The sequence below is a fragment of the Callithrix jacchus genome, chromosome 14 (genome assembly GCF_049354715.1).
Source record: "Callithrix jacchus isolate 240 chromosome 14, calJac240_pri, whole genome shotgun sequence".
Classification (NCBI taxonomy): domain Eukaryota; kingdom Metazoa; phylum Chordata; class Mammalia; order Primates; family Cebidae; genus Callithrix; species Callithrix jacchus.
Genome location: NC_133515.1, coordinates 88066493 through 88199594, shown reverse-complemented (window position 1 = coordinate 88199594; position 133102 = coordinate 88066493). Strand labels below are relative to the sequence as shown.

Below are 133102 nucleotides of genomic sequence, written 5' to 3'. Positions count from 1 at the left end.
CATCAAATCCAGGTGGCCCCAAATCATTCTTGTTTCTCCCCAAAAATACTCATCCTCTCCCAAGCCCCAATCAGCACCCTTCAAACACCACTGGGACTCAGCATACCTTTAGCTGTTTCACTTTACTGATCCCTTTTTTTTTTTTTTTTTTGAGATGGAGTGTTGCTCTGTCACTCAGGTTGGAGTGCAGTGACTCAATCTTGGCTCACTGCAATCTCTGCCTCCCGGGTTCAAGCAATTTTTCTCCCTCAGCTTCCCGATAGCTGGGAATACAGGCATGCACCACCATGCCTGGCTAATTTTACTATCCTTTTTTTAGTAGAGACTGGGTTTCACCATATTGGCCAGGCTGGTCTCAAACTCCTGACCTCGTGATCCACCTGCCTCAGCCTCCCAAAGTGCTGGGATTACTGGCCTCATCACTTTTTAAAAAGTCATTGCTCATCCATTCCTAAGAGCCCTTATTTGGGCTCTTCATTTGGGTTTTGAAATCCTCAGCTGAGCTGGAACCCTTGGTGTCTCCGGTCCTGGGTTTTGGCATAGGCTGTGGGGAAAGTCTGCTTGAGTTGTGCACATTCACAGGAACTCTACATGACCGTGGTCCTGGGAGGCAAGGCTATTTCCCTCCATTCTCAAGGCAGTGGAATTTTCTGGAGAGAAGTGAGGGAGGGAGGACACCTGAATCTCATCCAGCAGTGGGCAGTCTAAGAGGCAGTGGTAGGCTCCAAGTGGGGAAAGGAAAGGGCTATGGCAATTTCCAGGATGACACTAGGTCTAAGGCACCGGGTCTGAAATGAAAGTGCTTCATGGACCTTTTGTTTTGTTTTGTTCTGTTCTGTTTTGAGATGGAGTCTCTGCCTGTCACCCAGGCTGGAGTGCAGTGGCACAATCTTGGCTCACTGCAGCCTCCATCTCCCAGGTTCAAGTGATTCTCCTCCCTCAGCCTCCCGAGTAGCTGGGATTACAGGCATCCACCACTACACCCAGCTAATTTTTGTATTTGTAGTAGACACGGGGTTTCACCATGTTGGCCAAGCTGGTCTTGAACCCCTGAGCTCAGGCAATCCGCTCACCTCGGCCTGCCAAAGTGCTGGGATTACAGGTGTGAGCCCCCACACCTGGCCCATGGACCATTATTTAGAGCTAACAGGACCCTTCCTGTGGTCCCTCAGCTCTCCCTGTTGCCATACTTGGTGTTCAGCTTGAACTCATCATAGAATTTCAGGGTCAAAACATATCATTTTGTTGTGGTTTGGTTTGGTTTGGTTTGAAACAGAGTCTGCTCTACCTACAGGCTGGAGTGCAGTGGCATGATTCCAGCTCACTGTAACTTCCATTTTCCAGCATCAAGCAATTCTCCTGCCTCAGCCTCCTGAGTAGCTGAGACTACAGGCACACACCACCAAGCCCGGCTAATTTTTTTGTGTGTTTTTAGTAGAGAGGAGCTTTCACCACGTTGGCCAGTATGGTCTTGATCTCTTGACCTCGTGATCCACCTGCCTCAGCCTCCCAAAGTGCTGGGATTACAGGCATGAGCCACCACACCCAGCCCAAAACATATCTTAAAAGTCATTTTACTTGAATTTTTTCTGTAACATTCAACCTTTATTGGAATACCTTCGGCGATGAAAAACTCACTATCGCCGGGCGCGGTGGCTCACACCTGTAATCCCAGCACTTTGGGAGGCCGAGGCAGGTGGATCACGAGGTCAAGAGATGGAGACCGTCCTGGTCAACATGGTGAAACCCCGTCTCTACCAAAAATACAAAAATTGGCTGGGTATGGCAGTGCGCGCCTGTAATCCCAGCTAGTCGGGAGGCTGAGGCAGGAGAATTGCTTGAACCCAGGAGGCGGAGGTTGCAGCGAGCCGAGATCGTGCCATTGCACTCCGGCGTAACAAGAGCGAAACTCCATCTCAAAAAAAAAAAAAAGAAAAGAAAAACTCACTATCACTCAATTATGTTTCAGAAAGCCTTAAGTGTTTATTTTATATATATTCAGAGATATGTACATATATATTATATATAGGGAGATATGTATATTAGATACATATATTTAAGACATGCACACACATACACACATATATATCTCCACTTTGCCTTCCTTTGTCTTCAGCTCATTAACTATGCCTCTGGTACCCCAGAGAATAATTTATTTTGTTTATTTATTTTTGAGACAGGATCTCACTCTGTCACCGTGGCTGGAGTGCAGTGGCACAATCTCGGCTCACTGCAACCTTGACCTCCCAGCTCAAACAATCCTCCTGCATCAGCCCCCTGAGTAGCTGGGACCACAGGTGCACACCACTACACCCGGCTAATTTTCCTATTTTTTTGTAGAGACAGGGTTTCACCATGTTGTCCAGGCTGGTCTTAAACTCCTGGGCTCAAAAGATCTGCCTGCCATGGCCTCCCAAAGTGCTTGGATTATAGGCGTGAGCCACTGCACCCAACCACCAGATAATTTAATTTATCTACCATGTGACTGAAGAGAGTCATCACATCCCCACTGTCTTCCCTGTGTCAACCTAAATAAACAGAGAGAAGCTCTTTCTAAAAGAAAATATTTATTCAGCAATAGAGCATTTCAATGGGAATGCACATGCCACAGTAAACTACATATTCAGGAAGGAAGAAAGACAAAGGTTTTCAAAGGAAGAATGAGGAGGATTACATTTCATTTTGAGATAATTATTCTTGGCTACAAGGATCAATAACAAGGGTGGCAGCAGTCTGAGGTTGAACAGGCAGTTGCTAAGCAGATTCCTTGAAGAGTTTGTGTGTGTGTGTGTGTGTGTGTGTGTGTGTAAGGTTACAATGGCACACATAAGGTTGTGATTTTTGTAGTCTTTTATGGTAGTTTTTGCTATCAGGCATTTATGCATAAGAACCTTCCCTTCATGGCTTTCTGGCTTTGTTTGTTTAGTTGGTTGGTTGGTTTTTGTTTTGTTTTTTTGAGATAGAATCTCACTCTGTTGCAGGCTGGAATGCAGTGGTGAGATCTCAGCTCACTGTAACCTCTGCCTCCCAGGTTCAAGCGATTCTCCTGCCTCAGATTCCCTAGTAGCTGAGACTACAGGCACATGCCACCATGCCTGGCTAATTTTTGTATTTTTAGTAGAGATGGGGTTTCACCATGTTGGCCAGGCTGGTCTCAAACTCCTGACCTCAGGTGATCCACCTGCCTTGGCCTCCCAAAGTGCTGGGATTATAGGCATGAACCACCACACCTGACCTGTTTGTTTGTTTTTTAATGCAGTGACTCCATTTTGATTCTGGCAACTTTCACACCTTCCACAGGTGAATCATTCCCACTTCCATATATATATATATATGTATTTGAGTTGGTGTCTCACTCTGTTGCCCAGGCTGGAATGCAATGGTGTAATCATGGCTCACTGCAGCCTGGAACTCCTGGGCTCAAGGAATTTGATCATCTGGCCTCAGCCTCCAGAGTAGCTAGTACTACAGGCACATGCCACCTAATTTCTTTATTTGGGTTTTGCTACGTTGCCCAGACTGGTCTCAAACTCCTGGCCTCAGGCAATCCTCCAGCCTCAGACTTCTGAGTCACTGGGATTAGAGGCCCCACTTTCTTCAATTGTTTTCATTATTATATGATTCAGGGTCTCTCATCCCACAATATAGTTTGACTCATCACTGCTGTTTGTAAAGTAGGCAGTGTGGGAAAAATACATTGAAATGAACCTAGGATTTATAGTCAAAGTCTTATTCCTAAGTCTGGGTATTCATCTTTGTATTAGTCCATTCTCACACTGCTAATAAAGACATAATCAAGACTGGGTAATTTATAAAGGAAAGAGATTTAACTGACTCACAGCTCATTGTGGCTGGGGAGGCCTCAGAAAACTTACAATCATGGCAGAAGCGGAAGCAAACACATCCTTCTTCACATGGCAGCAGCAAGGAAGTGCTGAGCGAAAGGAGGAAAAGCCCCTTATAAAACCATCAGATCTCATGAGAACAGCATGGGGGTAACCATCCCATGATTCAATTACCTCCCACCAGGTCCCTCACATGACACATAGGGATTATGGGAACTAGAATTCAAGATGAGATTTGGGTGGGGACACAGCCAAACCATATCAATCTTCAAAATAAGGAATACTGCCCTACTTTGCAGAGTCGATTTGGGAGTTAAAGTAATATACATCCAAGTGTTTGTAAACTAAAAAGAGATGCATGCATACTTTTACCAGAAGCAAGAGAAAGTGGGGCTTCAACCTGAAATGGTGTTGGCACCTAATGATTATTCTCTCACACCCAATTTTGATTTCTGCTACTAAAGTAGGAAGTTTCACTTTCAGAATTGGATGACAGTCACTCACAGTGTTTGGTAGTTTGATTCCCTGGCATATGTTGTTGGGAAAAGAGATCTCTACGTTCCACCTGAACCACCTGGCTGCTCCCAGGGACAGGCACATCAGGGACCAGTAGGTAGTCAAAAGCATCACCCTAGGGTGGTTTCCTAGGGTTCACTGTAAGAAGGATCCAGGCTGAGAGCTCCCAAAGAGAAGGTAGAAGGTGCTACCTTCTCTGGCTACCTTCATAACCAGAGGCTATGGGACAGGCAGTGGAGATCAACCACAGGGGCTTGGAGGGCCACACCCAGGTCCCCACAGCCTTTCCTTTCCTCCTGGCACCAAGGTTGCTCTCTCTGTGTCTCCATTTGAGACTTGCCCCACCTCCCAAATCACCCTCCTGGAGGCTTGAACTAAATAGTATCTTCACCTCTCTCTGTCAAGCACCACATGCTTGGTGAATGCCAAGCTTGGCACTGGGAAGGAACAGGACAGATCAATTGCCTCAAAACACATGGTCCTTGATGGGACAGGATAGAAGTCAGCCAGCAAAAGGGATTGTTATCATCATGGCAGCACCACCAATACCTGTGTGTCCATAGATGAAGAACTTTGCAAAATGCAAACCATCATTGGGTAAGAGGTGTGATCATAAGGAAACTTCTTTCTTCTTTACAATTCATTGAACATTTACATACATATTCACCTGTTACATAAAAACATTATGATTTATTTAATATTTTCTTTTTTAATTTAAAATATATAGAGACAGGTTGTCCCTATTTTGCTCAGGCTGGTGTCTCTGTTTTGCTCAGGCTGACTTCATGATCCACCCGCCTCGGCCTCCCAAAGTGCTGGGATTACAGGCGTGAGCTCAGGTGATCCTTCTGCCTTGGCCTCCCAAAGTGCTGGAATTGTAGGTGTGAGTCACTGTACCCAGCCTATTTTCTTTAAAATAAAAAAAAAAAAAATTTTTTATACTGAAGAAGCAGTTAAGAAGAAACTTTAAAAAAAATTTTTTTTTATACTGAAGAAGCAGTTAAGAAGAAACCTAAAAAAAAAATTTTTTTAAGAGACACTTTGGGAGGCCGAGGCAGGTGGATCATGAAGTCAAGAGCTTGAGACCATCTTGGTCAACATGGTGAGACCCCGTCTCTACTAAAAATACAAAAAATTAGCTGGACATGGTGGCACGTGCCTATAATCCCAGCTACTCGGGAGGCTGAGGCAGGAGAATTGCCTGAACCCAGGAGGCAGAGGTTGCGGTGAGCCGAGATTGCGCCATTGCACTCCAGCCTGGGTCACAAGAGCGAAACTCCGTCTCAAAAAAAAAAAAGAGAGACAGGATCTCGCTCTGTTACCCAGGCTGGAGTGCAGTGGCATAATCTTAGCTCACTGTAGCCTCAAACTCCTGAGTTCAAGTGCTTTTCCTGCCTCAGCCTCCTGAATAGCTGGGACTGCAGGTGTGCACACCTGTCTAATTACAAAAAAAAAAAAAACCCAGAAAATGTGGGCCAGGCACAGTGGCTCATGCCTATAATCCCAACACTTTGGGAGGCTGAGGTGAGTGGATCACTTGAGTTCAGGGGTTCTAGACCAATCTGGACAACATGGTGAGACTCTGTCTCTACAAAAAAATTAGCTGGATGTGGTAGTGCATTCCTGTAGTCCCAGATACTTGGGGGCTGAGGTGGGAGGATTACTTGAGCCCAGGAGGTAGAGCCTGCAGTGGGCTGAGATCATGCCACTATACTCCAGCCTGGGTGACCAAGCGAGACCCTGTTTCAAAAAAACCAAAACCAAACAAAATTTTGGAGACAGGGTCTCACTATGTTGCCCAGGCTGGCATTTGATATTTTCATAATAAAACTTGAAAAGATCACAAGTATGTGACTGTGTTCATCCGTAAAAATGTAAGTGCACTATTAATACTAAATGAAGAGGGGAAAAAAGGGCAGAACAGGAAGCTGTGCAGCCAATCTGACAGAGCATGCTTTTGATAAACATCAAAGAGCCATGAAAGCAGCAGGAATCTTCGAAGATTTTTAGACTGCTTTCTACATAAAGTAGAATAGATACACCATAGTGATTCGAAGTTGAAAATCAAGGGTCTGGCAAATCCTTCTGAGATAACAACCCCTTGCCTTCTATGCTGCCTTCTAGGAGGCAAGCGCATGGGAATTGCTGAGCCAGTCCAAAAATATCCTCCCCTTCAGTTTCCATGGCAATGAGGCCAGCCAGGGGCAGCAGCAGAAGACGCCAGGAGAGAACAGAGAATATTCTGGGTCAAAGTCTTTGTTGAAGCTATGGCGGTGCATTTGGAGACCCCATTTCTCCTCTATCCTGCAGGAGGTAGGGGAAAGCACCCCCTTCACATTCCTGGCTGCACAGGAAATGTACCAGGGGTAGGGCTCTTCAGTGTACCAGACATTGGCTAGAAAAGCAGGGAGCCTGGGCTAGGCATGGTGGCTCACACTTGTAATCCCAGCACTTTGGGAGGCCAAGGCAGACGGATCACTAGGTTAGGAGTTCAAAATCATCCTGGCCAACATGGTGAAACTCTGTCTCTACTAAAAATACAAAAATTAGCTGGGCGTGGGGCATGTGTCTGTAATCCCAGCTATTCGGGAGGCTGAGGCAGGAGAATTGCTTGAAACCAGGAGGCGGACGTTGCAGTGAGCCAAGATCACACCACTGCACTCCAGCCTGGGAGACAAAGCAAGACTCTGTCTCAAAATTTAAAAAACAGAAAAATAGAAAAGCAAGTAGCCTGGTTCTAAGTCTGATGTCAGTCTTATTGCCAAACCTACTTGCACTTTTATTTCCAGGGTTAGACTCAAAGGGCAGGGCTTACTTAGATAGCACTACTGTTCCAGGGAGGCCGGAACTCTCTGGTGGACACAAATCTCTTAGAGGAAGGGATTCATGCCTCCCAGCTGCATCTTTCTGTTTTGGATTGGAAAGCGTTCATTCAATGTTTATGGAAGGAGGTGACAGATTCTCATAGGCCCTTTAGCGTTTCTTTTTTAATTTTTTTATTATTTATTTATTTGTTTATTTATTTTTTGAGACAGAGTCTCACTCTGTCACTCAGGCTGGATGACAGTGGCACCATGCCTGGAGGGCTGAGGCAGGAGAATTGCTTGAACCCAGGAGGCCGAGTGGTTCAAGCAATTCTCCTGCCTCAGCCTTCCAAGTAAGCAGGATTACAGGTGTGAGCCACCATGCCCAGCTAATTTTTTATTTTATTTTTAAGTGTTTTTTTAGTAGACATGGGGTTTCACCATGTTGGCCAGGCCAGTCTCAAACTCCTGACCTCAAGTGATCCTCCCACCTCAGCCTCCCTTACAGGTGTGAATCACCATGCTTGGCTTGATTTTTTTTAATTAACTAATTAATTATTACTATTATTATTATTATTATTAATTTGAGACAGAGTCTAGCTCTGTCGCCAGGCTGGAGTGCAGTGGCGTGATCTCGGCTCACTGCAACCTCCACCTCCCAGGTTCAAGCAATTCTCCTGACTCAGCCTCCTGAGTAGCTGGGATTACAGGCACCACGCCCAGCTAATTTTTGAATCTTTGGTAGAGACAGGGTTTCACCAGGTTGACCAGGATGGTCTCGATCTCCTAATCTCATGATGAACCTGCCTCAGCTTCCCAAAGTGCTGGAATTACAGGCTTGAGCCACCACGCCTGGCCGATTAATTATTATTATTATTATTAACATGATTCATTACTTTGGGAGAGGAGAGACAGGAGAGAAATTGACAGACCAATAAATATTGCACGGGCTGCTGCTGATGGGGAGATCCAGACCGAGGTAGTTTCTGTAGAAAGGCTGAAGGACCTGGGCAAGGAAGGCACCTGAGATTGCTGGGGACCCAGGTTGGGGGCGAGTCTTGGCGGTAAGGGTGGTTTCTGGTTCACCTACCTAGCACAAGGTCCTCTAACCCTTTCAGCCTAGACACCCTGATCAGCAGCAGACCAGCTGGCCTGCCATGTAAGCAGCAGCAATTGATAGCAAGATCAGGTTACCTTTAGAAATTCTTATTGGTTGCTTCCCTGCAGCGACAACTGGCTGCCCAAGGTTGATGGAACCCAGCAGCTGTCACTGGCCGTTATTTTTTGTAAGAGACAGCATCTCACTGTGTTTCCCAGGCTGGTCTCCAGCTCCCAGGCTGAAGTGATCCTCCTGCCTTGGCCTCCCAAAGTGCTGGGATTAGAAGTGTGAACTATCATGCCAGCCTCTTAAACCTTTTTAAGACTCAAAATTTATGTTGTTCTAAGCCCCTCTTCTTTATTTTTAGTTGGAATCTCACTCTGTCTCTCAGGCTGGAGTGCTGTGGCACAATCATGGCTCACTGCAGCCTTGAGCAATCCTTTTACCTCAAGGGAACCTCCCACGTCAGCCTCCTCAGTAGCTGGGACTACAGGCACACACAACCATGCCCAGGTATTTTTTTTTTCAATTTTTTTAATTAGTAGAGATGGAGTTTTGCCATATTGCCCAGGCTGGTCTCAAAATCCTGGTCTCAAGCGATCCTCTTACCTTTGCTTCCCAAAGCTGCAATTACAGGCATGAGCCATCACACCCGGCCTTGTTCCCCTATTCTTCAGGGCAACAGGACTGTTGGTGCAGTGGGGAGGTAGTGAGGGCAGAGGCACTGAGCGATGGTGAAGAGGAGGGGAGGCCCAGCACCACTGGGAAATCCAGAATGTGTTGCCCCGGGATATGTCTCTTTGACATAACTATTTTTGACCCAAAAACAATTAAGAAGCAGCAAATGGGCCAGACACGGTAGCTCACACCTGTAATCCCAGCACATTGGGAGGTGGAGGCGGGTAGAACATTTGAGATCAGGAGTTCAAGACTAGCCTGGTCAACAGGGTGAAACCCCATATCTACTAAAAATACAAAAATTAGCCGGGCGTGGTGGCACATGCCTGTAATCCCAGCTACTTGGAAGGTTGAGGTAGGAGAATTGCTTGAGCCCGGGAGGGAGGTTGCAGTGAGCCACAACTGCGCCACTACATTGCAGCCTGGGCAACAGAGCAAGACTCCTTCTCAAAAATAAATAAATAAACAAACAAACAAAAAAGCAGCAAATGGAGAAAGAGCTCTTTCTGTCCTCCCCACTTTTCTACTTGAAGACAGGATATAAATTCGTCTTGACTGGATACAGCTCTTACCAGTTCAGAGAGGGCACCAGAGGAAGCTAGCAACAAATCTCGCTCCATTAGTGTGTGTTCATATATTTCCCTTCCCACAGTTTCCTGCCCTTGGAAGCCTAGAACTGCTTTCCTTTGACTTGTCACTTCTCCAAAATGTATTGTTCTTTCTGAAGATGGTTTATAAGGCAGAGTTCTAAGCCGCTGCTTTGAGTTGTGTTTCATCAAGTTTTCTCCCACGTTAATACATTTGCTTGTTCTTCATTTGTTAATCTGTCTTCTGTTACAGGGCTGTGTCCCAACCATGAACTTGTGAGCATTGAGGAGAAATGCTGTTGTCTCCCTGACAGCTGAATACGTGCCTGCCCTCTGACTAGAGGCAAAAGCAAGGGAACATGGCTAATCCTATTCTCTTAGGTTCCTGATACTTGCTGTGGTGTGATAAGGGTGTTCCAGAGCAGAAGACACAAGGGGGAGTTGCAGAGCTCAGCATGGAAAGGAAAGACAAAACCACATCACCGTGTTGCTGATACACAGGCCAAGACCAGAAAGGAGGCACTGAATGGTCAGTCTCCAAGTCCAGGGATCTCCAGATGAAGGTGGGAGAGGAGACACTGGGCTGCAGAAATCACCCAAGTCAACCAGACAGAGCTGGAGGGGCAAGCACATTCCGGGGCCCAGAGCCTGGGTGCACCAAAGGGCTTGACTGAGAATCTTGCTCCTTAGAATTTTTCCTAAGGAAGGGATGGATATTTATATATAAAGATTTTCATATATATATGTGAAAAGAAGCCTAGATGGCTCGTGTATGTGTGTGTGTGTGTGTGTGTGTGTGTGTGTGTAAATATATATGTATGTGTGGGAGGGTACCTTCATATATATATATATATACGTGTGTGTGTGTGTGTGTGTGTGTGTACCCTGGGAGGTAGACCGGTGGGACTGACCCATTTTACAGATGGGTAAATGAGATCCCAGGGAGCCTGAGAGCCTTTGCCAAGTGAGGACTTGGCTATATATTGGATATATATATATATATATATATATATATATATATATATACACACACACACACATGAGCCATCTAGGTTTCTTTTCATATGTATATATGAAAAGAATATTATATATGTGTGTATATATAAGGGCCTTCTAGGTTTCTTTTCTTATCTGTTTATTTTGAGGCAGAGTCTCACTCTCGTCCAGGCTGGAGTGCAGTGGTGCAATCTCAGCTCACTGCAGCCTCCACCTCCTGGGCTCAGGTGATCCTCCCACCTCAGCCTCCTGAGGAGCTGGGACCACAGGTGCGTGCCACCACACCCACCTTCGATGTTTCAATACTCACCTATTGCTCATGACACTCCTGTGAGGTGAGTAGGATCCTCAACTTCCATAGGCAGCATTAACAGTGGAAAGAATGCAGGCCTGTCATGGGACAGCCCCGTGTGTGAAGCCCAACTCTGACATAGTAGCTCAGTGCCCAGGCAAGGCAATCGTTCCCGCTAAGCCTCAGTTACCTGGTCTGGAAGATGGAGATGAGAGACCCCCTCACTGGGGTATTGTGAGCATTGATCTCAGCAATGTGGGGAAAGTGCCAGCACCTGGTAAGTGGTAGCAACCAGGATTATTCCTGTTCCCTGGAGAGGTGGAGTAGCCACGAGGCAGAGCTGGGACTTGAGCACAGCCAGCAGACCTAAGTCATGGGAAAAACTGCCAGGAATGGGTACCCTGGTACCAAGTGAGGAACACAACATCATAAGCAGGGGGCTGGCCCCTGAATCACCTTCACAGGGAGCCCGGGGCCTATTTCAGCATCCTCTGTGTGGATGGCTAGGAGGGAAGCAGAAACAATACTCGGGCCGGTGTAGGGACCAGGACGTCGTGGGGCTCAGGGGTTTTAAGCAATTCCAAAAGGTTGTCACCAGCTATTGCATAAAATTGGTCATCCTTGGTTCCAAAGCAGAAGGGCTAATGTGCTGTGACATCTTGAATGGATTCGGTGTCTTTCTGCAAAGGAGATCAAAGCACTTCAAAATCATTTCCTGCAGACGCTCCTGAGAAGCAGCCAGGGAGGAAAACCTGTTTTATCTATGAGATACGCTTGGTGTCAGTCACCATCTCTGAGATTATAGAATTCTTTCTGGTTTCCAAAAGGCTTTGGCATGCCGCCTCAGCAGCACCCTGGGAGGTTGACCGGTAGGACTGACCCATTTTACTGATGGGTAAATGGGAGCCCAGGGAGCCTGAGAGCCTTTCCCAGGCGAGGACTTGCCCCTCACAGATAGCCACAGCACACTGGCATCTCCATGGCCCACTATGAAACCCACACAGACCCCAACAGGATCAGGCCCTGGAAGGCCAGGATGAGGCTGGCCTTCGAATCAAGCAGCTCACAACAGTGCCACAAATGTCCCGCTCTCTGAACTTGGAGCCAGTGCCTGAGTACAATGGAAGCAGCCTTGCTGGCCTCTGAAGCCTAGGTGACAGGCAGATCCCCCAGCTGCTCAACGACTCACACTGGGAGGCATCCTCCCTGTATTGCTGGGTCTGCCATTCTCTCCTTCCCGTGGCATCCCCATATTCCTCCTGTGCCCTCAATCCCTCCCCTTCCCTCACCCAGGGCTCTTCTTCATTCCCCCACCCACCTCTGCACTGGGCTTCTTGCCTCCTTTAATGACTTTACTTGTCTTCAAAGGTGGCCATGTCCTCCCACCTGGGGAAAACCTTCCCCAGACGCTGTCAGCAACCTACTTAGCCACTGCCCCCTGCCACTCCCACCCCCACCTCTCCTGACACGCTTCCCCTGGATTGATCTAAGTGATCACTTCTAGTTTTTCACCGCACGTTACTGAGCCTTCTAAGAAGACTTTCACCCTAACCCTTTACTGCCATTGCTTACCAATCACCATGCCCATTCTAAATAGTAACTGCTGCATATTGAGACGTCTATAGCCATCCACCTTAAAATGACCTTGTGAGATGGATACTGTTAGTTACAGACAAGGCAACGGAGGCTCACAGTAAGCATCTGGGCTCAAGCTCCCAAAATCCAAATCTAAAGCCAGCCTTCTCCTGATGGCTTCAGCCTTCACTGCATGCCTGGCACAGGTAGACCTCAGCCCTCCCCTTCCTCAGCACCCGCCTTCTGCCTCCACCCAGGCATGTCCTGAGCTTCTTCCTTCATCCCTCTCACTTCACTCCTCCACTCTCCCCTGGCTTCAGCCAAAACCTCTCTGCAGATGGTCCCCAAACCCACCCCTCTGGCTTCAGTCCCCGTACCAGATTGGAGGTTTATGTTTCTAAATCCATGAGGTCCCAGCCCCTTGGCTGCTAAACTTCCTGGGCTCTTCCAATACAATGTTTTATTTTATTTTATTTGAGTGGGATTCTCGCTCTGTCACTCAGGCTGGAGTGCAGTGGCGAAATCTTGGCTCACTGCAACCTCTGCCTCCCGGGTTCAAGTGATTCTCGTGCCTCAGCCTCCCGAGTAGCTGGGACTACAGACATGTGTCAACATGACTGGCTATTTTTTGTATTTTTAGTAGAGATGGGATTTCACCACGTTGGCTAGGCTGGTCTTGAACTCCCAACCTCAGGTGATTCGTCTGCCTCGGCCTCCCAAAGTGCTGGGATTACAGGTGTGAGCCACCGCACCCAGGCCCAGTACAATGTTTCTAAACCCATATCCTTCATCTTCTTCTCAAACCAGTCTCCATCTTGCAGCTTTTCCTTGACTTCTGCCAAGGATACTGGAATTCTCAGGCATCTTGGGTTTTTCTACAAGCCTAGGCCTCCCACAAAAGCATCATTCTTCCTATTTTTCTCAAAACAGTGGCTTCCTCACCTGCTCTCCTCACAGCTGAACTATTGTCGCAGAGCTTGCAAGGCCGTGGGGTAACCTCCAGCTCTGAATCTTCACATCTCCTGTGCAAACCCTGGGACTAACCTTCCTGGAGGTGGACCAAAGGAACCCACTCCTCAGTGCTGGCCTCCCAACCTAACCCCAGCTCCCCAACCTGGACGCCACACCCACCAAACCCCTCTACAGAAACAGCCATCTGCCCTGGACTGACCTCGGCTCGTGTCTGAATTCGCTTCTCCTGAGACCATTGGCTTCAGCATCCATGGCCAGCCAGGGCTTCTTAAGTCTGACAGCTTCAGCTCAAAGGGAGAGCTGGAACTCACTCACTCACTTGCCTCCTCCGCAAACATCTACTGGGTTAACCAGAGGGTTAAGCGTGGGATTCTGTAGGCACCTTTAGAAACAGCATCCCACCCAGCTTTAGGGGGTCAGAGGAAGTGAGGCCCAAGTTTCTACATTCCTAGTTGGAAGGAGAAGGAATCGGACAGGCAGAGTGTGAGGCAGGAGGACTGCCAAGCAGTAGTGAGGAAGCAGCTGGACTGAGTAGAGAATTGCAGGGGGAGAGGGGGGAGTTTTTTGTTTGTTCTTTCTTTATGTGTGTGTGCATGTTTCAGAAGTGAAGACAGGGATCAGAATGGATATTTAAAGACAGATTTGAATTCGGGGTTTAGAAGAAAACAGCGGTGTTACAAATGAAAACAAAATGGGTCGTGTCTGGAAAGCCCCAGGAGGAGGGAACACCTATATTGTTAAAGGAAGCATGGACACTAGTGAGTCTTCTATTTCTATTCTATTCTCTTTTTTTCCCTGAGATGGAGTCTCATTCTGTTGCCCAGGCTGGAGCGCAGGGGCACAGTCTTGGCTCACTGCAACCTCCGCCTCCTGGGTTCAAGCGATTCTCCTGCCTCAGCCTCCCGAATAGCTGAGATTACAGGTGCGCGTCACCACCCCTGGCTAATTTTTGTATTTTTAGTAGAGATGGGGTTTCACTACATTGGCCAGGCTGCTCTCCTCACCTCAGGTGATTTGGCCGCCTTGGCCTCCCAAACTGCTCTATTTTATTCTCTCTCTCTCATGCTTTCTCTCTCTCTTTTTTAGAGACAGGGTCTCACTGTCACCCAGGCTGAAGTGCAACAATGCTATCATAGCTCACTGCAGCCTTGAACTTCTGGGCTCAAGTGATCCTCCCACCTCAGCCTCCCAAATAGCTGGGAGTACAGCCACCACTCCTGGCCTTAGTCTTCTATTGTCTGTGCTTTTCCTTTTGGTCTGGTGGGTTCCTCAACTTTTTCCTTTATCTAGATTAGTGGCTCATTCAAACTCAAGAGTAAATAACTGTACTTTTTAAACTGCTATAATATTTTGAGGGGTAGTAAAGAGGAGTCAAAGTCTTCGCCCTAAAGAGCTTGTCTTACTTCAAGCATCAGTCAGTACATAGGGGAGGGAACAGAGAATCTTCTCAGGTTTTCTGAAATCACTCTAATACAGAGGGGCTAACCAGAAAGGGGAAGCGTTAGTGTCTCAGGAGTTCCTGAGCCTCTGATAAGGGGAGAGCATGTGACAACAGTGAAAATCTATTTAATGCCAAGAGGGTGGAGGTATTCAGAATTACTTGCCTGAGAGGCAACGTCATTTCAGGTGGCAGCCAGGACCAGCACAAGCAGCCAAGCTTTCATCCTGGAAGCAGAGAAGAGCCACTTCCTCCCTAGAGAAGCAGGGCGGGTGCAGGCTGAGTGACCTCTGCCCTGTGCACAGGCTGAGCCCTGCAGCCCCTCCCATGGGAGGAGCTGGCTATTTCCCTCCACCCTAGTGCTTTCAGGGACTCAGCCAGGCCCAGGCTCTCTCCCCTACTCACCTTCCAGCTCTGCCATAGGTCTGAGTTCCTGCCACAGTGGCCTCACTTCCCTTCTCATGCCCAACAGGTGCCCCAGGGCTCTGACCCACGGGTCACTTTATAGAGAATTTCAAATTGGTTTTTTTTTTTTTGGTCTATGCCCAGGAGATTCAGGAGTCATCTCAAATCTGAATTGAACAGGAGTTTCTTATTCATTATTGATAACTATGGCTAATCAATAAAGTTCCCCTTGACATGAAGACAAGACAGGACTTGACCCTGGCCAGAGCCTTACGGCAGTTTTCTTCATGATTTGTTTCCTTTTGTCCATTTCATGCTTCAGTTTTATTATTTTAGTGGATTTGAGTTGAGAGTAGCTCAAAACCACATAATGAAGAATATTCTTCTTCAATTACAGTTACCCATTGTTCTGTGGGGCCTGGGGTGCATGGCATAAGGGTATTACGTGGCTTCATAATGATGGCAAGGGGGAAGGGAGGTAGATTTCAACTGGTCTGGGTTCACATGTGGACACACACACACATGCACACAAATACATAAGCCTGATTAAGATGCACTCTGGAGTAATATGAAGGCATAGAGAGAACAGGCCTATTTACAGGCTGTAAGTGGGAATGTAATCTAACATTTTACATACCAAACCCCTTAAAAATATGAGTACCCAACAAGTCTGTCATGAGGCTTCTTTTAAGAAACTAATTATCTGAATGCCAAAAGAAAAAAAAAGAAACTAATTAGACAAGGATACCAAGATGGATATTCAAAAATGTTTGTTCCAGATTGTTTATAATACCAAAAAAATGCAAACAACTTGGAAGCTTGAAAATAATCTGAGTTCTTAATTGCAAGCAACAGAAATCATTGCTGACTGAGGGAGACAGGAAAGGGATTTATTAAAAGGACAAGATATGGCTTTAGGTAGTGCAGCCAGGAATGGCGGATGCCTGAATGCTGGGCAGGACTAGGGCAGTGGACTCACTTCTATAGTGTGCACCTCCAACCCTACAGGTGCCAAACACTGCTCATCGCCATCAGCTCCATGGCCACCAGCTGCCCAGGGATGCACCATCTTGCTGAAGCCTCTGCCTCTGCCAGACTGGGTTCCTCCAGGGTCTCTCCTTTTGCACCCCCAGCTCCTAGTTCCAAGCCTGGAATGGGTGCATGTGTCGGGCAGGGACTGGATCCCATGCCTGTAAGCTACTGACAAGAGAGTCAGGAAAACTGACCTGGGGCTTTCAGCTCCTACAGGGGGAGGCTCCCACCAGAAGGGAACTGGGATGCTGAAAAGCTGAAAACACTGACAAATGTGCACTAGATTCAGAAATGAGAAAAGTAAGTTATGATACCTGAATACGAGTGAGATATTATTGTAAGGGAGCATAATCTAAATCTACAAACTTGGTTTTTCGAACCATACTTGATTTTTATTCCAAGTGCTCATTCAGCTGGAGTGGGAGTAGTTATGGCAAATTAATCTCAGGGAGTTTGTGATTCTTCTCCTATGGGGTGTATGTAAATTCTGGGGCTTACATAGTGAAACAGCAAGAATCCTCTGCTGTAGACTGGCTCATTGTGTTGAGACAGTCTATTGTCCCACCCCCACAGTTGGACTTGGGCTGGGGAAAGGCACAGGGCACCTTCGCTTTGGTATCCCCAGGAGCTGTGCTGAACCCCCCTCACTTCTGCTCTCGCTTTCCTTCACCCACACCTGGAAGCCTTTATCTTGTACCAAGCATGAGGACTTGCTCAGACTCATATTCTGCCAAATCTATTGATTACGTCTGAGTTCTTTCTGCTCTCCCTAGGGGCACGGCTAGACCCCTATATTCATCCCTTTTATGGGGCAGTGAATGGAGAATGCCCTGGTTGACTGATCTGGGAAAGAACTGATAAACTGGAGCAGACATTTCAAAGTAATATCCTTTCGCCAGGCACAGTGGCTCACATCTGTAATCCCAGCACTTTGGGAGGCTGAGTGGGGCAGATGACTTGAGGTCAGGAGTTGGTGACCAGCCTGGACAACATGGTGAAACCCCATCTCTATTAAAAATACAAAAATTAGCTGGACATGGTGGCACACACCTATAATCCTAGCTACTTGGGAGGCTGAGCAGGAGAATCACTTAAACCAAGGAGGCAGAGGCTACAGTGAGCCGAGATTGCACCACTGCACTCCAGCCTGTGTGACAGAGCGAGACTCTGTACACCCTCAACAAAAGAAAAAGAAAAAGAAACCCATCTGTTTAAGCACATGCACACACATGCATGAACACATGCACATGCTGATGTTATAAGATGAGGTAATAAACAGAATACTATGAAAACTGGTGGGAAAATGTATATATATTACACATATATATTATAAATGTGTGACAAGCAGTTAATAAAAATACACATGAGAACCTGGTGGGACTCCTGAAAGTAAAATCCATGAAAGTGTGGGCCCCTGGCCAATATTGGGCCCCAAGGAGTTTTTAATTCTCAAGTTAGTCTCAGCTCAGCCTCCAGCAGTTAGTCCATTCCTGGCTCAGTGCCTACCAGTTCCTGGCTCCAGTGGCTTCTCCTTCAGGTAGGCAGCTCTCAGCTGTGATTCTCTGAAGACAGAGAATTCTCTGTCTTCTCTCAGAATTCTCTCAGCTGAGAGCTGCCTACCTGTCTCCATATTTCAGGGTGATGGTTTGCTCTGTGACCTCAATTCTCTGATGATCTTTGTTTATTTTTTTTGAGGCCAAATTTCATTCTTGTTGCCCAGGCTGGAGTGCAATGGTGCAATCTCCTCCATCTCCCAGGCACAAGCGATTCTTCTCTCTCAGTCTCCCAAGTATCTGGGACTACAGGTACTCGCCACCACATCTGGCTAATTTTTGTATTTTTAGTAGAGACGGGGTTTCAACCATGTTGGTCAGGTTGGTCTCAAATTCCTGACCTCAGGTGATCCACCTGCCTCAGTCTCCCAAAGTGCTAATATTACAAGCACAAGCCACTGCACCCAGCCCTTACAATCTTTTAAAAAGCTAATTTTCACTGTGCTCAGCTTTTCTCCTGTGAGGATGGGAGTAATGACTTCCAATCTCTTAACAAGTCAGAGCTGAAACTGAAGACCTATATTGCTTTTTAATGAGAGAAAGAGTAAAAAATTAAATACAACAGGAGCATTCTTACTATGAAAACCACTGCAGAGAAGACAACCTTTATCTATCTATCTATCTATCTATCTATCTATCATCTATTTATTAATTTACTTTTGATACGGAATTTCGCTCTATCACCCAGGCTGGAGTGCAATGGTGTGATCTCTGCTCACTGCAACCTCCGCCTTCTGGGTTCAAGTGATTCTCCTGCCTCAGCCTCCCGAGAAGCTGGGACTACAGACACGTGCCACCACACCCAGCTAATTTTTGTGTTTTTAGTAGAGATGGGGTTTTGCCATGTTGGCCAGGCTGATCTCCAACTCCTAACCTCAAGTGATCTGCCTCCCTCAGCCTCCCAAAGGCTGGGATTACAGGCATGAGCCACTGTGCCCAGCCTGGAAGACTCTTTAGACTGGGTCTTGGTAGCTGGTTGGAGAAGGGTAGGAAGGGAATTCCAGCATGATACAGGCCTGCGGTACCGTGAATATGGACCACAGAGGTGCCAAGCATCTGGTCCATATTCAGGGTACCACAGGCCGCCTATTTGTCTAGAAGCAGGATTAGTGGAGTGTCTGGGGTGCAGGGAGATAAACACTGGAAAATGTGGGTGCTGAGGACACTCACTTGTTCTCTGGTAGCCTCCCTCTGAAGGTGGCCGCAGTGGGTGGAGGTGCCTTTCCTCAGCATAATCACGGATATCACAGTGGACATTTACTGAGTGCTTACTGGCTGGCAGGCATTGTGCTAAATGCCACATCTGCTTTTTTATTTTTATTTTTCTTAAACTGTTAAAGATGTTCCATTTACTTTTCTAGTTGCTGTAAAAAGAAGACTGCTCAATAGTTGTTACTCACACCGCTCTGTCTGATCTTTGCTTGAGTTGTCGCCTCAGCCAGACCATTCTGGCATGTCACCCACACCCCCAAAACTTACTCTGAGCTTGTTGGGTGAGCTTTAGGAGACACTGTGAGCTGCTGCAGTGATGGGCCTGAAATGTCGCTGGCTGACAGCGCAGCCCCTCCAGAGGCCTCCGGATTCTGCACAGGACAGCATCCCCCAACTCCCCATCATATGAATGAAAATTTTGGTTTGGAGCTGGACCTCTTTACTTTTTTTTGAGACAGAGTCTCACTCTGTCAGCCAAGCTGGAGTGCAGTGGCGTGATTTTGGCTCACTGCAACCTCAGCCTCCCTGTTCATTCAAATGATTCTCCTGCCACAGCCTCCTGAGTAGCTTGGACTACAGGGACGTGCCACCACACCCTGCTAATTTTTTTATTTATACCTGTATTATATCGCATACCCTCATTCATCTCTTTTAATAGTCGTCTGTATCCTCCACAAGATTTTAAGTTCTCTGAGGTCAGGAAAACCTGAACAACTTCTGTATTTCCTATGGTTCTTGATATAACACCTAGAATTTACTAGGGCCTCAATAAGTGTTCATTTGACTGAGCTGAATAGAGAAGAATCTTCCTCATATCAAATCTATACCTGCAAAAGAAAAAAAATCACAGAATGATTAAGAAAAAAAATATGCATTATGAGAAACTTATTTTTTAAAGTTTACACCAGATAAAGATGATAGGAATGGGCTGAAGACCTTAACAAAACAAGACCAAGGACAAAGGAGGTCTAAATTTACCTGAAGACTGCATGGCTGGTACCTCCTGGTCATCACATTGCTCAGTAGGCTAAATCTTTGGCTAGGCTGGTCCAGGAACTAGGCTGAGAGACCTTCTCAGCTTGTGGATTGTTCTCCCAGGGTGTGTCTACAGAGCCTAATGTGAGGACATTTCCTCAAGAGAGCAAGCCACAGGTGGCACTTTATAGTGTGAATGCCACCTGTCAATGCTGGCTGGTGGGCAAGGGGTCCTACCCTTCTTCAGGAATTTACCTAAAGAGTTAAATAAGATCACAAAATTTGTTAAGTGAATAAAGAACTCCACACATAAGATTAGTACTCATCCTTAAGGCTTTTTCTTGTGAAAGTTGTCAGAATCAAAATGGAGTCACTAATGTTTAAAACAACAACAACAAAACTGGGCTGGGCATGGTGGCTCACACCTGTAATCCTAGCACTTTGGAAGGCCAAGGCAGGTGGATCACCTGAGGTTTTAAAAAGTTTACAACCGATAAAGATGATAGGAATAGGCGGAATACTTTAACAAAACAAGGTCGGGAGTTCGAGACCAGCCTGGCCAATATGGTGAAACCCTGTCTCTACCAAAAATACAAAAATTAGCCAGGTGTGGTGGCACATGCCTAGAATCCCAGCTAATCAGGAGGCTGAGGCAGGAAATTAGCTTGAACCTAGGAGGCCGAGGTTGCAGTGAGTGGAGATCACACCACTGCACTCCAGCCTGGGCCACAGAGACCCTGGCTCAAAAACAAAAACAAAAACAAAAAATCCTGACACATAGAGCTGGGTTTGAAGAGAGGCCATGAAGAGAGGGTTCTCATGCTTGTGTGCCTGATAAAAACTGTCACAAAGACTGCAAAACTACAACTTTTCACAAAGGCTATGGCTACCTTACACACACACACAAAATACTTCCACAGGACATCTGCTCAGAAACTGACTGTCTAACTTCATATTATTATTGATCTTTGTAGCCAAAGAAAATTATTTCAAAATAATCAGGTGATCCTCATTTTTCCCTTTAAAAATCTCCATCTCCCTTTACCTCCCAGAATATGCACATAGTTTATTATGGCACATGTATTCCCATTTCAATGCTCTATTCTCATATAAATATCCTTATTTTAGAGAACTTCTCTTTGTTATTTGGCATTCTCTTCATATATGGTCAATTCTACTTTAATTTTCATCGTTTACTGTAAGAACTGTACCTATTATATGTTTCAGCACTAGAGGTTTGGATAGTTCTTTGTTCTGCCTCATGAGGGCTTTTGAGAAGACAAAGTCAGAAACTCTAGCACTTCCATCTCCATAAGGAGGAAGGCAAAACGCTGGCTCTCTGAACCACAGATAGAAAGTTGCATACATAATTTTACAACTGGAGTCTACCATCAAACCTTCCTGGTCATTCTCAGGACTTTGAATCAGTACAACATCTTCCCTCTACCCAGGTCATTGAATCACAGAGTTCTACTTTTATTGGCCATTTCTTCCCTCCATACTCAAGAGGAAGGATTCTCAAACAAGCAATGAAACTCCTTCTTCATCTTAAATAATCAGTTTGCAATTTAAAACTGTATTTTCAGAAGAAGTTCTGCCAGTGTTTGTCTGGAAGAGTTTTCAATAAACTACTTAATAATAATTCTTCTTCTTCTTCTTCTTCTTCTTCTTCTGAGACAGAGTCTTGCTCTGTCACCCAGACTGGAGTGCAATGGTACAATCTCTGCCAACTGCAACCTCCACCTCCTGGGCTCAAGCAATTCTCCTGCCTCAGCCTCTAGAGTAGCTGAGATTACAGGCACCCACCACCAAGCCAGGCTAATTTTTTGTATTTTTAGTAGAGGTAGGGTTTCACCATGTTGGCCAGGCTGGCTTTGAACTCCAGACCCCAAATGATCCACCTGCCTCAGCCTTGGCCTGGGATTACAGGCATGAGCCACTGTGCCTGGCCTAAACTTCTTAATTCTTTAACTCATCTTTTCCATACCTGGAATTCAGAGGAATGGCAGATTTTACAAGCCACACTGATCATGTTTTCATCAATCCAGGTGATATGCAATTTCAAGGCTAAGGGCTACCCATACACACATAAAAAAGAGCAAAGCCTGATGACTCTTTAAGCTTCAGATCAAATAACAATAACAATGATAATTCACATTGATATAATGCTTTATATGCAATTCAACAAAAAGCTAAGCAATTTCTCTCTCTTTCCTTTCTTTCTTCCTTTCTTCCTTTTTCTTCTTACAGGGTCTCGCTCTGTCACCCAGACTAGAGTGCAGTGGTGCAGTCATGGCTTACTGCAGCTCGACCTCCTGGGCTCAAGTGATCCTCCCACCTCAGCCCCCCAAGTAGCTGCGACTACAGGTGCACACCACTATGCCCAGCTAATTTTAAAATTTTTTTGTAGAGACGGGGGCTCACTATGCTGCCCAGGCTGGACAATTTCTTAAATGTTATCTCATTTGATCGGATGTCCTAAGGCATTGTCTGATACTCAGGCACTTCGTCTGGACTCAGGTGACTTCAATTCTCAGCAAACATTTACTAACACATCTCAAAGAACACCTAAATTGTAGACAGCCTGAGCAAAGGCTCTCCTCCCTAAGAGAAAAAGGCTCAGGTGAGCTGGGAGAAATAATGTATTTACTGACCTTCTGGTTCCGACACACCAGGTGCATGCAGTAAAACACCCATTGTTGAGCTGATAGCCATCGTTTTCATCCTAATGGAAGACTCCCTGGCTGTGGGTGGCCTGGTCCTCTTCAGGGAGTGGGCCACTGAATTACAGGCACGCAGCCCTGGTGTGCGGTGTCCATGCCAGAAAGGGATGGGAGAGGGAGACAGGTGGGGCTCTAGTTTTGGATCCTGGACACACAGAACAAAATATCTAAAGCTCATCTGAGGGACCAAATACAACTCCTAGTATCCTGGTACTTGGTAACAAGATCAGGTAACCAGATCTTGTTAGGAATCTGGGTAAACACCTGGCAAGTTTGATGGGTCAAGATTCCCAGGAGAGGGATGGCAAGGATCTCAAGGACAAGTTCCATTTAGTGTATGATAAAGCCAAGTAGAGTTGTTTTATTTCTACCAGGACTATGATCTGTCTAGTTTAATTTCACACTTCACGGACATTTGTTTCACGAATGGATAATAATGACTGTAATTGCTAACAGTTTTAATTGCAGTACTTGTGATTTTTTTAAATCCTCATTACACCTCCAAAGGTAGATACCTTGTTCTAACAGTATACTTCAATTGCACGGCACTTTACATTGTCAAATTTTAAGCCTATTCATTATAAACCATTGACCAAACACTGAGCACGTGCCTCATACACAGGCACGTGTACATTTCCTCATGCACTCTCCACAGCCACCCCGTGGATAGGAACTGAACTACCCTACTTGCACAGAGGAAGAAACCGAGACATAGAGAGGCTGCATCACTTGACCAGGTTTCACAGCTGACAGAGTGATTCAGGCAGGTGTCAAAAGATGGCCCATCATCTCCACACTCTGAGACTTTCTCCAGCCTCTTATGATCCTCAAAATAACAGAACTGGTGGCCACTGTACTACAGTGGGGAAGAGAACAGCCCCTGATGGAGGCGACTTCTCCCAGGTCACACAAGCACTCGCCCCACTTGACCACACTGGCCAAGCCCTCGGAGACACTGGAGGTTTGAACACCAAGATGTCTGGTCCCCTGGGTGCCTTACAGGGCTTTTTACCTAAAAGTGGGGAAGCAAATGAATCTAATTCTACAAATCACCAAATTTTACCCCAAATGCCCATGCCACCCTGAAAATTATAGTTCAAAATAACCTCCAATCCATACCACCAACTAAAAAAAAAGGAACTCAAAGTAACCATAATAGATTTGAGAAAAGGTAGACTATAAATGGAATAATGTTCAATAGCAGGTAGTGTGGTCTAATGAAATAAACATGGAGCCTGGAGTCAGACTGGGACCTTGATCTTAGCTCTGACCCTTTGAGCTGTTTGACCTTGGAGAAGTTACTTCAAGGTCCTGTTTCCCTCTTCCATAAAATGAATGTCATGATTTTGTTTTTGTTTTTGTTTTTGTTTTGAGATGGGGATTCACTCTTGTTGCCCACCCAGGCTAGATTGCAATGGCACTATCTCGGCTCATTGCAACCACTGCCTCCTGGGTTCAAGCAATTCTCCTGCCTCAGCCTCCAGGGTAGCTTGGATTACAGGCAACCACCACCAGGCTAGGCTAATTTTGTATTTTTAGTAGACACAGTGTTTCTCCATGTTGGTCAGGCTGGTCTCCAACTCCCAACCTCAGGTGACCCACCTGCCTTGGCCTCCCAAAGTGAGCCACTATACACTTCCCATGATATCTTTCTCCACAGGTGTGCTATAGGATTAAATGAATAATGCATATAAAGTATACAGGAAATGCTCAATAAATATTAGCTTTAATTCTTTTTTTTTTTTTTTTTTTTGAGACAGAGTCTTGCTCTGTCACCCAGGCTGGAGTACAGTGGTGCAATCTCAGCTCTCTGCAACCCCCACCTCCCAAATTCAAGTGATTCTCCTGCTTCAGTCTCCTGAGTAGCCGGGATTACAGGTGCCCACCACCATGCCCAGCTAATTTTTGTACTTTTAGTAGAGATGGGGTTTCATTATGTTAACCAGGCTGGTCTTGAACTCCTGACCTCAAGTGATCCACCCACCTCAGCCTCCCAAAGTGTTGGGATTACAGGCGTGAGCCACCGCACCTAGCCTAGCTTTAATTCTTATTGAGACAAGTTCTTATTAATGCAACTAAAAAAGAAAAATTAGGGCCAGGCACAGTGGCTCAAACCTGTAATTTCAGCACTTGAGGAGGCTGAGGCAAAAGGATTACTTTAAGCCAATAGTTCGAGACTAGCCTGGGTAAACTAGTGAGACCTCATCTCCCCAAAAAGATTTTTTAAATGAGCTGGGCTGCAGTGAGCTATGATTGTGCCACTGCACTCCAGCCTGGGTGACAGAGTGAGACCCCATCTCTAAAAACAAAAACAAAAGAAAGCTCAATGGAGGGGCTGGCTTTATAAAAAGAATATCAGGGAAAGGTTGTAAGGGTATTTCTTACTGTCCTTTTTTTTTTTTTTTTTTTTGGAGTACCGTGGTGCAATCTCAGCTCACTGCAACCTCCACCTCCCAGATTCAAGCAAATCTCCTGCCTCATCCTCACAAGTAGCTGGGACTACAGGCATGCACGACTATACCCGGCTAATTTTTGTATTTTCAGGAGAGACAGGGTTTCGACACATTAGCCAGGCTGGTCTCAAACTCCTGACCTCAGGTGATCCACCCACTTCGGCCTCCCAAGGGCTTGGATTACAGGCATGAACCACCACGCCCAGCCCTACTGTCTTATTTCTTTGGATTCACTTTATAAATAAAAATTCAATTTGGGGGCATGGGTGAGAGGATGCTTTCCAATGTTCCCAGCTCCTCCACCAGAAGGGGCTCAGTAAAGCCCTGTGTTGTGGAATATGACAGTTAGGGAACCAAAAGGTGATTAAAGATCTGGCTTTTAGAGTAATTCTTTTGTTCCCTGGAGGTGATTGTTTATATTTGACTTGTGTTTCTTGTCCTCGTCATTATTCTTGCTAATACTCAAATTGTATTTGTTAAGGGGGAAAAAGCCTTAAAACAAAGCCTCATTATCCTGATCTGGATAATGTTGGCATTGTGAGACTATGCAATTTCTAGCTTCCTTTGTCTTAAAGAACCTTTATATATGCGTGAAATAAATGCCAATCTAACATTGTAGATTTCTGCTATGGGGCCGAGGCAGCTGGAATCATCCAGCAATTCCTCCTTTATGTTGATTTGTGGCCATTCTCGTTCCAAGAGAAGAGAGAAGACAAACTTGCATTTCAAAATTAAACTTTGCAATTTAAAAATACAAGCAGGGGGAAAAAAAAAACTTCCCTAGGCCAGAAGGAATGATTTAAATTTTTGGAGAGCTCATCTGCGTTTCAAGGGTAATGATAAACCACTGGAAATTACTTTGATGTTTCAGCTCTAGCACAGCACCCCCTCAGCCTCCCCAGGCCTCCTCCTCCATCCCCTGTGTCTGACTGGGTAGTCACTGCTCTGGGGACCTGGAGCACCCCCTCTCATTCCCCTGTTTGTGTATCTGAGTATCTCTATGACTTTAGATCTTCTTCATTCTTTCTCTGTCTATTTGTCTGTTTGTTGCCACCCCACCCCACGCTTTTTTTTTTTTAAATTTGGCTCCTGTTTTGTGGCACTGTCTCAAATAAACAGGTTTGACTGCTGGGTCTCAATTTTATTATTTATTATTTATTTATGTACCTATGTATGTATGTATGTATTTATTTATTTTGAGATGGAGTCTTGCTCTGTCATCCAGGCTGGAGTACAGTGGCAAGCTCTCAGTTCACTGCAGCCTCTGCCTCCTGGGCACAAGCGATTCTAAGGCATCAGCCTCCCAAGTCGCTGGGATTACAGTCGTGTGCCACCACACCCAGCTAATTTTTGTATTTTTAATAGAGACGGGGCTTCACCATGTTGGCCAGGCTGGTCTCGAACTCCTGACCTCTGGTGATCCACTTGCCTCAGCCTCCCAAAGTGCTGGGATTACAGGCATAAGCCAAAGTGCCTGGCCTAATTTTTTCTTTTTGAAACGGGGTCTCCCACTGTTGCCCAGGCTGGAGTGCAGTGGAGCAATCTGGGCTCACTGCAACCTCCCTCTCCTGGATTTGAGTGACTCTTTCATCCGAGCTTCCTGAGTAGCTGAGACTACAGGTGCTTGCCACCATACTCAGCTAATTAAAAAAATTTTTTTGCAGAGACAAGGACTCATTTTATTGCCCAGGGTGAACTCAAACTCCTGGGCTTATGTGATCCTCCCACCTTGACCTCTCAAACTGTTGGAATTACAGGCGTGAACCACTGTGCATGGCCTCCCAATTTTTTTTTAATGGCTAAGTAGACTTCACAATGTGTTCCCCACACTAGGGTTGTCACTGAGGAGCAAAAAAAGTGGAAAGAGAAGGATGAGGAGGAAACTTAATATTATACAAAGCTCCTGGGAATACTGGAAAGCCCCTTTGCCAGGGGGCACTGTGAGGAGGGACAGGGTACAGCTGCAGAGGAAGGAACATCTGGGTCCCATAGCTTGGCAACAGGCTCTCCTTGAGAGTCACTCACCGTCACAGGCTTTCTCTGCACTGGAGATCTGGCCTTCTGGAGGCTGGCAGGGAGGGTGTGCTGGAGCAGAAAGGGCTTAGCTTTGCACCAGGCAGATGTCCTTTGGAATTCTGGTTCTGCTGCTTATAGCAGTGTGACTTCCCAGGCAAATCGTTTAACCTTTTTAAGTCCAGATAGCCTCATCCATAAGAAATCAGTGATGCTACCTTGCTGTGTGGAGTAGCAAGGATTAAATGATATGTTGTAAAACACCAAATAGACCCAGGCTCATAATAGGAGTCCAGAAAGTATGATTTTCCTCCCTCCTCCTTTCATGGTAGTCTTTAACTTGCCTTTATTCTGAAGTTTGTTAAGACTGTTGGGAACTCAGAACACATTTACTCATAAAAACCAGTAGCCCTGGGCTTTGTGAGGTCTGATCCCTAAGCCCTGCCTAATTCACTGTCCCCATTCTCTTCCCATGACCCTCGTTCATGGACTTGACTTTCAAGACATAGTGGGTTCCTCTGCTGTCTTCCAAATATCCCCTTGGGTTCCCCACCCACAAGCTTTTGCTCCTTCACCCTGGAATCTCAGACTACTGCTTAGAACTGTCTATCAAATCAATATCCAGGTGAAATCCAAATTCTAGCTCCTCCTTTTCCCAATGATCTATGCAGAACTGATTTCTTTCTCGTCTGAATTCTTATTCCACTTATCTGACCTAGTAGTAACATGAGCTTTATAATAAAAATCACAACATAGTGCCTTTTGTGGCTGTTATTGTGGGGAGTGTAATGTATTCTTATATCCCTCACACTGTTCAGTAACTGCTTTCTGTGGGCTAGATATTAATAGCTGCATTTGTTGCGTGCATACTATACGCCAGGCAATGTGCTATACCTTTATATACATTTATTCATGTAATTTCCACGACAAGGTTAAAAGAATGTATATGATCCCAATATTCTGGGGGGGGGGGCTAAGGGTCAGATGGAGTAAGTCACATTCTCAAGGTCAAGTAAACAGAAACTGGAAGGAGCAAGGATCCCAACCCAGAAATATGGGACTCCAAGCTCTGTGCTCTTTCTACTTCCCAGGAAATGGAGCCTAAGTTAACAACAGAAACAATAAACCGAAGTCAAGCACTGAGGACATATGCAACCCCGGCTTGGGTGCAATCTTTATCAATGTCCTAAACCGACAGATGACGTAGAGACAGCCGTTTCTCTGACTTGGGGAGGTAGCCCAAGAACGCTAAGAAGCTGGAGTCCACATTTGAGGTCTACGAGACGCTGCAGAAAACATTTACAGTCACTAGAGGGCTCCCTCTCCCTTAGGCAAAAAGCGCAGCACCGCCCGCGCGCGATGACCCCGGGACCCCTCCGCCTGGAGGCCGCTGGAAGCTCCACGCCACCTCCCTGAAGCCCGGTCCATTTTGCCTACATCCCTGTCCCAGCAAAGCCCTGGAGAATCCACAGGGCAGTACCCCAAGCTGGAGCAGTTTTCACAGCCACACCCCGGGCTGCGCAGGGTCGGGGGATGCTTTGAGGTTCCTCTGGGGGCTCCCTGCTCTCTGCTCAGCACGCAGAGGGGAGATGGGGAGGACAGAAGGAGTGCAGACTCAGTGGAGTAATCCAGAACTGCATCCCCCAAAAGCCAGCTTAGGTCCAGGTCCTAAGCTCTCCGGGGAAGTATGGCAGGGTTCTGCGGGTCCTGCTCCCGGGTAGACTTTGCTGAGATGGGGAGAGGGAACCCCCCTCCACTCCCCCGGAGTAGTGGACACAATTTTGTTTGAAAGCAAAAAGAACCACCTCAGGAAGCCTTGGCTGCCAGGGGACTCCTCATCCCCACCGGATAGCGGGGGAGCCCGGGGAGGGAGGGATTCTGCAGCTGCAGGTTGGGGGAGTCCTCGATGCTGCATATTAACGCTCATCGCAACGCCTTTGGAGTGACATTAAGTGCAAAGAGGCAAATGACTAATCCCAACTATTATTACAACTGCAGAAAATAATACAGATCTACGGCAAAGGCTTGAACCGGGTAGCTAGGGAGGTTGGACAAAGAGGGATGATCCTTCCTCTCCTTTTTTAGATTTGTTGATTTCGGTAAAGTGTGTATGTATTTAAACATGAAGAAACAGGCGAAGCGAATATAAATTGGGTTATGAATCATTTCCAGAGGCTTCTCTGTCTCTTGACAGAGGCCAGAAATAAGACAGGTACTGGGCCTGAGTGCTCTGGACAGGGAAACCCCCGCGTGGCACTGGGCAAAAATCTTCTCGGTGGAGAGAATGCATTCCGGGTTCGAGACCTCACAGGGTGCAGATGCGAACTGCGGTGGCCTCAAGTGGCCGTCCACTTTGTTTGTGAGAACAGTTTTCCTATGACGCCCACCCCGCCCTGTGCATCCTGCAATCCGGCGAGAGCCGGAGAGGGTTTTGGCGCGAAGCAGGCGGCCTCGGTGGGGTCCCGAGGCCGAGGGCAGCGCGTCCGCTGCATTGTTCAGTCGCTCTGGTGGGATCCAGCTGGGGGAGGGGAGACGGGCTGCCCTCCGGAGCCGCCCCCTGACCCTCCCAGGGGACCAGTGCCTCGGCGCATCCGGGCTTCGTGAAATGTCCTGAGTCGCCATGGAAACCCGAGGGAACGCGGAGCCTGGCGCGAGGGGGGTCAGCGAGTTCTCCGGCCGCGCCCTCCGACAGCTCTCGGACCCCGGCCCTGCCGCAGAGTCCGCCGGGAGTTGTAGTCCCCAGGAGGCGGCCGCGCACGGCGCCGAGGATGCGGGCGCCTCCTGTGCCCGCCTCTTCTTAACCTGCTAGCTACGGTGGGGAGCGGCGGGAGGAGCCGCCCGCGCGGTGATTGGTGGAGGCCGCTCCCAGCCCCCACCCGCGCCCCTCCCCCGCTCACCACTCCGGACTCCCGCGCTGGGCGCGCTGAGGCGGCTCCCGAGCGAGCGAGCGTGGAGCCGCCGCCGCCCCGAGCACCCGCAGCTTCGGCGCCGCGGCGAGACGGAGACGGACAGAGCAGAGCCACGGGCCCCCGCGGCCGCAGCATCCCGGAGGAGTGGGTGATGGCAGGGGGGTCGGTGGGCTTACCCCCCCGGGCTAGGACATCCTCCTCTCCCCCTTCTGTTTTTCCGTGAGGCTCACAAAAGGGCGGGGAGCTGGCTGCACCTGGGGCCCGGCCTCAGGGGACGCTGCGGGAGGTGTGGTTTGGGGTTGGGAGGTGGCCTTCGGGGCTGCGCCGGAGGGTTCTTGGGGTCCTCTTTGTACGCCCACAGAGCGCCGCGCCGGGCCTTGCTCACAGTAGGCGTTTAATGTGTGTGCTCGCGGGGTTGGGGAGTACTCGGGTGAGGAGGCGGCTCGGCCGAGGGATTTCGCGCCTAGCACGCAGTGGGCCGCCCCCCTCGCTGGGCGCGGTGCAGTGGACTGCTGGAGGGCTGGGCGGGGGCGGCTCTGGCCGGGGGCCAGTCCTGCCAGTCCCAGGATCCGCGCCGTCCCCGGTTCCACACACCACCCAGATACACACCCTCGGTCCTTCTCGCCTACGGGTTGCGATCTGCCCAGCTTGGACCTGACCCGACGGTCTGTTCCACCTGCCCGGCTGACGGAGCAGACGCCTCCAGAGGACTCGTCCGCCTCCTCCGAGCCACCCTCCCGAGCCACAAAGGCCTCCTGAGGCTTCCCAGCCCGGAGCAGGTGCCGAGCTGGGTCCCTCGGCCGGAGCCCAGCTTGGGAGCCCGCCTTGCAGCATCGATCTCGGCGGGCACGGACATCGCCGCCCCGAGCCTGGGGACGGGGCTGGAGTAGGAGCTGGAGAGAAGCCGAGAGAGGGCGAGGGGAGGCCTGGGTTGAGGAAAGATGGGGATGGGGAAGGCTGGGGAGCTCGGTGGGGACTGGTAGTGGGTCTGGGGGAGCAGGGAGTGGGAACTAGGGTTTGAAGAGGAAAGAGAAGGGGCAGGGGCGGGTCCGAAGAGCAAGGGATGGAGCTCTCAGTGCAGGTGGCCCCCGGGAAGGCTGAGTCTGCTGAAGAACGGGGAGGGGAGGAGGGATGCCGGCGGGTGGAGACCGCCTGGGTTTGAGGAGGGAGAACGAGAGGGAGGAGGAGACCCGCGATGTGCGGGGGAGGGAGCCTTCTGGGAAGGGGGGCCTCCGGAGGAGGGAGCAGCAGGCGGTTGAGAGGTGGTCTCGGGCCGAAGACCCTCAGCTCCAGGCGCTGGGCCCGGCGACCCAGGTGGCCGGCTGGGCGTGGCCTGCGGACCCTGGCTAGGGACCCAGGATAGTGGATCCAGGACCGAGCTGGCCCGGTGAGGAGCTTTGTCTCCAAGCTTTAAACCAGCTGGTAGCGACTCGCTTAGGGTTTTGAGATCTTATGCGGCGCCCCCGGCACGCCCTTTTCTCGAGGAGCTCAAAGGCTTTGCCCAGCGGCAGGTGCTGCCAGGGAGGCAGCAAACGGGACATCTCCCTTCGGGGAGACCCGGAGAACAATAGCCGACCCTGGTGTTCTCCCCATAACGAACCAGGGTCCATCCCCCAGGACGCAAGGGTGCGTTTTCTGGTACCGGCAATATTCCTTGCAGAACCTCCAGGCACGTGCTGTCTTTGGGGTTGTGTGGGGGCCCGACCCCGCCAGGAATCCCGGGTGGGAGGCGCTCCCCTCGCCTGGGGGCCTGTAGACAGCCCCTCCCGGCTGGGTACCTTCTGATGCAGCGCCGTCTGCCCAACGCTGTCTACCTGCAGCCAAGAGGCGGTGTGGTTAGCGGCGCGGAGCTGCTGGGCGGCGACGCAGAGACCAGAGGCTGTAGGTCGCCTCGGTGCAGCGCGGGTTCCCAGAGCAGCGGCTTTGTCTGCCGAGGCGGTCTGAGTCCGAGTATGCTCTCCTAGGGGGAGCCGTAAGGGTTGGTGCGGATTGTGGTGAAATTGCAGAGAAGCGGGTAGAAATGACCCGCCAAGGGTGCGGCTCTTGGTTTCTGAGCCGCTGCTAGGGGACCAGTGCTTTCCTTTGCCAGTGACCACACCCAAACCAGTGCGTCTTTTGCAGACTTCGCCCATATTGTCTGCTGACCTAAGACTGGGGTGGCTCTGTGCGGTGGCTGCTTGCCCATGGGAAAGCAGATGAACCGAATGGAAGCCTGAAACAGGCTTTCCGCAGCCTCCATGCACTCAGTCTCTTGCCAGCTGTCTAAACACCTTGCAAGTCAGCGCTGCAGCGCCTTGACATGTGAGGTGACAGCCAAAGACAGAATTCTGTGTTGCACTGTTGCTTTGATAATTGGTTAGCAGACAAGTTAAAGGTAAATCTTTAGCATAAAGTTATTTTAAATTGCCATTCATTAAAAAAAAAAAAGAGGCAGGAGCGTTTTTTGCTCCCAGACTGGGCAATACTTGGCATTGTGGAACTAGATGCTGCTTACATTTGCAACTAAGTTAACTGAGAGCCTGTTGGCCCTCTTAACCCAGCCTTGAAACCTCAGGATTTTCTTTCTTAACCAAGTTGGTGCATAAGGTGAAGCTGTGCTGTGGCTGTTGGCTCTTACCCAGGACAGATGATACTGGTGAAGGCCTCTTGTCTGGGTGTCCTTTCTGGCCATAGGGAGTCAGCAGTAGGCTATGTCTTGCTGCTTTTAAAGGATGGTGTTTTGAGGAGGTGCCTTGCAGAATTTACAAAACTGGTCTGGAAGGACTAGCTGGAACATTGCTCAGTTGTTTTTAACTATATTTTAACCAAATTATATATGCATATATTAATATGTATATACACATGTACACACATACACATACTATATTTTAACTAAATTATATATGTGTGTGTTTATGTATACACACACATACATACATTCAGAGAACACAAAAACTAGGAATCTCAATATTGGAAACCCAGACATCTGACAGTGAAGGTTTTTTTCTTGTGAGAGAGCTCTCAATGGGAAATGTTTTCATGTTATTACCCAAAGGAAACAGTTTCAGGAGGGAGTGTTTTGTTGGCTTATTCTTTTTTGTAATAATTTTATAGATTTTTTAAAGGATGTAATCCTCTTTTTTTTCTTTTTTTTGAGACGGAGTTTCGCTGTTGTTACCCAGACTGGAGTGCAATGGCAGGATCTCGGCTCACCGCAACCTCTGCCTTCTGGGTTCAAGCAATTCTCCTGCCTCAGCCTCCCGAGTAGCTGGGACTACAGGCGTGCTCCACCATGCCCAGCTAATTTTTGTGTTTTTAGTAGAGATGGGGTTTCACCTTGTTGACCAGGATGGTCTCCATCTCTTGACCTCGTGATCCACCCGCCTCAGCCTCCCAAAGTGCTGGGATTATATGCGTGAGCCACCGCGCCTGGCCGATTGTAAGCCTCTTAAAGCACTCTGTGAACATCCATCCCAATCTGTTCCTCAGGGCAGGGAACTCATAAATGAAGAATGCCAGTATGACCAGCCCATTTTTACAGGCAAGATGGAGAGAAGGCAGCTTCCCTCTCCCATCTTCTGCTGGTGCTGCTCCAGTAAAATACCTGGAAGACAGGACCCAGCAAGGGGAGAGGCAGGTGCCCCCAGAGAAGGACTTTATGTCCCCAGAATTCCAGGGTGCCCTTCTTGAGCTTGGGGACCTCAGCTAGGTACACAAAGATGTTCATGGGATGTGAAGACCTGATGGTTGTCAGCATAGCCTCTCTAGGTGCAAACATTAGCAGGAGGGTTGCATTATTCTTGATGCTTCTATCTCTGGAAAGAGTTCCACAGCAAGGGAAATTTATATAGTTGGCCAAAATCAGGTCTCGGGACTTGGTGTAAACTTCATTTATGGAACTTCCACATCTCATAGATATCTGAGAAATCCCCCCCTCCTTTTTTTTTTTGAGATGGAGTTTCACTCTTGTTGCCCAGGCTGGAGTGCAATGGTGCGATCTCAACTCACTGCAGCCACCTCCTGGGTTCAAGTGATTCTCCTGCCTCAGCCTCCCGAGTAGCTGGGATTACAGGCATGTGCCACCACGCCCGGCTAATTTTTTATTTTTAGTAGAGACGGAGTTTCTCCACGTTGGTCAGGCTGTCTCGAAATCCCAACCTCGAGTAGTCTGCCTGCCTCAGCCTCCCAAAGTGCTGGGATTACAGGTGTGAGCCACCATGCTCAGCCTCCCCTTCTTAATTTCTCCTCTGACCCAGGATTCTGTATGATCCTGCTTAGCTCCAAGGGACTGTAAGCCAAAGGACAGCATGACTATAGGCAGGTCTCTGGGGTAAAAGTAAATTGTTCACTTCATGTTCCTAGGGCATAGAAAAATATTGAGAGCCAGAGAAGTTGGACAGGAGTATCTGAAACCCAGTCTATCTTCCTAATAGGAAAATTTACCAGTTTCTGATAGAATCTGATCCTGTTTATCTTTTTTGTTCTCTGAGGTATAAGAAGATATTCCAGAAAAGTCTTCTAAGACTTAGTTCACAGGAATCCTGTAGAACAGAATGTCTTTATCAATGTGAAGTCCTATAGGGAAAACTCGGTGTAATATAGGAGCAAATGAGAATAAATGTGTTTTATCATTTTTCAAGTAAGCAGGTGTTTGATTTCATTGCACTGCTACTGGATAAATGAGAATTTCAAAATCGCTTTTCCTTACTTTTTTTATATGAAGATGAAAGTTTGAAATACCATAGCATGAATCTTTTGTGAGCTTTGATATTTATGTATAAAAGTGGGCACAAATTATACACTTGAACAAAAGATATTCAGGGAGGAACATGGTGTGTGATTGCTTCTACTTCAGTCTTGGAAATTTGTTTCATTTAAAATAAGCTGATTTAACCATTGATTGAACTCAGGCTTGCCAAGCACTCCCATCAATCACAGCCCCGTTTTGTACTTGTTCCCTCGCCTCCCTCCTCCCTCTTCACAATCCAGGCTCAGGTAGCATGCACATGAGGGAGAGCCCGAAAGCCTGGTTCAGATTTCACCTTGGCCACTTTCTGTTTATCTGTGCAATGAGGATGGTTCTGTTAGGTTGGTGCAGAAGTAATTGCTGTTTTTGCCATTACTTCTTGTTGTTGTTGTTGTTGTTGTTGAGATGGAGTCTCACTCTGTCACCCAGGCTGGAGTGCAGTGGCACGATCTTGGCTCATTACAACCTCTGCCTCCCGGGTTCAAGCGATTGTCCTGCCTCAGCCTCCCAAGTAGCTGGGACTACAGGCATGTGCCACCACGACCAACTAATTTTCGTATTTTTACTAGAGAGGAGTTTCACCATATTGGTAAGGCTGCTCTTGAACTCCTGACCTCATAAGCCACTGCACCTGTTCTTGCCATTACTTTTAATGACATAAACTGCAGTGACGTCTGCACCAACCTAAAAGTGTCTACCTCGGGGTTGTTCTGAGGTTTACATGAGTTAATGTTTAGCCCTGAGAGCAGTGTCTGGCACCTAGTAAGTGTACAGTAAAAGTTATCATCACCATCAGCAGTATCATTATATTCTCCCCCTAAAATGTGTGTCCACAAAAACAACACTGATTCCTCTTTTAATCTTTCATCCCAAGTGGCCATGGCAAGTTGCTGTAGGGATTAACAGTGGGAACAGAGGGAATGATTAGGACCCCTTTCTAAAACTCCCACTCTTGCAAATAGTAGAAATAGCTCTGTGTGGAGTCTGTTTCCTGGCAGCCTCTTTAAGCTCAGCTGTTTTTAGCAGCTGAGCACTTGGAGAATGAAGAGTGTTCCAGAAGTGCTGTGACCTCAGCTTTGCTGCATCATTCCTTTGAGTGGGGTTAGGCTGGCGTGCCTGGAGAGGAGCTGTTGTCCTAAAGCTGTTTAGTTTTTGTTGTGGGAAAGAGTCATTGTGTTTGGTTGATGGCAAATTGTTAGGAATAAAGATAGCTCAGGTTTTCCAGCTAAGAAATAAAGAATTTTGTGCAACTTGGAACCATAGAATTATTCTATGCCAGGGATGTTTCTGATTCCTACACATTAGGTTACTGTTATCATCCCCATTTTACAAATGTGGCAACAAAGGTAAAAAGGACACCCAGATGGGGATGTGGCAGAGCCTGGCTTTGAACCCAAGGGGTTTGATTACCATCTGTGTCCATCCTCCAGGATAACTGGACTTCTCCAGAAAAAACAGAAAATCAGTTCTCCAGAAAAACAGAACCAATAGGATTGGTTTATGCAATTGGAGAGGCTGGCAAGTCCCATATCTTCAGGGAAGGCTGGCAGGCTGGAAACTCTAGACAGGAGCTCGTAGTTCACTCTTTACCTAGAATTTCTTCTTTCTCAGGGAAAACTCAGTTTTTCTTTTCAGCCTTTTAACTAGTCATGTGAGACTCACCCACAGTATCAAGGAAAATCTCTTTTCCTTAAAGTCATCCATCCAGCCTGGGCATCATAGGGAAACTCCATCTCTACAAAAGTTTAAAAAAAAATTAGCCAGGCATGGTAGCACATGTCTGTGGTCCCAGCTACTTTAGAGGGTGACGTCGGAGGATTGCTTGGGCCTTGGAGGTCAAGACTGCAGTAAGCTGTGATTATACCACTGCACTTCAGCCTGGGCAACAGAGCAAGACTCTATCTCAGAAATTTAAAAATTTAAGAAAAATACAATCAACTGATTGTAGATGTTAACCACATCTACAAAATACCTTCACAGTAACACTTAGATGAATCTTTTATTGGATAACAGTACTATAGCCTAGCAAAGTTGACACAAAGAACTAATCAGGCCAGGCACGGGAGCTCATGCCTGTAATCCCAGCACTTTGGGAGGTCAAGGCAGGAGGATCACTTGAGGTCAGGAGTTCGACACCAGCCTGGCCAATATGGAGAAACCTTGTCTCTACTTAAAATACAAAAATTAGCCAGGCATAGTGGTACACAACCGTAGCCCCAGCTACTCAGGAGACTGAAGCACAGGAATCACTTAATCACTTGAACCCAGGAGGTGGAGGTTGCAGTGAGCTGAGCTCGCACCCTTGCACTCCAGTCTGGATGACAGAATGAGACTGTCTCAAAAAAAAAAAAAAACAAAAAAAAAAAAAGAAAGAAAGAAAGAAACCCTAACCATAACAGGATCCATGCTTTTAAACACTACCAAGAACCTTATGAGTTGGGTGTGAGAGTCACAGTAAACTAAATAATTTAGCGAGATGCTATCCCATTACAAAATGGTACACCTTACCTTGTTTAAAAATAGAATTCAGACCTCTTTTCTCTTCAATGTGGCTTCTAGCCCAAAATATTGCTCAGAGTAAGCATTCAACAGGTAATATTGAAAGAATGACTGACTGGATGGTTTTAGATGATATTTTACAGGATTTTCCAGCTACTGAGACTCTGGTGCCCCATTTAAATTTTTTTATTTTACTTTTATTATTATTATTTTATTTTATTTATTTTTTTATGTTTTAAAAAAGTGACATTGCTTTATTGCTATCTGCAGGTGGGCCTGCATGAGGTGGCTGGTGTGCTGGGCTCAAGGGTAATGTGTGGACTGTGGAGATGATGACAGAAAGGCTGGAAGCAAATGGGGTGGGTTTGAAGGCCAGGCCTAAGGGGTCCTCAGGTCCGCTTCTGGGAAGGGACAGCCTTGAGGAAGGATTCATGGCAAGCCATAGCCAGGCCACCAATCAGATTCAGGAATTCTGAGAAATCCAGCTGCCCATCACTGTTGGTATCCAGTCTCTTCATCATGCGGTCAAGGACACTGGGGTCCTTCTGGTTCTTTGTGAAGGCAGCCAGTTCTGTATTCATGAAGCTCAGGAACTCCCTCTTGGAGAGAGTGTAGTTGTAACCATCATTTCCAGCATACTTCTGGAAAACAGCAATCAGGGACTCGATGCACTGCTCAGTCTCTGTAGGGCTGGAGATTTTTGTCATGTTGGAGCTGAGTGAAGCACACGGGAGGCTGTGGCTGGGAGCGGCGCTGAGAGCTCTATTTTATTTTTTAAGACACAGTCTTGCTCTGTCATCCAGGCTGGAGTGCAGTGGTGTGATCTTGGCTCACTGCAACCTCTGCCTCCCAGGTTCAAGCAATTCTCCTGCCTCAGCTTCCCGAGTAGTTGGGATTACAGGCTTGCACCACCATGCCCTGCTAATTTTTGTATTTTTAGTAGAGACAGAGTTTCACCATGTTGGCCGGGCTGTCTCGAACTCTTGGCCTCAGGTGATCTGCCGGTCTCGACCTCCCAAAGTGCTGGGATTACAGGCATGCGCCTCCGTGCCTAGCCTCCCTTTTAAATTAAAAATCGTCTGGCCCAAGTAAGATTGAGGTTTTGTGAATGACTAGATTCTCTTGGGAAAAAAGGAGAACTTTTGCATTCTGAATTGTGCATGTGTCACTCCTCACCACCTAACATCTGTCCACTTTCCTTGGCTCAGCAAAGGGTTTGGGGTCTGTTGCTGCCTGGACTCCCTGTGAATGTGTGTCTCCCATACATTAGTAGTGCCCGGTACTCAATCACACCATCTTTGTATCACTCCAGTGTCCATTAGGCTGCCCTTTGTTGATTTCAAATCCGCCATGGGCTGGCTCGAATTTCTCAGGCCTTGGGTCTTTATTCTCCCTTCTTTTGTCTGGTCCTGTCCTTCCCTTTGTCCTTCTGCAGAGCAAGATCCACTATTGATACCGAAGTCACCTCCTTTCTCATTTTTTACTTCATATTTCTGACCTTGTAGATTGATATGTTTGTTCTGTTATAAAATACAAAAACAACCCCCAATTTTTTTCATTTAATGTCTTTTTACTCCTGTTTCCAGCATTTGTGAAACACTTTCAACCTAAATGAAGTCACTTAAATTTTTAATTTTTCTCTCTTGTCAAGCAGCAATATACATACATGAAACGGTCACTTTTGGGGGTACAGTGGCTGAGGGTGCATTTTTTTAAAAAACTTTTTAGTGAAGTGTAACAGATAAACAGAGAAGTGTACAAATCATAAATGGATAGCTTGATGAAACTTGCAGATGTAATCTGCACCAAATTAAGAAACAGAAGATTGGAGTCTCTGAGCCTACTATGGCTCAGAAGGCTGCCTGATTCAAAATCTTATTATTGAAAAAAAAAAAAAGAAACAACATTACCAATACTCAGAGTCTCTAGTTACTTAGTATTCTTCCTCCATATCCTCAGTCCTTACACATAGATCAATCAGCTTTCTCTGTTTTTGAACTTTTTACAAATGGAATCAAGTAGTCCATATTCTCTTGACAGTGGCTTCGTGTGCTCAGAGTTATATGAGATTTCTCCTACTGTTGTATTTAATTTGCTCATTTTCATTGCTGTATAGCATCCCATTGTATGCATGTACCAAATGTGTCAGTTTTGTTGCTAATGGTATTTGGATTGAACATTCTAATAGGTGTCTTAGTGAACATATGTACCCTTGACCCAGTTTCACTCCTAGGTATATAATAGGTGTATGTGTGTGTGTATGTATATATACACATACACCTATATACATACCTAGGAGTGAAATAAATTACTGGGTCAGGGGTACATATGTGTTCTGTTTTAGTAAATTGTGCCAAACACTAAGATTAATGGTGAAATTTAAAAAGGAATCCTCTGAGGTATGCAATGCAGTGATTAAACCAAAATCCTAAAGACTGGCCCAATATTGTGGTTTGATCAGAGGTTGGCTTCCAACTCTTATTCTTCAGTAAAAAGTAGAATTTTAAGCTTTATCTCTGACTCCATAGTAATCTATCAGTTAAAAAATTACATATACAATATATGCATATATATTATATATAATATATATACTACACTCGTTTTCAAGAATTGTCCATAAACAACCAGTTGATTGGCTGAAATGAACACTTTTAAACTAAACGGTGTACGTCTACCTTAGTCTTGGCTACAGCAGTTTTTTTAACTCATGTTTCTTAAGGAAAAGATGAAAATTAGATTATAAATGCAAATCGGTTCAAAGATCATTCCAGAGATGTCCTGACAGCCTCCGGCAAGATTAACGAGTGGTTTTTATTGTTAATTAATTTATATTTTTTGTATTGGGTCAAATCATGATTTTGAATTGTGTAATTTCTGTGGCTTATAAAAAGTCCCAGCCGGACCTGGTGGCTTATGCCTGTAATCCCAACACTTTGTGGAGCTGAGGCAGACAGATCGCCTGAGGTCAGGAGTTCGAGACCAGCCTGGCCAACATATAATGAAACTCTGTCTCTACTAAAAAATACAAAAATTAGCTGGGCATGGTGGCACACACCTGTAGTCCCAGCTACTTGGGAAGCTGAGGCAGGAGAATCGCTTGAACCCAGGAAGTGGATGTTGCAGTGAACCGAGTAACTCCACTGCCCTCCAGCCTGGGCAACACAGCAGGACTCTGTCTCTCAAAAAAAAAAAAAAAAAAAAAAAAAGTCTAGCTTGGAATCACAGACTTGAGATTTCTTGTTAGGGAATAGAATTATGACATTTATCTTATTTTTGGTAGGGTTCTGAAAAGACCTGAAATAGACATGATTTTTTACAGTTGGATTATAATGGAAAGAAACTCTGCAACTAATAAACATGAAGCACAAAGATATGAGCACTGACCTTCAGTCTGGTTGCATCTCATCATGTGGCCCAGGAGAGATGGCAGTGATGGTCATGGCCAGTGTGGGTAAAGGACAGTAGTTTAGGCATAATTATAGGATGGTAGTAATGAAACATGAGCAGCCAAAGGAGCCTGCCAGGGCAGTCATGAACTCCTGACTTGGCTGGTTTTTCCCTATGAGATCCATTCACAGCCCAAAAAACCATAGGGTTTTTCCCTATGAGATCCATTACTGAGAAATATTTTTTTAGCATGTGGCCTGCCATATTTGGTATTTGTCTTTATACAAACGAATGAGATCAAACTTAACATACCTTTAAAACCTAGACTTACTGCTTAAACTCTGAGTCCCTTAAGCACTTAGATAGTTCATATTTCATATCTTTTATAATACAGGATTTAACTTTTTTTTTTGAGACCAGAGTCCCACTGTCATCCAGGCTGGAGTACAGTGGCACGATTGGGGGCTCACTGCAGCCTCAATATCCCAGGCTCAAGCAATCCTCTCACCTTACTCTCCTAAGTAGCTAGGACCACAGGTACAGGTGCATGTCATGCCACCACACCAGCTAATTTTTTTTTTTTTTTGTAGAGATTGGGTCTCTCTGTATTGCCCAGGCTGGTCTTGAACTGCTGGCTAAAGCAATCCTCCCACCTTGTCCTTCTTAAGTGCTGGAATTACAGACATCCACCACCACACCTGGCCTAATTTTGTACTTTAAAACATATAAATCTAATACTCTAATATTTAATCAATTATAAACCACCCATAGATAATTTCGCTAGCCTAGCTAATGTAATTTTGGCTGATTCCATTCAAGCCTTTGTCCATATGTTTACATAAATTTTTAGAGTTGTTAGCACAGCATGGAAATTATTTCATACTCTGTTCTTTCATCAAAACTTTTCCATGTCTCTACCTGATTTACAAATGGAAGCTTTTAAGCGACAGTCTTCAGTTCCATTGGAATGTACTAGATTCCATTTTTAAAATCCATTTTGCTTTTATAAGTTATTAGATTCTATTTACACATTTACTGATTGATGAACATTAAAGTTATATCCAAATTTTTAATTATATTAGATAACACAACCATAAAACAATTCATATTGTTGTGAACATCACATACATTCTTTTCATACCTAGCTGATAGTATGTTTTTGAGAATAGAGACTGTGTTTTTTAACAAATGTTTTTGGTGTAGGGGGTAAAATTCTATCCATAGTACCTGATAGTTTTCACATTAAGAGAAGTGTATAAACACATGTTAATTCCTTTATTTCAGGACCAACTTCACAAAGTTTCCTGATCAGCAAATACTTATTAATAGCCTTAGTTGGCAAGTTGGTCATTGAAGAATTTGTGTGAAAGTAGGAATAAAATTGTATGAGATAATCAGTCATTAACAGGAATAATTCAGAGGATGAAAGATTCCAAGTGAAGCTGATTTTTATCAATTAATTCTATAAAATGGTATGGTCTCAGTAACAGATAGCATCTGAAGTTGGCCGTTATGACAGAAATTAAATGGTCTCGATGTTGCAGAGAGATTATTCAATTATGAGGCACACCCATTGCTAAGTTCTGAATATCTAGGAACAGAGTGCAAAGAGCCAGAAATGGAAATGAATGTTAGTGCTGCCTGGCAAGGGAGAGAGAGATTTACTGTCCGATAACTGTGCCCTTCACTTGCCTTGAGCTGTTGTTTGAGATGGGCTTGAATCTCCTCTCAGACGTGCACCTATTTCCTGAGTTGCCTGCAACAGGCAGTGCAATTTCCAGGAAGGAGCTAACGCATGGGAGAGAGCTGTGGTAGGAATCCTCACTGCTACTTTCTAGGCATGAGAGACCTTGGGCAAAGTCATTTTATCTCCCCAAGTCTGTTTCCTTGTGAATTAAAGAGATGTTAATATTGTCCTCACAGACTTCTAGAGGACTAAAGCGATAGTGTGCATTGAGTCTGGTGGGTGTGTGGTAAGCATTAAGTAGAGTGGATGGTATTGTCTAGATGCTAAGTTAGGTGTTTTGTAATATAAAGGCATATAGACTGGGCACTGTGGCTCACACCTATAATCCCAGCACTTTGGGAGGCCAAGGCAGGTAAATCACAAGGTCAAGAGATCGAGACCGTCCTGGCCAACATGGTGAAACCCCATCTCTACTATAAATACAAAAATTAGCTGGGTGTGGTGGCATGCACCTGTAGTCCCAGCTACTCGGGAGGCTGAGGCAGGAGAATCGCTTGAACCTGGGAGGCGGAGGTTGCAGTGAGCTGAGATGGCACCACTGCACTCCAGTCTGGCGACAGAGCAAGACTCTATCTCAGACAAAAAAAGGCATATAAAAACAATCAAAGGGACATACTGTCAAATGGAAACAGGCAGGACAATATGACAGTTGGAGAATGTAAACTTCTCCCCTCACATAAGGAGTTTAGCAAAATGTTTCTCCCTTCCTGTGTCTGTCAGATGAGAAGATGCAGACTGGGTGCTGTCCTGACCACTTTATGCCCTGTGACAGACACCCTGTGTTGCTGAGCTGTCACAATTCTTAATTGGTGAAAACTGGCAGATTTGCAGTTTGACACTATATAAAAATTAAAACTGCACATTCCTTTTAACCCAGCAGTACCACTGCTAGCAATTTTTCCTAAAGATATACAAGCACATATCCTTGATGAGAAATAGGAAGGGCTATTATTGCAGCATTACTTGTACTAGCAAAAATTAGATATGACCTATCATTGGAGAATTAATGAAATGCATTATGACACATCCTTACAAAGGAATACCATACAGCCATTACAAAGACTAAGGAAAATATTTCTGTTCTAATGTAGAACAATCTCCAATATATATCATTGAATGGGAAGAAAACAGTGCAGAGCAATATTTAATATGTGCCACCCTTTCTGTAATACATTATGTCATGTGAAATATATACATATATGCTTAAATATGCATAGACTGTCCTTGGAAGGAAACACAACAAAACCTACGATGGTGTGTGTCTCTGGAGGGGTCAGGGAGGACCTGGGAAAATTCACAATTTACATGGTTTTAAATGTTTATTATGTGTATGTTTTCCTTGTCTAAACAATAATTAATAATTTGGCACCCTTGGCTGGTTCTGGCTCACCCTGTCAGAGACTCAAGAAGACTTGAGAAAGGTGAAGTTCTTGGGCCCATGTGGATGGCTTATGTTCTCAAACAGACCTCCAGATGCAGGCCTCCGAAATAAGACACAAGCATGCAGAGTTGGGCTTTCAGGCTTACTGAACAGACAGATGTTTTTTTTGACTGCCCATTCAAACAAGAAAGGCTCTCGGATCAGGAAGTCGGAATGACCCATTATTGCTGACTATCAAATAGCATTTCTAATATTTCCCCTTTGAGGCTTTTTTATTCAGAGGAAAACTTGGTTGGATCTGTAGGACACAGAAGATGAGAAGCACTAACTGGGCATTGTGAACCTTCCCACAGTAATGTGTGTGTCTGCTCATCCCTTCATCCCTTCGTCCAGGCAGCAAGTGCTTGGTGAACACCTGCAGTGGGCCAGGTGTCATCACAGGATATTGGGGCTAAAAGAACTTTAGACAACATTCAGTCATATCACAGAGGAGGAACCCACCGGGCACTTCAGCTTCCAGTGAGTGGTATCGGTGCAGAGAGAATGTCTGGTGATTTTTGCCCTCTTTGGTCTCAGGTTTTGGGTTAGGAGGACTCTGGATGCCCCTATAGAGTTGGCTTCCTCATGTGGAGTGTTCATTTCATTTTGCCTTGTGTTTCAGTTACTTGTGGACATGTTTCCTCTCTAAGGACGTGAAAACTGATTCATGCCATTCCCCCACCCCCCAGACATGATCTCTAACTCCTGGTGTTCACACTCTTGGGTGAGTGTGGGCAAGACCTGTGACCTGCTTCTAACTAATAGGATACAACAGAGGTGATGGGAATGTCCTTTCCCTTATTATGTTATATAATACCTTATCTTGCTAGCAAACTCATTTTGGAGACTCTTTTTGCTTGATGAAGTAAGTGGCTATTTTGGAAAAGCCTACTTGGCAAGAAATTGGTAGCTTCTAGGAGCTGAGGGTGGCCTCTAGCTGAGGGCCTGCAACCACGTGGAAATGAATTCTGCCAACAATGTGAGTGAGTGGAAATACATTCTTCCCCAGGCAGGTCTCCAGATGAGAACACAGCTCATCCAGCATCTTGATTGCAGCCTGTGAGGCTCCAAGATGAGGACCCAGGGCTCCTGACCCACAGAGTGTGAGGAAATAAGCTTGTGTTGCTTTATGCCACTAAATTTGTGAAAATTTGTTACACAGCATAGAAAACTAAAACAGGGTTCTCTTTTGGCACTTGGCACAAGGCCTCTCAGCAAGTTGGTTATCAATGAATGTGTTGAGCTGAATTTATTTCTTTTTCTTTTCATGAATGTATCTCACAATAAATCCCTGAAGTGCTCTCACTTGGGTGGTCATATAATTTATATTTCAAAGCAGAGCGCTTTGTAGAGTGATTATTATTTGCTATTAATAATCTACTTAGGTATATAGGGATAAACTAGGTCTATGCCAGGCATCCTGGGAGGCATGTTCCCCCAAGCTATGATAATCTCATCATTATCATCCATGTTTTCCTGGCTCATTTTGCCCCTGAAGCCACTGCATATCTGTTGATTATTTTTCTTCTGGGTCTGCACTCTTCCTTCCCCCTCCCCATCCCTACCTGTTCCCTGGCTTCTGCCTGGATGTTGGCAGAGAGCCACTGTGTGCCTGACTGTGACAAAGCTGGTGGAAGTCACCGGGATGGCAGGCACATCCAGCCTCTGTGTGGAAGTCCAGAAGAGTCGGGGAGCTGTGTTGACCAAGTTGGTGGGAAGGGAGGCTGGGACGGAGCTGTGCAGAGGAATTTACCAGAAGCAGTTGTAGGAGTGATCAACACCCCATTACATGGCCCTTTTCAATGTGTACAGCCTATTCCAGAAGCTGTTTCTGCCTGCCCCTGGTGTTTTTTTGTTGGGTTTTGTTTGGATGGAGGGGAGGGGACTTGTTGAGGTGCCCTTTCCTTGAAATCCACTTTTTGGAATAGACCCTGTAGCATCTGACACATGCACTCTGAAGGCGTGTCTCCAACTCAGGGGGAAGAGAGGCTCCCCTTCCCCCACCACCCACCTCCAAAATTATCTTTCTTACAAACCATATCAGGAGCCCAGCCCCTTCCCATGCATCACCAGAATTCCCATGTAGTCCCAGCTGCTTGGGAGGCTGAGGTGGAAGGATCACTTGAGGCTAGGAAGTAGAAGTTTCAGTGGGCCGAGATCATGCCACTGCACTCCAGTCTGGGCAATAGAGCCAGACCCTGTCTCATAAAAGAAAAGAAATGACACACAGTTTAAAGGTTTAGCACCACAAAAGAGCTCCAGGAAGAAGTGCCTTACTCATGCCACACCCCTTGGGCCCCAGTCTGAAAGGGGTGGGCCTCAACAATACTGACAGCATCCAGATGGCTTTCCATCTAGAGCAGGTGCAGATCCCAAAGTAGGATTATTTGAGTAGATGATGGGAAAGGTGGGGAAGATGATTAACATTCTCTGAGCATCTGCCACTAGCCAAGCACCATCTAAGTACCATAGAAAGGAAAAGGTGGATGGAGGTGCTGGCCTTGAAGAAGTATCACTCTCTGGGTGCAGATTGTGCAACTGTCAGTAAAGTGACAGAGAATGACTAATGCGAACCATCCTGGCCATTGGGATGCAGCAAAGGTCTTCGCTGGTGAGGTGTTGGGCTGGATTTGGGAAGAGGATGCTAGGCCGAGGGATGAATTGAAGCTGCAGGAAGGGCCAAGCCCTTGTAGGGGAACCTGCTTGGCTGGCCTATGGGGGAGCAGGGAAGCTTGGGCAGCAGGGGAAAGGGGGACAGACTCCCAAGGTGACTGAGGGCAACTGAGCACATCCCTACTCCCCCATTTCCACCTCTTCCTGGCTCTTCACCTTTGGGGTCTATGTGCTGTGGGGAGTCCAAGGCTGCTGGGCTGAAGGAGGGGGCCCAAGAGGGTGGGAAATGAGGAGACCTTGTCTTCATCCATTCACACAGACCCCCTCATTGCCCTGAGCCTCCAGACCACCCTCAGCAGTTTTTCTTTCCTAATGAAAATCAGTGACAATACAATGATGAGTTTTGAAAATATATTTAGTTTAGTCTCTGCATATATTTAAATAAGAAAACTGCGCACAAATGTAATATGTTTTTCTCTCCTTTTGATTTTGTATTAAAATAATATCTCTTGTTCCTCCTTTCTTTGGGAACCTTTGTTCACATCCTTCCACATGCTTCAAATAGCCAAGAAATAGCACAGAAAGCATGCATGGTCTTTCCTCCTAACTGTAGAGTCCTCTGTTCTTTGTTAAGATATGGAGATAGGTTTTTGTGTTCATTTTTAAGTTCATGGTGAGCTTGAAGTAATCAGAGCATACTTTATTGTATAAAAATTTTATCATAATAGGTGTGGCCCATGAGAAAGACCTTACGGGTGAAGAGAGAGTCAGAAGGATGGAAAACATAGCTTATGGCTTTTTTGTCTGTGCTTTAAAATCCTCAGTTGTAAGCAATGAATTGGACATTTACAGAGACCTGTGCCAAGTATGAACACAGATGTCAACACAGAGATATCTGTAATACACAGCCCTTGCCCCCGCCAGCAATCACAGACTAAAATGCTAAGAGATAGAGACCTGCAATTCTTTTATTATTATTATTATTGTTATTTTTTTTTTTTTTTGAGACAGAGTCTCACTCTGTCACCCAGGCTGGAGTGCAGTGGCCTGATCTTGGCTCACCATAACCTCCACCTCCCAGTTTCAAGTGATTCTCCTGTGTCAGCCTCCCAAGTTGTTGGACCTACAGGCATACACCACCATACCCAGCTAATTTTCTACATTTTTAGTAGAGACAGGGTTTCACCATATTAGCCATGATGGTCTTGATCTCCTGACCTCGTGATCTGCCTGCCTCAGCCTCCGAAAGTACTGGGATTACAGGTGTGAGCCATTGCGCCTGACTGAGACCTACAATTCTTTAAGGCAGGGATTCTGTAACACTCATTTAGAATCCCACCATCAGAGATAGTGAGGAGCACCTGGTGGGTATTTGTCTGCATGGTGAGTAAAGGGATGTATGAGTTGGCCAGATGAAGGATAAATGCCCTGTGAATAGCGTAGCCCCTAAATGAGAATTCAGTGTGAAGGCAGGAAAGAGAATGTCTACGAGTTAAGCCTGGGTTTAGAACTTGCCCTTCCACACTTACTAATAATCTGTGTGGTATCAAGCAAGTTACCTAACCCTTCTGAACCCCTTGGCCTTATTCACTGCAGTGTTGCTGTAAGGATAAGAAATGAAATATAAAAAACATCTAGTCCTATGCATGACACAAAATAGGGGCTTAGTAGATTTGACTGGGTGAATGTGGTTTTCACCTGATTTTATTAACAATACATATTCACTGTGAAAAAGTAAATGATATGGTAAGGAAGGAAACAAAAAACACCTGAAATCCCACAACCCTAAAATAGCCACCAGTAGCAGTTTGGTGACCACCTTTCACGCATCTCATTATGCAGACACACATGCACATGCACACACACACACACACACACACACACCATGTTCATTCGAATTATGTTTTCTTTCTTTGTTAAGAAATGAGGCTTGGGGGGGTACTACGGGAGGGACAGCGGGGGATAGGGAGTTGGGGAGGGATAACATGGGGAGAAATGCCAGATATAGGTGATGGGGATGGAGGCAGCAAACCACATTGCAATATATGTACCTATGCAACAATCCTGCATGCTCTTCACATGTACCCCAGAACCTAAAGTGCAATAAAATATACTTTTTTAATGAGGCTTAAAAGAATTGTGATGTTCCCAATACAAAAAAAGATAAAGTTTGAGGTGATGGATATCTCAGTTACACTGATTTGATCATTACACATTATATACATACATCAGAATATCACACGAACACCCCAAACATGTACAACTATGATATATCCATAAAAATAAATTTAAAAATTATTATATTTGTGAGACGGTCTCACTCCATCCCCCAGGCTGGAGTACAGCGGCATGATCTCGGCTCACGACAACCTCCATCTCCCAAGTTCAAGCCATTCTCCTGCCTCAGCCTGCCCAGTATCTGAGATTACAGATGCGCACCATCACACCCAGCTAATTTTTTTGTATTTTTAGTAGAGACAGGGTTTCACTATATTGGCCAGGCTGGCCTCAAACTCCTAAACTCAAATAATCCACCCAACTCAGCCTCCCAAAGTGCTGGGATTATGAGCCATGACGCTCATCTTAAAAATTAATAAGACTCTTTTTCTCACCTCCAACTAAACACCACCTCCTCACCCTTAGGTAACCAACATAAACTGGGAGGTTTCCACCCACAGTTTATTCCATACATATCAATGTATATAAATATATATACATAGTAAATGTTTTTGTCCTTGTTAATTTTACCAAAATGGGACCCAGTTTAACATTATACCTGTGTGTGGGTGTCATGGATACATGGATTGGATTTACATTTTGGTAAAATATATCATCTCTGCAATTTGCCTTATCACTACATCTTGGAAGGGACTATATGCCAACCTTTTAGATCTTTTAAAAATTGCATAATATCCCATGGCATGGATAATGCTACAGTTTAGTCTGCCATTCTCTATTGATGGGCATTCAGTTTGTTTCCAGTTGTTTGTTTTTGCCCTGCCAACAGTGCTGCAGTGGATGGCTCGGTGCCTGTCTCCTTATGTTCTATTGTTTTTATTTCTATGGAGAGAGTCCTAGGCGTGAAATGCTTGGTCAGAGGTCCTTTTAAAATTTTAATAGAGACCTTTTCAGACTTTTTCAGAAGGGTACAATATTTCACATTTCCACCAGCCATGTATGGATTCTCCTCACCACCACTCCCAACTTGCTCCTCTCCTCCCACAAGATCTGCCAGTGTCAGATAGCGTGCTTGAATTTTCGTGATCTGATGGATATAAAAGTGATACTTCATTGTTACTTCCTGTATTTGCATTTCCTTGACTGCTGAAGAGGCTGAAAATCATCTCATATGTTGTTGGTCATTTAGATTTGTTCTTCTGCGTATCACTTACTGATGTCCTGTGCCCATCTTTCTCTTGCCTGTGTTTTTCCTATCAATATGTTAAGAGTTCCTTGCTGTCATATGCACTGCACATGTTTTCTCAGACTCTTTATCATTTATCTATAGTATCTTCCATTTTGCCAAGTTTTAACATTTTTATCAAGTCAGAATTGTGTATTTTCGTGTGTGTGTGTAGTTTCTGAGTTTGCACACTGAGTTAAAAGCTCTCCTACTCCTTGGTGGTACGTGTAGTTTCTCAGGTTGTCTTCTAGTCTTTTTATTGTTTTATGTTTTACATTTAAATAAATTCCAGATGGATTACACATTTTGGTATGTGCTGTAACGTAGGGAAGCCAGTTTAATTTTCTTCCAGATGAATAACCAGTTGTGCTCACATCATTCATTGCATAAGTCATTTTGCCCACTGAGTTGAAATACCACTTTTGTTGGATTTAATTGAAATCTGCTACCAAGCACTCTATTTGGCTCTCTTTATCTGTTGATACCACACAGTTTTAACTATAGTGATTTCGTAGAGCATATTGTAATATCTATCAAGGAAGCCCTTCATCTTCCCCACACTGTTCCTTTTATAATTTTCTTGACTCCTCTCAATTCCATTATCTATTTCATTTCATTTATATATTAATTTGGAGAAAATTGACATTTTATGATATTACTTCTTCCCGTCTAAGCATATATTTATTTCATTTTGTTTGGAATCTACTTTTCGTACTTTGAGAAATTCTTTAGGAATCTATGCCTTTCTTGGTTTGTTTGTTTGTTTTTTGAGACAGGGTCTTGCTCTCTTGCTTAGGCCAAAGTGTAGTGGCACAGTCACAGCTCACTGTAGCCTCGACCTACTGGGCTCAAGCAATCTTCCCACCTCAGCCTCCTGAGTAGTGGGGACTACAGGTTCATGCCACCATGCCTGGATAATTTTTGTATTTTTTGAAGAGACAGGGTTTCACCTTGTTGCCCAGGCTGGTCTTGAACTCCTGGGCTCAAGTGATGCACCCACCTTGGCCTCCCAAAGAGTTGGGATTACAGGCGTGAGCCACTATGCATGGCCAGCCTTTCTTAGTATTCTTTTTTTTTCTTTTCTTACTTTCTTTTTCTTTTCTTTTTTGTTTGTAAGGCTGTATTGAGGTGTAATTTACATACTATAGCATTCACCCATTTTAAGTGTATAATTTACTGAATATTCGATTTTTACAGAGTTATGTAACCATCAAGTAGTCTAATTTTAGAAAATGTCCATCACTCCACACAGACACTGTGAGGCCATTTGCAGTCACTTCCCATTCCCACCCCCAGCCCTAGGCAGCCACTACTCAAAATAGATCAAAATAGAGAAAATACTCTATATATAGATTTGCCCTTTTTGCACCGTTCTTAGTGTTTTATTCTTTACAGTGTTTTTCACTGTTGTGAATAGAACATTTTTTCCTCCTATTTCTTGCTAGTCATTTGCTATTAAAAAAACTGATTTTATTATATTTATCATATAATCCATTATCTTACCAATTTTCTTAGGTTTTCTTATACAGCTATAACATAATGTATCTCTTTATTTCCCCATGTTTATTCTGAGGATTAATTTTCTATCTTACTGCAAATTCTGGCAACTTGTAAACATTGTTTAATAATAGTGGTCAGGGAAGGCATCCTTGCTTGATTTCAATTTATAATGACTGACTTTAGTGCTTTACTCATTAGTCATATTTGCTGTTGGTTTTTGGTAACGTGTCTTGTTACACTTGAATCCTTTTGTTCTGTTCCACGGTTCTTAGAATTTTTACTGGGAATGACATTTCATCAGATGTCTTCAACTTTTATTTATTTTGATTGTTTTTTCTCATTTGATTTGTGGATGTAAAGAACGATGCTGCTAACTTCCATGATGAATTGTACTTGGCTTATGGAATAAACCCAGACAGGTCAAACTGTGTTATCCTTTTGGTACACTGCAAATTGTTTACAACTGTAGTTTGTATCTTTCATTATCTATGTTCATGAGATTTGTCCAAGAATTTGCTGTTTTAGTGCTGTCATTATTAGGCTTTGATATCAGGGTTATACTGGTTTTTAAAAATGAGTTGGTTGGATGCGTGACTGTAATCCCAGCACTTTGGGAGGCTGAAGGACCACTTGGAGCCCAGGAGGTTGAGGCTGCAGTGAGCTATGATTGTGCCACTGCACTCCAGCCTGGGCGACAGAGTAAGACTCCGTCTCAAAAAAAAAAAAAAATTAAAATCAGTTCAGGAGCTTGTCATCAAACTGTCATTTTTTGACAACTCTTGATGGACTGGTAGAGGCAGGGCAAGTCAAAACAACAAGGTTGAAAGGGAGTTATCTTTCCATTCTGTTTGTCTTTTAAGCCTGCTGTGTAGTAGGTAATAGTTAATATATTTCCTTAATTATTGGCTAGAGCTGCTCTGCACATTGCCTTAACCACTAGCCACATATGCCTATTTAAATTAAAATGAAATAAAATTTAAAATTCAGTTCCTCAGTCATACAAGCCACTTTTCAAGTGCTCAGTAGCCACATGTGGCCAGTGGCGCCACACTAAACAGCAAATCGGGTCAGCAGACCATGTTCAGTGGAGTTTTTGTACAGCCTGGTGAGCTAAGCATGGTTATTACCATTTTAAGGGGGGAGTTAAAAGAAAAAAGAAACGTGACACAGCCTGTGACTGTGGCCCACAGAGCTTAACCTATTTATTCTCTGGCCTTTTACAGAAAAAGTCTGGTGGTCCCTGATTGAGAACATTGTCTCCTGACTTGAGTTGCTTGCCTACTCCTTCCCATCATTTTTATGATTAACTACCATCTATATGATTGTTTACTTATTTTTCTTTAAATAGGTTTAAATTTTTGAAAGAAACATTATGTCAACATCATAAATAGAAATATTTACTTATATTTTTTACTTACATTTTTGAAAGAAACATTGCCTTTTTTTTTTTTAAGACAGAGCCTTGCTCTGTCGCCCAAGCTGGAGTACAGTGGCACCATCTCAGCTCACTGCAGCCTCCACCTCCCAGAGTCAAGGGATTCTCTGCCTCAGCCTCCCAAGTAGCTGGGATTACAGGTGCATGCCACCACACCCAGCTAATTTTTTGTATTTTTAATAGAGATGGGGGTTTTGCCATGTTGGCCAGGCTGGTCTCAAACTCCTGGCCTCAAGTGATCTGCCTGCTTTGGCCTCCCAAAGTGTTGGGATTACGGGCATGAGCCACTGCACCCAGCCAAAAACATTACTTATTTTTTGAAAGAAACATTATTTCTTACATTTTTACCTAAAGTTTTGAAATTTACTTATATTTTTGTGGTTTTTTTTTTTTTTTTTTTTTTGAGATGGAGTCTCGCTCTGTCACCAGGCTGGAGTGCAGTGACGCAATCTCAGCTCACCGCAACCTCCAACTCCCTGATTCAAGCTATTCTCCTGCCTCAGCCTCCCAAGTAGCTGGGATTACAGGCACGTGCAACCATGCCCAGCTAATTTTTGTATTTTTAGTAAAGACAGGTTTCACCATGTTGGCCAGGATGGTCTTGATCTCCTGACCTCGTGATCTGCCCGCCTTGGTCTCCCAAGGTGCTGGGGTTTCAGGTGTGAGCCACCACGCCTGGCTGAAATTTACTTAAATTTTTGAAAGAAACATTGTTTCTTACATTTTTACTTAGTTTTGAAATTTACTTAGATTTTTTAAAGAAACATTATTTCTTACATTTTCGCTTAATGTTTTGAAATTTACTTAATTTTTTTTTTAAGTTTTTGAAAGGAACATATCAATATGAGAAATAGAAACATTTGTCATTAATAGGTAACTAGAAAAATGAATACAATGAAAGCCAACAGTATTATTAAATTCCAATTACAAATTAGACCTTGTTCTTCCCTTTGCTAAAAAGAGAGATTAGTTAAGTATGAAGTATTAGAAGATACACACTCACCAGCTAAGATATTTTCCTTGATGTAATCAGACATGAAGAAAGAGAACTGAAAAGGGAACTGCCTCCTCACTCATAATTCTGTGTCATTTAAGTCCAGGCACATGTACCTCCTTGTACACGTGTTCTCAGCTTTGGAGCACTGGGCTGAGGAGAGAGGCGAGCAGGGAGCATGAGTCTGGCTAGATGATGGCTGGGGTTGAGGAGCAATAGTTAGGCACCTGCCTTACCACTGCCAGCTAAAGGATCCACAAGACATCATTTGTATTCTCTTTGTTGTGAAGGTTAGAGCACCAGATGTAAATTTATAACTGGACTCTGTCATTCCACAGAATACTCCACAGAAGTGTCATCTAAGTAAAAAGCTTAATGATGTTTTCTCAGCTTTTATTGATGTTTGCTCTATATTAAAAATGGCCATTGGAAAAATAACTCCGTACCTTCTGCAAAACTGCACTCAAATATATATTTATTTTTCTTAAATAGTAATTCCATAAATTCCTTCTAGAATTTTTGTTTCCATGTAGAACAGACTTTTTCTAAAATATTTAGACTGAAACCTCTTTTTAATGTTTCCTGGTGGGTGAATCAGAGCCTTCTTTTAATCCAACAGTAGTAAGGGTTTCCCTTTCCCATACCATTTCCCCTTTTGTTTGAACTGCTAGGAAGTTTAGTACTAAATGTAATTCCTATTAAATTATATGTTTTTTTTTTTACTTCTCTTCAGCAATCCCCTTTTAGATGCAGTTTTGTTGTTTCTAAATCAACATTGTTGAGGTATAATTTATATACAATAAACAACAATTTTTGGTGTCTAGTTCAGAGTTTTGATATTTTTATATACTTGTGTAATCACTATCACAATCAAGATATGGAATATTTCTATTATCCCAAAAAGTGCCTTTTTCTAGTCAATCACCCTTCTTCTCCACTACCACCTCCCCTCACACTCCCCCGTCGCCCTCCGGTAATCAGTGACCTACTGTCCCTATAGATCAGTGCCTCAGAGGACATACAGCAATGTCTGGAGACGGTTTTGGTTGCCACAGCTGGGCAGTTGCTCCTGGAATCTAGTGGGGAGAGGCCAGGAATGCTGTTAAACATCTACAGTGCACTAGATAGCTCCCAGGACAAAATATTAACTGCCCCAAAACTTCCAATAGTGCCAAGATTGAGGAACCCTGATCTGATACAAATGGGGTGTGCAAATGATAGTCTGCAGGCCAAATCCAGCCTTGTCACCTGTTTTTGTATGGCCCATAAGCTGTGCATGGTTTTCACATGTTTAAATGGTTGAACAATTCAAAGGAAAAATAGTATCTCATGAAAAATGTTCTGTTCCATCTGTAAATGGATTAGACGATGTCCACCCACACTGGTGAGGGGTGGTTCTTCTTTACTCAGTCCACTGACTCAAATTCTAATCTCTTCCAGAAACACCCTCACAGACACACTCAGAAAAAATGTCTTACCATCTATCTGGGCATCCCTTAGCCCAGTCAAATTGACACATAAAATTAACCATTACATCATTCTACTGGGCATAGAGTGGTATTTCGTTGTGGTTTTAATTTGCATTTCCCTGATAACCAATTATGTTGAGCATTTTTTCATGTGCTTATTTACTATTTGTATCTTTTTTAGTTTCTCTTCAAATCTTTTGCTCATTTTTTTTTATTGCATTGTCTTATTGAGTTGTAAGAATTCTTTATATTCTGGATATAAGTCCTTTATCAGATGTAGGTTTTGCAAATGTTTTATCCCAGTCTATGACTTGCTTTTTCATTTTCTTAACAGGATCTTATGAAGAATACAAGTTTTAAATTTTGATAAAAGTTTCATTTATCAAATTTATCTTTTAGGTTCATGCTTTTTTATGTCCTAACCCAAGATCCTAAAAACTTTCTCCTATATTTTTTCCTAGGAGTTCATAGATTAGCATCTGTGATTAGATATATGATCCATGTTGAGTTCACTTTTTTCCCACATAGATATCCATTTGTTCTAGCATCATTTGTTGAAAGACTACTCTTTCCCTCATTAAATTACCTTGATACCTTTATCAAAAATCAAGTGAACCTATATATGTAGGTCTATTTCTGGAGTCTCTATTCTGTATCATCCATATATTTGTCTGTTCTTAGACCACTACCACACTGTCTTGATTACTGTAGTTTTACAATATGTCTTGACATAAGGTTTTAAAAAAGCAGGAGGTGTCTGACTTCATGTGGCATTTTCCAGGTGTCTCAGGAGGCTCAACCTTTGCAGGGAGACCTGAATTCTGGAAGCGAGTGAGAGGTGTGGCTGCTGATCTCTGGGCTTGATTCGAACATTGTTCTTTTTCAAAACTGGTTTGCTTATTCTGGGTCCTACATATCTTATATAAATTTAATATCAGCTTATCAATATCTACAAAAAGACCCATTAGGATTTTAATTGAAGGTATTTTGAGTCTATAGACCAGATCAAGAAGAATGAACATCTTAACAGTATCTATTATTGCAATCTAGAAACCTGATATATTTCATTTATTTAGTTCTTCTCTAATTTCTCTCAACAATATTGTATAGTTTTCATTGTATAAGTTTTACAAATAGTTTGTTAAATTCATCCTGTTTTCTAATCCCATTATAAGTGAGATAAATATGTTTTAATATTGTAAGCTGCTTCATTCCTCCAGTACTCAGAAAAGCAATGGATCACTTGATTTGCAACAGAATAAGGTAGATTGGGTAGGAGCTAGGACTAGAGTGGGTTGAGGGTGGTGAGGGGACAGCTCATCAGACACTGGAGAATCTGCATTCCAGTGAGCAAAATCACCTGACAGCAGCCAATGGATAACCCAGGTGGGCATTTGGGGTGAAAACAGGAAGGAAAGCACAGTGGTGGGAGTGCAGGCACAGGTAGTTTGGGGAGGCAAGCAGCTGGTGTCAGGAGAGTGTGCCAACAGGTGGGGGACCACAGTTGGGCAGGCCTAGACTCCATGAAGAAGGTGATAAGCAACCACAAAAAAGGGTGTGCCAGCCTACTGGGAAGGAGATATGAGGCCCTTTGCAGACAGGCTTGGGGACAGGGAGTCAGTATCTGGGGTGAAGTCCTGGGCCTCCCTCAGCAACAGAGGAACCCAGAGTCAGGCCTTGTTCAGTGTCAGGTGTCCCAACCTGGAGGCTCAGCATGTTAGACTCTAAATCTGCCTTCCGGATTTGGTCCTTGGCCTGGGCTAGTAGTGGCTGGGGTGGGAAGAAGGCCATACCAGGAACTAAGAACCAAGGAGATCTGGCAAGCCTTCCAGGGAATAGAAGGGGAATAAATTGTAAGTCCTTATAAAAATAAGTTAGGTGTCTGTCATCAGTTCCAATTCTACCTTTCCTAGCCGGAGCAGGTAAACATGAAAAAGAGGAAATGCTGGCATTCCTGATGAATTAGACGGGCAGGCAACCAGAATTCTATTACTCCCATTTATTTGCTTTCAAGAGATGTAAACATATTCATCTCTTTTATCGGTAGGTACGTAGCAGGTGCTCCACAGCCCCGCATTGATCTCAAAGGAAAGGCTCATTTCCTCCTTTTCTTTAGGTGAATGAATTTATCTCCACTTTTTCAGACTCAGCTGTCAGGAATGGCCTTTTGAACCCCAAGTAATCATTTGCTTCATGTTGCCATTCACTCATTAAAGGAAGGTAGCAGCCAAGTAGGCCGGGTTACAGAGGATATTCTGCTCCCATTTTGCAGCCATTTGAGAAGATGCTGCCTGTACAGGGCCCTTGTGAAGAGAATAGAGGAAAGCCATTGACTACCCGTTCTGGAGGTGGCCTCATCACTTGCACTCTTCAATGAAGATGATACCCTCACTGGGTGGGTCCCAGGGCACAGTGGAGTGGGGGTGCCTCTCACTGAGATGGGGGCCACTGGAGGAGGAACCAGATGGAGACAGAGCATGATAAGCTGGTTTTAAATGGGATGGGTTTGAAGGCCATCAAGATATCAAAGTAGAGAGATCCAATTGGCTGTTAGATATCTAGATTAATGGTTTGGGGTTTTTGTTTTTTGGAGACAGTTTTGCTCTTGTTGCCCAGGCTGGAGTGCAATGGCATGCATGATCTTGGCTCACTGCAACCTCCATCTTCTGGGTTCAAGCGATTCTCCTGCCTCAGCCTCCCAAGTCGCTGGGATTACAGGCACCTGCTACTATGCCCAACTAATTTTTGTATTTTCAGTAGAGACAGGGTTTTGCCATGTTGGCCAGGCTGGTCTTGAACTCCTGACCTCAGGTGATCCACCCACCTTGGCCTCCCAAAGTGCTAGGATTATAGGCATGAGCCACCGTGCTTCACCAAGATGTCCAAATTAATGGTTGTTAAAGAAATATACAAGAGATGTTAGCTTGCTAGTGGCTTTGCCAGCCTCAGCACAAACATCCTCAGAGTGTAGTCTGGTATAACTGCCCCATTCACCAGGGCTGTTACTGATTCCACGGCCAGTTTATTATAACAATATTTTTAAAATTATATAGTACCAAGTGATTGACTCCCACTGTAAATCTCTTTCTCTGGGAGAACCACAGTTAATAATTTGGTGAATAGCCTTCCCAGAATTTTAGACAAAAAGTTCATTTATGTATGGGATATTTCATATATATGAATAATTATACATAAATGAAGTATTGTTTCATATATATGAATAATTTTTATGTATGAAGTGCTGTTGCATATATATATGAAATCTCTTTACATAAAATACTGGGAAGGCTATTCACCAAACTATTAACTGCGGTTTTCCCAGAGAAAGAGAATTACAGTGGGACTCAATCACTTGGTACTATATAATTATAGTATAGAAATGCTGTTTCATATATATATGACCTCACTTATGTAAATACACAAATAGATACATATACCATTGGTTCTGGTTCTGTCCTGTCAACTACTTTCTTGATGTAGCACTATATGGTAGATAACCTCCCATGTCAATACTTAAGAGATCTACAGAATCCTTTTCAATGGCTGCACAGCCCTCCATTGTGTGAATATACCATTATTTATTCAAACAGTCCTCCTATTGTCAGACTTTAAGCTGGGTCTCAAAATATCTGTTATTATAAACAACAGTGTTACCAAATACCCTTATAATACATCTTTGTATAACTGTTCAATTACTTTCTTAGAAGGAATTCTTAGACATGAAATGCACATTTTAAGTTTTCATACAGATGTTCAGATTTCCTTCTGGTGAGAATGTACTAATTTGAACTCTGTTAACAGCATATAATATAAGAATACATGCCTTTTACATTTGCTTTGGGCATTGTTCTGTGTGCTATTATGAAAGATGAAAAATGTAATCTCGTTTTCATTTGCATTTATTTAATTATTAATAAAGGTGACTATCTTTTCATTTGCCTGTTAGCTGTTTAAGCTAAAAGGTGAGCATCTTTTCATTTGCCTGTTATCCCTCCTCCCCTTGTGGGTTGCCTATTCTTATCTTTTGCCTATTTTTTTAACCAGTATTTTTTTGTCTTTTAGGATTTAGAAGCACTGCTACATATTATGGATATTAATCTTTGGTTATACCTTACACACCTATCATACTGGTTTTTATTTGCCTTTATTAAAAGTAATTTGTGGTATCTTTTGCTATATCACAATTTTTCACTATTATGTAGTCTAATCTTATTTTTTACAATTTCTGGCTTTGGATCATGCTAAAAAAAAAACACTAACTTAATCAGAGTTTATAAATATATTCTTCTGTTTTTTCTAGCACTTTATATTTTTCTCTCCTTTTCTAACGTAAAATGCAAATCCACTGATGCTGCTTCTTAGCTTGTCGTGCCAGCCAGCCTTGCCACTGCACTCAGCATCTCGTCCATATTCTTAGCATGCCTTGGCCTTGAAGGATTCAGCCCCTGTCTTCTTTCCTCATGCATCCGATATGCTAGCCATCCTGAATGCACCAATGGCTTATTCCTGTAATCCCAGCACTTTGGGAGGCCAAAGTAGACAAATCACTTGAGGCCAGGAGTGTGAGACCAGCCTGGACGACATGGCGAAACCCTGTCTCTATTTAAAAAAAAAAAACAGCCGGGCGCGGTGGCTCAAGCCTGTAATCCCAGCACTTTGGGAGGCCGAGGCGGGTGGATCACGAGGTCAAGAGATCGAGACCATCCCGGTCAACATGGTGAAACCCCGTCTCTACTAAAAATACAAAAAATTAGCTGGGCACGGTGGTGCGTGCCTGTAATCCCAGCTACTCAGGAGGCTGAGGCAGGAGAATTGCCTGAACCCAGGAGACGGAGGTTGCGGTGAGCCGAGATCGCGCCATTGCACTCCAGCCTGGGTAACAAGAGCGAAACTCCGTCTCAAAAAAAAAAAAACAAAAAAAAAAAAAAAGCCCATTAGCATGGTCTAGATCTTTTGATTGTTTTGAATTACTCCTGCTTCTCTTCTCTTCCATGAACTGTGTGACCTGGCCTAGTTATCACCTCCATGTCCTCATCTATCAAGTAAAGTTAGCAAGTGAGCATATGGACCTCCAAGGCCAGTTGTGCAGTGATTTCCATGACATGCCATGTGTGATGAGCTCTCCCAGTCCCGGACACATGCTATCCTCAGTGAGTGCTGGTTGTCTGCTCTTCTCCACCTCATTACCTTGGATGGTGGGGTCATTTGCCATCTTCCGACTGATCTAAAGGATTCTTAGCAAGAGATAGTGAAATCAGCTTTTATTATTGTGTTTCCACAAACCACAGATGTACCCTGGACAGCCAGTCCCTGCCTAGATACCTGCCCACAGCTGCTTTCTGCTCTGCCTGCCCATGCTGCCTCTCATTTGTTGTTGTTGTAGTTATTGTTGTTGTTGTAGTTATTGTTGTTGTTGTTGCTATTTTGAGACAGGGTCTCTCTCTGTTGCCCAGTCTGGAGTGCAGTGGTGTGATCACAGTTCACTGCAGCCTTGACCTCCCAGGATCTGGCTATCCTCCTACCTCAGCCTCCTGAACAGCTGGGTCTACAGGCATGCACCACCACACCCATCTAACTTTTTATTTTTTGCAGAGACAGAGTCTCACTATGTTGCCCAGGCTGGTCTCAAACTTCTAGTCTCAAGCAATCCTCCTGCCTTGGCCTTCCAAAGTGATGGGACAGGCAGAGCCACCACTGCGTCAGGCCCATGCTGCCACTGTTAGTGTCATTCCCAGTCTGTTTTCCTTTCCCTCCAGGGAACCTTCCAGCATTCAGCCCTTTCTCAGCTCTGCTCCTTCCTTTTCTCAGTCAGTGCCCTCCCTGCCTCCAGTCAACCCATGCCAGGGTAGGGAAGCAGAAATGCCAGTCTCCAAGTCACAGTTGCATTGCATGACCACACTTGGATCCTGCTCCTGCTAATCCAGGGCATCCTGGGAGCTGTGTGTCTCAGAGCCTTGACCTCTTACTCTGCACCTCTGATTTATGCCCTGTCTATCTGAGCTGCATTCTCATCCTTGCCTACCTCTGCCTCCCCTCTTTCCTCCATCCCAGAGAACAAGTGCTTTGTTCCTCTGCCCCAGCCCTTGACCAAATACCCACAGCCAGCTCAGAGCTCTCTTTTGAGAAGACTTGCTCCCCATTGCTTGCAGCTCAGAGTCCGTTCCTGTGGCTGGCACTGTAAATCCAAGCTGCTTTCTCACCACCACCTCCGTGGTTCTTACAACTTCCCCAACCTAAGCCTTCCTTCAGCCAGCATTGAATGAGTCCCCTCTATGTGCCAAACCCTCAGAGGACAAAATAAGGCATAGGCTTGGCTTTCAAAAAGCTTCAGTCTATTGGGCATGAATTCCCACCCACAGTTTTCTCAGCCAGAACATGGGGATAATAATGTTTCACTTCTTCATTGGGCTGCTGTAAGATTGCTAGGAAATTATGTGTGAGCTCTTGAGATGATGTGGTGCTGATGGTGTTGACACCCGCTTGACAACTGGGAACACAGACCTGGAGCAGTAAGGATGTGCCCATAGTAGCACAGCACAGCCAAGGTCACTGCCCTCACCTGTGCCCATGCTGCAGCCCACCCCATTTCCTCCTCACCTCCCTTCTGTGTCCTTCACATCCTCACTCACTCCTGTTCATTTCCCTCTAAAACGGGGCCCTGAAATTCACACACAATCAGCCTAGTGGCATCACTGCACCAGAAGAAGGGAAGTTGGTCATTTTCACCCCCAGACCTTTCTGTAAGCCTCCTGAGAGTGCCCCCTGGCCTGCCATCCCTGGTGGCACAGTACTTCCTGTCTGCGCCCAGGCATCTCAGGATCAAGGTCACAGTGGCTCACCTACCTTGCTGCTCATCCCCTCAAGGCTAGGTTCCATTAGTCACAAATTTCCATGGGAAATTCTTCTGATGAGATTTGCTTTTCTCAGGCTCAGGAATTCTGGACTGATGTAAAAATATCTGTCTCAGTGATGGAGATATCAGTTCCATTGTTGCCCAGGCTGTTCTCTCAAACTCCTGGGCAATTGTTCAAGAAGTCCTCCTGCCTCACCCGCCCAAAGTAGTGGGATTACAGGCATGAGCCACCAGACCTAGCTTCTTATTTACTCTCTTATGTCTGCTCCTTTCCCTCAACTATTGTTTGCAAGATGCTGTATATGGCTATAGTCAGTTCATACTAATTTTCAGCTTAAAAGAGAAGAAAGTAGTTTTATATTCTCTTGCAATTTCTACCCTGAATCTAGGTTTCATCAGGTAGCCCGGGTTTGTGGTCCTTTCATAGTTAAGAAAAGGCATTTCTTTCCCCCTGCTTTCCCCAGCCCACACCTGAGGTCTCCAGTGAGAAGAGCCCCCTACCCCGTTTCCTGGCAGTGGGTGTGAACCCTCTTCCAGCATTTGGCCCTTGGTCTAGGAAGCAGCCACTCCAGAAGCTGCTGGAGGCCCTTGAGCTGCAGCTGCTGTCCTTCCAGGGGAGCTGATAGAATTATTTCTGGGGCCTGGAGACAGCTGGTGAGAGCACAGGAAGCAGAGCAGGGCTGAGGAATCTGCCAGGAGTCAGTGCCAGGCAGGAGAGGTACTGGTGGTAGTGCCTTCTCTGGTCACAGAGGGCTGACTTTCCCCGGCTAAAGCCCAAGTCAGGAGTCAGGAGTCCTTGTCTCCCATGTGTCCACCTGTCTGCCCTTCTTCCAGGACCTGTAGAAGCTGGGCTGATAGAAGTGGGATTTACTCACACTTACTTTTGAGGGTCCTCAGCCTCCCCAGACCTCAAGTGATGAAGCCTCCTGGCCTCAGGGAGTCAGCCAATACTTACAAGGAACCAGGCTTCAGCCCAAACGCCCAAGACAGGTACCATGCACAAATGAGCTGGGAGGTGCACATGAACACACACAGATCAACACACAGCTAAGCTTGTCATATCCCAACCACACATACACACACACAAACACACACTCAGCTCTGGCTTCTGACAACTGCCCCATTCCTTTTCTGTGCCTTCAAGCTAATCTCATTGAACAAGTGGTTGGCAGCTCCCATTTCTTACCACCCTCTCACAGCTAATCCTTTGCTATGTAGCTTTTGCCCTCTGCACGCTGATGGTGCTTGTTCACTAAGTCCAGCTATGCGGTGTCGGCCAACTCAAATAAACTCGTGGGATTAAAACCTCTTATCTTACACTGTTAAGGATTCACCACCCCTGTGGATTTATATACACCTTCCAAGAAGCTATTTGTTTTATTCAACTCGTTTATTAAAAACGATCTCAGGAGGCTGGGTGTGGTGGTTTATGCCTGTAATCCCAGCACTTTGGGAGGCCTAGGCAGGCAAATCACCTAAGGTCAGGAGTTAGAGACCAGCCTGACCCACGTGGTCAAACTCCATCTCTACTAAAAATACAAAATTAGCCAGGTGTGGTGGTGGGTGCCTGTAATCCCAGCTACTCGGGAGGCTGAGGCAGGAGAATTGCTTGAGGGAGGTAGAGGTTGTGGTGAGCCGAGATCACGCCCCTGCACTCCAGCCTGGGCAACAAGGGTGAAACTCTGTCTCTGAAAAAAACTGTCTCAGGAGCAAGCCCTTGTTCACCATATTCACACCCATGACATTGGCCAATGGGGATGGTGTTTCCCTTCCCTTACCCACTCCTGCACTCTGAAGAGGCTGTTCTGGTGCTGGGCTCTTACCTATAGTCTTGCCCACTTTTGACCTACTTGTTCCTATTCTACCTTCTCTCCAGTGCAGTGACAAAGGTTGTAGCAGTTTTCCAGATGTGGCTACTTTATGATCTGGTACAGATGGTCCCGTTACAAAATGGCAGGTCCCCAGTTACCTGCCATCCATAGTGTTAATCCTGCCTAGCCCCTGGGTGAATGGAAACAGGGCCTGGTGGGACATTAAGAGGCCTCCTGACTAGCCAATTTGGTATGGAAATATGTTTGTGGCTGTGAACAAGGACCCAGGGTGTCTCATGGTAGATGTAACATTGGACAGAGACTCTCTCTCTAGCCTCTGTGACTGCTCTGCCTGACCAATTCTTCTTCCTGTGCCAGTCTCAGGCATTCAGGTCCTCCACTAGTTGTTGGAGAGGCCTGAGGCCCAGATGAAAGAAGGGGGACCTGCCCTTTTGTTCTCCTCAGTTCCTTGCCCCAGGGTTGGATTCTACTTCCAGAATCCCTCAAAACATTTTACACAAAACTCCCAGGTGACCCAAATCAGGACCACCTCTCAGAGCAGCCTTCCTGAATATCGATATTGGCCTGGGTTGGATAGGAATTTGGGAAGAGCCTGAGTTTCTGGATGGGGTGACTAGGGACAGGGGAGTTGGTTTTGGACAGGTTGAGTGTGTGCTGCCTGTGGAACCCAGGAGAATGATCCAGTGGGCATTTGGATGGTATTAAAGTGCTCCCACTCCATCATTAGCTGGGTTTCCAGATTCCCGCTTGCTTCAGAAAGTAGAAAACTGGGGGATTTGTGAAGAACTCAGTCATCACTGAGCAGGTGAAGATTGATTGGATGTTGGGAGAGGTAGTCATAGAGTGGAAACAGCTCTGACCTTTTCTTTTTTGCTTGTCACCTAACTGCTATTAGTCATTAGTTCATAGGACTGGGAAAGTGGATACCTTTGAGAAGGACATGGGATCAGATGAATGAGGTGTGGAAGCTTAAACAGTAATGACATACTGAGTTCACAGGTCTCTGTGTCATTGTTCTGTATATATTACATGTAAGTCATAAGTATTTTATTTCTATCTAAGTAAATTATAAAAAATATACTTTAATGATGTTAAGCTGCAGCTACTTACCTAAAAAGGAACAAAACATTCTCTCTGAAATAACTACTAATTATACAATTTTGCAAACTAGTAAATATTATTTTAAATCTACTCAATAGTTGATAATTATGAATGAATCATAAAATTATACTGTGCTTTAATACAGGTATTTATTGTTCACTACTTAGAAAGCCATTTCCTTTTTTAAAGTTAAATTTATTAACTTAAACCCTCAGCATTTCCCACTCATCTCAAACTTCCCTTTGCCTTTTGTGTTCTGCTGAACCTTTGATTTGTCATGTTTCAACTCAAAGAGAATCCCTTCCCTGAGTGACCCCAGGGTGCCTTATGTGCCAGCATCCCCTGCAACCCCATTTTAAGAATGGCTCTCCCATTGAGAAGGCTGCAAAATGCCAGCCTACTGTTTCTCTCTCCTTTGTGCTGATCAGAAGAAAAATAGCTGTAGGTTTCCATTTTCCTTTCCACACAACTGTCATGTGTTGCCTTTTGATCCTTTAGCAAATGTTACCTGCTTGGAGCAAGGGAAAACCATGCCAGCCTGCCTGTGTCCTCTGTGACCTGAGCTGACCTCACCTGCCCCTCGAGGTGCTACCCAGGTTGCCAGTAGGCTTGGCTTAGATGCTACAATCCTTCATGTCACAGGACAGTGTTTTTGATATCACCATCTTGTATGTTTTTGGTATGACAGTGACTAGTTATCTGTAAAATCATAGGTTTTTCTATGGATTCTATGAAAAGAGGAAATGTGAGTCTTAAATGAATGCTTTCTAAAAAGAGGAAATGCCTGTCTTAAGCTAACACCTTCCAAGTTCCTTTTAAGATCTTTATGCAGGAAGGGTCCCCCTTGCACCATCCTGGCCCAAGTGCCTGTGCCAAGCCCCAGAGGCCCCAGCATCCTCCAGCTGAGTTGTTGGCAGGGGCAGCCGCTCGGGCCAGACTGTGCAGGCTCTCCTTGTCTCACACCTCCCTACAGGCCCAGGGGAGCTGGAGAAGGCGATGACAGAAGCAGGCAATTCCAAAACATAGTGTTGGGCTTGGCATTTCTTTGGCAGGGCTGAAACTGTGTACCTTCTAGGAGTGTAGGGTATGTGCATTTCATGATCAAGAAGCAACAGCTGCCATAACTTTGTCCACTCAGCAAGATGCTTCCTGTGCAGTTCTGCATTGGAACTACTCCACAGAAATAAAAACGGGGGACATGGAAGGAAGGAATTTTCTGTTTTCCAGCAAGACAATTGTTGGATAACAATAATTGTTACTATTTTAAACATGAAGAGTCTTTCTCATGCAAGACTGCACTCCCTAGTTACAGTACTATCCTCTCCCTACCACCCGGCCTCCACCCCAAATTCCCTATTCCCAGCTTGCATATCACCTTAACATAAACCCATAAATAGTTCAGGAACATGCCACAGAATCAGAAAATTAGAGGAGACAAGCTGTGTATAACTTGATAAATCTAGGATTTTGGATATCCAAAGATAGCCACCATCTTGCTGTAGAAGGCATCATTACTTCCCTGAGTAATTTGTAAAAATCAGAAGATCCCTATACTTGCAGTGTGACACCTTCCCATTAGTCCTGGGCTGGTTCCTTTCAGTTCAGGGTCACTGTTGATAAACTCCAGGGACTGGAGGAAAAATTGGAAGTGAACTTAATAGTCTATGCAGCTCTAGGATTCTGTACTTCTTTCCTTCCTTCCTTCCTTCCTTCCTTCCTTCCTTCCTTCCTTCCTTCCTTCCTTCCTTCCTTCCTTCCTTCCTCTTTCTTTCTTTCTTGAAATGGTGTCTTACTCTGTTGCCTAGGCTGGAGTGCAGTGGCGTGATCTCAGGCCACTGCAATCTCCACCTCCTGGGTTAAACTGATTCTTCTGCCTCAGCCTCCTGAGTAGCTAGGATTACAGGTGTGTGCCACCGTGCCCAGCTAATTTTCATATTTTTTGTAGAGATGTGGTTTTGCTATGTTGGCCAGGCTGGTCTCGAACTCCTGACCTCAGGTGATCCACCTGCCTTGACTTTCCGAAGTGCCGAGATTACAGGTATGAGCCCTCATGCTCAGCCACAATTTATTCTTTCTAATGGCATTTAACTGTCTGGAATTTTTCCCATTCCGCCTGGGATGACAGACATGTGTTTTTGAATTATTTTGTTTGCATAGATAAAATAACTGGATGATCGGAGTTTTTGGTGAAACATATGGCCATGTGGGATATAGCCAGAAGTCTTTAAAGGAGATGACATTTCTTTTAAGGCCCAGTTGTTACTTATATTGCTGCTCATTTCTGTCTATGTGATGTCTTAGTTTGAGCTGCTTGCTTTAACAAAACTACATAGAGTGGGTGACTTAAACAACAGAAATTTATTCCTCAGAGTTTTGAAGTCTGGGAAGCCCAAGATCAAGTTAAAGCTGAAGGTTCCTGTTGAGGGCTCTCTTCTGGCTTACAGATGGATGCCTTCTTGCTGTGCCCTGATATGTCAGAGAGAGCTATCTCTCTCCTTTCTCTTCTAAGGACACTGATCTCATTCTTGAGGGCTCATGAAGGCCTCCCAAAGGCCCCACCTCCAAATACTATCACGTCGGGGATTAGGCTTCAACATATGAATGGGACACAAACATTCCATTCATTGTATGTAGTGGGCCAGAGGGCCAGATATTGGCTCTGTCTACACAATTATTGTGTTTTGGAATAAACTGAGTGATTTGAGGGATCATCAATTGGTAAAACTAATGCTGACCTTCTGGAGAGCTTATACTTCTTTCTGACCACGACCTCTGGCAAGAATGTTACCTGGATTTGCTGCAATTGGAGCAGAGGGAAGAGAGTACCTTTATGGTGTTTAAGAGCCTGCATAGTGTAGGAAAAAAAAGACAGCATCACAATTGCCCTCAAATCTCTTCCCTTCTGGGGGACATTCCTGTGAGGTCCAGAGTATCCACCCCACTTACCCACCCTCTGACTGACTCCATCACTATGTTCATACACGTGTGCACACACAGACAGCCTGTGCTGCAGAGAGAGACCAGCAACGTCCTCCCTTTGTTGAGTTCAGCAAAGGCTAGCAAGGAAAGCTGTAAGAATAAGGTGCTAATGAGGTTACTGGGGAAGGTGAGCAGCATGATGAGTGTCCACATTCCACAGTGAGGCAGGATTGGAAGGGGTTAGCATCTTGGGGACTTAGGCTACTTAGAAAGATAGGAATGTAGGCGGGGGATACTGATGCAGTAGGCTTCCTACCATCACCATGCAGCTAGTCTTACCCATTCCAGCTCTGGTCTCTGTAATATGAGACCAGTATCTGTCAAGTTTACTTTTATGTCTTTAGGCAAGAAGTGCGCCCTTTACACTTTAGTCACTTATTAAAGCAGTTACTTGCATCCCTCTTGCTTCCTAGACTGAGTTTCTTAAGAGCAGGGCCTATGTCTTTTTCAGAGTTGGCTCCAGTGGAAAGGAGTGAAGTTATAGAACATTTTAGTGCACACAAATGTTCTAAAATTTTTAAATTTTAAAAAGATATTCTCCAAAAGCACCCTGGGCAGGGAGCGTGTTAGAAAACTGCGCTGTGATATTATCCAAACAATCCAGTGCAGGCCAAGAGATCCTGAGACCTTGGGAACCCCAGGGCTGAAGCCCTGTAGGCTGCTCTGACAGCAGCCCATGTAAGCTGGAATTCTGCAGAGTTGGGCCTGGAGGCTGGGCCATCACTCATACTGCAGTGTCTCCACTGAGCAGCTTCAGATCTGGGGTCCAGCTCACCCCACCTTCTGTATGCCTCAAGGCTATTAATCTGCTCAGGCTGTCATAACAAAACGCCACATACTGGATGGTTTAAACTACAGAAATTTATTTTCTCACAGTTCTGAAGGCTGGAAGTCCAAGATCAGGGTGCAGCAGGGTCAGGTTGTGGTGAGGTCTCTCCTCCCGGCTGGTCAATAGCTGCCTTCTCACTGTGTCCTCACACAGCCTTTCTTCTGTTCTTGTGCCTGGAGAGAGGAAGCAGGCTCTCTGGCATCTTCTCTAACAAGGACACTAATCCTAGCAGATCAGGGCCCTGCCCTTATGACCTCATTTGACCCTTAAAACTTTCTAAGAGGCCCCATCTCCAAACACAGCCACGCTGGGGTTAAGGCTTCATTCAGCATATGAATTAGAGGGGACACATACATCTAGTCCATAACAACTTTACTGACAAACTGTCTGGCTTTCAATCTCTGTTACAAACTAGTTGTGGGACCTTGAGGACATTCCTTTAACTTCTAAGCCTCAGCTTCCTCTTGGTAAAAATGGGGGCAATGATGGTACCTATCTCTGGGCATTGTAAGGATTAAATCAGATGACGTACACAATGGGCCTACTGAAGGGCCCAGTATATAGTAGGTGACCAGTAAATATTAGTTAACTTTATTAATAGGGTCCACTACGTTCTGAGAATGAATTTCCTAAATGGTAGTCCTAGGAGAGCAACCTAGCCTGGATTTCCAGGACCAGCCCAGGCCTGCATGAATGGGATTCCTGGGCCAGAGAGGTTCCAGGCCTCCCCAGTATTCTGCAAGGGCGCCAAGCCTCTTCAGAGCCTCGTTAACCTCCAGAGACTTTTAACTAGGAAGTGGAAAAAAACAGGCTGAGAGGTGGTGGCAGCCCAAAGCCCCATCTATTCCTCCCTCACTCATCTCCTTTCAAAAAGAATGGCAGAGGGAGGAACTGAGCCAGCTGGATCTGAATGAAGGGTCACGTTGGATTCCTTCTGGCTTCTTTTTAGTTAAAAACAAAATAAAAAACAACTTTTTGTTGTTGCTGTTTGTTTTTGTTTTTGTTTTGAGACGGAGTCCGTTGCCCAGGCTGGAGTGCAGTGTTGTGATCTTGGCTCACTGCAACCTCCCAGGTTCAAGCAATTCTCCTGCCTCAGTTTCCTGAGTAGCTGGGACTACAGGCATGCGCCACCATACCTGGCTAATTTTTGTAATTTTAGCAGAGACAGTTTCCTCATGTTGGCTAAACTGGTCTCAAACTCCTGACCTCAAGTGATCCGCCCGCCTCAGCCTCCCAAAGTGCTGGGATTACAGGTGTGAGTCACCAAGCCTGACCTAAAAAAAGCCTTTTGAACATATATTTTCAGATTATATGTTCCTCCTACAATTTATTATATAAAATTTGAAAACTCCAGAAACTTATGAAGGACATAAAACTCACCTGGAAATCTTCTACCCAGAGTTAATTCTAACAGACTTTCCCTTAAGTCAGGTAGACTTAAATCTGAAGCCCATCCCTCCCCCCTAAAGTTATGTGATGTTTTATGGGCTGCTTGTTATTTTCAAAACCTCTGTTTATTCCTCTTAAAGTCGGGCTAATACTTCCTGCCTTGTTCCCACATTGTGGGGGTTGCCGTGTGAACACGTATAAAGTACCAGGCACAGGGTGTTTATTTACTGAGAGCTCTTATTCTGTTGAAGACGATGTCCTTGGCTTTTGATTCTAGCATCAAAGCTCAGACAAAAATTCTCAGTAAACTATTATCACACTGCTCTTTTAGGTTCTCCAACCTCCAGGCATGCGCTACGAACATGTAAGCAAACCCATCTTGTCAGTTACAATGTTGACGTAATAATTATGCAGGAATTTTTTCAACATAAGTATTCCTATTTTTCCTCTTACCTTAAAGCTGCTTTAAAAGGTAAAGATTAAGCCAGACATGGTGGCATGCACCTGTAGTCTCAGTTACTCAGGAGGCTGAAGCTAGAGGATGGCTTGAGCCCAGGAGTTCAAGTTCGGTCTGGGCAAAAAATAAAAAAAATTAAGGTGAGGATTATATATTTGCACAGAGGATTGGGTTTGTGTCTTCTTTCAGCAACCTCTACTCTCACCATCATTTCTCTCTCTTCTTTTTTTTTTTTTGACAGAGTCTTACTGTGTCTCCCAGGCTAGAGCGCAGTGATGTGATCTCTGCTCACTGCAGTCCCAACCTCCTGGGCTCAAGTGATCCTTCTACCCACCCCCCAGTAGCTGGGACTACAGGCAAATGCCACCACAACTGGCTAATTTTTGCATTTTTTGTAGAAACAGGGTTTCACCATGTTGCTCAGACTGTTCTGGATCTCCTAGACTCAAGCAATCCTCCTACCTCAACCTCCCAAAGTGCTGGGATTATAGATGTGAGCCACCATACCTGGCCCATTTCTCTCTTTTAAAGCAAACTGAGAACCTGGATCTCTCCTTTCCTAGTCACACTTGGGCTTGGCTTTAAAATGGGGAGGTTGGGGAGGGAGAGATGTGATCTCTCAGACTTCTGGGCTTCCTTTCTCTATCCATCACCCAAGAACCAAACCCATTTTCTTATTATTGCATATGCAATTAAAACTCCAGTTTTTAGATTTTAGGACAAAAGATCCTGTGAAATACGTTGAACTTCACCCCAGCTCCAGACAATAGGCTTGTGGCTGTGGCTGTCTCCTCTTCCCTAGTCTCTCCAGCCTAACTCCTCCCCACTGCCTCTCTACCCTGGCGCCTTCCACTCTAGGGGAGAAGGGTGTCTTCTCCCCAGAGGTCAGAATGATACCCTGCAGGGAGCAGATGTTCCTGGAGCGCAATTGTCACTCCCAGCCACCTGCCTTGTTTCCCAGCACTCCCTCAGGCAGCAGCCTCCAAGGGCCATACTTTCCTTACATCAGGAGAACTTGGTAGTTGAGGCTCCGTATAAGCTTTCTTCTTTGTTGTTGAGATTCCATGCACTTGAGCCTGGCCAACTTGACAAAAAATAAGCCAACTGTATCCAGGAGAACAGCTATGATCTCCAAATATCTGACATGTGTGCTTACAAGAGGTACTCCTTTAATAGCTCCCCAAAGCCTTTTTGTCCTGGACACAGCCTTCCCAGAACTTGCCTGGTGGCAAGACAAAGTTAAATGATGAGGATGAGAGAAAATATGTTGCTTCCTTTGTTCTGTTCACTGTAATTAGCTGTGTTAGGAAAACTGAGCCTTATCCTAGACATAGAGTTGCCAAACATCCCGGAAAATAAGTATGGAATTCATCTGCTTCTCACTGCTTTAAACCATTTTGATTGTGTTAGAGTGCAACAAGTAGATGGAGCTATTTCATATATTCACCAGTTTTGAGTATTCTGTACTGGAAGCTTCAGGTGAGTGGGCAGATAAAAAGACGACTGATAGGACTGCCTTTGCGGACCCTACTCCACAGGTGGAGAGAGAACCTAGTGCCCTGAAGGCAATCGATCTAGTGAAGGCACAAAGAGAGTCAGAGAAAACCTTTCAGAAAAGAGGACAATGAGGCCCTGAAGAATGAGAAATTTACTGCATATAAAAGTGGGCTTTATTTGACCTCAGGGACATACTGCAATGGCATACTGCTGGTCAGAGTTTGTCCTATATTTTCTAAGCCTAAATGTAAATATTTTCTCTTCAGATACCTAAGGGTCAAGAGAGTTGCATATCATTATTATTATAAATCCTTATTATAAATAACATTATAAATATAATGGTTTTATACAATTATATCATTTATGTTATAAACAAATCCTTATTATAATTTCTTATTTATTTTGGATACTAACCAAAGTGAGCCCCTGGATGTAATTTTAAGCAACTCACCATGACTACGGCTATCTAAACTGCCCTCAGCACTGGCCCCATTTCCTATGTGCACCCCATTTCACTTCTCGGGTCCCTGTAGCGGCTTCACCACATCCACATTCTCCTCAAATCCACTCACTCTGTACTGTTCCCACGAGCTCTGAGCCCCCAGCTTTGCAGAGCAGAGAGAATGCAAACTCACTTGTATGCCTATCTCTTTTGCACCTGCACATCTCCTCCTCCTACAAGCCTTTGATCTTAACCTCTCTGTATATCTTTCCTCTTTTGTGAGGTGGCGGTAATAATACCTTCCCCACAGGACTGTTGGAGGGATCTAATTAAGCAAGCCATGTAAATTGACAAGTGAGGGCCTTGTTTGTTGAGGCCTTCTGTTAATGATGGTCGCCATTCTATGCTACCTCCTTCAGGAGTTCACATCATAAATAGTCCCTTAATCTCTTATAATTTTAATCTCTCTCGGCTCCTTCTTCATTTCCTGAAAAATATTAGTTCTAAAATTGATACTTTCCCTCAGCCATCCTCCTTGGGCCATTTCTAGGCTTTCTTTACTCACAGAGATCTTGATGGCCATATATGCAGTTTCCACAAACTTGTTTTCAATAAGAGTTCATCAAAGACTCACTGATTTCCAAAGCAGAGGTCAAGATCTTCTGTGGTCCTTGCCCCACTTCACCGCATGGCCACATTTAAAATGCTAAGAGAAGGGAGCTCTGCAGAGGCAGGAGTAGTCAGTGGTGTCAAATGCAGCTACTTTATGCATTATCCATTTTGAGTCAATTTTTACATAAGATTTTAGGTTTAAATTGAGGCTGGGTTTTGGCCTGTGGATATCCAACATTATTTATTGAAAAGACTGTCTTCTCTTCATTGAATTGCTTTTGCATCTTTGTCAAAAATCAGTTTACCATAGCTGTCAAGATCATGCAGTCTTGATTACTATAGCTACATAATAAGTCTTGGAATCAAGTAGACTGATTCCTCTGACTTTATTCTTTGTGAAAGTTGCTTTAGCTGTTCTTGTTCCTTTGCCAATCAACATACATTTTGAAAATAATATACAATAGATTTTTGCTGGGATTTTAACAGGAATTGCATTAAACATGTATGTCAATTTGGGAAGAACTGAGACTATGTTGAGTCTTCCAATCCATGAACATGGTATGTTTCTCCACTTACTTAGATTGTCTTTGATTTATTTCGTTGACATTTTGTAGTTTTCAGCAAACAAGTCCTATATGTGTTTTTTTCTTTTTTTTTTAATATTGACAGATAAAGTTGTATGTATTTGTTGTGTACAAGATGATGTTTTAAAGCACATATGCATTGTGGAATGACTAACTCCAGTTTATTAACATATGCATTACCTCATATAATGAGAGGTTAGAACACTTGATATCCACCATCAAAACATTTTTCAAGAATACAATGTTATTATTAACTATAGTCACCATACTGTACAATAGATCTCTTGAACTTATCTAACTGAAATTTTATATCCTTTGACCAACATTTCCCCAACTCCTTTCTACCCCAGTCACTCCAGGCACTGGTAACCATCATTCTGTTCTCTACTTCTATGGATCAACTTTTTTTGATTCCACCTAGGAGTAAGAGCATGTGGTATTTATCTTTCTGTGCCTGGCTTATTTTACTTAACCTAATGTTCTCCAGATTTATCCAAGTTGTTACACAGGACAGGGCTTCCCCCTTTTTTATGGCTGAGCAGTATTCTATTGTGTATATATACATTTTTTTCATCCATTCATCCTTTGATGGACACTTAGGTTGATTCCATATATTGGCTATTGTGAATAATACTGCAGTAAACAAGGAAATGCAGATATCTCCTTGACATACTGATTTCATTTCCCTTGGATATATACCCAGTAGTGGGATTGCTGGATCATATGGTAGTTCTATTTTTAAGTTTTTAAGGAATCTCTATACTGATTTCCATAATGTACTAATTTACATTTCCACCAACAGTGTACAAGGGTTCCCTTTTCTCCACATCCTTGCCAACACTTGCTATCTTTCATCTTTTTGAAAATAGTTATTCTGACAGGTGTGAAGTGATGATCTCATTGTCATTTTGACTTGTACTTCCCTGATGATTAGTGATATTGAACATTTTTTGATAAATCTATTGGCCATTTGTATGTCTTCTGATAAATGTCTATTCAGGTTTTTTTGCCCATTTTTAAATTGAGTTGTTTTCTTGCTGTTGGGGTCTTTCAATTATTTATTTTAGATATTAACCTCTTCTCAGATGTGTAGTTAACAAATATTTTCTCTCATTCTATAGGTTTTCTCTTTGCTGTTGATTGTTTCCTTTGTTGTATAGAAACTTTTTAGTTTGATGCAATCCCATTTGTCTATCTTTGCTTTTGTCTTCTGTTCCTATATATGTTTTCTTAAGGTTTATGTCTATTTCACTTTTTCTGAGTGTCCATGTGCTCATTGCTAGTGTATAGAAAAAAGTAGCCTTTTGTACATTGATCTTTTAACTTGTGACCTTGCTAAACTGATTTATTTGTTCTAGGAGATTTTTTTTGGTAGATTCCTTGGGATATTTTTATCTGGATCATCATGTCATCTGCAACTAGGGACAGTTATGTTTTTTCCTTTTCAATCTATATGCCATTTTTTTTTTCATTTTGTTTTATTATAGTGCTGGCTAGAATAACCTATGTTGACTAGCAGTGGCAAAAGTAGACATCCTTGCCTCATTCTGAATTGTAAGGGGAAGTATTTAGCCATTTGCCATTAAATCTGATGTTAGCTGTAGGTTTTTTGTAGATGTTCTTTATCAAGTTGAGGAAGCTACCCTCACTCCCTACTTTTCTGAGAGTTTTTATCATGAATGGGTTTTGAATTTTGTCAAATGCTTTTTCTCCATCAGTTGATATGATTTTGTAATTTTTTTCTTCCTTAGCTTACTAAGATGGTGGATTACATTGATTGTTTTTCAAATATTGAACCAGCCTTGCATTTTTTGAATAAACCCTATTTATGTGATGTCTAATGCTTTTTATGTGTTGCTGAATTCTATTTGCAAATATTTTGTTAAAATTTTTTAATATCTATATTAATGAAAGATATTGCTCTGTAGTTTTCTTTTTGTAGTGTCTTTGGTTTTTGGTATCAGGTCAATATTGGCTTCATAAAATGAATTTGGAAGGGTTTCCTTCTCTTCCATTTTCTGGATGAGATTGGTATTAATTCTTCTTTAAATGTTTGGAAGAGTTCTCCAGCTTTTAAAAACTGTTGATGCTGGGGACACAATCTGGCCCAAATAAACCTGAATCTCTGGGGGTGGGGCTTGGGCATAGGTAGTTGTCAAAAGCTACCCAGGTGAGCTTAATATGCAGCTAGCTGTGGAACTAAGTGTTGGTTCTGGACTTCTTGAAGCCAACATAGAAGCGTGAAGGAAGTAGAATCCATCTGAGGAATGTCATGAATTAAACAGCTGTGAGGCTTGGAGAGTTCAGCTCTGAGAGACACCCCCGGAGGCACTGGTGTTTTCAGGATACCATGCAGTGTAAGGGAGACATTGGTTGTATAAGACATGTGGGTTCGACTTGGCTGCTTGATAGCCATAAATTCCTTAGTAATTTCTGCTTTCTCATCTGTAAAATGTGACTCCTTGGGTTGTTTTGAGGATAAAATGAGATAGTAGATGTAAAAATGCTTTGGGACTCACAGCCTTTTGGGAAAGTAAAAAAAATGATGTTTCTATAGGCCCCAGCTTCTCCCTTAACTGCCACTGTGTCCAGATTCCTAATAAGTCCCTCTGGGAAGCCAGTGGGAGGCTTGTGACTCCTGCTGGCTATAGGGGAAACGTCCTCTTCTCTGCTTACTTACCCTGACCATGGAGTTTGGGCTCTGATAGGAGGGATGGGGCCCTGGAAACAGTGAGAAAGGACTTTGACCTTGACCGTGCTCACCTTCTTTTAGGAACATGCTTGCCAACTCAGCCAGTGTGAGGATCCTCATCAAGGGAGGCAAGGTGGTAAATGATGACTGCACCCACGAGGCTGACGTCTACATTGAGAATGGCATCATCCAGCAGGTGGGCCGCGAGCTCATGATCCCTGGCGGGGCCAAGGTGATTGATGCCACAGGAAAACTGGTGATCCCAGGTGGCATTGACACCAGCACCCACTTCCACCAGACCTTCATGAATGCCACGTGCGTGGACGACTTCTACCATGGGACCAAGGTAATGCTCCTGTTTGCCAAAGGTGGCTTCCTCTTTGGCTCTTTCATTCTGCTTCTGGGGCTGCTCCGGACTAGACTCGTGTGAACCAGGTGCTCCCAGGGTATTGCTGGCAGAAGAAGGGTGTGTCAGCGGCCACTATAGCAACTGGAATAGGGCTTTCCAGCTTCATGTCACAGATTTCCATAATTACAGAAAAGAAGGCATATAGGCCTGTTTTGCTAATCATATCATTTACCCAAGTACCCAGACTGAGAACCAATTTTGTTTTTATATTTTTATGTGATGTAATACAAAGCTAGAGGAAGAAGAGAATAAGCTGGTGGTTGTTATTGTGTCGGGGAGTGGGTTGGTCTGATGGACATCTTTATTATGATAAACTGAATTAAATCCCCTAAGACTAAAAGACAAATATGCCTCTTCTAGATGATGAGACAGCTTCTATTACCTCCCGTAGCTTGTTTGTTATTTTAAAAAAACAACTGGAAAATTGCTGGTGGTGGGTTCTCTTTTCAGAGTGAGTTACCCTGGACAATATTTAACACTTACTGAGCTGGACCTGAGCTACTGTAAGTTCCTAAATGCCGAATACAAAAATTCAGAAGAAAACCTAGGAGCAGACTACATTCTGCAAAAAGAGCCATGAATGGGCTTTTTTGCCCTTCCTACGTGCTCCAGAAACCTCTGTCATTGCTGTCATCCCTCTTCCTTGTGATTTTCTATCTCATGCTGGCCTCTTCCCGGACATCAAACTGTGGGCTCCTTGAGGGCAAGACCTGACCATTTTCCTCTGCTGTCCCAGAGTCTGGACTGACCTGGAACTAGAGTAGCTGTCTTGTAAGTGTGCAGGCAGAGCCCAGTCCTGGGAACACAGCTTGAAAGGCCATCCCCACCTCAGGCAGATGGCCCTTAAGGTGTCCTTGAGGACATGCCCCCTTCCCAATCTAGGGGCTGCAGACCAGACCCTGGGAAGGCTGGACTATGTGGAGTCACAGTAGCCATTGCCCAGCTGTGTTGAGGCAAGGATGCTCCCTGGCCTAATCCTCTGGCATCAGGGCAACACCTGCTCACCCTAGCCAAGCCCAGGGAAGAGAGGTGGTAGGCAGACCCTCCCTGCTTCTGAGAATTCCCCCAGACCCTGCAAATGATGTTTTGATTATGAAATGGGGAGCCCTATCCTCATAAACTCAGGGTCCTCTTGCAGGTTGCCTGGTGACAGTCGGGACCTTTCTGAAGTAAGTGACATATCTAGCTCACCATCCTCATGCACCGGGCCAGGGGGCAAGGCCTGTGGTTATTGTCATTTTCACTGAAGTATAGCGTATATACAGAGAAGTGCAGAAATTTTAAGTACACAGAATTGCCACAGTTGAATACACTTGTAACCAGCTCCCAAGTCAAGACACCAAATTTTACCAGCACCCAGAAGCTCCTCCAGTCACAGGTCCCCACCAGGGATAACCACTATCCTGACTTCTAATGGGCTTTTTAAAATAACAGCTTCATTGAGATATAATTCACATGTCATACAATTCACGTATTTAAAGTGTATAAGTCAATGGTTTTGGTATATTTATTACAGCTTGGTTTTGTCTGTCTATGTAGATGAAATGAAGCAGTATGAACCTTTGCATTGGCTTCTTTTGCTCAGAAATTGACAAATTCATTCACTTTCATTGCTTAATACTATTCCACTGCATAATATACCACATAGCAACTATCTGTCAGTGGGTATTTGGGTCATTGCTTGTTTGAGGCTGTTACAAACATTGTCACTATGAACATGTTCTTGTACATGTCTTCAGCAAACATGCCTGTATACATTTTGTTGGGCATCTACTCCTAGGAATGGAATTGCAGGGTCCATAGGGTACACGTATGTTCAGCTTTAATAGGTAATGCCAAATAGTTTTCCAGGCTGGTTGTAACAATTTATGCTCCCAGCAGTAGCGTAAGAGAGGCCACAGTTTTTAACATTGACATCGCCAGTCCATGCTGGGGTCCATTCTGTGGTATGCTCAGGCCTTGCACTAAAAATGCACCTTCCTAGTTACTGTCCCTGTTTTGGGGAGTCCTTTAGGGCAGGGTCAGGTGCCATACTGTCACTATGCTGTCTAATAGCCTCACGGAGGGCAGACTGGCCTCCTTTGTCTCATTTTTCACATCGTCATCTGCTGAGGCCTCATTAGATAAGAGTGACTGCTTTTCCCCTGAGAGCCATCAGCTCTTTACAGCTGATGAAGAGCTCTGTACACATGTCTTAATGCAAGGTGGTGGGCAACTCTTGATCTTTTCTGCTTCTCATCCACACGAGCAGCTGCCTCCAGAAAACATCTAAAGGCTCCTGTGTGATGAAAGGCCCCAGATCTCCCATTTCTGCAGGTTTAGGCTGCCTCAGGAGCCCCGGTCCATGTCAGGCCCTAGTTGTAGGGAATTTAAGAGACCTAACTCTAAGCCACCTTGGCAGCTGGTGTTAAACTGACACTTTGTTATATCCATGCCCTAAGCACGATTGTAATTGTCCCTGTGCCCCAGCCCTTGCATTAAGCCTTTATTGTGGTGGCCTTATTCTACCTGGACTCCATTAGTAGATCTTGGCCAAGGTCCTGAAATTCCTGCCCCTGACCCCTCCACTCCACACCAGTATTTCTCCTTTACATTGTGGCTCCTGCAGCCTAATGGTGTGACTTCCCACTTTCTCTTGTTCCTGAAAATCTCCTGGGGAGAGAAAATGTTCTCCTACTGAAACACTGATGGGGATGGGTGGATTTAATTATCCACACCGCCTGTGGCACCCGTGCAGAGGCTGGGCACCATGATGGGCGCTGCTGACCCACTTAGTATGCTCTAAGAAAGGTTGATTCACTTTAAGCATCTGGGTTTATAATAGAACAGTAATCCCAAGGAAAATCTCACCCAAGCGATTAGCCAAGAAAGAAGGAGAGATCAAGTTGCATCTTTTTGTTCTTGTCAGACAGATCACAGTGCCCTGAACCCTGCACACAACCCCCCCTCCACTCCCCTGCTTGTTGATTTGGCAGCAGCAGCAGCCAGGACTAGAAAAACAAAACAGTTGAAAGCCTGGCCTTTCTGAGAACATCTGGGCCTCCATTGTACTTGGTCTCCAGGGATTTCTCTCCAGCACTTCTTTAGCCCACGCCTCGCTGGCCCCTGCCTCTGAAAGAGGCTGTGGCAGGCTCTGCCTGGCTCCCCTGCTCACAGCCTGGTCACTTGACCCTCCTCCCTGCCCCAGGCACCACAACCCCCACACCCTACTACCTGTAGGCCCCACCCTCCCCAGACCCAGAACCAGGCTTTCCAGAAGGTTCCAGGACCACCTGCTTGCTAACAATACAGACCCCATTCTGGAAAGGAGGTTACCTCCGTGGGGTGGCAGGGGGAGAGGGAGTGAGGAGGGAGAGCCAGTGACACCAACTGTGTTCACAAAGGACCAGAAATTTAGTCTGGCTGAGAGGTCTCATATTATTATTCTGCTTAAGCAGATGTTGCACTTAGTCTCTTTCATACATATCTAAGCATTGCAGAGTAAAGAATGTTCTTACAGACTCTTGAGCTTCACCTACCAATGTTTCTCTAGGGCCAGGTGAAATCATCAGAATCAGGTTTTTAAAGCTATGGGCATTCACAAGCAAACCAGGTATGTGGCAAAATAAAAATAAAAACAGGTTTCAGCCCCTCACTAAGATACTGATAGAGAGGGCAGACATGTGCAACTGAACAAGCTTCCTATGTATTTTCTGCCTCCCTCTCCCCCAAAAATATTTTAAGAATCGCTGTTTAGGCCAGTGATTTTCACCCTGTGGAAGCAAATTACATTAGAACTGTCAGGCCTATAAACCAGAGCAGCTCCATCTTAAATAGGGGCTGGGTAAAATGAGACTAAGACCTACTAGGCTGCATGCCCAGACAGTGAAGGCACTCTAAGTCATAAGATGAGGTAGGAGGTCGGCACAAGATACAGGTCATAAAGACCATGCTGATAAAATAGCTTGCAGTAAAGAAGCCGGCCAGGTCCCACCAATACCAAGATAGCCACAAGAAGAGACCTCTGGTTGTCCTTACTGCTACACTTCCACAAGCGCCATGACAGTTAATAAATGCCATGGCAACATCAGGAAGTTACCCTAGATGGTCTGAAAAAAGGAGGCATGAATAATCCACCTCTTGTTTAGCATATCATCAAGAAATGACCATAAAAATGGGCCCTGGGGCTGCTCTGTCTATGGAATAGCCATTCTTTTATTCCTCTGCTTTCTCTTTTTTTTTTTCTGAGATGGAGTCTTGCACTGTCACCCAGGCTGGAGTGCAAAGGCACTGCAACCTCTGCCTCCTGGGTTCACAGGATTCTCCCACCTCAGCCTCCCGAGTAGCTGGGATGACAGGCACACACCACCACACCTGACTAATTTTTTTGTATTTTTAGTAGAGATGGAGTTTCACTATGTTGGCCAGACTGATCTTGAACTCCTGACCTTGTGATCCTCCTGCCTCAGCCTCCCAAATATTATTCTTCTTTCTTAATAAACTTGCTTTTGCTTTGCACTCTAAACTTGCCCTGAATTCTTTCTTGCACAAAATCCAAAAACTCTCTCTTGGGGTCTGGATAGGGACCACTTTCCTGTAATAGAACCACTTGGGGAATTTTTGAAAGATCAAGTGTCCAGTCTCCAGCCCAGACCAGTTAACTCAATGCCTCTAAGTCTGTGTCCTCCCCATCATCCCTGGTGATTATGAGGAACTTTGAGGGGTTTTAAGTGGCACAGGCTGTACTCCTGTTGCCCGTCTGACCCTGACTTGTGAGCCAGGGCTGACATCCAAATTCCCCAAGCCTTGGGGAAGCTTGGGCCTGTCTCGTGTGTGTGTGTGTGTGTGTGTGTGTGTGTGTGTGTGTGTGTGTGTGTGTGTGTTTGAGATGGAGTCACCTAGGCTGCAGTGCAGTGGCATGATCTTGGCTCACTGCAACCTCTGCCTTACAGATTCAAGCATTTCTCCTGCCTCAGCCTCCTGAGTAGCTGGGATTATGGGCATGCACCACCACGCCAGACTAATTTTTGTGTTTTTAGTAGAAACAGGGTTTCACCATATTGGCCAGGTTGGTTTCGAACTCCTGACCTCATGAGCCACCGAGGCCTGTCTTGTTTTGACCTTGCTGGTCTTTCTTATTTGTTTGTCTCTTTCTATTCACATTGCAGTATCCCCTGGTTGGGCTCCCACACCCCAGCCCAGGGCCCAGAGCTTCTGTGCTTGTTAAGCTCCCTAGCCTGGTGTCCTGCCCTCTTGTCTGTACCTATGGCAATAATCAGTGAGAGAGAAGTTGGCAGTGGCAGAGATGCCATCAAACAGAAGTCCACTTGGGGCTGGCCCTCTTCTCTGAGGGTCCAGAGACTCCCTCTTGTCTGCGCCAGAGGCTATCCAGTCCCAAAGACAGCTTCCCACCAACTCAGAATTAGCATCGAGGAATCTTACAGGCAGCCTGTGAGGGAAGCCAAATCCTAACCAAGAGTGCTTGTGCAGCATGGGACCAGCCTAGGGAACAGCTGGTAGCGCAGGTTAGGGTGGCCTGCCACCCTCCACCCCCATGAAGGATTCTGCCCCTCCCTGCCCTTTCACTGCAGAGGACTGGACCCCAGCTGGTAGGGCTCTGAGGGTATGCCCCACTAGGACATAAATGAATTCCCACTGGTCCCCAGCCCTGCCAGCTTCCTTACCAAGGATCCCATTTGTCCACTTGGCAGGTTGCTTTTGCTACTTTTGTCTTCAAAATGTGCTCTTATGGAATGAAGCCTATAAATGCTGCTCACTTCCTTTCTTCCTTTTCTTCAACTCCAGTATCCTGTTTCTGTTAAATGCTGGCCAGAATTTTGTTCCCATCTTTTAGTTCTGCAATGACACTTCCTGCTCGTGGGGATCCAGACTCATAGGTCTTGCTTATTAATTGATGTTCTCAGGTTCACACATCTCTCCATCCCTGTAAGAAGCTGGATGGCACCTTAGAAATCATCTAGTCCCATCTACCCACTGATAGGAGACCCAGAGAGAATGCATGAACCTGCCAGGTGCTGTGACTTACGCCTATAATCCCAGCACTTTGGGAGGCCAAGTAGTGAGGACCACTTGAGCCCAGGAGTTTGAGAACAGCCTGGGAAACATGGCAAAACTCCATCTCTGCAAAAATTAGCCAGGCACGAAGGTGTAGACTTCTAGTCCCAGCTACTCAGGAGGCTGAGTGGGGAGGATCACCTGAGCCCAGGAAAGTCAAGGCTGCAGTGAGCTGTGATTGCTCCACTGCACTCCAGCCTGGTGACAGAGGTTGGCCCTGTCTCAAAACAAAAACAAGAACAGGAGTTTGAGGATACATGAGTAGCCCAAGTCCCAGGGCCAGTTGGACCAGAAGGCAGGTTTCTAAGCCTTTCGCCACCGCATTCTGGGCCTCCTGAGACCACACAACTGAACACTTACTGCTTTCAGCCTGTGACCTCTTGGTTGGCTGCATGCAGATATTTCTCTTGCTACTCTATGGCCCCAAATTTCCTTGGACCAGATGAGAGTGTCTCAGAATGGACACACATCAGGCAGGCAGCTAAGTGAACTCTCTGCCTGCCCAAGACAGTAGCTTTATGAAATGCCACTCCTCCCTGCAGGAATAACTGATGTCATTGCTTTAGAGCTGAACAGTTTTTACTATGTATAAATGGTGGTTGTAAGGATTAGATCAGATGATGCATAACAAATGCTTCACAGTGCCTGACACAGAATACACATAAAATAAATGTTAGCCCCCATGCTGGGACTATCTGCTTTCACCCCAGGCTCTTTTCTTCCAGTTTCTTGAGAACTGGCTTTGGCTTCATGATGAAATTGTTCTACTGTGCACCGAGTGCCCGTGCTACCTGTGTCCCTGGGCTTGGCCAGTCGGCACCCTGGCAAGCCTTCTCTGGGAATCGGCCCTCACCTCCCAGCTTGTTTTCTGTGCCTGTTCTTCCTGCTGCCCCACCACCACCTCGCCTAGCTGTGGGGGATTAGCATAGCTGGGCGGCTCCTCTCTCTACTTTCTTCTGTGACTCACCTATAGGCTGTAAAAAGCCCTGTGAAGTCTACATGAAGTGACTTCCCCTCTCCTGCCATCTGGAGGACATCCCTTCTGCCCCCTCCATCGATATCTAGTCTGCTTATAGGGGATATATTAGTTTTCTGCTGTGTAACTAATTGCTTCAAACTCAGCAACTTAAAACACCTATTTATTAACTCCCAGTTCTGCAGGTAGAAGTCTGGGCACAGCACAGCTAGGTCCTCAGCTAACAGCCTTGCAAGCCGCCATCCAGGTGTTAGTTGGTCTGCATTCTCATCTTGGGTCCAGGGTTCTCTGCCAAGCTCGTGTAGTTGTGGCAGAATTCTATTTCTTGAAGCTCAAGGACTGAGGTCCCTGTTTCCTTGCTGGCTCTCAGCCTGGGGCAGGTCTCAGCACCTGGAGGCTGCCAGCACACCTTGCCACTTTCCCCTTCCATCTTCAAAGCCAGAAATAGACTCACCTCAAGTCTCTTTCCTGTTTAAAAATCTCTGACCAGAATCTCTTCCACCAGAAAGAAACCCATACCTTTTACGAGCTCACTTGATTAGCCCAGAACCACTGAGGATAATCTCCTTTTTTGCAAAGTCAGCTGTGCCATAAAATATAACCTAGTCATGGGTACTTTTTCCAATTTTATTCACAAGATTTCTCCCACATTCAGTGAGAGGCAGTCATACAGGGGTGTGGATCACTGTGGGTCATCTTAGAATTCTGCCTACCCCAGGGAGTCACATGCAAGAAACATGGCTATCCTATAGACGTTTTGCCCTAGTACATCTCCACGCCACCAATTTTGCTTAAACTACTTAAATCATTATTTACTTATTCATTTTAGAGATAAGGTCTGGCTCTGTCACCCAGGCTGGACTCTAGTGGCGTGATCATAGCTCACTGCAGCATCAACCAGCTGGGTTCAAGCAGTACTCCCATGTAACTGGAACTACAGGCATATGCCACCATGCCCAGCTGAGTTTTCTATTTTCATTTTTTGTAGAGATTGGATCTTGCTATATTGCCTAGGCTGGTCTTGAACTCTTGGCTTCAAGCAATCCTCCAGCCTCGGCCTCCCAAAGTGCTAGGATTACAGGTGTCAGCCATCATGCTTGGCCTACCTAAACCTTTTTAAGACTCCACATTTACATTTCAATTTTATTTATTTATTTATTTATTAGACAGAGTCTTGCTCTGTCGCCCAGGCTGGAGTGCAGTGGTGCGATCTCAGCTCACTGCAACCTCCACCTTCTGGGTTTAGGTTCTGAGACAGCAATTCTCCTGTCTCAGCCTCCCAAGTAGCTGGGAATACAGATACCCACTACCACACCAAGCTAATTTTTATATATTTAGTAGAGGTGGGGTTTCACCATATTGGTCAGGCTGATCTCAAACTCCTGACCTTGGGTGACCCACCAGCCTCAGCCTCCCAAAGTGCTGGGATTATAGGCGTGAGCCATCGCACCTGGCCCACATTTACATTTTTAAAATCAAAAATCACTTTGGCCCCCCTTCACCTCACAGCTCTCTCTATGCCTCATGCCCTGTCCCTGCAATGGCTCCCTGTTGTCTAAGACATCAAGTTTGGATGTGTGCATCTTCCCCTGGGCAACCCCTGATCTGACCTTGCCCTCCCATTGACCCTTTGCCCTCCCTTCAACCCCTCATGGCCAGCTGCTCCTCACATGCACCGATCCATCAGGAAGGTGCCCCCATGGACATCCCATGCTGCCTGTTGCTGTCCCTCTCCACCCCTGCACAGAGCCCCTCGTCAAGGCGAACACCCTCTCCTTGTATTCCTTCTCCAGCTAACCTTGCTCCAGGACGTCACTTTCTTCTCACCAGCAGAAATAATTTGTCATCCTGGGGCTTTCAAATTGTTTACTGTGTTAAATTTGTTTCTCAGCAAGATTGAAGACCCTTTGAAGAGCAGAGACTAGGATTTAACTTGCTGTAGAACTCACATAGTCCTAACAGTGTCATCAACATCAAAGAAATGGATGTCAGCATGGAGTGGGAGTTATCAGCACAGACTGGGGCTGTGAATGCTAGAGTTTGAATTTCAGCTCCACATTCACTTGCTGTGTAATGTGGGCAAATTAATCTCTCTGTCCCTCCATTTTCTTATCTGGAAAGTGGAGATTATAATGGTTCTTTATAAGTCCTAAGTTATTATTTATAAAGAACTTGGTGCTTATTAAGCATTATGTGAGTGTTTGTTAAATAAATAAATAGATCATGTTGATCAAAGTCAGACCCCTTAAAAATCCACATGTACTACAGTTTCCTCAGGAGCATACATATTGAACAGTTAAGCATCAAATAGAAGCTAAAAGAATTGGATTTCATTCCTACAGTCAGAATTTCTGTGTGTGTTTTAGATTTCGAACGGAGCCTGATAGTAATAGTGATAAATTCTAATTAATTTTCTCTCTTCTCTTTCTCTTAAAGGCAGAAATAGCCAGTAATAAACTCTGCAGGTATCAGGAGCTATTTAAAGATGTCCTGTTTTAGACCAGCTACTTGCTTAACAAAACCTTGCTGGCAACTTTCATTCTACGTGTACACTAATTGGCAGGCCAAAATGTAGGCCAGGTTGATCCTTCTTAGAGCTGATGTGAGTGAAGAGATCTATCGTTTTTTATAAATTTGCATTTCTAGTATTAGGAAAAAACTTCCTATGGTGACCAAGCACCTCCTCAACTTCTAAAACAGTGTTTTCAAAGAATTTATCAATGCAGATTATTGCATTTTTAAAACCTTTGATTCAGAATAAAATAAATACACCCTCTTTGATTGAGCCAAGTGTCCTGGAAATCTTTCATGTTTAGTACAAGAAGCTTTGCTTTATGCTCATGTCTGCTGGGGTTTACAAAAGGAAAAAAAGGAAGAAGAAAAATGTATACTCTATGTAAACTTGGGTGATACATATTACACATGAATGACATTTTCTTCCTTTTTTCTTCCTCTTTTTCTTTTCTTGAATTAAGATCATGTCTTTTTTAATATTTCAAAAAATGTTTGAATATGGCCTTTTCTCAGTTGGAAATATCTGTTCTCCCAAACCTCACGGAGGTCACCTTTGAAGTTGTCATATTCCTATGTTGAAAATTAGGGACGTATCTTGGAGTGGTTCATTTACAGGTGGAAATGTGCGTGGGTGCTGTATCCTTTCCCCTGGGTGCTTTCAGTCTCATTGTTCCCCGAGGTTATCACTGCAGCCAGCCACATTTTTCTCTCCTTCTAATGCTTTTTTATTTCTTACTGACTAAAACGGAAGCCCTGTAAGGATCTTTAATTAGTGACTAAATGAATATAAAACTGTGGGTCTACTATTTTAAGAACCTTCTCACTGACCATGGTTTCTCACTCATACTGCACACACATCACACATACCATCTTACACTCACCTTCACTCTCACACACACAATTATAGAGCTGGAAGTACCATTAGAGATTAATAAATCCTACCCCTACTCCATAAATAATTTTCCTGTTTAGACTTAAACTATCCACAGTATTCTCAATTAATATTTTAAAATAAAATTAAACAAGGTGGGGCTTGGTGGCTCACACCTGTAATCCCAAAGATTTGGGAGGCCAAGGCAAGAGGATCACTTGAAGCCAGGAGTTTAAGACCAGCCTGGGCAACATAGTGAGACCCCCAGCTCTACAAAAAATACAAAAATTAGCTGAGCATGATGGTGTCTGCCTGTAGTCCTAGCTACTAGGGAAGCTGAAGCAGGAGGATCACTTGAGCTCAGGAGTTTGAGGCTGCAGTGAGCTATGATCATGCCACTACACTCCAGTGACAGAGCAAGACCCCGTCTAAAAAAAGAAAAATAAATTGGTAAATGTTAGTGAACTCTACTCTTGGGAAGAGTATGTCTAGAAAGAAGAAGATCATGATTAGGTAACCTGGGAAGCCACCTTTTTTAAAAAAGCAACTTAATCGAGGTATAATTAATGTATGACAGGCTGCACATTTTAAAGTTTGGTACATTTTACATATACATATATCATGAAATCATCACAATATAATAAACATATCCATCATTCCTGAAAGTTTCTCTGTGTTCCTGTAATTTAACCCCTCCCTCACCCCAGGTTACCACTGTTTTCTATCACTATAGATTAATTTGCATTTTCTACCATTTCTATGTAAATGGAATAATGCAATATGCATTTTTTTTTGTCTGATTTCTTTCCCTCAGTATTATTAAGTTTTTGGCTGTTACAGATAAAGCTACCATGAACATTCATATACATGTATTTGTGTGGACATAGGCTTTTATTTCCCTTGGGTGATTACCTAGAAGTGGAATTTGTCTGTCGTATGGTAGGTCTACATTTAGCTTTTTAAGAAATTGCCAAACTGGTTTCCAGAGTGGTTGTAACAATTTTTTGTCCCATCAGTAGTCACTCCGTATAATTTCTACCACTTGTTGTGGCCAATTGTTTCAATTTTAGCCATTTTAATTGGTGTGTAGTGGTATCTCAGTGTGGCTTCAGTCTGCATTTCCTTAGTCACTAGTGTTGAATATCTTTACATGTGCTTATATACCTTCTATAGGTTTTTGGTGAATTGTCTGCTCACACATTTTACCCATGTTTTAATTGAGTTGTTGGCCTTTTAAAAATCTGATTGTAAGAGTTGTTTTCTTTTTTGTTTGTTTGAGATGGAGTCTCTCTCTGTTTCCCAGGCTGGAGTGCAGTGACACTATCTTGGCTCACTGCAACTTCCGCCTCCTGGGTTCAAGCAATTCTCCTTCCTCAACCTCCCAAGCTGGGATTACAGGCATCCACCACCACACCCAGATAATTTTTTGTATTTTTTTAGTAGAGACAGGCTTTCGCCATGTTGGGCAGGCTGGTCTTGAACTACTGACCTCAGGTGATCTACCCGCCTCAACCTCCCAAAGTGCTGGGATTATAGGCGTGAGTCTAATTACAAGTCATTTGTTAGATACATGTTTTACAAAATTTTCTCCCAGTCTGTTACTTACTTTTTCATTTTCTTAAGTCTTTTTTGAAGAGCAGTAGTTTTTAATTTTAAAGTCCAGTTTATCTGTTTTTTTCTACTTCATGCTTTGTGTGCTATAATCAAGAAATCTTTTCAGAATCCAAGGTCTCTAAGATTTTCTCCTATGTTTTCTTTTAGAAGTTTGTACATGCTTTTTGTGCTATAATCAAGAAATCTTTTCAGAATCCAAGGTCTCTAAGATTTTCTCCTATGTTTTAGAAGTTTGTAATTTTAGCTTCTACAGTTTGGTCTATGATCTGTTTTAAGTTAATTTTTATATATGGTATGTGGTAAGCATCTACGTTCAGTTTTTTTGCAAATGGCCATCCAATTGTTCCAGCGCCATTTGTTGAAAAGATTATCCCTTGTCAAAAATCAATTGACCATATGTGTGCCAGCCTATTTTTAGACTCTTCTCTTTTGATCTGTTTATCTATTTTTACACCAATACCACAGTCTCTTAATTATTATAACTTTACAGTAAGTTTTGAAAGCAGGCAGTGTAGGTCTCCCAACCCCAATCTTTTTCAAAGTTGTATGGCTATTCTACATCCTTAGAAGCAAATAGTTTATTGCAGGCTGCAAAGTAGAAACATAGAGATATGAATGCATTAACCAAGCACTTGATAAACATTCTCAGTCCTTAGCATCGTCCCTTTCTGTTTGCTAAAAGTTAGGAATTTTCTTTAAAATTGTCTCAAGTTATTTGGAGGGAAAAATCTATGACATGATTATAAATATTGATGTAAATATATGGTCTTCATATAATCCATGTCTAATTAAAAGTAAGTTACAACAACATCGGGGGAAGAGCTCACACTTCCTCTGCCTTAGATTTAGAGTTGGTAGAGAAGAGGGGTAGGCTGGGCGCTCCTGAGAGGACTAAATTGGGATTAAACTTTTCCTGGAATCAATCTAGCCACTGAGCCATCTCCCCCCGCCCCCCAGCCCCATCCCTTTCCTTCAGTCAGGTTTCCATTCTTTATAATATCCTTTGTTACCTTCAGACCTGGGCTCCAGCTTCTCTTTTCTGGTTTGGGGCCTTGATTCTCATGCTGTCAGGCAAAACACACCCCAGGACTTAAGTTTGGGAGACCACTTTGGCTCCCACTCTCTAATGCCTAGACTTAGTGGCCATCAAAGAGTATCTTTTTCCTAGCAGGTGGAAAATACAGTGCTCAAAATGAGGTGTGTTCAGCCCCTGAGGGGATCTGGGACCCCAGAACCCGAGCTGGTGCATGGCAGCACGTGGCTCTCACAAGAGCTAAGGTTAGGCATCCATCCCCCAACCTCTCTGCAATTGGGATGCACCTGAGCCATCAGGCCCCGACCTCAGGCCCACCCATCAGAGCACTTCCCACACCCGTTCATCACTTATTTTGATCTTTGAAGCCCCCTTAGGCAGATCTTATCATCCTTCCTTTACTGGAGGAAAGCAGGGCCCCAGAGAAACTTGCTAAGCTAATCAGGGAAGGAAAGGCCTGTCTACTGCCCACTGACTTACAGCCCCCATTCCTGGAAACCATGTTTCCAGGTGGGCCTTTCGGCAGCTTTACGGCACTGTCACCCTGTCACCCCTTAGGCTTTGGGATTAAAATGAGGGTCTTGCCACGTCGAGGCAGCTGAGGGATGGAGAAAGCGGAGTTACATGTGTTTTATTGCTCTCTGGCATCCATGGGTAGGCTGGATGTTTAATAAACATCGTCATGGCCTATTGGCCTATAAACGTCCCTTTTTGGGGTTAGAAGGGGCTTTGCTAAGGACATGGGTGACAAAGGGCCTCTCAGTGTGGCTCTGTTTCAGAGTGCCTCTCCGGAAGCTGGCAGCCACATTCCCTATGACACACAGCTCCTCTGAGGAGCCTCTCCAGTCTCCATGGAAACTGCATGTCTGGAGCCAGACGGCTCCGTACTGTGGCTTTGTATTAAACACAATGAATTTAAATTGGATGCTCGGCAGTGAAGATAATCATTCTGAATTAGAGAGAAGCCTGGAGCTCCTCATTTCATCATTTTAAATGTTGGCACAATTCTCAGTTTTCGCCCTGTAATTCAAGCCCAAGCCACACCTACCCCTCTGTTTCTAAGCTGCAGTTAGGTCCAATTTCACTTGGGTTTTTCTCCATCCTTTGAGGAATCTTGGAGCTGGGAAGCCCCTCTATCAGGCCAGGGCCTCTCTAGCATTGTGTAAAAGAAACCAGGGGGCTCTAGAGTCTGGGTGTGTGATTTTCTCAAGGCCTAGTTTTCTTACCTATAAAATGAGAAGAGTAATCCCTACCCTACGGAGGCATGTTAAAAAATTATTTATTGTGGTAAACTACATATAACATAAAATTTACAATTTCAAGTGTTTTTAGGTGTATAGTTCTATGGCATGAAGTACATTCGCATTGTTATGCGACCATCACCACTGTCCACCTCCAACACGTGGACAGTTTTCTTACCCAACTGGCTCTCTTTTGATGAGGCTGAGTGAATGAAAAGTTCCCATTAAACAATGATTCCCCATTCCTCCCTCCCCTAGTCCCTGGCAATCGCCATCTTATTTTCTGTCTCTGAATTTGATTACTTCAGGTCCCTCATATAAGTGGAACCATACTGTATTTGTTGTCCTGTGACTGGCTTATTTCACTTAGCATAAGGTCCTCAAGGCTTGTTCATGTTGCAGCTGTGTCAGAATGCCCTTCCTTTTCAAGGCTGAATAATACTTAATTGTACGTAGATACCACATTTTGCTTCTCCATTCATCTGTCTATGGATACTTGGGTGGTGTCCACCTTTTGGCTGCTGTGAATGCTCTGAACATGCTCTGTACAAATACCTGTTTGAGTTTCTGCTTTCTATCACTGAGTCATTTTTGAGAATCAAATAAGATAATGAATAAGAAGCACACTGCACATAGTAGGTTGTCAGTAAATGTTCTTTTCTTTCCTGAAAGCGTATCAAACCCAGGAGCTAATGCCACAGTGGCCTGAGGACTTCAGTGAGAATGATGTCACTTTTGCTAGCAGGCTGCTTCTGTATCCCTGGGACTTGCCAGTCTCGATGTCTGGGAATTCACCCAATTCATTCCAGCGCTTAAAGGAAATGTCTTAAGCACGGAAATGTGCCTCATGTCTCACCATAAAAACCATGCATGCTTTTATATTTCTCCCACCAGTGGGTGTTCATGTATTTCTAGTTCTAAAATGAAAAAAAAAAGTGTTAGAGCTGATATATATATACTAGCTAATCAGTGTTCTATTTTAAGTACACCCTCTGGGAGACCCTGAAGCTGGGGTGGGATTGCCCCAGGCTGGGAGGTTCTGTGCCGAGTTACTATTTCAGTGGCAGCAGCAGCATCAGACCGGTTTTCAGTATTACAGAAGAGTGTGGGATTTAGAGTAAAAATACCTGGATCACAGCCTTGGCTGGTCTCAAAAACTGAGAAGATGACCATGTCTGCTCCACATAGTGGCTGTGAAGATTAGCTGGGAGACTACCTTGCCACACTGATGTAGGAGGCAGAAAGGGACCAGGTCTTTGGGCTGGTCTGCAGCCTTCCAGTAGATTCTCTCTGGCTCTAGCTTCATCTAAAAGCCTTCTATAAGGGAGCACCCCCTTGCTGCTTTGAACCCTTCCAGTGGTGAAAATCCACAGACCTCAGAACCATCTTTCCCCAGGGGGTCCTCTATATTCTTTCCAGTCGCTGTCAGAGCAGCCCTAGAGCCAGCTCCCCTTTGTACTTAGGAATTTGTGACAGAAGGGAGGGAGGGGCAGGGGCTCTTGCACAGCCTCCTGACCCATGCATGACCTGGCTGCTCCCTACAGCTTAGCGATGCTCTTTATTGATGAGGCCTGTTCTTTATTGATGAGGCTGAAGGGAGGAGGGGAAGCGGGAGTTTCACACCAAATCACAGACCTTTCTCTCACATCTCAGCAGTGGCTGCTGGCAATGTGGAGTGCGCCTGGCATCTGTCCACCTGTTGAGCAGGAGCCAGGGCAGACTGAAATCAGGGCTTCCTGAACAGATGTGTTTATTGCCCCTGAGACAAGAAAGGTCCCTGGGCTACTCACCTATGGCGAGCAGGAACTCAGGACTCCCAGGGAGGGCCTGCATCTTAACCTCTAAGGGAAGCTCACCTCTTCTTGAAGCCAGTGAGCCCAGGAAGTTTCTGTGCCTTGGTAAGAGGCTTGGCTTGGCTTCCATAACCCCATACCCCCTTGGCTTCTTCCTACTTCTTTGCAATTCTTTTCCAGTCTCCTTCCTGGTCTTCTCTTCATCTTGATGCTCTCCTATGCTATGGCCTCTCAGGGTGCTGTTCCAGAGTGTCTCTTCCTCTTACCCATACTCTCCTGCTAAGTAATCTGTTACTGATGGCTCCCACTTTACAGCTGCAGCCTAGCCACCTCTGCGTACCTCCCTACTGGGCATTGTGCCATGGATGCCCCCAAAGCCTAACCTAACACACTCCTTGTCTTCCACACAACTCCACTCCTCTTCCAGGGATACCTCCTGTAAGGAATGGTACCCCACCCACCCAAACCAAGCCTACTTGCTAAAGACCAGGGGCCTGCTAAGGGATATAGCCAGAACCTGAATCCAGGTCAAGCTCCAGAGCTCAGGCTTCTCCCACCATTGCCCCTGCCTCCATGCGCCATCGGAGAAGTCAACTGCATTTCTAACAGACTGAATAATGTGAATGTCACTCTGAGCCCCAAACCAAACTCAGCGTGCCCTGGGACCCCTTCCCATTTTGTGGCTGTGCTGGACTTCTGCCTGGACCCCTTTGTCAGCCATCCCTGACCCCTGGACTCCCAGCTCCTTAGCTCTTCCAGACTGCTTTCTCTGCCCCAGCTCCTGGTTCAGAGTGGGCCCATTACAACAGCATCGTAACTTCAACCAAACCCTGTTACTGCCTGTCTTGTTGACTCTGCGGTGCATTTTCCAAATGGTTTTCCTAAGCCTCATCTTGGCTCAGACCAACATTCCTGATTTCCCCCAAAACCTTCCATCTGGGATTTTGGCTTTATTTCCTGTTCCGTTAAGAAGTCTGGGACAAAGGGCCTGTGCTTCCTCAGGTCTCCTCCCAGTTTCCTCTGATCACCTCCATCTTTATCCATCCCTTCCCTGAATGAATGGGAAGAAGGTCCCTCCAGCCTAATAGATGAGAATATCAGCCCTCAGTTTCCTCATCTGAACAATGAGGATAATGATGTCCTCTATTTGGGAGAGAATTAAACCGGCACCAGAAGTACTTGATGATGTTAATTATTAGCAGTTTTCTTCAATATTTGAATGTCCCTTAATCAGCTCTATTTCCATGTGTCTAAAAATTCCCTTTCCCCTAAGTTTGATCTTCCCTCTCCTAATGCCATTTTTTTCAGCCACCCAGGCACAAAACCTCCCCCGTTATTTATTTTCACCTCCTCGTCTGTCATCAAAGCTTGCTGCTTCTTCCAAGAAACATGAATCACATATGTCTCTTCCAGCCCAGCCTCCATCAGGTCCATTATCATCCCAACACTGCCCTTGAGCTTGCACGCTACAGCTAGAGTAATGTTACCAAGTCTGATGTTCACGTTCTTCCTCACCCCAGAGCCTGCTGTGGCTGCCTGTGGCTTACAGCAGAGATCAGATGCATCCCAGCTCCCCAGCAGCCTCCCATCCTGGGCCATAGACATGTCCAGGGATAGGAGTACGGCCCGAGTCCTCTCTGTAAATGTGCTCCTAAACCCCACACTCCCTAAACTCCCTCATTACCAACACCTCCTCCCACAGAAGTTGACACACTTTGCCGATCTGATGGAATCAGGTTAACCAAAGTCCCCATAGTTGGTCCTAATCAGACCTGCCTCAGCCCAAACCTCAGCCTGTTCTTTGTCTTCCAGCTGTGTCCATGACTCTGCTACACCATTTCCTACCCTGGAGCATCCTGGCCTGGTCAAATCATGGCTGCCCACTGCTCACAGCCTTCCTATCCTAACATGACCTTTCCTTCCACTGGGCTGCTTTTGCACTCACTACTCCCCATTAGCACTGAGGAACACTATCTCTTGTTGCCTTCTAGTCTCCGTATTTTGAAGTCATTTCTATTAAAACTGAACTTTTCTCCTTTTCTGTTTGCCAGTTGGACTCTAAGCTCCTTAAATTGCTCACATTTCTTCTTCAGGAGCATCTGATACACGTAATAGAGGGCACGTAGTGTGCACATTAGTGCTACCTACAAATTATGCTTCTTGTTCCTCATGAATATTTATTGGGCTCTTACTATGTGCAGGCACTGGGCTAGGTGCTTTATATGCTGTATCTCATTTAATTTTCATAGTAACTCCATGAGGCATGTATTATTATCTCCATTTACAAATGGAGAAATGGAGCTCAAACAGATTAAGTAACTTGCTGAAGATCTTACAACTAATAAGTGATGGAGCTGGGATTTCAACCTAGATCTGCCTGCCTGAATGTCTGATTCTTGTCGGGATTCTACAGTATTAATGTGCTTTAAGTGGCAGGCGGATTAAGTATAAAATTTTTTTTTCCTCAAAATATATTGTGGATTGAATGTTACCTGTTTCCTCTGTAGAAAGGTGAAAGAATGAAGTGCGAGTTTTAGATAAGATAACATTCAGAGTGAGAGCAAATTAAGATCAGGAAGTGAGACCATGCCCTGGATGATGTGGTAAAGGCGATAGACCCAGAATGTAGGAGTGCAAAGTAAAAGGAAGTTTAGGGGTGCAATCAAGTACAAACGTGCAATTTAGGGAAAACCTGTCAGCTGGGTGAGCTCAACAGTCTGCAAATTATCAGTCAAGATAAGGCCTGAGGGCTGTATGTAGCCATCGGGGAGAGCGAGTGGGGAGAATAAGTCATGTGTCTCTTGGATGCCCTGGAAGAGGCTGTTTTCTTAAGAAGTATTTGATAGAAGGTGCTGGCCTTGGGTGTGGGGTTGGGGGCTGGTACAAAGAGGATGGAGTGGTGGTCAGCATGCAAGCTGCCTGGGAGGGGATCATCAGAGAAAGGGTCAAGAGTCCTCAGCAACTCCCCACCTGTATGAATTGGCTGAGTTTGCAATGAAGCCCAGTGTAAGGCCATTAAGAGCCTGGTCCCCCTACATCAGGCCAGGGTAGGTGATAAGCTAATGGCTGGAGTGGCCACACAATTTGCAGGGCCAGGTGCAAAAATAAAATAAAATAAATATGAGGTTCCTTTTTTAAAAATTATTAAGAATTTCCAGATGGTGACAGCAGAACATTAAAACAAGCCAGACACGGTGGCTCACGCCTGTAATGCCAGCACTTTGAGAGGCCAACGAGGGTGGATCACCTGAGGTCAGGAGTTCGAGACCAGCCTGACCAACATAATGAAATTCTGTCTCTACTAACAATACAAAAAAATTAGCCAGCATGGTGGCACATGCCGGTATTCCCCAGCTACAGGGGAGGCTGAGGCACGAGAATTGCTTGAACTGAGGAGGTGGAGATTGCAGTAGCTGAGATTGTATCACTGCACTCCAGCCTGAGCAACAGAGTGAGAGTCTGTCTCCAAAAATAAGAAAAGCTCAGAGCTCTTCTAGCCCTTCTAAGTGAAGGGCCTTGTGCAGCTGCATGGGCCACATGCCCATGGAGCTGGCCCTGGATGGTAGACTTGTGATTCAGGATGGGAAAGGTGTTCCCTGCGTGCCAGGCATGGTTCCAGGTGCCATACATCTCACTTGATGAAAGAAATAGTTGGACCCTTCTTTTGGGGGTTGCTGACATCCCATGGTGATGTTCAGAGCTAGCTTTCCAGAGGGCCAATAAGTAGCCAACGCTGAAGGTGAAGGAAGTTACTGTGAGCAACAGAGAAACTACCGAGCTGGTTATTTTTTTTCTCTTGTACTTCGGGAGGATGTGAATATAAGATGAAAGATAATTTTAATGTGAAAAGAAAAAGAAGTGGTTCAGCAATTCCAAGAGAGGCAGATCCATGTGAACAAAAGATAGCTTTTCCAACAGCATTAAGGGATGCACACATTTGCATTGCACTTACCAGTTTACAGAGCACATCCACTTGTCATTTGATTCTCAGTGCAGTGTTGTTCCCTCTGTAAAGATTGAGTTGGCCTTAATCTATATACATCCTAGTAGTAACAGATCCTGCTTTTCTGATTCTAGTCACCTCCTCAAACATGCACCCGTTTGTCATAATTCATATGAAAATATGCTCTAGGAAGTCTCTCCCCTTTCCTCAATGAAAAACTCCATGAATTGGCTGTAGCCCAAGTGCCTTCTCAATAGCAGAGCACAAAGCTTGTGCCTTGACCAAGTGGTTCTTGGTCTTGAAGCAAGAGAACCAAATCTTGTGGGCAGGGTTGCTGGGAGCAATTGCTGCAGTAAATTCAGCAAAACATATTGCAGCAGCAGGGCAGTCCTGTAGAAGATGGTTAAGAGCGACTCTTCAAAGTCTTTGTCCTGATAAAGCTGGAAGTGACCAACACATTGTTCTCTTTAACACTGTGATGTCAGCAAATAAATCCTATCTGAAGGGCCACAAGTATCTGAAATGTCTTTCCAACTTTCTGAGCTGGTCCCTGGTCAATATGGAGACCCCCATGTGCCCCCACGGTGGTCTGATGAACTTCTGAAGTATAAAATGGCATTTATAAAAGGTTTAGGCTAAGTTCTTATACAGGTTCCTGCTCCTTGCCAAGTGTACGCCTGGAAACTGTATCATAAAATGGATTACCATTGAATATATTGGGTTTTCCTAGGGAACAAATGAACATCAAATAAATCTTTACCCAGCAGTATGTCATAAATGCCAAAAACAAAATAATAGTGACCCTTTGAAATAGTAAAACGATGTTTCATATTCTTCCAAATATATATAACGGTGCTGTGTCTTTTGATTAAACAAATGGTTCAAACATCTCTGTTAATTTAATAGCAAGAGATGTCAGGATAAAAACATGTCCACATACACAATGGGAAATGCTTAGCTGGACAGATATTTTTTAAATGCTTATATTTTAAAAGTAAGGACTTGAGTTGATAAATGGGCAGTTTTGGTCAGCCACCAAGCTCAAGGAGGTCGTAGTGAGATCAGCTGTTCCATGATCAGGTCTGGAATATTTGGAGATGAGGATGTTCTACAGAGCTGCAATTCTGCTTCCTGGCAGTGTCCACCTGGAATGTGGTCTCTGCTCATATGTGTTCAAGAATGCTCAAGTACTGTGTGAAATTGTAAATAACCATGAACCTGGAAATGCTTTCATACATGGAGGCATATTTATACAATGAATCAATTAAAAGGAATGAAATAAATATACATAAATAAATCTCGAAGATAATATTGAGTACATGAAAACAAGTTGCAAAAGAATATAGACAGTAGGATAGATATCATTTGTATAAATTTTTTAACATGTGTTTACATAGTAAGAGCATAAAAACATAGATGGGAGGAATATAAACCATCTTCAGGGAGGAGAGGGATGGGAATAGGAGGGAGGGCGTTAGTTGTATTAAAAATATTTCTTTTTTTTTTTTTTAAAGCATCTGAGGTAAACATGGCAAAATGTTAACATCTGTTGAGTAGTGCATATGTGGGTATATGTTTTATTTTTTATATTTTTACTCTGAAGTATTTCATAACTTCAAAATATTTTAAACACATTAAGCATGGCTTACTAAAATTTTAAATACTGCAGTTTTAACTTCCTTCAAATTTATTTTTAAGTGTACATTAAAAACTCATATATTCAGTTAAATTTTGGAAAAATAGAAAATATAAATGCCTCAGAATCTCATCACAAAAATAACCATTGTTGGCCAGGAGTGGTGGCTCATGTCCGTAAACCCAACACTTTAGGAGACCAAGGCAGGCAGATCACTTGAGGTCAGGAGTTCAAGACCAGCCTGGCCAACATGGTGAAACCCATCTCTACTAAAAATGCAAAATTAGCTGGGCATTGTGGCAAGTGCCTGTAATCTCAGCTACTCAGGAGGCTGAGGCAGGAGAATTGCTTGAACTTGGGAGGCAGAGGTTGCAGTGAGCCAGGATCGCACCACTACACTCCAGCCTGGGTGACAGAGCAAGACTCTGTCTCAAACAAACGAACCAAAAAATCATTGTTAATATTTTGGTCTATTAACTTCCATTTTTTTCCTCGTGTGTGGGGTATGTGTGTTTAAGCATAGTTCCGAGCATTTTGAATCAAGCCTTGTTCACTCATGATAGCATAAAACTTTTTCCATGTTACAATAGCCTTCATGAACATTATTTTTATTGATTTCCATTAAAGATCTTCTGCAGCGTACTTAACCAACACCAATTTTTGCATAAAAACAGTCATGAGCATTCAACAATCACATATTCTTAAACATCATCCTTTTAAAAGCCTCAGGAACAGGATGGGCTGTGCACTGCTGCCGATTTCTATGAGGCTGTTTTGTGGGGGACGACCCTGAAAAGGTCTGTAACATCTGTGCTGCAACTTTCCTGTGAAGACAGAGCCTGTCAGCATTCATCCTGTGGGTCGGAACGGTACATATTCAAAAAGCCAACTCTATGTATGTCTCGCCCAAGAGGAAACAAGTCCTTGAACATCAGTGTGTGGTGTGGGCTTGTGAGCCTGCCGTGTAGGGAGGGGGGTGCGGGGAAGAGTTTGCTGATCTGATGAAACTCTTGTTTTGAGGCCTAGGGTAACAATGGTAATAATTATTCCAGATACTTATGTGCATGCCCCTCCCAGCTCATAGATGCTCTCACATCCATTGCCATCTGACCCTCTGGGGACCCTTGAGAAGTAAGGTTCGGGTCAGGAGGCACATGGCTGCTCCTAAATTACAACCAAGATGTGGGAAAGTCAAGGCCATCTCCTGTGCTTCCAACTCCTTCCAGAACTCTTTTCACTTCCTGTTCTTAGACCCAGGCAAAAGGGGCCTCTTTCCAGGGCTCTGGATTCTAGGGTCCTCCTTGGGTCCTCCAACTTGCACCCCTGCCCCCTAGGTCTGGGGATTGTGTCTACCCAGACCTCACTCAGCCATTCCTAAACTACACTCTAGGTCCCTGGAATTCCCTGAGAAATGCCCAGAGCATTCCAGAGTCTACAGAAACCTGCATCTCTCCTCCCGAGGGACAGACCAGCAATGTGTGCATACAAGGCCCAAGGCCCGAATTTTGCAGAAAGTGGACAGAGCTTAGGTCTGCAGGCTGTAGGATCAAATCAGGATTGGGGGTGTGGGCTGGGGGCGTGGGCTGGGGCCAGGCATAGAGGCTAAGGCCAACTATCCCTGAAGCGTAGCTCAGAATTTTAAGGACCTTGAGGATTCTAAGTTTAAGCCTGGCCCTTTTGGCCTTTATGAAGATGTGTTTGAGAGGTTAGGAGGATAGGGTATATTCTGGTAATGGTGTTTTGGCTTGATCTATCTTTTGAGTGTTTATAGAATCAGCACATGATCCTCCTTTTTCCCTCTTGCCCTGGGACCCACACTATGAGGACAGGACCTGGCTCTTTTATCTTCACTGTGCTGTTTCCAGTTTCTTTTTTTATCTAAGCCTGCAGAGGTACATTGGGGGTGCAAAGGAACACAATCTAGAGCCACAGAAAAATGAAACAATTTAGTGTGTAAAACCCCAATATACATCCCCATGTGTATGTATACAAGCAAGAGATGCATTTCAGGACAAAATAGAGTACAACCACCTGCTGTGAGGATGAATCAGCCTGGCACGATCCAGCAAAATCAGAAATAGAATCCTGCTAGTAAAGCTACAATCTGCACGGCTCTCCTTCTCCCAGTTCCTCTGCCACCCTCCTCACAGCTTCTGCAGGTACCACAGAGCTACCACCCTCTGTTGGTTGCTTTAAGCTATGCAAGAAGTCAAACCACCAACCTCCCCAGAACCACTGAGAACATTCTTACTGGCCCAGCCTGCGTCATGGAACATTAAGGTTGTAAGAGTTTTCATTTTAATTGCTGTTGGGCCACTGAGCTAATTTTTTTTAGTCCCTTTTTCCCCAGCAATATTTTTTATTTGTGATCAAGGATTTAACTGAATAGAGAAGCATGGAACCATTAGGACAATTTCATGGAGCTCTTTCTCTTCCCTACAGAAAATGGAGATAAACACCTAAATTCTGGCTGGGTGCAGTGGCTCATGCCTGCAGTCCCAGCACTTTGCAAGGCCAAGGTGGAGGATCACTTGAGGCAAGGAGTTCAAGACCAGTCTAATGTAGGGAAACCTTGTTTCTACAGAGCAAAAAATATATATATATATATATTTTTTTTTTATTTATTATTATTTTTTTAATTAGCCAGGCAAGGTGGCATGTGCCTGAGGTCCCGGCTACTCAGGAGGCCAAGGCGGGAGGATCACTTGAGCCCAGGAGTTTGAGGCAACAGAGTGAGACCTAGTCTCAAACAAAAACGAACACCTAAGTTCTGAGTAACTGAACACACGTTAGGACAACACTTTACCAAATCTGTTCCATAAGTGATGTTTTACTTAACCTTCACAACTAACTACCCAAAAAGGAAGCCACCCTATTGTGTAGGTAAAGAATCTGCATCTCAGAGAAGTTAAGTAACCTGGCTGGGGTTATTCCAACCACGAGGGAACAGAGCAGGGAGTTGAACATGGAGCAGTGAAGCACTGTAAGGACTCAAGCCATTTTTCACCAGAAAGAGTTACTTTGTGTTAGAGCCCTCACAAAGACTCTCATGTTATGGGCTCTTTCCCAATTATTTTATTTTATTTTATTTATTTTGAGATGGAGTCTCACTCTTGTCACCCTGGCTGGAGTGCAATGACACACTTGTCACCCAGGCTGGAGTGCAGTGGCACAATCTCGGCTCACTGCAACCTCCGCCTCCCAGGTTCAAGCGATTCTCCCACCTCAGCCTCCCAAGTAGCTGGGATTACAGGCACCTGCCACCACACCTGGCTAATTTTTGTACGTGGTTTCACCATGTTGGCCAGGCTCATCTTGAACTCTTAACCTCGGGTCATCCACCTACCTCAGCCTTACAAAGTGCTAGGATTACAGGCGTGAGCCACTGTGCCCACTCTCAATTATTTTAATTTTATCTTAAGTTTTGTTTGGGAACAACACATTAGCCTGAAGTAGCCTTTGATCAATGCTAGTTTTGGAAGTTCACAGAAGTCCCCTGATCAAATTCACTTTTAAAAAGTTGAGGGGGGACTCTCCAATACAGATTTAGTCATTTTTCCTGGGGGTTCACTCTGTGATTGCAAGTGAGGCTTTTTAACAATTTCTTTTTAAAGTGGCAGAGTTGTGAATAGGATTGGTTTTCACTAATAGATTATACATACATCTAAAAAAAACACCTGTGTCAAACAAGATAGATGAAAATGAAGCTCCTGTGCTTAGAAAAACTGAAGACAAAGACCCTGAGGTTGAAGATGGGTGCGAAATGTTTGAACAGAATTGCTTCATGAAATTTGAGAGAATAAAACAAAACAATATATACAAATTAACATTTTATATATCATGGTTCAAGTATATGTGTGTAAGTAAATGTTATAAACAGATATTTGATTATGCCATTAATATTATGTTATTATATGATACAGCACTATGTTATATATTACATGTAGACATTTGATCCTGTCATCTATAGAGTCAATTGGCTAAAAATCATCTGGGGAGAGAATGTCCTCATTGGGAAGATAGGCCTTAGGCCTGCTGACCCATGATGTGGTTTTTCCAATGCATCAAGCTGAAACCCCAGCTGAGGAACAAGCAGGTTTGAGACCCACGGTCGTGATGAAGGTGTCGTACTGGCTCCTGCGCCTCCCCACGGCTCTTTACAGTTTCCCAAACCTCGCTGCCCTTGGTCCTCACAGCCTCTTGTGAGGCAGGACCTGTCTTTGAATGGATGGTGAGGACCATGTCTCACCACGTCATCAACTCGAGGGCAGGCAGGGCTGTGACAAGGCTGCCTTTTCCCATCTTCCTAGGCAGCACTCGTCGGAGGCACCACCATGATCATCGGCCACGTCCTGCCAGACAAGGAGACCTCCCTTGTGGATGCTTATGAGAAATGCCGGGGTCTGGCTGACCCCAAGGTCTGCTGTGACTATGCCCTCCACATGGGGATCACCTGGTGGGCACCCAAGGTAATAGTGCTGGTGGGATCCCAGAAGAAGGCACAAGTGGTCTTGTAGGTAGAGGGGCTAGTTAGGGTGCGGTGTTTCCTGCTTGTGTGGGGAACCCCTCCCGCCACCATCCTAGCTCCCCACAATGCCAAAAGAAAACACTTAGGATTCCATAAGGGGAGCAGGTGGGCCTGTCCTGCCTAACTTAATGAACCGCTTTCCGGCAGGCACAGGGAGGCCAAGGCCAGAGGCCAGGCCTTGGTGCAGTTTCCTCGCTCTGACCACGAGGCTCTTAGTGTCTCATGTGAACATGGAGTGCCACTGACAGGTCATGGGCAGTGCTGCTGAGCAGTAGCCTGAGCATGGGCTCAGGTGCAGAGGGTCATATCCCATATGTCATTTGTACTGAGAGTCAACCGCACTACACTGAGGTCTCGGAACTGAGGCTCCCATCCTGGCTCAGTACTGCCTGGAGTGAATGGATGGTGGTACGCTTTTTTCCTACTGGGGCCCAGCTCCTGCTCTGAGACACATCGAGGCTGTCCTGGTCTGTGACTGAGGCTGGCACCCCCTGAGCCCTTCTCACTTCAGCCTCTCTGCCTCCTTTGTGTCTGTGCCCTGGCTTCTGGCTTTCCTATTCTCCCCCTGCCCAGACCCCAGGGTCAGAGTCCGTCTCCTCTCTCCGGATTCCCACTTCCTTGCTCTTCCTGATCTATGGGCATTTCAATTTGGCTTTGTTTCTGGAGCTTTTCTGCTTATTTGCCCCGGGAAGCAGTCTGGATATTCATTCTTTCATCAATTACTTACTAAGCCTCATGTACCAATACTTTGGTGAGTGCCCCAGAATCATGAAAATAACAAGCATTAGTAAGTTTTACCAACTTTGGAACTGCCTCTTCATTTTTCCTTACTTGTAGCTGCTGCTAATCAGAGTATATTCAGGGCGGCTTGAATCTGCTCCCAGGTGGCCATCCTCAAGCTTTGAGCTCAAATAAACTCTGTCCTTAATCATAAAAAAAAAGAAGCTTTACAAAGTTCTTCAGTTGCAGGCCCTGGTGTAAAGGGCCTAATACCCTTCTGAGATGATAATCTAAAGCCTCACTGTATTTCTGCCCTCGGGTCTTAGCCTTGAGTTGGGGGCTCACCTAGTTTCTTCATTATTTCTGACCTGGCACTTACAGGAGACCTTGGAACTCCCCAACCTTCAGAGCATGAAGGCCCCTCCTTCCAGTATGGGCCAGAGGTACAGATCACGCTGAATGTCAGCCATTTCTTATCTCAAATGGGGGTCTTCTTTTTGGACATCCTCCTGGGTGAGGGGCCTCTACCTCCACGCCACTCCCTTCCCCTGGAGCTGGCCTGGAATAGAGGGTCTGCTCAGGTTCCCAGCAGCACAGAAGCCAGGCCAACCCTCCCTAATTTCCTGGAGCTTATGGCGACTTTCATGCATCAGGAGTTTAAAATTCTGTTTTACAATAATCAAATAAATGTTTCTTCCTATAGATGTTAAAAATAGAAAAGAAGCACATAATCCAAAAACCCCAACATGATTGCTTTTGTTAAACTTCTTTCTTTCCAATCTTTTTTCATCCATGCTTTCACTGAATAACTATTTTGCATAGGTGTTAGCATTTTCTATTTTGCTGGGAAGTCTTCGTGACCAGCAATGTAATGGCCACTTAATATTCTACCAAGTGGATGAACGAACTTATTTTTCTGTTGTCAGGCCAATATTGCTTCCATGTTTTTCCTAGTACAAATAATGTTGTTAGGAATATCCTAATTCTCATAACTCTGTTCACGTTTGACTTTGTTCCTCAATTTGGTTTTCCCAGGGCCTCTGGATTTTTAGTGTTAGCATGCCTTCTTTGTAACGCCAGGGAACAGGCCACAGGAATCAAAATCATTATTTCTATGTTTACCATTAAGGCTGGTTTGAAGACAGACACACAGGACAGGCCTAGGTGATGAGAGAAATACGCCTATAAAGGTCATAATGTGGCTCCTAAATGGTGTCATGTTGACAATTTTCACAGTACTTCCACATCCATCTGCTCAGGTGACCTCACAGCAGCCTGTGGGGTGGGAGGAAACTGAGACACAGAGGTGGGCAGGGGGCCGACCGACAGCCTGAGCTGGGGCAGGCCCCACATCTCCCCCATGCCGGGCCGGCGTCTACCAGTCCCCCTCTTGGGTGTCTGCCCTCACGCAACATTGCCTTTGCACTTGCTCTCCAGGTAAAAGCAGAAATGGAGACACTGGTGAGGGAGAAGGGTGTCAACTCGTTCCAGATGTTCATGACCTACAAGGACCTGTACATGCTTCGAGACAGTGAGCTGTACCAAGTGTTGCACGCTTGCAAGGACATTGGGGCGATCGCCCGCGTCCATGCTGAAAACGGGGAGCTTGTGGCCGAGGCAAGTCTGAAGCCAAGGATGTTGGATGGAGGGACACCAATGGAGAGAGTCCTCAGGGGATTTCTGACCACCTATCTCTGATCCCATAGGATTCAGACAAAATCAGTTGTAAAAGTGTGAGGTGTGGACACCCCAGCTGTCAGATCTTGGTCAGAATATCCAAACTGTACTACTGTCTGTAAAAAAAAAAAATCTCTTTTTATGGTTCAGAAAGGCTTCTAAGTCTTAGGTGATGATGTCTTAATTCTAATGATGTGAGATTTAAATTTCATTATAGCAGAGAATTTGGAGCATCTCTCAGACATATTTTTAATGAGATTTGACATACAGAATAAGTAAGAATCCTCTTTCTACTTGGCCTCTTCAGAGGATCTGAGACATTAAAGAGATCTACTCATGGCCCCAGGAAAGATGAGCCTCTGTGCACTCTCCTAGGTCTTGGGGTAAGGGCTAGCCTAGGAGTTACTAGAAGCTAGAGATTTGTCTCAATTTCCAGAGAGGGAATTCTGAGTTTGAAAGAGTGCTTGTCTTTGGTGTCCAGGCCTGTTGCTAGTTATAATAGTTAACTGTATTTTTAAGAGAACAACGTATGTTCGGTCATTAAGAAGTGAGAATCAGGAGAGCCCCACTGTGTGGGGGGGCCTGTGCATGCTCTGCCTTCTTTAGAAGATGAACGTTACAGAAGTGAGAAAAGAAGCAAGCCTATTGAAACAGGCTATATTTAGCATATTTCACTGTCCCTTGGGTTCAGTATTTTCTTATGTGGTATCTCTGATTCTCTCCATTTTCTTTCTCTTGCTGTTATCCAGGGTGCTAAGGAGGCACTAGATTTGGGGATCACAGGCCCAGAAGGAATCGAGATCAGCCGTCCAGAGGAGGTGAGAAACAATCCCTGTGGTCTTTGTCAGCATCTCTTATGTAGATTGACAGAATCTTTTAGGATGGAAGAGATATCAAGCATATAAATTAGCTGGGCATGAGGGCTCATGTCTGTAATCTCAACACTTTGGGATGCTGAGGTGAGTGGATGGCTTGAGCCCAGGAATTCAAGACCAGCCTGAGCAACATGGTGAAACCTCATCTCTACTAAAAATACAAAAAAATTAGCTGGGTGTGATGGTGCATGGCTGTAGTCCCAGCTAACTACTCGGGAGGCTGAGGCAGGAGGATCACCTGAGCCCAGGAGGTTGAGGCTGCAGTGAGCTGTGAGGGTGCCACTGCAGTCCAGCCTGGATGATAGAGTGTATACACACACACACACACATACGTGTGTGTGTGCGCGTATGTGTGTTGCATCATTTTCTCCACCGGTGAAATTCCCATTTGATTCTGATTTCAAGCATCTGGGGTAGACAATGTCAGCACACCTGGGGTTGCTGTGCCCAAAACTGAATCAAGAGACAAAAGACAGACTGAAAAGGCCTTCGGGTGTTAGAAGAGATTTCAAACTATGGCCGAGCTTGGTGGCTCATGCCTGTAATCCCAGCACTTTGGGAGGCCAAGGCAGGCGGATCACCTGAGGTTTGGAGTTTGAGACCAGCCTGACTAACATGGAGAAACCCCATCTCTACTAAAACTACAAAAAATTAGCTGGGTGCGGTAGCACATTCCTGTAATCCCAGCTATTCGGGAGGCTGAGGCAGGAAAATTGCTTGCATCCAGGAGGCAGAGGTTGTGGTGAGCCAAGATCACACCATTGCACTCCAGCCTGGGCAATAAGAGCAAAACTCCATCTCAAAAAAAAAAAAGAAAGAAATTTCAAACTATAAACTCTGCCTTTAGGGGATGAGATTCGTTTGAGCATCTGAGGAATACTTTGGACCAGGGGCCCCCAAACCTCGGGTCATGAAAAGGTACAGGACCGCACAGCAGGAGGTGAGCATCAGGCAAGCTGAGACCCTGCTGAACTCTGCCTCCTGTCTGACCAGCAGTGGCCTTAGATTCTCATAAGAGTGTGAAGCCTATTGTGAACCGCGCATGTGAGGGATCTAGTTTGCAGGCTCCTTAAATGAGAATTTAATGCTTGATGATCTGTTGCCCAGGCTGGAGTGCAGTGTCACGATCTCGACTCACTGCAACCTCCACCTCTCAGGTTCAAGAGATTTTCCTGCCTCCGCCTCCCAAGTAGCTGGAATTATACAGGCATGTACCATCACGACTGGCTAATTTTGTTTTTTTAATAGAGATGGGGTTTCACCATGTTGGTAAGGCTAGTTTTGAACTCCTGACCTCAAGTGATCCACCCACCTCGGCCTCCCGAAGTGCTGGGATTACAGACATGAGCCACCACGCTGGCCCTGAGGTGGAACAGTTTCATCCTGAAACCATCCCTCCCTACTCCTTGCCACCCCTGCCCCACCCTGGTCCATGGAAAAATTGTCTTCCATGAAACCGGTCCCTGGTGCGAAAAAGGTTGGGGACTGCCACTTTGGACCCTTTCCACCGGAAACATACAAGTCCATGCTCCTGCCCCTAATTACCTGCTGAGATGGTCATTCACAGCTGTTTTCCTCCTGCCCTCTGGCAAAACTGCACTCAGTTTTATATGGTATTGACACAAATCCCCTACAGTCCCCCTGCTGAAGAATTCTGCTCTGGAGGGACCACATTCGATAAATAACGCTTTCCTGCCCTATTACCCTGTTCACACATTCTCTACTATTTTGGGGGAGGGGGAAAAACTTCTTATTTCTTCAAAGCCTACAATGCATGTGGGTGGTTGGATATCCATGAGGGATTGGATGGGGGGGCCTTGAGGGACAAGGAGCAGGACACAGGATATGGTGGTACTACCATTACCCAGAAACCAAGATGGTCCACAGTGTGTCCCCTGAGGAGTCCCCCCTCACTGCCCTGATCTGTGCCTGTCTCTCAGACCCCTTCAATATAGGTCCTGTTTGTCACTTCTGAACTGGTAGAGAAACACATACCAGATTTGATGGAAACACGGAGGGTGTGCCTGTGAGAATAGGAGTGAGTAGGGGGTGGACACACACACATTAGACTTTCTTTGATACTTAATTCAAGGGAAAGAGCAAGACTTTGGCTGTAGGGGTCGTAATAGCAATAATTATCACTACCATTATCTATTGCTTAAAGGTGGTTGTGGGGGTCCCTACGCCAGGGAAGATGTTGCTCCCCAGGTGACATTTGGCAATGTCTAGAGATATTTTTGCTTGTCCCAACCTGGGGGTCCAGGGGGAAGGCTACTGGCATCTAGTAGAGCCCAGGGATGCTGCTAAACATTCTGCAATGCACAGACACCCCGACCATAAAAAATTACGCAACATGGCTGGGTGCAGTGGCTCACAACTGTAATCCTAGCACTGGGGGGATATGGCAGGAGGATTGTTTGAGCCCGGGAGTTTGTGACCAGCCTGGGCAATAAAGAAAGATCCCCCCCCATCTCTACAAAAAATTTTTACAATTAGCCAAACATGGTAGTGGATGCCTGTAGTCCCAGCTACTCGGGAGACTGAGGTGGGAGGATTGCTTGAGCCCTAGAGGTGGAGGCTGCAGTGGGCGGTGATCATGTGACTGCACTCCAGCCTGGGAGACAGAGTGAGACCTTATCTCAAAAAAAAAAAAATTATGAATTATACAACTCAAATGCCAATGGTACCATGTGCAGAAACCCTGATCTAGACTAATTTCCTGAGTCAAATCAGCCACTATTTGCTGCAGTTGTGAGGTGGCTATGGAGATAATACACCAGAAAACAGGAAGAGATGTGACCTTGGGTTTTTGTTTATTTAATTTTGTTTCCTTACCTTTTAATTAAGCCCCAAGTAGCATCCAGCAAGGACAGGCCTGGTATTTTAAGACCTAGGATTCTCCCTCACTGTGAGCCAAGGTGGTTGAAGTTTGGTGCCTCTGCCTGGGCTTTGCCCCGAGCCAGCCCCTGTGGATGCAGTTGCTCCACAAGGGCGGGGGGTGTGGTGTGGGTATGCTTGGAGGAGATGGTGAAGTGTGGTTTCCTCCCATCCTTTGTTTCTAACAGCTGGAAGCTGAAGCCACTCATCGTGTTATCACCATTGCAAACAGGGTAAGTTGCCCAGTTTCTACTCTGGAATTAGAAACCAACGTCTACAGAGCAGCCCCATTCTGCTCTGGGAGCCAGCGCCATGTCTGGCCCACAGGACCCCAGAACTGTTTGCTGACTGAGCACTGTCATTCCTACCATCCTTGCATTCACCCTTCTCACCACCAGCTTTCCATTCCACCCCACCAAGCCTGCTGACACTCAGCTCATTGCTTACATGTAAACTCAGGCCAGCTCCTAAACTCTACATCCTCCTAATGTGATAAGCAAAGAGAATCAGAATAACATCTGGGGAAACAGAATTTCCCAATTGCACTTTAGAGCTCTTGCAGCAGGACAAGGACATTGTTTTATTGTCATAACAGTAGTTATTTTATCAATTACTTCCTGATGGAACTCACCGCTGAATAAGGAAAGACCTGAACAACAACAAGGCAGTTTCTTGCCTTTTAGCTCAAGCATGCACTCAGAGAAGTTAAGCTGTGGACTGTGGTTGTACAGCTTAGTAGAGAAAAAGCTAACCAGTATTACAGTCCAGGTGTCTGTTCGCGAGATCAGCCTTCTCTTGCCCAGACTCTCAACCCTCACCCTCCTGTATTTTCTTCATCTCCACGGTGCATTCTGTCTACTGATAAGCAGCCTTCAGTCAGAAGGCATCATAATTTTAGATAGAGTACACAACTAACTCTAGATCATCACGTTTATGAACAGGAAATTAAAATATGAAAAAGAGCCCCGCTCTTAAATTGCAGTCATGGTTGTCAGATGGGAGAAAATGTGAGGTTCAGACTTGATGGTCTTGAACTTCACAGGCTGGGCTTCCTGGTGGGCTCTGGTGCTGGAGGCTGTTCTCTGCCCCCTCCTCACCACCATCATGCAGTTCCTGCAGCTGTGCCCTGCATTCCCCACTTAGGGACTGTCACCTTGAGGGTGGGCTTAGTGACGCAGGGGGAGGTGCTTGTGCCAGGACTGACTTTGCCGGGGTTATTCTGATGCTTGTAAAATTTATGGGTCAACCCTCCCTCCCTACTTCCCACTGTTTCTTGTGTTTAGACTCACTGTCCGATCTACCTGGTCAACGTGTCCAGCATCTCGGCTGGTGATGTTATCGCAGCTGCTAAGATGCAAGGTGAGTCCGTAGGCTTGGCTGGGTGGAGCAAGTCATGTGGAGGGACTGGAGACGGACAGGGCCCATCAGCCATGTGCACTCCTGGCCCTGGCTCCTGAGACCAGGACCTGAGCCAGCCTTTCGCTTTCATCTGCCACTGGCTTCCTCAGAGCTGCCCTGCACTAGCCTGGCTTTAGTCCACTAGAACGTGAGCTTTTTCTTGTGCAAATTTGTATGCATAACAGCTTTGCGGAAGTGTCTGTCACTTCTCCTGGGTCTGGTAAAATTTTCCAAGTTTTAAACCCACTCATTAATTAGTGTCTTTTTGGCCTCATAGATTTTACTAGCCGTTGCCTTGGCAACTAACAAAATCCTGGACCAGTTTCAGAGGCATTTCAGGAGGTGTTTGGGAAGTCCCTAAAGAAAGAACAGTGTGTGGGCCCAGCTTCCCTTTCTAGCCTCCCGGAACCCTGTGTATGAGCCTCAAGGGGCATTTGTATGGCTTCTGTTGCGGATTGCCTGACAGTACCTAAAGGCTTGCAGATGTTTGGTGCTAGTGAGGGCCTGGCAGCAGCAGGTGTTAGTGAGGGCCTGGCAGCAGGAGAAACTAAGTCACAGTCACAGACCTGGGGATTTAGATTAGAAGCAAGGGCATCCCAGCCTTCGACTGATTCATGCTCTAGATCCCACCGCCTGCCTCTCCCCTCATCTGAAGCTCCTTGCAGGGTCTCACCTAGATGGTCGTCCTAGCCTGGTGACTGTACTCCCACCTCCTGTCTCCCTGTCCTCCAGCCCTACTATGGAGCCTACCCCAAATCATTCTCTTGAAGCTGCTCACAGCACCCCACCTGTCCAGAAAATAGTCTAGACTGCTCCTTAGCATGGCCTTTGCAGCCCTGCATGACTGTTCACCCATGTCAAGCTCCATCTGCCAACAGCATCCTGCACACAGTGGTGCTCTCGGCAAACCGGACTCCTCAACATGCCATTTGGTGCTGCCAGGCCTCAGTGCCCATGTCCCTCTGTCTTCCTTGCCTAGGTCAGCAGGAGAATAGGGAAGCTCTCTGGGCTTTCACCCAGCTCTGCTCTCAAAAGCCCTTTGAGCTTGGGTAGGTCTGTTCCTGTCTTTGACCTCAGCTCCTTCACCTGTAAAATGAGAGGCGCACCCAGCGGTTGCTTGGGTTCAGTGGCTTCCTGGTGATGGTTCTGACCTTTCTTCTTCCAGGGAAGGTTGTGCTGGCAGAGACCACCACCGCACATGCCACGCTGACAGGCTTACACTACTACCACCAGGACTGGTCCCACGCGGCCGCCTACGTCACGGTGCCTCCCCTGAGACTGGACACCAACACCTCCACCTACCTCATGAGCCTGCTGGCCAAGTAAGGCATTTCAGCAGCACATTGCAGGATGTGTACATCTTTAGGGAGACATCATAGAGGCTCCAGGAAACAAATCTGAACTAGGTTTGATTTCACCGTGCCCATAGGATGATTGTGCTTTTCTTACCTTCTCCAAGCCCGTCAGATAATTGCCATCCTATTGGGATTTTATGACTGCTTGATGTGGAGTGAGAGCTTCTGAAGTGTAAGAGTGAAGAGCACATATAGAACTGTGAACAGTGGTTATTCCGAATCTCAAAGGACATTGATCTCTACTCTAAATCCCAGTGGGGAGCTGCAGAATGTAGCCTGTGACTTACCCTAGAATGTAGGAATTCTTTCTGTCTCTTTTCTTCACCTCTCCCTCTTCTCATTGGCTCCCGTGTGCTCCTTGTCTGTACATCCCTCCTTCTGTGGGTTTCTCCCTCCTTTCTTCCCCTTTCCCTTTTTCTTCTGCACTTTCTCCCCCTTCCCCCCGCCACCAACACCCTCCCTCCAGTCTCCTTTTTCCAGCTCTTCTCTTTCTGACACTGCTTTTTCCCATTCAATCCCAATCTAAAGGAAATGGTTTGATGAACAGTCTGAATTCAGTAGGACTCAATCATGAAAGGGTTTTGTTTTATCCCAATAACTGCTTGCAGCTTCTGTCTCTCTCCTATTAATATTTTGGGGGCTGGGTGCAGTGGTTCATGCCGGTAATCCCAGCACTTGAAGGCCGAGGTGGAAGGCCGAGGTGGATGGATCACTTGAGGTCAGGAGTTCAAGACCAGCCTGGCCAACGTGGTGAAACCTCGTCTCTACTAAAAATACAAAAAATTTGCCGGGTGTGGTAATGTGCACCTGTAATTCCATCATCTACTTGGGAGGCTGAGGCAGGAGAATCTCTTGAACGCAGGAGGTGGAGGTTGTAGTGAGCCGAGATCTTGCTACTGCATTCCAGCCTGTCCAAGACTCCATCTCAAAAAAAAAAAAAATTGGGGAGAAGATGTTGCTTCCTCTTCACTTTTGGATATTAAAGTTCCATCCAGTTTAAGACTCATCTCCTCCCCTCCAGATCCCCAGTTCAGCTTCGGTTGGGGTAAGAGGATTAGGACAGAAGGTGATGGGATTCTTCTCTATGCCCAAGCATACATCTCTCCCAGCTTGCAGCACTAGCAGTGCCTCTGTGAATGAGGACCCCCACAAGTCAACTTAAGCCTGGCCACTTTCTACAGTGTCTGGGGCCCAGAGGAAGCCCACACGGCCTTTTTGCTCCCTATGGTGGAAGGGCAGGCTGTCCCCAACCCAGAGGCTTAGAGGCGGGTCCACAGCTCACAGCCCAAGCAGGTACCCACTGTTCTCAGCTCTGCTCTCCACAAATGAACCTCTTGAAATATGCCCTCCTTGTCTTTGGGGTGGACTGATGGAGAGAGGGTATGGAAGCCCCACTCAACCCAGGCAGGAGGAGAGGAGGGAAAGCCATGACTCTGCATCCTGCCAGCCTCTCAGTCTCCCTCCGAGCCACTTTCTAGACCTTGAGGGTGGGGATACGCCTCTTCTAGGGCGGTGCAGGGACAGTGGAGGGTAGCGACTGGCCCCACTGAAAGTGGCTCTCTTAGATAATAAGGTGCTTGTCTCATCCATGTCCTTAGCTTTCAGTCCTGGTTGCCAACCACTGGAAAACTCCCATCCCGTTATGTTCACAACCTAAAGAGAGGTGGGGGGTGCAGGGCTTTGCCAATGTGAGTGGAGTGCCATCAATAGGGCATAGGCGAAGGTGGCCTCTGCAGAGGGCAGTATGCACCACGGCATGGGGACGGTCATTATATTTTGTCCCATAGCTTTGGTGGGTGCCAGGCACAGCAGCTCTTACAGATGTAAATCAGTTTGGAGGGTAAAGATGAAGAGAGAAATGCTAGATCAGCTTACTCTTAAAAAATGCTGTTGGGCGTGGTGGCTCACACCTAAAATCCCAGCACTTTGGGAGGCTGAGGCGGGTATATTACCTGAGGTCAGGAGCTCAAGACCAGCCTGGCCAACATGGAGAAACCCCGTCTCTACTAAAACTAGAAAAATTAGCTGGGTGTAGCGGGGTGGCTCAAGTCTGTAATCCCAGTTACTCAGGAGGCTGAAGCAGGAGAATCGCTTGAACCGGGGAGCGGAGGCTGTAGTGAGCTGAGATCATGCCACTGTATTACAGCATGTACAACAAAAGCACAAAAAAGAAATGCTTGTTTTGAGAAGAATCAGCCTCCTTTTCATCATCTGCAATACAATAAAACAATTACCAAGAATCCACTATAATAATATCGGCTTGGCTCCAAGGTCAAGAGTCTTTTAAAACACCCCTGCTTGCTACAAGCAAATTTACTGAAAGAACAAAAACGATAATAAGTGCCTCAACTCACCCAAATTGCAGCACCCAAACCCATACAAATTCAAACAGACTGGGGGAGTAAGTATCATTGAATAATTTAAGTTTTTATATCTAGCCTACTTTGTCAAATGTATTTTAATTATTTAAATTAATTCTATTTATTTAAGTAGAAATGTTGTTTTATATGTTGTGAGAATAGTCTGAATCCCTTTTTAATCAGTGCATATTGTAAATGAGTTTTGCTTTATAGGATTTGGGGCACAATTTTAATATTTTAATTATTGATAGAAATTTATGATGACTATAATTTCACTTTTGTAACACATCATTGGTTATAACTTATATGATGCAAAATACTTGATAGAAAACCCAGATACCAATTAGCATTCCCATAAGAAAATATGAGCTGCTTCATAATTATTTATTTAGGATGTGATTTGTGATTTGTCAGGCTATATGGGAATAAAAAGTCCAATCTATAGATGGAATGACTTATTCTTTATTTAAAACCAGGCTGCTTTTTTTTTTTTTTTTTTTTTTTTTTCCAGACAGGCTCTGGCTCTGTCACCCAGGCTAGAATGCAGTGGTACAATCTCCCACCTCAGCCTCCTGAGTAGCTGGGACTACAGGTGTGCATCACCATGCCCGGCTAGTGTTTTGTTTGTTTATTCTTTGAGACAGGGTCTCACTCTGTCCCCCAGGCTGGAGTACAGCATCCCAAAGTGCTGAGATTACAGACATGAGCCACACTGCACCCAGCCTAATTTTTGTATTTTTTGTATTTTTTTCATCATGTTGCCCAGGTTAAACTCCTGACCTCAACTGATCTACCCACCTCGGCCTCCCAAAGTTCTGGAATTACAGGCATGAGCCACTGCTCCTGGCCTAAATTCTGGCTTCTTAAAGGGACCAGAAATTTTTTCATTTGATCATATAAAATTTTAAAGTACTTGCAAAGCCAGTCATGTTTTAAACTGTAAATGGTTTGAATCGGGGCTTCCTATCTCTCAGATTCAGGGCAGTGCTGAGAGAGCTCAGAGGGCCTCCTAGAATGTCACTACCACCATTCACAGCTGCTTAGTGGGCACCTTTGTGTAGGCACCTTTTCAGAAAGCTGGGTGCTCAGGAAGACTTGAGCTGGTTGAAGAGTAGGAGTTGATGAGCCTGTTGCTCTCAGGGTCCCTGACCTGCCCTCCATGACTGCAACGTGCATCTTCTTCCCTGAGCCCTGCTCAGGTATCCAGAGGGCCTCTCAGGAGAAAGGAAACCCTAAAGATTCCATTTAACTGTGGGGGTTTCTGCAGGGCCAGAGAGTGTGGGAAGCCTCAGGGTTCTGCAGGAGAGTCTCTTGCAAAGAGTCTCTGCAAGGGCCAGAGCAGCCTCCTTGGCCCAAGGAAGGCCCAGCTGACTGCACAGCACAGAAAGAGCCAAGGCATCTTCACCTCGAGTTTGGTCAAACACATTAGTCATTTGGCAGGAGCTGAGACTGATGAGCCCTGCCAGGTCCCCTGTGGTAACAGCCCTATGCAGCTGACTGGCCATCGTCTGAGAGCCTTAAGAATATGCTTCCTGGCCAGGCGTGGTGGCTCACACCTGTAATCCTAGCACTTTGGGAGACTAAGGCAGGTAGATCACAAGGTCAGGAGCTCAATACCAGCCTGGCCAATATGGTGAAACTCCGTCTTTACTAAAAATACAAAAATTATCCAGGTGTGGTGGTGCACACCTATAATCCCAGCTACTCAGGAGGCTGAGGCAGGAGAATCACTTGAACCCGGGAGGCGGAGGTTGCAGTGAGTTGAGATCATGCCACTCCACTCCAGCCTGAGCAACAGAACAAGACTCTGTCTCAAAAAAAAAGAAAAAAGAATATGCTTCCTCACCAAGTCAGACAACTCGTTCTGCCCCCAGAGTCTTCTTAGATGGTGCATGGGCACTTACCAGGCTCTGGGGCCTCCTACAGAAAACAATGGGACCCTTGCTTCTGACCTTCAGGGCCCCCGCAGTGTGATCCCAGCAGTCATCCCCCTTTCCCTCCTGACCCCCATTCCCAGCAGGCCTTCCCTGCCCCACAAGGGCATTTCCTCCTGAGATTGGCCTGGCCTGGCTTGGGTGGGCATTCTCTGTCTTCTGCCCCTCACTGCCTCTGAGTCCTTGGCCTGCAGAGCTCTCTGAATTGGAGCCGGCTGCCTGCCTTGCTTATCAGGCAGAGGATCTACTGCCATGAGCCCTCTCCCTGTTCTTCCCTGAGTCTTCTCTGGCCCGGGAGCCCCTCGAGAGCCTGCCTGTGCCTGAGCTGCCCACAGCCTTGAATGGAAGATGCTTTTTTTCTTCTTTTCAGAGTCTCCCTCTGTTGCCTAGGCTGGAGTACAGTGGTGCAGTCTTGGCTCACTGCAGCCTCCACCTCCCCTTCAAGTGATTTTCTCACCTTAGCCTCTGGAGTAGCTGGGATTACAGGCACCTGCCTGTAATTTCTTTGTATTTGGCCAGGCGTATGGCAGGTGCCTGTAATCCCAGCTACTCCAGAGGCTAAGGTGAGACGGGGTTTCACCATGTTACCCAGGCTGGTCTCGAACTCCTGGCCTCCCATGATCCACCCGCCTCAGCCTCCCAAAGTGCTGGGATTATAGGGGTGAGCACCTGGCCTGAGGACCGCCTTAATATGTTTCTGCTGTAGTCTTGAACGGCACTGGGGAAGAGCTGGTTGACTTGCATTGCACTCTCAGTCTATTAAGTCAGACTTCTACCTCATCCCTCCTTCCCTTCTGTGCCATTAGAATCCCCACATCCAAGGAAGACTGTGAGTCCAAGTTTTTCAGCAAAGCTTAACATTGAACTTTTGAATGCTTGTTGCCAGCAGGTGGGGGTTGGAGAGCTGACGAGGGGGAACTGGCATACAATTCCATGATAGTAAAACCACCTCTAGCATCTCACTTCAGCTAAACTCTGAGTTCAGCTTTTCTCTGCTCACTATCTTAGCTCTTAAACCTTGCCATCCCAAGGTTCTCACTGAAGTCTCCTGTGACACAGACAGGCTGTGCCACACTCATCCTGTAGATGAGTCAACTGAGGTTCACATAGATGAAGTAATTGATGAGAGGTGACGTGGCCTGAGCAGCAGAGCTGAAATTGGAGTCAGCTTTGCCTGGTTCCCATGCTGAGGATTTTCCCTGTATCTATCCCCACCCTCTAGGGTCTTCACCTCCCCTCCCCTTACTGGTCACCTCCTTTTCTCTACCCAGTGACACTCTGAACATTGTGGCATCAGATCACCGGCCTTTCACCACAAAGCAGAAAGCTATGGGCAAGGAAGACTTCACCAAGATCCCACATGGAGTGAGTGGTGTGCAGGACCGCATGAGTGTCATCTGGGAGAGAGGAGTGGTATGTTTCCTAGAGCCCCGCCCTGCCCTGATCCCCGCTCTAATCTCCGCTTCATCCCCACTCTAATCCTAATAAGAGTTTTCGCTCCTCAGATCCTGTCAAAGAATGTTCTTAGAAGGGCTAGTTCAATCCCAGGTGTATGTTTCACTCAAAAACAAAACACAAAAGGTCTTTCTCCCAATTAGAAAGGTAATAAGACCTATTATGGAAATTTCGAAAATACAGAAAAGTATAAGGGAAAAAACCCCCTTAATTCCAGGCCTAGAAATTAAACTACTGTTAACATTTTAGTGTATTTCTAGTTCTGTGCATGTACTATACATTATTTTATTTCCTTTTTTGCTCTGTTGCTCAGGCAGGTCTTGAACTCCTGGGCTCAAGCTATCTTTCCACCTCTGCCTCCAGAAGTGTTTCAATTATAGGTGTGAGCCACCACACCCAGATACACATTATTTTAATAACTGGCTTCATATTTTTTTCTTTCACCAATGACTATACTAACCAGAATTTTTTTTTCTTCATATAACAGTATACCCTGAGTATCTCTCTATATCAGTAAAAATTCTTTAAAAACATCTTTTTTCTTGGTTGAATAATATTTTCTCCAATGAAAGTACCATATGTACCATACATTAATCTTTCCCTAATGTTTGGGGCTTTCGACTGTTTCTAATCTTTGCACTTACAAATAATGCTGTGGAGAACCTCTTTGTTCATAAGCGTATGTCAGCATTTCTGATTCTTTTTTTTTTTTTTTTTTTTTGAGATGGAGTTTTGCTCTTGTGACCCAGGCTGGAGTGCAATGGCGCAATCTCGGCTCACCGCAACCTCTGCCTCCTGGGTTCAGGCAATTCTCCTGCCTCAGCCTCCCGAGTAGCTGGGATTACAGGCACGCGCCACCACGCCCAGCTAATTTTTTGTATTTTTAGTAGAGACGGGGTCTCACCATGTTGACCAGGATGGTCTCGATCTCTTGACCTCATGATCCACCCACCTCAGCCTCCCAAAGTGCTGGGATTACAGGCTTGAGCCACCGCGCCCGGCCTCTGATTATTTTCTTAAGACACCTTCCTAGAAGTGGATTTTTAGGCCAAAGGATATGAACATTTTTAAGGCTCTTGATTTGATATATTTTGTCTAATTGCTTTCAAAAAGGATAAGAACTGGGATTTCATTTGAATACCACCTGTTCTGCACGTGAAGAATAAGTATTTTTGGTCTTGATCTATCTCAGATTAGATTCAAAATAGTATGAGCCCCAAAGAGATTTGAAGTCCTCAAGACTAAGCTCATGGAAGGCCAGGAAGATGGCTCAGGAAATCCCCCTGAAGAGAGTCCATAGTACTCTCATGGGTGGGGCAATAAGATGTTTTTCTAGAGCATGTATAACCCTTTGAAAATATAACCCTTAGTAGATGAAGGGAGGCTCCTGACTCCTCTGTGTGGGCACATGAGCAGAGCTAGTTTTACAAACAGGAGGTAGATTTGCCCCAGGCAGGCAGCCTGGATGGAACCAGGGCCACTCACCAAAGTTGCTGGATGAAAGGAGAAAGGAATAAGTGAGCACCTGGACCCCAGCCACACAGACTGGCTCATCTAAGATGGCACTCATGGCCTTGTCCCCTTATGACCATTATCCTGACCACCTAATCCCAAAGTCCACAGGCCAGCATCAAAGGTGACCAAGGGTTTGAGGCCCAGCCCCAGAGCCTGGTTGACTTGACACTTTCTGCAACATTTCAGGTTGGAGGAAAGATGGACGAGAACCGTTTTGTGGCTGTTACCAGCTCCAACGCAGCTAAGCTTCTGAACCTATATCCCCGCAAGGGCCGCATCATCCCTGGAGCCGATGCCGACGTGGTGGTGTGGGACCCAGAAGCCACAAAGTAAAGTTTGTTACTCATCTCCAGGGCTAGAGGGACTCGGGATTTTGAAGAGAACTTCAGATCTCCAAAAGCATATAATTTTGCACTATTTCTAGAACAAAATATGGCCCTGGCTTACAGTTGGCCATCTTCTCCCTCCATCTTCACACGGTCTTTCTTCTGTGTCACACATGTCTGGTGTGTCTGTCTCCCACATGTCTGGTGTGTCTGTCTCCTCTTTTTTTTTTCTTTTTTTCTGAGATAGAGTCTTTCTGTTGCCTAGGCAGGAGTGCAATGGCATGACCTCAGCTTACTGTAGCCTCTGCCTCCCGGGTTCAAGCAGTTCTTCCACCCCAGCCTCCCAAGTAGCTGGGATTACAAGCAGCCACCATCATGCCCAGCTAATTTTTGTATTTTGTAATTTTTGTAGAGATGGGGTTTCACCATGTTGGCCAGGCTGGTCTTGAACTCCTGACCTCAGATAATCCCCCCCCACCCCCGCCTTGGCCTCCCAAAGTGCTTACAGGCATGAGCCACTGCGCCCGGCCTGTCTCCTCTTCTTATAAGGACACCGGTGAGGTTGGATTGGGGCCCACCTATATGACCTCACTTTATCATTAAGATCACATTAAAGACCCTAAATTGGGTCATGTTCTGAAGTTCTGGGGGTAAGGACTTCGGCAGAAGAATTTTGAAGGGAGCCAATTCAGCTCAGCCAATCAGCCTTTGGGGCTCACCCCTCCCAGGGAGCCGTGACATTTTGACCTGTCCTCAGCGCTCTCTCTCCTGCCATTGCCTCCCCACCAGGACCATCTCAGCCAGCACGCAGGTCCAGGGAGGAGACTTCAACCTGTACGAGAACATGCGCTGCCATGGCGTGCCGCTGGTCACTATCAGCCGGGGGCGTGTCGTGTACGAGAACGGCGTCTTCATGTGCGCCGAGGGCACCGGCAAGTTCTGTCCCCTGAGGTCCTTCCCAGACACTGTCTACAAGAAACTGGTCCAGAGAGAGAAGGTGAGGCGGGACGGGGACGATGCGGAGGTGGGGAGGGGGGTTGGCGCCCCCTACCGGGGAACATCCTCCATGACTGTTTTAAATCTCAAAGAGATTTTCTCCAGTTCTCTACTCAATTCTGTTGCCCTCTCTCTAGCGTTGAGAGGGGAGTGTGTGGTAGTGCTAGGGGAACGCTAGAGACAGAAAATACTGGTTTCTAGTCCCCGTCTTTGATTACCAGGTGGCATTTTAAGTGGTCAGGCAGCAGGGGTCCTGAGTTGCAGAGGACACAAGCACGAAATGTGAGCGTGTTCGACCACAGAGCTCCTCCGGATACGCAGGCTTGGAGTTGGGGGTGCTGGGGGCTAGAGATACTGCTTTGGCCTGGCTCCCTCCCAGTCTTGATGAAGCAAGGGGGAATGGAGCTGGCATATTTGCAAAGCATTGTCTGAGGCAAAGGAGGAGCAAGTACCTGAACACAGGATCCCCACACTGCTGGCACACGGGCCGCACAAGAGGGCTCAGAGCTTTCAGAGAAACCAAGAATCCTTCGCTCCCAGAGGCCGACAAGTGAAGAAATCCCCTCCCAGGTCTGCCATGGGGCACAGGCATAGTCTGCCTGAATGAAGAAAGCATGACTTCCGTGATCACAGGGCTAAATCTAAACGCGAACTCAGGGTCTCTTACTCATCACAGGCAGCTAATGTTTATTGTTTTGTAGAGACGGTTGGGGTTTAACTGTGCTGTCCAGGTTGCTCTCAAATTCCTGGGCTCAAGGGATCCACCTGCCTTGGCCTCCTAAAGTGCTGGGATTGCAGGTGTGAGCCACTGCGCCTGGCCCAATAGCACTTTTTAACACGATGTAGGACCATAAATGACCTCTGCAGTAATAACTGCTCTGACTTCTGTGTTGCCTCTTGTGTGCCAGCACAGTTCGAACAGCTTTACACATATGAATTCCTCTGCTCTCCTGCAACTCTCTGATGTAGGTGCCAGTATTGTGGGCACAGAAAAGTTAAGTAACTTGCACACTGCCACACAGTTTACAAGTGACGAAGTTGGGATTGGAACCTAGACAGTCTGGTCGTAGAACGTCAGCTCCTAACTCTACTGCCTTTGTGCGTGTGGAATGAGCTAGTATTGCTGCTGGGGGCCTCTCATCTCCAGATGGGCTCTGTTTAGCCTCTGTTCCCTCAGAGTTGTCAGAGCCATAAAGGGTGTGGCTTCATGAGAGCCTCAGGTGGGGAAAGAGTTGTGCTGTGTAAGAGGGCGCTCTCCAAAGTTGACTTCCTCAGACGTCTACCTGCTACCTTGTTAAGGCTTCCACCAGTGTTGGGGGAGCCAATATCTCTCCTGTACACATGCATGCACACACACACATGTGCACTCACATACATGCCCACATGTACACATATGCATGTGTTCTTTAGGAGGAACAGGAAAAGAATTCCCCAGCCCCTGGACTCAAGGTGTAAGGAGCCTTGGTCACTTGCAGTGATTTGGGTCTTGGGCAGAATGGCAGTGTCTAATGTCCCGCGGGCCCCAAGGAAGGCCATGGTTGTATCACTCAGCTCTGATGGTGGTGTCCTGTTCCTTTTGCTCTTCTTCCATCCTTCCCAGACTTTAAAGGTTAGAGGAGTGGACCGTACTCCCTACCTGGGGGATGTTGCTGTTGTTGTGCACCCTGGGAAGAAAGAGATGGGAACCCCACTCGCAGACACTCCTACCCGGCCCGTCACCCGGCATGGGGGCATGCGGGACCTCCATGAATCCAGCTTCAGCCTCTCTGGTAAGAGTCAGGGGGCCGGGAGGAGCCCACCCAGGCAGTGGGACTTACACCTGCTTTTCTTTTGTGTCCTCTTCTCCCTCCCATCACCTGTTTCCAGGGATGTGCTGGTTGGATATTAGACTCACACAGATGTTAATGGAGATAGGAGTGCTGTCCTGGTCCCTGGGCACAGCTGCTCTAACCTGGGACTCTCCTGGGGGTTCTTAAGATATTTTTGTCCCTTGAAACATCTTGAGGGCTGTGCACACAGTGGGTGCTCCAGAGTTGCCCAGAGCTCAGCAGAGTCGGCCCTGTCTGTGGTTCATGGTACTGCACCCACTGTCCCCTCACCCACCCCAGCCCACTCCTCAGCAGCCTCTCTGCTCCTTCTGCTACCTCCTTTCCTCCTGTGACCTACCCTCACCTGTCCCTGCCTTCATTCACCCCACCTTCACCTTTTTTTTTTTTTTTTTTTGAGACGGGGTTTTGCTCTTGTTACCCAGGCTGGAGTGCAATGGCACGATCTGGGCTCACTGCAACCTCCACCTCCTGGGTTCAGGCAATTCTCCCGCCTCAGCCTCCTGAGTAGCTGGGATTACAGGTATACGCCACCATGCCCAGCTAATTTTTGTATTTTTAGTAGAGACGGGGTTTCACCATGTTGACCAGGATGGTCTCGATCTCTTGACCTTGTGATCCACCTGCCTCGGCCTCCCAAAGTGCTGGGATTACAGGCTTGAGCCACCGCGCCCGGCCCCACCTTTTTTTTTTAACCAAGAATTGTATTGTATATATTTTATTAAGTAATGTATTTTATCTCTTGACTTCTGATACCCAATTTTTTCTCTTATCTCTCTATCCCCTGGGTCCTGGCCCCAGTCCTGTGGAATCTCTGGGTTCCTTTGGGGGTCCAATCCCAGTTCTTAAAAGCACGGCAGTTCCCACCCCTCCCACCGCCATGCAAGCCACGGGCTCATAAATGATGACCGCCAGTGGAGAACAAGCAGTCTATAAGATGCAAGGGGCCAGGACCCTGAGTCTCCCTGAGCACAGCTGAGCTGCCTTCAGGACAAGGCCAGAGAGAGACCAAGCATCCACTCTGTAAGGGCTGTGCTGGGGTGGGCACAACAAGAGGTGCAAGACCCAAGTCCTTCCACCAGAGCCTGGAGTTTACTCGGGAGACAAGCCCCATACACAAAACATCCTGCTGCGAGAGCAGAGGGCTAAACCAGAGGGATGCCAATGTGGCAGAAGAGATGAGGTCCTTGTTGGAGGTGCTGGTAGCCCAGGGGGAGGGGTCCTCTCTCAGGACCAGTCTCATTGCTGATATGACGTCTCCACTACCCTGAGGGTCACTGCCACTCCCACCAGTGATGGTGTCAGAAAGGGACTCTGGCGTGGAAGACTTGCTTATGCGCCCTCAGGTCTTGCCAGTCCCAGAGGGGTAGATACTCCTATCACTGCCAGGGCAAGGTCCTTCCTGCTGTAGCCAGACCCACAAAGGGAAGCCAGACCCCAGAACTGCGGGGCCCCTGCTGACCATCGGCCTCCTCTCCTTCCACCCAAGAGCGAAGACTAGGCAGAATCCCCGCTCAGACTGCAAACATTAGGCAGCCTGCCCCTCACCTCCACCCCAAATCTTGTCTGTTCTAGGTGGGACAGGCTGAATAATGGCCCACTGTGCTCTCTGGGGCACTAGATCCTCCCGTGTGTGTGTGTGTGTGTGTGTGTGTGTGTGTGTGTGTGTGTGTTCAATCCTGCTCCTTCTGTATAGACCCTCCCTTTGTAACTAAGTCGTGGGATTTCAAGATGCGGGGCCTTTGGGGTATGGTTCTTTCATTTTCCAAAACAATGGCATACCCTCCTTTTTCTCTATCGCTTACTCACTGAGGCATATGTGCAAAGGCCCAAGTGCCAACAGGCTGGCCGACAGCCTGCAAGCATGAGAGACTGTGTCCAGGCTTGGGGCAGTGAAGCTGGCACAGTGGACAGTTAATAATGTTGGTTCTGAACTAAGAAAACCTGGGTCCAAGTCCAGGCTCTGCCACTTACACACTGTGCAATGCAGGGCAAGTCACTTAACTTCCCTGAGACTTGTTCTCCTTGTCTGTGAAATGGGATGGAGCGGCCAAGAGGATTCACTCAGGCCCTGCACACAGTGGGCCTCCAGGAGAGGGTGGCTGGTTTGTTAGCAGGCATGAGAGCCCAGCTCACCACTATGTTTCCTTCCCTTCAGGCTCTCAGATCGATGACCATGTTCCAAAGCGAGCTTCGGCTCGGATCCTCGCTCCCCCTGGAGGCAGGTCGAGTGGCATTTGGTAAAGGCACTGCCCAGCCCCCCAAGTGAGGACGCACCGCCACCACCAGCCCGAAACTCTCCGGCCACAGCTGCAGGGGCAGGAGAGGCTGGGCTGGGCAGCATACCACCCGAGGGGGGCCCCAGGACCCACGGGGCCGTCCCTATGTCTGCAAAGTGATTCACTGTGCTTCGAGCCAACTAACAGGCACTTTGAGATGTGTTCCTCCTGCTGTAGTCCTTTCCTGCCTCGGCCTCGGCGGGCTTTTCTGGGGCCCAGGAAGCCCACACTATGCACAGAGCCCAATGCATAGAGCCCTGGCCAGCCCTTCCTCTCACTCCTGCCTCTGCTGGCTTCGGGAAAGCCCAGACTTTAGTGCCCTGCCCCCTGGCTGACTGGCCAGTTGTCCAGAGCACTTTAGCAGATGTGGTTTCAAAGCAAAGGCCTCCTCCCCCACCCCCTAAGCCCCTTGGTGACATTTCCCAAGTCAGACAGGTGTCAGCTTCCCAGCCATGCCCAGGACATCCCATCTCCCCCAACCCACCTCTGGCCCTGTGTGGGGGTAGGGATGGGGTTGGCTGAGACACCAGTGCCCCTTGCCAGCTTTTCCCGTGCCCTGCCCAGACCCTTGGGGGGGTCACAGGCCCAGAAGGGTAGCTGGGCGGGGCTCAAGGCTGGTGCCAGGCGCGTGTAAATGGTTTTGTTTTGCACGTTTGGTTTGCGCAGTAGTTTGGTTTGACTTGTTTGTGCATCCTGTGAAAAATAACGGTGCTTGTGTCACTAGCATAGAATAGCCAGAGGAATAGATGTGGTCCTTAGGAGACGCTGCACTCGACACCAACCAGACAGCACAGGGCAGGGGCAGTAGAGGGGCTGGGCTCTCAGGCTGCCAGAGGCCCAGGACCTTTCCCCTCCCCTCCCCTCTTAGTCTAGTGTCCTCCATTCCGAGAGCAGGCCTGGGTTGCTAGCCCCGGAGGTGCCAGCCCTTCAGGAAGCAGGTTTCCTTTCCCCTCTCTGCCCCTGGTCACTCCTAGCACTCCCTTGCCCTTCCCCACCCCCCCACCCCCCCCACACACACACACATACACAGAGCTTCCTGTAACTTCTCCCTGCTGGACAGAGGCTCAGCATTCCTCCTATGTGACTGGCAAGAGGCCGCATGCCTGCTGAGAGAGGAGGAGTGGGAGAGGGGCTCGCCAGACACCGGGGAGGGGACCCCAGGCCCACAGGACCTGGTTGTTGAACCTGCATTGCTGCTCAGGTGCTGTGATCTCCTGTGGTCAGCACCAGGCCCTCACTGGCTCATGGCCTCATCTTCTCCTCTGCCCGTCCAGGTGGTCCCTCCCTGCTTCTGAAACCCCACAGAGGTTCCCATGGAAACACTAGAGGCCAGGTGTCTCCTTCCACCTCCAGTGATCTGGGAAGTGACCCAGCCACCTGCCCTTGTTAAGCCTTGTCTGCCCCGTGGGAGGTGACTTCATGTTGCCCATGTGGTTTCAGCCCAAGGCTTGCATGAGGCTTCCAGAGCCTCAGTAAAAGGTCATCCCCTACACATCTCCGTAGTGCTTTTCCTGTATTCAAAACACCTCTGTATATGACCTCTCACTGGGTCCTCATGACAATGGAGCACTTATCATTCTTCCCATTTTACAGATGAGGAAACTCTGGCCCAGAAAGTTCAGGCCCTCTCACCTCAGCAGTGTCTGAGACCACCCTCCCAACCTTGGCTGTCTATCCCTGCTGTGGAGAGGAGGCCCAGGGTGAAATCTATTGTAGATCCCACCTAAGAGTTTAACCAACGAGAAGACTTACTTTCCTGGTAGGCAGCCTGCTTTGTTTTGCACAGATAGATATTTTTTCTCATCTTTCTTATAAACAACCTCATGCACATTCTGTGTTTGAGCCAGGACTAGTCACCTGTTGGGAGCTAACCATGCAGTGTGAGCTGCGTCCATACCCTCACTTCTCCCTTCCCTCCCCCTTTCCTCACTCAGGGGCTGAGAGGACAGAGGCGGTCGGCCAGAGAGCAGAGGTAGCAAAGGGGCTCATGGAAAGTGGTAGCCATAGGAACAGGGGTGAGGACCCAGGCCTGGGAGAGCCACCAGGGAAGGGGGACCATGACACTGCCTCCTGGTGCAGTGCACATCATCTCTATCCCTTTCAGCCCTTACTGGGTCATGGGCCTTGGGCAGATGCCAAAGAGCCCAGCAACAGTGGTGGTGGCCAGCTGGGCAGAGCATCCTTGCTTAGGCTAGGAAAGCTTACCTTCTCTGAGTGCCTCCGCCCAAGAGATGTGTGACACATGGTGCCAGGGAAGCACATCATGGAGTGGCCCACTGTAGGCCATCCGCTTCATCCACCCCCAGTAGTTACACAGACCCCACCCTTGTCCGGGAGCTTCTAGATGGAAATCAGAAAGAGATTCAAGGAGCCAAATGAGCGATCAGCCCCCACCATGCACTCCTTGCCCCATGCAGAGCTCCAGCCAGCTTCGTCACCAGCCCCACTGGCTCCTGGTTGGAATGAAAAGGGTCTCTGGTTGCACTGAATGCAGCTCTCAAACTGGTCTTGTACTTGCTGAATAAATACTGTTGTTCTTGCCTTAGCTGCTCTCTAGGTTTGTGGGGTTAAGTTGCCAGAAAATTGTGCTACTGTGTGTGAGTGTGCGTGCGTGTGTGTAGTGCTAGGAGTCCACAGTAGGTCTCTGTCAAGCCAATGTCGTGATGAGGGCTTTACTGATACTGACCCAGAAGCCACAGAACCACAAGGAAACCCAAACCCCCTCCAGCTGCTGAGGCGCAGGCACAGCCTGGGGTCGGGATGGAGCCTCCAACACCCCAGCACCCAGGTGACTTCCCCACTCTCCCGTAAATGTCATGGTGCTAAGACTGTGTCAACCCCAAGACAACACATGGTCCTGTGCTTTGGCCACCATTTGAGGCAAAAACTAAACAGCCCGACACGTTGTGTTCTGGTGCAGGTTTGTATTAAACTGTAGCTACTTCTCACTTGGTCTCTGTTGTGTTTCTTCACAGTGGAGGGAGTTTGGCAGAGATCTCTTCCATGGTGGCTGGGCAAGGCTTCGGTTGCTAAGAAAATGCAGCTTTGATCTGTCTCCCCTATTGAGTGGCATCTCACTGGGAGGCCTGTGCAGAGACTGGAATTTTTTATTTTAATGCTGAGAGGCAGGAGCCCCAGTGGTGCCAGATTTCAGGGGACAAGGTTGCCAAATTATCTGAAATAATTGGGAGGAATTAGATGCAAAAGGGAAAAAACTAGACTCACTGCATCTACCTGTAGTTGTCTCTTCTCTTGGCTCTCATTTTGGAAGCTCATGGCCACCTTTCCACTTGGCTGATACAACAATGGCCTCATAAAAAGTCATAAGGCAAAGAGCTGTCCCAAGGCCAGTGTGCCTTTGAGGGGCCTTCCAGCTGCTCTCCGGCTGCCCAGAACCTTACCTTTGGGGTTGGCCCTCTGTACTGCCAACCCCATCTACTGCGTTGGGACCCCCTCTATCTTCTCTCTAGAGCTCAGCCAGATGTTGGGAGGATTATCTGACTATACTCTTTCACACTAAAGGGTAAAATTGTGGCCCTCTAGTACTGTGGAGTCACTGTACTTATTTCTTAACCTTAAAATTCAAAACCCTAAAGAGGGAATGTTAGGTAGTATGGGGAAAATTACTGTTGGCAGAGGAACTTTCCCAACTCTCACCAAATAAGCCACTCTTGTACAAATAGAACAGGCCACGACTGAAACCCCAGAGCGCTGCAGTGGGGGCAGGCCCTTGGCTGTCATGAGATGGGCTGTGTGTACTGTGTACAAGCTCTGCTGGGGCTTCCAAGCCAGATGTGAACACCCCAGCTTGAGATGGATGCTGAGTTCCTGCAATGTATTGGGCCCAAGTGTCTGTTACCCCGTTTTCCCACAACAGGAGAGCATAACAGAATTGGACTAACTGCCAAAAATCCACTGGGTTTGGATGAAAACAAATAACATGGCCACACATTTGGCCCATGGTATCTATCAGGCAATCTACAGGGAAAAAATAAAAGATATCCAGGAAGACATAGGATGCCTTTTTACGTATGTAGTTGTGGAAAAATAAGACTACAGTCTCAGACTTTAAAATAAGCCTTGATCATTTATGAGAATCTGGATTTGGAGAAACCACACCAGTCAGCAGCTAGGCAGCCAACAGCCTCTTTGTTTCACAACTCAGAATTACACACTGACCTTTGTACACAGGTACAGACTAAACACTAAGAATTGCTTTGTAATCAGCCAGGCACAGTGGCTCATGCCTGTAATCCTAGCACTTTGGGAGGTGGAGGCGGGCAGATTTCCTGAGTTTAGGAGTTTGAGACTAGCCTGGGCAACATGGTGAAACCCCGACTCTACTAAAATACAAAAAACTAGCTGGGCGTGGTGGCATGTGCCTGTAGTTCCAGCTACTTGGGAGGCTAAGGCAGGAGAATCACTTGAACCTGGCGGAAGTTGCAATAAGTCAAAATCACACCGCTGCACTCCAGCCTGGGCCACAGACTGTCTCTGTAAGAATTGCTCTGTAGTCAGTGGAGGACAAAGGGACTCATGACACCCAGGTATGAAGAAGAAACCTCATGAAATGCAGGGGCTAGTAGACCTTAGGGTATGAAGTTAATGAAAGGGCTCTTTGTGCTCTCCCGGTAGAATAGTAAAGGATCTGGCATTTTGCTGACGCTGGGTACTCTCTTATGATGGAGACAGTTTTTTACTTTCCCTTGTGGATTTACAATGATACATTTAGACCTAGAGGGGCCAGATGTCCTGGTTTGCCCAAGGCAATTCTGGTTTAAGTCTATTGCCCCAGAATAATTATTAATAATGTCCACTCTCACTGTCAAACATGTCCTGATTTGGATAATAAATTACACGGTCACTTTCTGTATACCTATGCATTCATTGGGCTATTACTGTGCCTGACTGGGAGTTAAAATTTTTTTCATTGCTGAAAGATAAGAAATGTGGAAGATGGGTCCTTACACAGTGGGTGGTGACTTCGGGATTTGCATGACAAGCCTTGTGTCTTCACACAGCTCGTGGAGGCTCGATGACTCTCAGTTGCTGGGGATCCCACAGGGTGGGGAAGGCCTGGGAATGCTTTTCTTTTTCTTTATTTTTTTTGTTTCTTTTGAGACAAAGTTTCACTCTTGTCACCCAGGCTGGAGTATAATGGCGCAATCTCGGCTCACTGCAACTTCCTCCTACTGGGTTACTGCGATTCTCTTGCCTCAGCCTCCGAAGTAGCTGCGATTATAGGTGCCTGCCACCACATCCAGCTAACTTTTGTATTTTTAGTAGAGACAGGGTTTCACCATGTTGGCCAGGCTGGTCTCGAACTCCTGACCTCAGATGATCCACCCACCTCAGCCCCCCCAAAGTGCTGGGATTACAGGCACGAGCCACTGCGCCTGGCTGGGAATGCTTTTCTACGCTTTTTTAGTTTGCCCTGTAGACCTTATTGTTCCATTAAAAGCTGTAAGCCTACCAAATTCTATCATTGGCTTCTAAGGTGCATTTTTACAACATCTTCAACTACATTTAAGATTCTGTTTCCCTTTTAAATACCTTTCCTAAGTACAAATTAAGGATTATCAATCTAATAAATTAAACTAACAAGTATAGTGAGTTTAATACTTTATTAGATGTTTTGATACTAAAAATAAACAATATTTCAACTTAAAATTATAGTTTTTAAGTTACACATTTTTTTTTTTGAGACGGAGTTTCGCTGTTGTTACCCAGACTGGAGTGCAATGGCACGATCTCGGCTCACTGTAACCTCCGCCTTCTGGGTTTAAGCAATTCTCCTGCCTCAGCCTCCCAAGTAGCTGGGACTACAGGCGCGCACCACCATGCCCAGCTAATTTTTGTATTTTTAGTAGAGACGGGGTTTCACCTCATTGACCAGGATGGTCTCGATCTCTTGACCTCGTGATCCACCCGCCTCGGCCACCCAAAGTGCTGGGATTACAGGCCTGAGCCACCATGCCTAGCCAAGTTACACATTTTTTTTTTTGAGATGGAGTCTTGCTCTGTCACCCAAGCTGCTGTCCAGTGGCACTATCTCAGCTCACTGCAACCTCCTGGGTTCAAGCAATTCTGCCTCAATCTCCAGAGTAGCTGGGATTATAGGTGCCTGCCACTGCACCCAGCTAATTTTTGTATTTTTAGTAGAGACGGGGGTTTCACCATGTTGACTAGGCTGGTCTCAAACTCCTGACCTCGTGATCCACCCATTTCAGCCTCCCAAAGTGCTGGGATTACAGGAGTGAGCCACTGTGCCCAGCCAAGTTACACATTTTAAATTAATTACGAGATGCTCACTCTAATAGGCCAAAATTTTCTCATAGAAATACATAAAATATCAAATATGTCCAGATTTCCTCTTAATACAAAAGTTTTAACACTATGGGCTTGGTTCTTTAAAACCTTTATTTTCTTAATTCTGTACCTCCTGCCAGTTCTAAGCTCTCATTGAGCTTTAGCTTCGAGTGTTTTCTTTTTTATTTTATTTATTTTTTGAGACCGAGTCTTCCTCTGTCATCCAGGCTAGAGTGCAGTAACATGATTACAGCTCACTGTGGCCTCAACCTCCCAGGCTTGGGTGATCCTACCATCTCAGCCTCCAGAGTGCCTGAGATCACAGGCATCCACCGCTGCATCTAGCTAATTTTTGTATTTTTTGTAGAGACTGGGTTTTCCTATGGTACCCAGGCTGGTCTCGAACTCCTGGTCTCGGCGATCCACCAGCCTCCTGAAGTGCTACGATTACAGGTGTGACCCACCGTGCCTGGTCTCAAGTCTTTTCTTGATGACAAGTCAACTCCTAGAGGGTGCAAGGAAGGTCTGCTTACCAGCTCCACTCAAATCTCAAATCTTCAGTGCACCAGATTTTCACTTTACCACTATCTGGTCATCTACAGTAACTGGATGCACAGTTATTAGTGCAATATGTGTATATATCAGTTCTAGCCAAGGGAGTTCTGTCTCCTTTCAAAATGACAGCTGAGCGCAGTGGCTCATGCCTGTAATCCCAGCACTTTAGGAGGCCTAGGCGGGTGGATCACGAGGTCAAGAGATCAAGACCATCCTGGCCATGGTGACACTCCATCTCTACTAAAATACGAAAAATTAGCCAGGCGTGGTGGCACATTCCTATAGTCCCAGCTACCCAGGAGGCTGAGGCAGGGGAATCACTTGAACCCGGGAGACGGAGATTGCAGTGAGCCGAGATCACATCACTGCACTCCAGCCTGGACAACAGAGCAAGATTCTGTCTCAAAAATAAATATAAGTTTGAATAAATTTGATCCTTTGTATTTTAGAGTTTCCTTACATTTAAAGTAGTATGTTCTATCCTTATGTAGCTTTTAAAAAATTGACTATTTTTTAGAAAAGTCTGATTTACAGTAGCACAGATGATGCAGTTTCCACCTACCCCAGACCCAGCCTCCCCTATTACTAACTTCCTACATTAGCATGGCCCGTTTGTTACAATCCATGAGCCAGTATTGATAAGTTATCACTAATTAAAGTCCATGCCTGTTCAGATTTCCTAAGTTTTTATCTAATGTCCCTTTGATCCAGGATCTCCTCCAGGACACCACATTACATTTAGTTGTCATGTCTCCCAAGGCCCCATGGACTGTGACAATTTCTCAGACTTCCTTGTTTTTGATGACTTTGACAAATTTTGAGAGGTATTGGTCAGAGATCTTATAGAATACTCTCTACTGGAATTTATCTGCTGTTTTTCTAGATGGTTAGGTTGGTGTTAGGAGTTTTTAGAAGGAAGACCATAAAAGCAAGGTGCCATTTTCCTCACGTCACATCATGGGTATATACTATCAAAATGACCTATTACTGATGATGTTGACTTCGATCACCTGGCTAAAGTCTGATCAACCTTTTTAAACTTATATAGTTCTCTTTTATGAGCTAAAAGCTTCCCTTTTTACAGTATGTGACTTCTTTTTCTTTTCTTCTTTTTCTTTTCATGTACATTTCAAACTCCATACAGTATATGACTTCTTTAGGCAACTAAATATGGTTTCTATTGCTATACTAAGTTTGTCAGGTGTTTGCTAGATGATTCTCCCAGTTAGGAATTTTTTGAAATTCACTATCAATTGTAAGACTTTCAGCCAGACATAGTGGCTCACATCTGTAATCCCAGCACTTTGGGAGGCCAAGGCGGGAGGATTACCTGAGGTCAGGAGTTTGAGACCAGCTTGGCCAACATGGTGAAACCCTGTCTCTACTACAAATACCAAAAAAATTGGCCAGGTATGGTGGTGCAAACCTGTAATCCCAGCTACCCAGGAGGCTGAGGTAGGAGGATCCCTTGAACCCAGAAGGGGGAGGCAGCAATG

The 133102-nt window shown here is 45.7% G+C and overlaps 1 protein-coding gene and 1 pseudogene across 5 annotated transcripts; one reads left to right on the top strand and one right to left on the bottom strand.

Moving 5' to 3' along the window:
- Window positions 1–30071: 30071 nt before the first annotated feature.
- DPYSL5 (dihydropyrimidinase like 5) lies at window positions 30072–127690 on the top strand. Of its 5 annotated transcripts, none has more exons than XM_017964484.4 (13): window positions 30072–30221; window positions 76619–76883; window positions 102932–103090; window positions 105307–105486; window positions 106296–106364; window positions 109487–109531; window positions 110582–110657; window positions 111862–112018; window positions 117617–117758; window positions 119502–119644; window positions 120431–120638; window positions 122238–122406; window positions 124622–127690. In XM_017964484.4, exons 2-13 carry the CDS (start codon window positions 76623–76625, stop codon window positions 124705–124707), a joined length of 1695 nt encoding a protein of 564 aa, XP_017819973.1. In that variant the 5' UTR covers window positions 30072–30221; window positions 76619–76622; the 3' UTR covers window positions 124708–127690. The 5 variants fall into 5 exon arrangements, with proteins under 5 accessions (XP_017819973.1, XP_054100360.1, XP_035129475.1 ...); XM_035273584.3 differs by lacking the exon at window positions 30072–30221 and adding an exon at window positions 30437–30856; XM_054244383.2 differs by lacking the exon at window positions 30072–30221 and adding an exon at window positions 30627–30963.
- LOC100387545 (protein S100-A11 pseudogene) lies at window positions 37594–38066 on the bottom strand (annotated as a pseudogene).
- Window positions 127691–133102: the final 5412 nt, after the last annotated feature.

Excerpts from the sequence above, each read along its gene's own strand:
- DPYSL5 (XM_017964484.4), top strand. The coding sequence starts at position 76,623 with ATGCTTGCCAACTCAGCCAGTGTGAGGATCCTCATCAAGGGAGGCAAG. Across the intron at positions 76,884-102,931 it reads ACTTCTACCATGGGACCAAG|GCAGCACTCGTCGGAGGCAC; the intron begins GTAATGCTCCTG and ends CCATCTTCCTAG. Across the intron at positions 119,645-120,430 it reads TGGGACCCAGAAGCCACAAA|GACCATCTCAGCCAGCACGC; the intron begins GTAAAGTTTGTT and ends CCTCCCCACCAG.